General features: G+C 32.1%; 4 protein-coding genes across 14 annotated transcripts in view; 1 reads left to right on the plus strand and 3 right to left on the minus strand.

The window, feature by feature from the left end:
• Window positions 1-6,323, minus strand: part of LOC129910641 (B-box type zinc finger protein ncl-1-like) — a 14,010-nt gene extending 7,687 nt beyond the window's left edge. Inside the window, exon 1 of the mRNA XM_055988096.1 lies at window positions 6,189-6,323. The gene's annotated coding sequence lies outside the window, so the exon portion shown is untranslated. The remainder of the gene's footprint in view (window positions 1-6,188) is intronic.
• Window positions 6,324-22,163: 15,840 nt separating this feature from the next.
• Window positions 22,164-29,284, plus strand: LOC129910642 (anaphase-promoting complex subunit 4). 2 transcript variants are annotated; one of them, XR_008771536.1, is made up of 10 exons: window positions 22,164-22,371; window positions 22,485-22,601; window positions 22,662-22,810; window positions 22,872-23,251; window positions 24,601-24,777; window positions 27,595-27,757; window positions 27,811-28,063; window positions 28,128-28,888; window positions 28,951-29,154; window positions 29,192-29,284. XR_008771536.1 is itself a non-coding variant. In XM_055988100.1 (9 exons), exons 1-9 carry the CDS (start codon window positions 22,260-22,262, stop codon window positions 29,086-29,088), a joined length of 2,250 nt encoding a protein of 749 aa, XP_055844075.1. In that variant the 5' UTR covers window positions 22,164-22,259; the 3' UTR covers window positions 29,089-29,205. The 2 variants fall into 2 exon arrangements, 1 of the variants encoding a protein (XP_055844075.1); XM_055988100.1 differs by having other exon boundaries at window positions 28,951-29,205.
• An 851-nt stretch (window positions 29,285-30,135) lies between these two features.
• On the minus strand, window positions 30,136-34,285 carry LOC129910643 (uncharacterized protein F54F2.9). Its single transcript, XM_055988101.1, has 5 exons — window positions 34,031-34,285; window positions 33,539-33,958; window positions 31,317-31,429; window positions 31,051-31,258; window positions 30,136-30,992 (listed from the first exon to the last, which is right to left on the minus strand). Exons 1-5 carry the CDS (start codon window positions 34,166-34,168, stop codon window positions 30,282-30,284), a joined length of 1,590 nt encoding a protein of 529 aa, XP_055844076.1. The 5' UTR covers window positions 34,169-34,285; the 3' UTR covers window positions 30,136-30,281.
• A 19,612-nt stretch (window positions 34,286-53,897) lies between these two features.
• LOC129910638 (uncharacterized protein DDB_G0283357) lies at window positions 53,898-92,596 on the minus strand. Of its 10 annotated transcripts, none has more exons than XM_055988086.1 (13): window positions 92,133-92,596; window positions 91,237-92,069; window positions 84,920-84,992; window positions 82,248-82,288; window positions 79,583-81,278; window positions 79,278-79,507; window positions 78,925-79,153; window positions 72,128-72,322; window positions 71,911-71,973; window positions 71,697-71,830; window positions 71,562-71,639; window positions 65,326-65,618; window positions 53,898-54,610 (listed from the first exon to the last, which is right to left on the minus strand). In XM_055988086.1, exons 1-13 carry the CDS (start codon window positions 92,594-92,596, stop codon window positions 54,104-54,106), a joined length of 4,836 nt encoding a protein of 1,611 aa, XP_055844061.1. In that variant the 3' UTR covers window positions 53,898-54,103. The 10 variants fall into 10 exon arrangements, with proteins under 10 accessions (XP_055844061.1, XP_055844063.1, XP_055844059.1 ...); XM_055988088.1 differs by having other exon boundaries at window positions 91,237-91,591; window positions 91,670-92,596; XM_055988084.1 differs by having other exon boundaries at window positions 79,586-81,278; window positions 91,237-92,596.
• Window positions 92,597-144,179: the final 51,583 nt, after the last annotated feature.

Genomic DNA, 144,179 nt, shown 5'->3' on the forward strand with positions numbered 1-144,179 from the left:
TGCCGAAAAGTAAAATAAATTTTTTTTTGTGCATATTACTTGAAAAGGTGAGTTTTTTTCAAAAACGAGTAGGAAGTAAAAGATAAAATTACATACTAACAATTGAAGCGTTGAGAATGAGAAGGTGTTAAGTGACTTTTTTTTATTTTTTCCATCGAATAAAGGGGTCAAAGACACCCTAAATTTTTGTTGTTTTTGCCATTCATTTAATGTCCTTAATTTAGAAGTTAGCCTTCATTGTAGTTTTTCAGAAAATGAGATTGATGCAATCAAATCGATAACTTTTGCTGTTTATTTCTATATGAAGCAGTTGTCTCAGATTTATGTTTTTGATATTAAATTTAAAAGAATAAAGAGCTTATTCTTACTCAGTCAAAAACCCAAATAATGCAATTTTGTGACTTAAGACTTTATTCCTAAGAATTGTTTCAGAGATTTTTGAATTTACTGAAATTTTGAATTCTTTATCCTTCTATTGGGTGAAAATTTGTTACAGCAACAATTTATTCCTTTTCATTTTTCTGTACAACTTCTGGCTTTCGCTCAAAAGTGTGTTGAAAAAAAAAAAAAAAATAATCAGCACTTATGAAAAACATTATTTCATATATTTTTGTTTTAGTTGGATTTTTGGATTTTTCATCCGTGCATTCAGACTAGCTCAGCACCCCAAAAACTTAAAGTTAGCTATTAAGAACATTTAGACTAGAACTTTTCACTTTTGTATGAGTCTGATTACAATTTAACTGGTACACTTTTTGAGAAGTGTAATTTTGTTCAAGTAATTTTTTGTTAAAAGATTTAAATAAAAGATACAGAAATAAATTATGTAGATAAGGGGTTAAGATGCAAAAAATATTAAAAACGCCTGCATAGTTTTCCAAACATACTACTACTTTAAGAGTCTCTACCCTACTCAACCTCAGTTTATCTTTTTGTACTAAAGTTAGTAGCTCGCTTAAATGCCAGAGAAGTTTGTTTTATAAAACAATTAATTGTTAATAGTTATGAATGTAGACAAAATATTAAAAAAAATAACCACAAATGCTTTTCGTTGCCTGAAAATAACCAAAGCTTTCGCTTAATTTCTAAAACAACGTTTTATCTAAAAAATAAAAACCATTTTTCAGTTGCTAATACCTCCGATTGAATAATGTTCCAATTCATACTCTATGAAAAATGCAAAAAATCAGAAATTTTAAACGTTTTAGTTCAAACAACAACCCTTATGGGAGTATGTAAATATTTTGTATGTTTCAGTCACATACGAAACTGTGATTTCGTTGAAGTTTCAACCAGAGATCAGAAATAAATCTCAACCTTTTGAAAGGTTCCTTAATAACACTTATTTGTTGCCATTTTCAATAAAGGTCATTTAATAACCTTTATTAAAAAAAAAAAGAAATATTTCGGTCAAGGTCTGACAGAAACCTTTTTTTTTATGTTTCGGTCAACCAGTGAGATTTATCGGTTGGAGAAAAAAAACAAATCTCATCTGCAAATTTATCAATTAGAACATCGGTCTCCTGAAATATTCGAAATTGCATTGGTCGTCCCAGCGACTCAAATCACAATGGAAAGGACTTTTTTCATCTTAACATTTTATTGTAAGCGAAAAAAGATATTATCTTGGGTCAAAGAACTTTGAGAGTATATTATTAGTTGAAGTTAATACATAAACTAAAAAAACATCCTTTTTATATTTATTTTTGCAAAATAAAGACATTTTCGACTTTTTCCTTTGAATTAACCATTTTTGATAAATTTTCTGTGAAAACGGTTAAAGGTTGACCTTTTTCATTTATTTTTTTTGTAAAAATCTCAACCGATAACCTTAATTTTTGATTTTTCTAAAATAAATCTCAAACCTATTTAAGGGGTTATATCTAGTTGTAAGTGCGAAAAAACGTTCTTTTTTGTGGATTTTTTGTGAAGAGGCATTTAATTATATAAACTTTAAGAATACATGTACATAGAGCAAATTTAATGTATTAAAAGAATTCGCTGTGTATTTAAAAAAATATTGGATATTGGACGACCTCCAAAAAAGGTGTCTGGCGGTGAGCAAGATATCTCTGATCCAAATCACCTTAAATTTAAAAAAAAAACCAAAAGATTCATTTTCAGGATAGACGAATGCAGCTAAAAAACGAAAGAATAGTCAAAATTTAGATATTTGACAAAATGGCGGCTCCCCAAAGAAAAAAAATCGTTTTTTTTTCACGAAAATTTTCACTTTAAAGTGGCTTGAAAAATCGAATTATTGTCAAAAACCTTATTCCTTTGTTCATTACCTGACAAAAGTATCTAAGAAGATCATGTAAAAATTTCAAGCCGATCGGTTCAGCCGTTTAGGAGAAATTTTGCTCACCGACTTTGAAAACACAGTTTCGAGAAAAACGGGTTTTTAAATTTTTGGAACCATGTAAACTGAGTTAAAAAGTCTTCACAAATACGCTATTTTCTCCGAAACTAATTGCAGTATCAATGTGAAATTTTTGGACAACAAATATGCAAAAATAATTATTTGATTTTGTTCAAAATTACAACTAGGTATAACCCCTTAATGTAATGTGGTAACTCTCAGAGAGAAAGCAGTTGAAAATAAAGGTTGACTGTTATTTCTGATCTCTGGTTTCAACAAAAATAACAATTTTGAATGCAATTCCCAAGTGTTTCATTTTATATCTGTTTTGGTTATATTTATTCATTATCTCCTTTTCGTTTGCATAAAAGTGGCACATTTTACTATAAAAAAGTTCCCAAAGAAAATTAGCTACTTTATAGATAACCCACAAAAATGAAGTATTTTATGAACAAAAAAAATAAAGTCGTAGTTTTTTGTCCATTCAAACATGGATGTACATTAGTAATTTCATTAGCCTATTTTCTTTTTTATAATTTTATTCTGTATTAAAGTTTCTTCCTCGATTAGTTTAAATTTGGAATCGCTATTATCCGGGGAGAACGAATGTCTAGTGTCTTATAAACGCGCATTTTCCTGTATGGGTGTTGGCAGTCTACAATTAAGGATAAACCCAAAATCCAAACGGCACTAAATCATGCAAGTGATATTCTTTTAGGCGAACACTTGCTCGCACGAGGCAAACCACTTGTTTAAACAATCATTGTAGTGAAATTTGGGATAGGCTTAAATTGAACACAAACTTTTCTAAGGAATAGTGCTGTATAACGCGACTTTCACCAAGCTTAATTGCTACAGAATTATAAAATTTTAAAAATATTAAATTTCAAAGTAATATCCCAACGCTCTGAAGCGTGGTAATGAAAAACCGTTCTTCATACAGAATCGCACAAACTGATTTTTTCAATTTCAGTTTCTCTTTGGCCAGCAGAACTGATTATATTTATTCAAAATCAGTCCTTGTACCAATCAGTATATAAGTTTTGGTTTATATGAAAAGATATTCACATATACAATCACAAATAAAAATCAATTTAAAATCGTATTCCGCAAGCCACGAAATAACCAATGGAAAGTTTAAATAGGTACTTATATATATTAAAAACTGTAAGTTATCTGTAAAACTTTTAATTCTCATACTCATAGATAAATTATTTAAATTATTAAAAAAAAAACATTGAAAATGATAATAATGTTCCAAGAAGAACAACATACAGGATGTTCCAATAAATTAATGATAGGTATCCCCACAATCTCTCTCTCTCTCTCTCTATAAGAGTTCATCATCATTCCACAGATTTACAAATAAACACGTAATATATAGAGAACATACAAATAAATGTTCACACAAATGTAAGCTGTTCATATCCATCTCTCATCATCATCATCAACACAACAATGTCATTTTGATTTAATTGAATATTATGATGATTTCAAGAGATGGGGTGACACAAGTTTCCAAGTGTTACTTCCTTTCCATCGTAATAATGTACAAAAAAAAAAATTAAAAGAAAGAACAAACAACAAATCAAATAAAAAAAAAACGCGATAAGACCATAAAGACAAAATTAACAAAACAAAAAAAAAATAAAGAATAAAACAAAATGCCAACAATTACGTAATGACATACATAAAATGAAAATTAAATAAAATACAAACTTTTTCAATAAAACAAAAAACGAAAATGCTAACAATACAGAAAAAAAAACCATTTTTGATTAACTTTGTCAACGATGACAGTGTCGAGCGATTTCGATTTGATTAGCAAAACTGATAAAAATGCACTTGTTTTCACAATTTTAAATGAAAAAAAAAAAATGCATTTTATATATTCTGGAAAAGGTAAGAATTACAATTCAAAAAGAACAAAACGAAAGATACCAATGTGCTTTTGCCAAAGGACAGAGTGAAATAAAAATATAGAAAACCAACCAACTAGGGGAGGAGGTAGACTTTTTTTTTTTTTTCTTTTTGCTCAACACCCCAAGAGAACAACCTGCACTGGGGCACTAGTTTTAGAGTAGAATGTTTATAACCAGAGCTAGGTATACATCTTTCATTCATAAATCGATTTAGATTACATTTTTTTTTTAACTACGTCACAAGAACAACACTATATTAATAAGCTAAGAATTTATAGTTTTTTTTTTTATTTTTTTTTTTTTGTTTTGGTATAGAAAAAAATATTCCTAGCTCCACCTCTACTACAAGTCTGTATTTCTGTAAGACTTTAGTAATACAAAAAAAAAAAAAATAGAAACTACCTATAAAGCGATTATATAATTGTCACATTGGATTTTGCATTTTGTAAGATGGAATTTTTATCCGCGGATTAAAATTTTTGTAAAATTGGAAAATCTTTGCAATAGGGGTGAGTTTTTTTTTTCTTACTTTTTTTTTTAACAAACACAATAACAATAAGCACCAGTGAGTATAGGTAAATTACGACACAAGGGCAGCAGGCAGCAAATCAGAAAAACAGCTCGCGGAACGGAATCGAACTAACGAACACAGAACACACACGATTTGGTGTCTCCTCCGGATCAGATGTGTACTTAATAAATTTTGCAAAATTCGTTTGGTATGACTCTCCTACTTACTACCTACATAGAAGTAGCAGTAGCAGCAGCAAATGTGCGCAATGCAGATGAAGGAGGCCACCCTTCTATACCCTATCTACTACCTATATTCGTTTGTCCGGGGGATACCCAGGTTTTCAGTCGAGTCGAGAGCCTATTTTCTTTTTTGGTCGGTCTTCAATCAAAATTGAAATTACAAATTCATCATTTTGCCTACCCTTTTTATCGAGTTGAAAGTTGATGATGTTGTAGAATTGTGTGTGATGTCCATGTCACTAAATCAAATCAACCATTTGAATATGAACACCATGCTTTTGCTTCATAGAAAGCAAACACACTTTGCTCCTTGCTTCATCAGAGAACAGAGATTTTACAAAAGTTGACGTTGCCCGAAACAACAACAACAACAACAACAATACTAATCAATTTCAATTGGAAGAGAAAAAATACCACACGGGAGCGCAAACGACAACGACGACGAGTCGACTGTAGTTGTTGAGTATTATTTGGTTGGTTGGTGGATGGTGGCACACGGTGGGTTGGCTGATAGCAGCGGTGAAGGCGAAGGGTAGTAGAGAATGGAAATGAGAGCAGCAGCAGCTGTGATCTGAACAGAACAGGCCAACCAGCAAATATAACGAAGCAAAGCATCGAAATCGCAAAGAATTTTTTTTTTCTTTTCGTTTTTTTTTGCTTTTCACTATTTTCACGGAGAGGACGGGTCGGTTGAGGTAGAGTGTATAGAGGTAGAAAATAGGAAACTCGTCGATGGAAAGAATAGGAGGGTAGCGAGTTGCGCGTAATCGAATTCTACTCGTGTCCTTGAAAAAAAAAGAAAAAACTACTTACTACCAAAAGAACTTTTTTCAAAACCTTTTTTTACATCCAAAATACATATATTTTTTGCAATTCTAATTAAAAATTAGCAAAACTATGAAAAATTACAAAAAAATCGACACCAAAAGTACAAAAAAAGGAAAGAAAAAGTACACACGATTCGACGATAGGTAGAGTGGAATTTTTTCACATTTTTTTTTTCCAACTAGAAAAAAACTCTGTCCCTCATTTTTTTTTTTGAAAATAACTTTGAAAATCTGCATATAATTCATAAAATTCTTAAGGCACATTGTTTTATGATTGTTTTTATGTAAAATTATTAATATTATTGAATAGACAAATTCACTTACCTTTGCCATGATACAATTTTTCACTTTTTTTTCAACAGGAATGGCGTAGACTACAAAAGTCAACTCAAGTATGAAGAAGAGAAGATTGAACAATTCGAAGCAGTAGGTATTTTTTTCCTTGTAGAACTTTTTTTTTTTGTAAATTGGAAAGGCATGAAGATGAAAATTGCGCCGGTTTGAGAATTGAAATGCGCGTATATTTTTTTGTTGTATTCCAATGAATATTCCAGGCGGAATGATTTGATAGGTGGAGAAATGACATTTGAACTTGGGGGATGATTACACTTTTTGTATAAATGAGCTAATTTGAGCAACTTTAAGGTGAGACCATAAGCCTTAAGGCTTGTCCACACTTTTTTGCAAAAGTACAAAAACGAAAATATTTTTTTTTCTCTGGTGCAGCCCAAAAGCCTGGTACGCGCTAAATTTTAGCCGAGATAAAATTCCCATACAAGTTATCGATAATTTGTATGGGTTCCATTTTAGCTCGGCTAAAAATTTTCGATAATTTGTATGGGAGCTAAAATTTAGCTCGAGCCACAGAACACATAATAGGTGTGTTTTTTTGTTTATCTATATAGATTTTGTGCAAAAAAACGACATCGAGATTTTTGAAATCAAAACAATTTACGTGTTAAAAACAACAAAAACTTTATCTGTATAGATTTTTGAAAAATCCAGATAATTAGGTGTGTTTTTTTGTTTATCTATATAGATTTTGTGCAAAAAAACGACATCGAGATTTTTGAAATCGAAACAATTTACGTGTTAAAAACAACAAAAACTTTATCTGTATAGATTTTTGAAAAATCCAGATAATTATCCAGATTTTACTTTCTCTCGATAAAAACAGTAGTGCCAAGGTACTTTATTTGTTGTGTTCATACAGAAATATCTGAAAATATTAACAAAAAAAAAAAAAAAAGCGGAGAAAATAAAGTTTTAAAAAAGCTCTCATAGAAAAAAATAATCAAAAATTTGTTTGACATAGTTGCATTGAAATGTTAATATTTCGGTATATACGCAATGCACTTTTCAGATAAAAGTCTTAAATGGATCCTTATAAGATTGTTGAACAAATATATACATAAAATTGCCAAAGTTTTTTCGAAAAGTTAGAAATAAAAATAAAAAAGTTTCCACGTTTGATTTTTACAAAATCGAAAAATAAATTCAATATGGTTACCTTCAAACGCTAATAACACAAGAACGACGCAACTAATTTTAATGGTTATGGTCTTAAAATGTAGCTAAGAATATACCAATGATTTTTGGTTTTTTGTGAAAAAAAAATTTTTTGAATCCAACATGGATGCCATGGCCATACAAATGGTTTTTGTTTTTTTGTGAAAATTTTTTTTTTTGCATTCAACATGGTTGTTATGGCCTTCCCACTTCGGAGTTAAAATAAAAAAAAAACAAAAGCAACATTTTTGACAGACATCTGCCAAAGTTTATGTACAGTGGTGCCAAATGTTTGCATGGATTTCAAAAATCCCGATGTCGTTTTTTTGCACAAAATCTATATAGATAAACAAAAAAACACACCTAATAAGTGCCTGGCTACACGGTGATTTTTCAATCGCCTAAGCAATGACTTTGTAGGCAAGAGGGATGAAGAGTGAAGGGGGAAGATGCTCACGAAGGGAACTGAATTTTCTGAGGTTAGTACAGTTCCATTGTTAATTTGTTCCTCTTTTTGACGTTTGTTCCTAGAAAATGTGAAAGTGGAACGTGATTGGGCACAACAGTGTGTAGCCACCGCATGTGATTTTTCAATCGATTGAAAAATCACTGTGTAGCCAGGCACTAAGGTAATATATTCCAAACGTTGTCAAAATTTGTTTGTCAAAAATGGGCACCAATCTGTCAGGTCGGCCTTTAATTTTTATATTTCAATCGCAGTAAACAGAAAATTTGTTTTTGTTTTAATTTATAAAATGTCATTTAAAAATATTATAAATTGAAAAATAACAAATTTTATTCGTGTTTCATCGCGGAAAATGATAAATAATTGTTTAAAAATTAGTGGTGTGCGTGGTTTATCGGTTTTTGTAAGTTTTTCGTCGGTATTTTAAACAATTAAGAATTCGGTAGCTGACATTGGTCGCCAAAGTGTCATGTTTTGACAATCTGGCGACCAATGTCAGTTCGGAATATATTACCTTTTTATGTGTACTGTGAGCTCGAGCAGCGTACCAGGCTAAGGGCCAGTTGTACAAATATTTAATCCGTGGTTCAGCAACTTTTATCTTCTGAAATCGGTGGGAAGGTTGCGTTTTAGCACTCTTTCAAGGTTCAAATATGTAAAAATAGCCACATCCATGCTTGAACCGAAGTTGACTCGCAGCTAATCCGCCGAAATCGGTGGGTTAAATTCCTGATCCGAGGCTGAACCACGTTTGTACAACTGGTCCTAAATGAGATAATTTCGCAAATTAGGTCAGTTCAAATTAAATTTTTTTTCTATAGGATTTGACATTCGTAATAAGATAATTTGCAAAATTATCTAATTTGGGCTGTGGTATGAAAACAGACTATTATTCTACACAGTACACATAAAAAGGTAATATCTTCCAAACTGACTCTGGTCGCCAAATTCTAAATTGTTTTAAGTTACCGACAAAAAACGCACAACCCAAGTAACAATTTAGCTTTCATAAGGGTCAATGCAAGCTATTTTTTGACTTGTTTAAGAAGAAGGACATGTCTTATGCAAATCATTTTGGCGCACATTACCGAATTTCCCCAAGACCTTCCTCCACAGGCAATCCACAAGCTCACCCGACAAACAATTTTGGTTCTATAAAGCTTTACAGATGCAATTGTTGCTTCTGTAAAGCATTATAGAAGCAAAATTGTTAGTAGGGAATAGCTTGTGACGAACAGCGTAAAACGACCTTATGCAGGCCTTTTTACAAAACAATGAAACATTTTAGGGAAACTATAGCTTCGCTAAGGAAACTATCATTTGCATTGGATGTTATAATAAGGCCCTATGGAGGTTGTTATAAGATGTTGAATTTATGAATCTTTTTTGGCCATGTCAATGCTTTTCCTGTCGTTCTGAAATGGGAAGAATTTATTTTAATTGAAAAAGAACACATTTTTTTTTATTTCACAAATGGCCCCGCCAGGAATCGATCCCACGTACCTCTGCATACCAAGCCAGCACCTTACCAGTAGATCATACTCGAATATTAAAGATGAGTGGCAAAAAGGGAGCTAATTGAAACCTCACATATAAATGCAATGTTTTTTTCTAAAGTGTTACAAACATTGCATATCTGCAGGATAAAAGCTTTGCATACTTATTATTCACGATCCGATGCAACTGGTCTAGTATCATTGCAAAAGTGCAAAGGTGTAAAATCTTACAACACTACAACAACAAAATGTACGGATCAAAATTTTACAACAGTCTTGCACTTTAGCTATACCCTAACCCTATTGCAACTTTGCAACATAAAAATACAATAGAGTAAAATTGTTTTTGACAGATGACAGACCTCTCCATCGCATCGCCCTTGATATACAGATTATCTTATTTATTCTGTTTGTAATGGTCGTCGCCACTCATGTCCCTTTGTTGTTTCTTTTTTTTTTGTAAAATAATTTGTGAAAAAATTAATAAACCCGAACAAAACAAAGAATTAAACTATCAAAAATGGAAAAAAAAGAAGAAACTACGGCGGTGGGATAACCCCGAAAAAACGTAGTGAAGCTGGTATTCGTTCATGCTTCAGTATTTACTATAGATAGAAAGAGGTGCGTTCACGATCTATTGTAAAAAAATAAAATTTTACTTTTTTACTAGGGTTCTTGCACCAGATCGTGAATACCCCTATATTTTGTTGTTGTGGTGTTGTAAGATTTTACACTTTTGCAATGATACAAGACCATCAGTTGCATCGGATCGTGAATACGCCTTATGTTTTTTTTCTGCAATTAACTTTCTTGCACATCTGGGGACTGCCTCCCCTTGAACTCGAAAAAACAAATATTCTTAAATGGTTTAAATGGTTGAGGAATTGCACATAAATTAAGAGTTTTCATATTCACATCTCAAATATGGGTGGAACCGTGGAAGTCTTTTCTTCTTTAGTGCCTGGCTACAAAGTGATTTTTTAATCGATTGAAAAATCACATGCGGTGGCTACACACTGTTGTGCCCAATCACGTTCCACTTTTACATTTTCTATTAACAAATGTTAATTATTTATTATTATTATTTTTGCATAATAACAGAACTTGAACTCTCAAACTCAATCTTTTTTGTCTAGTGTTCAAAGCTTCAAAGTTTTTTTTAATGTTTTCATTCAAAAGACTATTTCTGTGTGTTCAGAAATCAGAACACGACCATCAGAGGTGTACGTTGAGTTGCCGGGGCTCCGGGACAATATTAATTTTAAGGGGCCATTCCGATATAGACATTTTTTTAAAAAGGATATGTATACGCCTTTCTCTTTTTTTGGGGGCCCCAGAAGTATTGTTTGTTGGTCGCTTAGATTATTTTAGTAGCATTTTTTGGGGTCCCTGAGGTAATATTTTTTCTACTTTATTTGTAATAACAGTTTCCTTCTCTGCATTGTCTCCAGTCAGGGCCCTAGCGTCAGTTGGGGCCTCGGGGCACCGCCCCGCTTCGCCCAATGGTGTGTACGGCTATGGCGACCATTATTGACATGCTTGTGAGTTCCGTTCAGGGCTCTGAACGTTAAAAAAATTGATTCCATTTGATTAGAATTGATGGTATTTATATATAAATAAAAACGAAAATCGTATTAAGAAAATATGTTTCATTTTGTTGATAAATTTGTCTGTTTTGTGGTACCTAAAAATTGAATTCAACTTAGGTTTTTGGGTTTTAAACAGATAAGACATAAATATTTTGTTCTTTAGATACAGTAGAACGTATTTATGTCCAACAAAAATACATCGGGAAAACATCGATGTATCGAAGATAGAACCGATGTTTTTTTAACATCGATGTTGTAAATAAAACATCGATGTATTCAAACATCGATGTTTTTTTTAACGATGTTGCATCCCTACAAAAAGAGGAAAAATTTAGCAACGGAACTGTACTGCCCTCAGTTCCCTTGGTGCACAGTCCACATAATAAGGTAATATATTCCGAAAAATGTCAAAATTTGGTTGTCAAAAAATGGGCACCAATCTGTCAGGCCGGCCTTTAATTTTTATATTTCAATCGCAGCAAACAGGAAATTTGTTTTTGTTTTAATTTATAAAATGTCATTTGAATAAATTATAAATTAAAAAATAACAAGTTTTCTGCGTGTTTCGTCTCGGAAAATGATAAATAATTGTAAAAAAATTAGTTGTGTGCGTGGTTTTTCGGGTTTTGTGCGTTTTTCGTCGGTATTTTAAGCAATTAAGAATTACGGAAGCTGACATTGGTCACCAAATTGTCATGTTTTGACAATTTGGCGACCAATGTCAGTTCGGAAGATATTACCTTATTATGTGTACTGTGCCCTTGGTGAGCATCTTCCCCCTTCACTCTTCATCCCTCTTGCCTACAAACTCATTTCTTAGGCGATTGAAAAATCACTGTGTATAGCCAGGCACTTACAGAAACACTGCTTAGAAAAATCACATGTAAAAAAATCACTTTTGTAAATTTTTCACTTTTTGCAAAAAGTTGCCGTTGTAGTTTTCCTTGCTGTCGAATTAAGGCTTAACTACATTCACCACTTTTTGAAAAAGTACAAAAGTGAAAATATTTTTTTTTCTCGTTAGCGCCATTTTTTTTGTAAAAAAGAGTTAACAAATTGTTTTCTAGGTGAAAAAACAACTTTTTTTAATTTTCTACCCCGAAAAACCATATAAAAATGCGTTTGAGAATTTTCACTTTTGTACTTTTTCACTTTTGGAGCCAATGTAGTTAGGGCCTTATTGCAGATTGGAAAATTTTTCTGTTCGCTTCAGCTGTGTACTAGGGCCTAGCTATAAGGATGGTACTCCAAGCTGTTTCGACCCAACTTTGTTCAGAGCGCGATCTACGAGCTCAGAAAAAAATGAAGGAGTAGCCCAACTAACATTTTTGCTTCCGAGCTTCGAGCCAAAAGGGCTATTCGCATTTATAAAGCTGGTGTACTACCCACTGTAAGAAATTATCAGTAAACGCTGATATTTATTCTTCTAAGAAATTTCTTAGGTGTAATTAGAATTAAGCCTCTGGTATGCAGATCGAGCTAAACTTTAGCCGAGATAAAATTCCCATACAAGTTATCGATAATTTATATGGGATCCATTTTAGTTCAGCTAAAATTTTTCGATGATTTGTATGGGAGCTAAAATTTATCACGAACTGCGTACCGGGCTTAGTAGAAAATAAATACTTACAAAGGAAGGCAGCCAGAAACGAAATTCTGTTGTAGGTATGCTTTTGCTTTTATAGGTACCTATGCTTTTGCTTTTTTTTTTTATTATTGTAATGTTTTATTCCGGGTTCACACTAAAACTTAGGTAAAATTACCAAAGTTTTCTTGAAAAAATAGAAATAAAAATAAAATGTTTCCACGTTTGATAAAAAAAAATCGACAAAAAAATTCAATGTGGCTATCTTCAAACGCTTATAAAGGCTTAACTACATTCACCACTTTTTGAAAAAGTACAAAAGCTTTTTTTTTTTTTTTTTTTTTTGACGGGAGGAAATCTTCAAAAGACACTTGGCAGTATTCGACACCAAGTAGTGTGGGACTCTTAACCACTAAAACCACCTCTTTATCAGGACCAATCTTGAGAGATCGACATCAGATTTTTCTTTCTTAACTTTGTAAAATCACTTTGGGGGAAGTTTAAACTTTTAATACTTTCCCATGTTTTTTTTAGACCATAAGCTCATGAGGCTTGGTTCTTCTTAATCTCCGAACATGGTTTCTTGTATTCAAGACGGACACCATTTCAGAATTGGTATGACTTTGCAGTCTCTGATTATGCGATACAGCGTATTTTTTAACAACTTCTGTAACCGTTTCTATTTGTAGGTCACGATGTAGATCGCTATTTCTTATGTACCAAGGTGCATTAACTATTCCACGAAGGACTTTGTTTTGGAATTTTTGGATGATTTCGGTATTTGTTTTCTTTGTACAGCCCCATAATTGGATACCATAGGTCCAAACAGGCTTTAGTACTTGATTATACAGCATTATTTTGTTTTGGGTTGATAAATCAGAGTTGTTACCAAGTAACCAGTACATTTTTCTATATTTCAAGTTTAGTTCTTCTCTTTTCTTTTTGATGTGCTCTTTCCACTTTAGCTTTGCATCCAAAGTCATTCCAAGGTATTTGGCCGTATTGGCGTAAGGTACAGCTTGATTATTAATGAATATTGGAATATTGTTTATCTTTTTATTTGTAAAGTTTATATGTGAAGATTTTGTTTCATTGAGTTTGATACGCCATTTTTCGGTCCAATCTCTGACTGTGTCGACGGCATATTGCAGCTTTACTGCTCCCCTAGAGACACATTTGTCGGGTACCAAAATTGCAGTATCATCTGCAAAAGTAGCCATTATGGTGTGATTCCCAACTGGGATATCCCTTGTGTATAGTAAATACAGGGTAGGACCTAGGACACTTCCTTGTGGTACACCGGCTTCTATTTTCTTCAATTCCGAATATTCTTGATCGTACCTTACTCTAAACAATCGGTCTGAGATGTACGATTTTAATATTTCATAGTACTGTCTGGGAAGATCCCTTTGCAGTTTGTACTCAAGTAGCTCATGCCAAACCTTGTCAAAGGCTTGAGCAACATCTAAGAAAATAGCTGAACATACTTGTTTTTCTTCTAATGCTTTTTCTATTACATCCGTTATTCTATGAACTTGGTCTATCGTGGAATGTTTACTTCTAAAGCCAAACTGATGATTTGGGATTAACCTTCTTTCTTCTATAATTTTGCTAAGTCTCTTCAGAAGCAGTTTTTCAAAAACTTTTGCCATAATTGGTATAAGCGATATTGGTCTGTAAGACGTCACTTCTGTAGGTGGCTTACCTTGCTTGGGTATGACAATAACTTCAGCAATTTTCCAATGGTGTGGGACATACCGTTGCTTAAGGCATGCATTTATTATATATTGGAGTTTTATGAAGGCTTTCAAAGGCATTTCTTTCATAACCTGAGCAGTAATTAGATCGTAACCTGGTGATTTTTTATTTGATAGTTGATGTAAACACATTTCTTTTAATCTTACAATTGGTATTTCACTTTCATCTATCTTATCAACTAACTGTAAGCTATTTTCAGCCGCGTTTGTTGGGTATGGCTTAAAAACATTCGCAAGATGCTCCTCGAAAAGGTTAGCTTTTTCTTTTGGGTTACCGATCCATTTCCCATCTTGAGATTTCAAGGGAGAGTTTAGTAACTGCGGTCTTTTCAGGCGCTTGGCTGCTTTCCATAGCGAAAAATCGGTTGAAGCATCAGTCGTTAAATTCTTTAGGAATGTACTGAGTGAATCATTTTTGAATTTATAAATTTGTTTTTTTAAGATTGTTGCTTATACGGTTAAACGTTGTTTTATCATCTGGAAATCTAGTATTTTGCCATTTTCTTCGAGCTCTTCTTTTCTCTATTATCAACTCTCTTATCTCTAAAGGATATTTTATTTCATATTGTCTTCTATTAGAAAATGTTGGAGTACTTTCTTCAGCGGCCTGTTGCACATCAGCAATAAATTGTTCCACTTCATGGTCAATTTGCTCGATTGTATCCATGGGAGATCTTAAATTTATAAAACTTAAAAGCCTTTCTCTAAAATCACTCCAGTTTGTTTTCTTATTTACAAGCTTTGGATTACTTTTTTCTATTACTTCCGATTCACTTAGTGTTAGAATCACTGGAATATGATCTGATGACAAGTCATAATTACCTTCGACACTAATGTGATTTCGTTTGATTCCTTTAGCTACGAAAAAGTCAATAAGATCTGGTATTTTGTTAGTATCGGAAGGCCAGTAAGTAGGCGACCTGGAGGAATAGAATTCGCAATTGTATTTACGGCCTGCTTGGAAAAGTCTTTTGCCTTTTGTTGATATAAGTCTTTTGTTGATATAAGTCTTGGGTGTGTTTCGCATTGAAGTCTCCACCAACAAGAAAGTTATGCCCAAGAAGATTTAATAGATCTGTATAGTCATCTTCTGTCGGGGAGCGCCTTGGTGGGCAGTATATAGCTGCTATCTTAAACTCTTTCTTTTTCATACCAATACTAATAGTTGTTACTTGCATATTTTCATTAGTAAGCTTGGTTTCTTCATAATGTTTTAAGCTTTCTTTTATAAGAATCGCCGATCCACCTCTTGCCTTGTCAGCTGGATGTGGAGCGTGGTAACATGAATAGTTTTCTATTACATTATCTAGACTTTGCCCATTGGAGAAGTGAGTTTCGGACACCAGGCAAATATCTATATGTTCTAGATCTAAAAAGATTTTTAATTCGGATAAGTGTTGTAAAAGACCGTTTGCATTCCATGTAGCGATTTTAAGTGTTCTGTCCATCATTGTTTTTTAATAGCGACTTTTTCGCTTAACTGTTTGATATTCAAATCCTGTTTATCAATTCTTTGAAGAATGAGGTGTAGCATTTCTTTTATGGGAGTCTCTTCATTCTTCCGCACATTTTTTAGAATCTGAGAATAGGCTTTATTTTCATCGCTTTTACTTTGAACAGCTTTTTTAGGCGGTTCATTCTTAGTATTGTTTTCAGCAGTTAAATCGGTATTTACTGTGTTTCTGGGTTTGTCTCTAGCAGATGTATTTTTGCTTCTGAACTCTTGGAATTTTTTGGCAACTGGGCAGCCTCTATAGCTTGTCGGGTGATTACCCTGGCAGTTCACACATTTTGCTTTCTGATCTTTGCTCATCGGACAATTTTTAGTTGCATGTTTTCCTTCGCACTTTACACAAGCAAACTCGCGGTTGCAGTATTTTTGGGTATGACCAAAAGCTTGGCAACGTTTGCACTGCGGAACAACTTTAGATTTTCGGAGTGGTTCAATTTTAACAGCTTTGCCCAAGATTGATCTTACTTTATAAATCTCCTCGACACTTTGTTTACTATCAAAAGTTAGCATGAATAAAGGTAGTAACCTCTTACTTGTCGTCGATTCTCCAGAGGAGTTTTTTATTGTCTCATTCTTAAATAGATTGACTGCATCTAGAGCTTGGAAGCCTTTTTGTACAATATCTTCCACTACTTCCTCGGGAGAGCACGAGGAATGAAGACCTCTGGCTATTACTTTTATTGGCCTTGTAGCTTTGTTCTCGTATGAGTGCCATTGAATTTTGTGTTTGCTCAGTTCTTCAGTGACAGATCTATACTCGTCGGCTTCTTCGACTATGACTTTCCAGTTGTCTTTGTTGTACGATGTGTATTTGCAAGCTTTTTTAGTACATTTTTCTATTATTTTCTTGAGATCTCCAAAAATTGGAAATCCTGAGATCATAATTGGTGGTGGTGTAATTTTTTTGCTGCCTTTAGCGTGAGATTTTGATTTAGCATCAGCTACCGCATTATTCACTTTTTTAGTTTCTGTAATCAACTCTTTATTATTTACAGCTTCAGAGCTTTTCTGATTTCTTAAACAAATCTCGGGACTACCTGTTGCTTTACGTTTCTTTGTGATACGCTTATTTTTCTTTTTCTCAGTTTCGAACAAGAGTTCTTCTTCATCAGTTTGATATTCAGGTTCCATATATCTTGGACTTAACTGAAGCGTGGACTCTGCATCTTTCTTGCTAAGCAAAGAAACTTTCTCTTCGAGTTTTTTCACTTGTAGCTTAAGACTTTGAAATAAAACTTCAAGTTGTTTTCTTGCCGCTATTTCAATTTGCCATTCATCAAAGTAGTTTTTTGATTGGTCTTTCTCTTTTTCTTCGATGGAACTCTGTTGATCTGTGATGTCGATCTCTTCATTGATCTTGGTTCCTTTTTCGCTGATGTTTTTAACATCTGTAGTATTGTTTGAGGTTGTCGATGATGTAACCCCTGAAGTTAATTTGTTTGGGGGAGTTCTTTGCATCTTTGAACTCCGTCTCTCAATATTTTTAAGCCATAATTGGTCCTCCCCAGAATCCATAGGACCGACCTCGTAAGAGAGTGGATTTACCAGTTTCATTGGAGTGCCACCTGGGGTATTTAATCTAGTCGTTTTGTTCATTGCCATAATTTTTTTAACTTAGTATTCGTACTATAAATAGTTCAGTTACTTCTATCCATAGTTTATATTCAGCCGCCCCACAGGGTACAGACGCTGACCAGTGTGCCGCACAATATGTGTCAGACGCTCTTGGATTTAATTGTGAGCTGGTGCATTCAGAACGATATTTCTGTTCTTTTGCTCCTAGTTCCTGAAAAGATAACTCAGGTGACTCAGCTCGTGGATCGAATGGATCCAACGCTCGTCGTTAGTTGGATATCCAGCGGGCACCGCGAGGAGGTGACGATGCGATTTTGCCAATCTAGCAGTACTTAATTCTAATTCCAAGTAAACTTAATTTTGTTGATGCAAACCAGCTTAATTTTGTTAAGTATTGTATTTCTACAAGGGTTTTATTGATTTTCAAAATAATATATCTAACTATATGTCCAATATGGGGCATTTCACGTGAAACCAGCAGCTAAAAATGTGGTGGGTCGTCAAATTTGTTCATATTTGGTATATGTATTCCTTAATCGAATTAAAAAATACATCTGGAAGGATTTTGAATTTTAAGCCTTGATAGCGGAGTTATGGGCTTCTAAAGTTTTGGAAAACTCTGGGAAGAGTTTATTTGAAAAATTTATATAAATTAAACGAAGGGGTAACAAAATTATTTTAATGATGGATTATACGCAAAATTAGACGTGCTTTTCAAATATGAAATCTAAACCGGAAATAGATTTATTTTTTCGACAGAAAACCGGAAGTTGGCACTTCAAATCCAAATTTAAGAAACTTCGACCATTTTGATATTTTTTTAAATAGTCTTAAAATAAAGCTTATACAATTTAGAAACTACATGCCAAGTTTCAGAGTGGGATATCAAGCTGTTTAGAAGATACATAGGTTTTAGTGAGGGGTCTTCGTGCATGTAAAACCGGAAGTACCCAGTTTTCTCTGCTCTGACCCAGCAGTTTGTACCACCCCCAAATTTTTTTTTGCCCATTCGATAGAGCATTGGCTGAATATCATTATCCTGATTTTTCGCACTCGCGAAATTCACCTTTCAGCCGCCATCTTGGATTTTAGTTTTTGTTGAATATCTCGATTTCTATTTATCCTACATAAAAGTTGTGTATGCAAGAAACGTAGGAAATTCAATTTCGCGTCTTTATGTTAAGAGAACTTTTTCGATATTCCTAATATTAAAAAGTTGCAAGCCAAAAAAGAAAAAAAAAACGAAAAAAATGACAATTTTAAAGTTTTGAGCACTTTTTATCAAAATTATGAAAAAACCTTCCGAGGAAAGATTATTCCTTAAAATTCTCTACAACTCTCCTATACAACTTTTTTTTGTAACGCTATAAACACAAACGTTATTAAACTTTTTTTGTTAAAAAATGCTCTTTTTTGTTTGTGTTTTTATCTTTACTTTTTTCTTAATTTTTTTTTTTAACAAATATTGAATTTTAAATGATTAGTAAGTATTTTAGAGATTTATGTTACAAGAGAAAATTCAGGACCTTTTTTCATAATTTTGATAAAAAGTGCTCAAAACTTTAAAATTGTCATTTTTTTCGTTTTTTTTTTTCTTTTTTGGCTTGCAACTTTTTTAATATTAGGAATATCGAAAAAGTTCTCTTAACATAAAGACGCGAAATTGAATTTCCTACGTTTCTTGCATACACAACTTTTATGTAGGATAAATAGAAATCGAGATATTCAACAAAAACTAAAATCCAAGATGGCGGCTGAAAGGTGAATTTCGCGAGTGCGAAAAATCAGGATAATGATATTCAGCCAATGCTCTATCGAATGGGCAAACAAAAATTTGGGGGTGGTACAAACTGCTGGGTCAGAGCAGAGAAAACTGGGTACTTCCGGTTTTACATGCACGAAGACCCCTCACTAAAACCTATGTATCTTCTAAACGGCTTGATATCCCACTCTGAAACTTGGCATGTAGTTTCTAAATTGTATAAGCTTTATTTTAAGACTATTTAAAAAAATATCAAAATGGTCGAAGTTTCTTAAATTTGGATTTGAAGTGCCAACTTCCGGTTTTCTGTCGAAAAAATAAATCTATTTCCGGTTTAGATTTCATATTTGAAAAGCACGTCTAATTTTGCGTATAATCCATCATTAAAATAATTTTGTTACCCCTTCGTTTAATTTATATAAATTTTTCAAATAAACTCTTCCCAGAGTTTTCCAAAACTTTAGAAGCCCATAACTCCGCTATCAAGGCTTAAAATTCAAAATCCTTCCAGATGTATTTTTTAATTCGATTGAGGAATACATATACCAAATATGAACAAATTTGACGACCCACCACATTTTTCGCTGCTGGTTTCACGTGAAATGCCCCATATGTGGTATACGAGTACAAAATGTACCACAATGGGTGGGGAAGAGCCGACATCGAGCAAACGATTTTGGGAGTTGGTTCTTAAACAGTCTCTATTTCGAAAACGAAGCAAAATATCGAAAAATTTTATTTAATCTTTTTGTCTTATTTTGCCAACAAGAATCTAAAAAAGTCATTTTCAATTTGTAAAAATGTAATGTGCGATTTTTCAAAAGATCAAAAAATTGGTTTTTGGCCTATGTACCTGAACAAAAAAAAAAAATTTTGTATGGGGTCAGCAGGGGTGGAATCGTGTAAGCTGATTTTTGATAGTTTACTGTCAAATTCAAGAAAATTCGTCTGTGTAAGATGATAGTCAAAAGTGACTATCATATTTTTTTTTACTTTTTTGGCTGACACCTATTTAGGTGTCAATTTGATACAATTTAACATTTGTAGCATTTTTTTTTCTTGGTTTTCGTTGTGCTTTTACTTTGTTTGGGAAAAATGAATATTTTTGTGCCCGTGCCATTATTTTAAGACTACAAAATTAAAAGAAAGTAACTGAATATGAAATAGAAAATAGAAGTCAGACTTGAGAAACAAATTAAATTATATTTTACATCCCCGACTCAAAGTAATTTGCAATCATACCTTTGTACACAAAAAAAAAAAAAAAAATAATTTGAAATAATATTTAGTGCTTTTTATAGACTCGTACAAAATTTTCGAATAACATAAGATACTTTTTTTGAGTAAATTACACATTTTGGATCTGCCATCTGAATTCAAAGTTTATACAATATTTTGTGGGATTCTTTGTAAGCGATCCTCTTCGAGTTTTGTTTGCTGGATAGACATTAAAGTTATAAATTATTATTTTAAGCGTTTCAAAAAATATTAAATTACGTTTTTAATAATTGTCTTCTCAATTATTGTAGCTATGGAAGTGAAAAACTGAAACTTTGCATCGTTTTTTTTTTTAATTTAATGACGTTTGACAGATGTCAAACCGAAGTGATACCAACTAAACCAAAAATAAAAATGATCTAAAGACGATCACCTTACACAGATGGAAAATAGTTGACTATCAAATTTGATAGTAAAAAATATGATAGTCAAATATCATTTTAGCCGATTCCACCCCAGTCTAAAGCATGGAAAGTAAACGAATTCTAACACAGAATATACCAACGGAGATTTTAAACTCAATAACACGAAATATACACGAGGATACATTTTTAAAACGCTTCACAAAGTTACAGAACACAATAAAAAAACATCACTTTTAAGGACTTCAAACAAACGACTTTTTTTTTTTTATTTGTAAGTGCACAAAAAAATTACTTACTCTGAGAAGTTCTAATATATTACCAAAAATAAATAAAATAAATTTAATTTACACAACTTATTTTCCACTTGACCAATGTTTTTTTCTCTTGAACCAAGCTGATGTTTGTGATTCTGTTGAACGGTAAATACAGTTGTTTTCTTGTTTTTTTTTAACACTCTATTGCCAGAGGTTTTACCTTTCATATGATACCAATTTTGTCGCATTTGAGAGATATATATTTTTGATTAAAGTTCCGCTAGATTGGCAAAATTACACACTGTGCGACGCAGCTAATGTTAATGGTCATGGTCTTAAAATATAACTAAGAATATACAAATGATTTTTGATTTTATGTTAATTTTTTTTTTTAAATCCAACATGGAAGCAATGCGAATAGTTTAGGTTTTTTGAGAAAAAAAATTTTTTTAATCCATCATGGATGTAATCCCAACTAATATTTCAGCTTCGGTTAAGGTATTACATAAATATAGGATTAAGCTGGTTGTTCTCCGACTAAAAAATTTAAGGTATAGGGTAGAGTTTCCTATTTTCGGCCACCTTTCGGAAAATAGTTATAACTAGAGATTTCATAGGGTTTATTTCAAAATTTTGCTCTTATGATGTTCTCTTAAGCCTGGTACGCTGTTCGCGCTAAATTTTAGCGGAGATAAAATTCCCATATAAGTTATCGATAATTTGTATGGGATTCATTTTAGCTCGGCTAAAAATTTTCGATAATTTGTATGGGAGCTAAAATTTAGCGCGAGCAGCGTACCAGGCTTTATATGTTAGAACAGCATACGAGTGAAAATTTGGAATAAACCCCTTTGAAATCACTAGTTATAAGGATTTTCCCAAAGGTGGCCGGTAAGTGGAGACGGCCGCAAATAGGCAACTCTACCCTTTACAAATGGCCACTTTTTGCAAAAGTGGGAAAATTTAGAAAAGTACAAATTTTGTATTTCTTTCTACTGCCATTCCTTTTTGCAAATAGGAATCATTGAATACAATCGCTATTGTGAATAGGCTATTAATGAAAAACTGTAAAATGAGTACTCGGCATTAATTTCTAATATAGCTATTTTGGCAGCACTTGCTTATTTACAGTTTTTTGTTTTTATTTTGACATTTGAATTTGTAGTCTCGTATTTTTGTATATTTATTTAGCCGGTCTATAATTTAATACATTTAATAAAAATTGTAAACAAATTTACTTACAAAAATGACTCAAGTTAATGCCATGAAACAAATTGGTTCCCGTAACATGGGTTTTCGTGTCGAAATTATGGAATGGAGTAATAAAATGGATCTAATTGCAATAGGAAACGATAAAGGTTTGCACAAATTCCAGCACAATAGCTTTATTAGTTTTCTTATTTTAAATCATGCTTAAATGATTCCTATGTTCTTCTTTACGCCACATAAACATGATTTCTTATTTTGTTAGGTGAAGTCATAATCCATCGTCTCAATTGGCAAAAAATCGTCACATTCCCAGCACCTGCAGACAATTCCAAAGTAAGAGCCTTAACTTGGCAGCCAGATGAAACAATGATTGCTGTTGGTAAGTCGCCTATTGGTTTTCTATATCAAAATTTACTTAAAATTATTTACTAAAAAAAAGGCTATAGCAGTGGAAAAGTATCACTGTTAGACGTCGAAAAGGAAGAAGAAGTCTTCTCCCTTGATTATTGTGATGAAATTCAAACAATCTATTGGACGAGACCAATTAGTGCAATAGAATATCGTCAAGTTTATCGAAATCGTTCAGAGGTAATTTCTTATAATCCAAATAAAATAGCAAAACTTACAAACTTTAAATCTTTATCAATAGCTTTGCCATGCATTTTTCCTTCCTGCTCTACCCAATCTAAATGCATTATCATCGACAGCAAAACGAAACGAAGATCATAAATCCTTTGCCAAGGGATCCCCTTGCTATCTCATTGTTTGCTTACGTTCGGGGAAAATATATCTTCAAATTCTAGGAGTATTGCCATGTGGAACTATTGATATATCAGAACATATAGAAAAAGTTGATAACTTTAAAATAATGAACATTCGTATGAATGCTACATTTGATGGAGTCAATGTGATTGTTAACGATGGAGGTTGTATTAAAGTGTTGACATTTCTTAATGGAATTCTACACACATCTACCTCGCCTATGCTTGCTTTAGCTGCAAACTATGCCCATGTTTTGGAAACTCAGAAGTAAGTCTAATAAAGTTGGTTTATTGATATTGAAATAGTCAGTTTAGGTTTCTGAGATCTCAGAAATCTTAGCAATGTAAGCTTAAGAGCTTTTCTCAGTATGTACTTTTAAGCTAATTTAAGCACGGGTCACATCAGCTGGTGCTAGCAGCTGTCTTAGGTTCGCCAGCTCGTAGTCGCTATTAGCTTCTACAAGTTAAACATGCTTTACTTTGGATAGATACACAGCTAGGAGGCTACCTTACCCCTCTGTAGGCACACCTCTTTTTTGCCAATTTGGTTTATACTTTTTCATGAACTTTTTTCGTTCTCACTATTTTATAAAGAATCATACATGAAATTGATGTAGAATTTTCCGAGAAATTCGAATATTGTATTCACAATTCAAGAAAAAAAAATGTATTTTCACCCTTATAAAGACACTTTCTTGTGACCACTTTTTACTTGCTGTATAGGGCAAGTATTGGTTTCGTGTCGAAAAAAAAAATTGAGGTTTTAATCAAAACCAACATTACGATGATGGAGAATTCCAAAAAAGTGGGTCTCGCAATTCCGTCCGTGCGTCTGTGCGGTTGTGCGTCCATCTGTACACATTTCCACAGCCTAAACGGGTGGATGGATTTTCTTCAAATTTGGTACAGATGATTTTTATGGAATTCTGAAAGTTAGTTTTTTTTTGTTTTTTTATATCTCGTTTAGAACGTATACCTCCCATACAAAAAAATACGATATTACGAATTTCTCGAAAACGGCTCTAACGATTTTGATTAAACTTTGTATACGTAATATTTAAAGCAGTCTCAATAAAACTGCATTTTTATTTTTTCTCAAAAAAGTCAAATAACAAAAAAAATTTTTTTTCATTTAACATAATTTTGCCCTAAATGTCGGCTCTTCCCCAATATCAATTTTTTTTTAAATTTAGATCTACAAGTAGACTAACATAAAAGTGCTTTGAGCTGCAAGAGCAAGTACGTGCGACCCCAGTCGTGCATTTTATTTTTTTTGTCCTGCCAAATTCGCACCCGTGTGCCGACAGAGGGTTAATCATAGTGCCAGCCACTAAGTAGCTGCCGCCTGGTCTAAAAAATTAACATGTTTAACTTGGTCACTTGTCTGACCTATCTGACTGCAGTGGCTGGCAGCCAGTTGTATGTAACAAGTACTGAAGAAACTAGTACTGGACAAAACCAATTTCCTTTGACGCATCTGCTTAAAAAAAAAACTATTTCAAAAACTTGTACGGCCTGAATTCAAATATTTATTGAAAGTTTACTTTTTATAATGATCTGATCTGGGTCACGAGCAAAATAAAACACAACTTTTATTTGCATTTATTTTCTTTTTAGTTATATAAATGACACAATTCAATGCATGGTTGAAGCTTGGGAAACGGTTCTATTGGAAATGGATAATAAACTTACTAAATATGCAAATTCACAGCCAGAAGGATCACTTTCTGCTGACTTTTTGGAACTCATGATGTTCGGCTACGCATCAACTGAGTTGGAACAGTTTTTGACAAAGTAAGTATGTATGTATTGATTTTGGTTTTGGTACAGATGAAAGGTCTTCTTTCTTAAAAAATAGCAAAATATTGCTTATGTTTCATCTCCGGTGATGCTTTTCTCGGAGAATGTGCTGTAGGTTGTCTCTGGTAAGTGCAGATTAGAATGTGTTGTGTACTCTTTTGACTGTTGGAAAAAGTTCAGAAACTCATTTCCAAAATATCACTCCTTTATTTTCTGGATTTTAGAGTTTTTTAAATAAATTTTTTTTTTGAGAATTCGCTGTTCTTCTGCCTTGTTAGACAGGTGGTACTTACTTTATTTGTAGATCCGCTTGGTATGGTTACTGGTTAGCTACATAAGCTTTTCGCACTCATCACCGTGAGAACTTACTTTATGATGTGGCACAAGAGCCTACGAAATTTGTTTTGGCAGAAGGACCTCCCATGGTCGACAGGTCGAAGCAGAGTAGGATAATGCTACTAATTAATCTCCTCAAAGAAAAAGTGCTCCCCTTTCACTTTCATGCGCCACCTGAGGAGGTCTTTTTCTACTGGCCGTCCCTATGGGTGAGAGTCGAAAACTTTGACCCAGCCACCTCAGTCGTTACCCTTTTTCCTTTCGTCAATCGAAGAATTTTTTTCTCTAAAGAGTTTTCATTCGCATTCGTCAAAGTCCATGCTTCTGCACCAAACAGCAGGACTGAAATGCTAAGAGTCTTGTATAGGGACACTTTGCTGGTCTATTGCCTTCTCAAACCAAAATAGAAGCGGTTGACAAGAGTAATCCCTCGTTTGATTTCAGCGTAACGAATATACATTAAAAAAAGCCCTTTCGATTGTAACTGGCTGAATACAATGGTGTAGCTGTGGCTGTAACTTGTACTACTGTCAAAATTTTACTGAGAGAAAACCCTACAAAAGTTAGCGGCACCTGAGCAAAAAGTTGAGAATTCTTCAACTTGCGCTACAAGCTACAGCCACAGCTACACCATTGTATTCAGGGGTAATACTCTCGCAGCAGTGGATATCGCTCTTTTAATCAAGGGGCACGGTAGTGCCCAGCCAAGTTCTCTAGCAACTTTGGCACTACACCCTATTTACAGGAAACAACTCAGGCCATTTTCGACCCCCCTCTAACTTCCACACCAAAGATGCTAGAAATTTCAAACTCACTACATTTGTTAAGCTAGTCAAAACAAAACTCCTCACAAAATTTCAGCTTGCTACGATGAGTTGTTTCTGAGATATAGGGCTTCGAAAATCTCAAAAACCGTAACTGACTGACTGACTGACTGACTGACTGACTGACTGATTCACTCACTGACAGATCATCAAAATTATGGAGAACTTCCCGTTATCGTAGAAACTTGAAATTTTACACGGTGATAGGACTTGTGGTGTATACAAAGGAAAAAATCGAAAATTTGAGATTTTCAATTCAGGGGGCGTGGCATCCGCCCATTTCCGCTGAATTTTCATCATATATTATAGAGCACTTTTGATTATCGTAGAATCTTGAAATTTGGTAGAATAGTAGAGCTGGTAGTTTATACAAAGGAAAAATTTTAAAACTTGAGAATTTCAGCCAGGGGGCGTGGTAACCGCCCATTTCCGCTGAATTTTCATAAATTATTATAGAGCACTTCTGATTGTCGTAGAATCTTGAAATTTGGTAGAATGGTGGTGCTGGTAGTTTACACAAAGGAAAAAATTTAAAATTTAAGAATTTCAGCCAGGGGGCGTGGCAACCGCCCATTCCCGCTGAATTTTCATCAAATATTATAGAGCACTTCTGTATGTCGTAGAATCTTGAAATTTGGTAGAATGGTGGAGCTGGTAGTTTACACAAAGGAAAAAATTTAAAATTTGAGAATTTCAGCCAGGGGGCGTGGCAACCGCCCATTCCCGCTGAATTATCATCAAATATTATAGAGCACTTCTGTATGTCGTAGAATCTTGAAATTTGGTAGAATGGTGGTGCTGGTAGTTTACACAAAGGAAAAAATTTAAAATTTGAGAATTTCAGCCAGGGGGCGTGGCAACCGCCCATTCCCGCTGAATTTTCATCAAATATTATAGAGTACTTCTGTATGTCGTAGAATCTTGAAATTTGGTAGAATGGTGGAGCTTGTAGTTTACACAAAGGAACAAATTTAAAGTTTGAGAATTTCAGGCAGGGGGCGTGGCAACCACCCATTTTCACTGAATTTTCATCAAATAAAGAGATTTTATATTCTACAGCCATACCTTGCAAAAAGTAGTGAAATCACAACAAAAACATTACTGTTAAAAAAAGAGCCAAGTTATCCTATGTTGAAATTATGCTGGCACAAAAAGTACTGAGATGTAAAAGTGTACCAAGTTCTAAAGTTTGGGTTCAAATTCGTATCAATAAAATTTTGATTGTTTACTTGGCAATTTTTGAAATAACTTTAAAAATCGATGGTTAAGAAAAATTGTCAAGAGAACAATCAAAATTTTATTGATACGAATTTGAACCCAAACTTTAGAACTTGGTACACTTTTACATCTCAGTACTTTTTGTGCCAGCATAATTTCAACATAGGATAACTTGGCTCTTTTTTTAACAGTAATGTTTTTGTTGTGATTTGATTTTCGTGGATAGTGTTTATATCCTCTTTTTACAGTCTATTGCTTCCGTTATTTGTAACGCTGCATTTTCTATTAAGATACCAAAAATTCCGCGTATAGAGATTTGAAATTGCTGCCCTTATTTTTTTGTGCAGTGATTAATGTTCTCACATGTACCACCGTTTGGATAAATTTTGTATTAATAAAGTATCAAATTAATTTATTTTTTAACTCTTTACAGTGAATTAACAGAAAAAGGAATCAAAAAGCTGGGAAACTCAATCGAGTTGAGCTATTCAACAATACAAAATTTGGTTACCAAGCCTCTTTTAAGCGCAACAATAAATATGTGTTTTTTCTTAAACACATTCAAAGGAATGAGTCGAAATACGTATTTCTACAAAGTAAGTTTCACATTTGTTACTCCAAAATCCATTAGTAAATTATATTTGTTTAGGATCTCGTCACTCCTGAAGCAGCCGATGAAGCTGTTCGAGCTTGCGGTGCGTTTTTAATGAAAATACTTGAACTCCAGCAAATAATCGATCAATGTGTGAATGATATGAAAATATTCTTTTGTTGGCTTTGTGTGGCTATTGTCCGATTAATGAATGAGACTGTTCCCGAAGAGATGTCACAAGTTTCCCAAGAAGACATCATCTATCTGGCAGACTATCTGAACAACTTTGATGACTGTCTTCTTCAGAATGGTAACTTTTCTAATATAAGCGTTTTTTTTTTTTAATTCATAAACCAAATTTACTTTTCACAAAGATGATGGTTCTGTAACAAAACGAAAATTCAATCTTGAAAAAGTTGGCCAGTACTTGGAAAATGAAGAACTTCAACAACAAGCCAAATGTGATACCCATCATAGATGGAACAAGTTACTAGAAGAAAATGAATGTTTAAAAAATTGTTCACTAATCTTTCCGCATGACCAAAAACTCTCACTAATTCAACAGCGTGACAAGATGTCAGAAGCCATTGGAAAAGTCTTCACTAAACCAAATACCAGTATTTCCACAGATTTCAGTCACATTTCAACACTTATTTGTGCTCCCGAAACACCAGCAGATTTTCAAGTTAAAAGTACATTCATTGTGAGTGAATCTGCACAAGCTGATATGCTGGCCCTTACAGTGGGTATTGCCGAGTTCATGATAATTGAATTCCAACTTACAACGCCTTCTGTAAAATGCACTCGTTTGAATCTCAAGCCAAGTCCATTTACTCCAGTTCATCTGGCCCAAACTTATAGTAATTTGTCAGTAGTTGATTTGCAGTTTTACAATGACTTGACTTTGTCATTGCTTTTACAAAATACTAACCAGACAGATGGAAAAATTCAAAATTATTTTGTACAATTGCCCATGGAAACAATCAATGGAAAATACTCTCAACATCGTATTGCTGAGATGATGTATTTAGCAGATTTATCTATGTGGCATAGTTTATTGGATATAGTTGATAATAGCTTTTTAAAAGCAGTTGATGGTACTTGCACAAGTATGGCTGTATCTGGCAGTCGTAAGGTATGTTTTATTGTACTTTTTGTTTGTTTAACTTTCAATGAAATTGATTTTTTGTTTTTTAGGTGGCAGCTGTTTTATCAGAAAATTATAAAAAGATAAGTATCTACGAAATGGAAGTTGAAGACGATGAAGATGACGTTGAAATGTCGCACAATTCATTTTTAGATACTAGTAAGGAATCTGCTGTGTCAACTGAATAAAAATGTTATATAAATAATGCATGTTAAAAACAAGATCTTAAGAAGTTACTACTTACTTATTATGATAATACAGCGCTGTGTGCGTCCATGTATCTCGATGCCCAGATAGCAGTCTCCAATTTTGCAATCCAAGTCGTTTTATGTATAAACATATGGGTTGTTAAGTTAAAAGCCCATTTCTTCATAATATATGGTATAAAGTTTTCAGAATTGCTAAAAAATTAAGAATTTGTATGCCTTCATACCTTAACTAGAACATTAATGGATATAACCAAAGTGTGCAACAATTAGCTGTACTGTACTTCAATCAAATCAAAAGTTGCTGTCTTCTGGAACTTTGCAACTTTGAAAAAAAATTCGAATCTTTTTTGGCTCGTTCTTCATCAACAAAATACATGCTGCTGTTGTATTCAATTTTTTCTATCAAGCCGAAGGTAAGCTTGCATCACCTCTTTTAAATTATATTTACATCGCCCCTGAATAAAACCATAAACTATGAATCCATATGGACACCTACTTCGGAGCATTTTAACTGAAAATGAGATTTTTAGATCAAACTCGTTTTACCTTTGGGCAATATTAAATTCATGTGGAACTGAACGAGATCTTTTAAGTTGGAAAGCGATCGGAAAATCAACCACACCTTTTGGTCTGGTTTAAAAGTGCGCACAATCTGGTTTTCAAACTTAAGATTTTGTTTGGAATCATTTTAATATTTCAAACTTTTCTGATCTAGTTCAATACTCACATATTTTAAGTAATTTTTAACAAAATGGATGCAAAAGGACTCCTTGCCCAATGCCTTGATGCTACCTACACTCACGAGCCTTTTGTTTTATATTTCAATCATGGGACTTTGACTTACCACTTTATCATTAATATTTGTATGTTCCCGAAGCCATTATATTTACTTCAACGTTGTTTTGGTATCTACCTATCCACCAATGTGGTCATTATATTAGCTATATCTTTGAGTTACTAATTTTTTTTGGCAAGATCCTTTCCATCGTCAGATTTCATATAAAATTTAAATTAACACAGACACAATTATTATTTATATTGGGCGATTTTATTATTGTAAGCTACACATCTATACATTTATATATAAAAACAAATCTAGAACGTTGGACAATGCTAAACTATACAATATATCAAGTTGCTGATAAATACTACCTAACTATATGACTTTTTTCTTAGATACCTTCATCATCCGAATCTTCATCACTCGAATATTCTCTTCTTCGTCTCCTCTCTTTTCGCTTGTTGCGCTTCTTTCCCTTGGATTTAGTTTGTTCCTCATCTGTGTGCTTTAATTCATCTTGTTCTTCTTCCTCTTCAACATCTGCCTGAGCATTATCGTCATCTTGAAGATCTTCGACACGATTTGCTGTTGTTTCAGTTCCCTTATCTTCTTCATCTTCCTCATTCTTCTCTTCATCATCGGCTGCCTTAGATTTTTGTGATTTAACCAAATCACACAAATGTTTATACCGCAGGAGACATTCTTCCTTTGTCTTCTCCGGAACACAGTTGGCAATTTTTTGCCAACGATCTGATCCTGCTGCTTTGCGATATTTCACTATGGCATTTTCTAAGGCGCGTTGTTGTTCTTGAGACCAATTCTTTTCTGGAATCAGAATAGTTTTATCGTTTTTTTTCAATTTTTCTTTTTTCAAAGCCACATCTTGGACTATATTCTCGGCCACACTGTCTGTTTGACCAGGAATTCGATAGCCGTTTTCTTTCATTTTGGCTGCCATAAATGTAACCTCTTGGACAGAGCGATTCATTGTCTCAGCAATGGTTTCCCATCTACTGCCAGCTCCGCCAGGATATTTCTTTACCAAACGTATCAACTCGGCCAGATCTTCATCAGTCCAGAAACCACCACTTAGTGGAGTTGTCTGAAATTACAAAAAAAATTAATAAATATTTGAGGTGTTGATTGATTATTATGATTACCTTTTGTGTGACAGGCTTGACAGCGTCATTTTCGTTAAATTCCCTTGCTTCGACACGGGAATAACCAGCCAGATCGGCATCGGTTTTTTCCGGAGCTTTTGTGGCTTGTCGCCGCTTGCGAATATTTTCCTTCTTCTCTTTTCTAGCTCTTGCCATCTCCTCGAATTCTTCTTCTAGTTCTTGTTGACGTTTGATTTCTTCAGCTTCCCTAAAATTGAAGAAATTTGGAATCTAGGGGAATTGGGATTATTAATGGTACTGCTTACAATCTTCGTTTTTCCAGAGCAGCTTCTTTCATTTCATTTGCCTTTAATACACCTGATTTGATCGTTGTCGGGAGATTCCAGAAGAACATTGGTATTTGAAAAGGTAATGTATTCTGGAAAACATAAATAGGTATGGTATGATAGAGTGATTGCGTATGTGGATGACATTGCAAAGCTATATCAGGAAAGCATCCCAGCACCCTAAAAGATCTTATACAACATGCCTTAAACAAGCTAACTAGATGGACTGAACGGTGAGGACTAGATTCCAATCCCCACAAAACAGATCTTACCCTTTATTTAGGTCGGTGTTAGACAAACAGTTAAGCTGGAAACATAGAAGGATCATTTCGCACTACCCCTTCTGCGGCACTGGACACTGTGTTCCATCCAACACCCCTCACAAATGACTGCAAGGACAAACTTTTGGCGTTAAAAGAAGTCCTATCCTGGCTTAAAGAAAACGTGGTATTTAAGAAAGATATCCGTATTTTCTCAGACAGCCATTTAAATATTTTGATTCTGTCTCTAACAACTTAATAACTGCCTTTAACTGGCGATCATCTCTGATGGCCACCTTTGCTGGGTGCCGGTCCACAGAGACATTTCAGGAAATTGTAAAGCTGATGAACCGATACCTTATGCTAAAACAAGATGCTACAAACTAAACAAACCTTAAACCTAGTACGCAGCTGAAGCGAAACGAAAAATTTCAAGTTGACAACGAAAATGCTAACGAAAAAATATCATCGAGTCAAAATAAAAAAATTCCGAATTAATTTAAAATCAAGAAAAACAACAGAAAATAATTAAAAAAAAGAAAAGCTAAAGGGTTTTTGATGGAGGTGTTCATATCGGGGCATAAGATGGGAATGATTAGTGCAGTAGGGAATTCCGGAGATTTCCGATTTACTTATATGGAAGTCAAAGGAGGGCATCGCCTCGTTCGAGTGCCTTAGCATTCTGGACATAGGTTCAAAGTGGCCATAATTGGTTCGATGACATGAAAGGCAAAATAACGGGGGAGAGCAAAGACTTCAGGGATTTGTATTTAAATAGGTTGATTTCACGTTGGAGAGATGATGAGTCAATATTTCCTATGAACAATTGATAAGCAAAGAATATCTCGGCTATTTGGTGACGCTGGGCTTAGGGTTGTAATTCAATTAGATTCAGACGGTCATGGTAAGGGGGTAAGTTAAATCTGTCTTCCCACGGAAGGGCCCGTAGAGCGAAACAAATAAATCTTCTTTTAACGTTTTCAATTCTATGTGAATAATATTCGTAAAAAGGTGACCAAACTTGGGAAGCATATTCAAGAGTGGGTCTTACGAAGGTAATGTAAAAGGATTGTGTAACATATGGATTATTGAACTCCTTAGACCAACGTTTAATAAAACCAAGGGACCGGTTCCCTTTGTTAATATCTGATCAATGTGAGAGTTAAAATTTAACATTCTATCACATAAGACGCCCAGATCACACATGGATTTTACTATTTGGATGGGTTCGTTTAAAAAGTAGTAAATTCTTAGGGAATTTAAAGTATTTACATAAGGCATTTACAGATACATATTTAAATGTAGAATTCCCTAATTGAAAAACCGATTAAGGTCGTTTTGGAGATGATTATAATCAGATTGAGTTGAAATTTCCTTGAAAATTTTCATATCATTTGCAAACATTAAAAGGGAAGTCTTTTAAGATAACGGTCACGTCATTTACTGTAAGAAAAAAAAGAAGAGGTCCAAGGTGACTACCTTGAGGAACTCCAGATGTGGCGAAGATTGGTTTAGATAGGGTGCAACGAAACAAAACTCAATAGATGCGCATATCCAAGTATGAGGTTACCAAACAAATAAAGCTTGGTGGAAGTTCTAGAACTTCAAGTTTAAGGCGAATGATTTTGTGTGATACTTCTAAAGGCTTTCGCAAAGTCCGTGTAAAACTTCTCTATGATGTAGACTCTACTTGGGAGAATACCAATACAATGATCTTAGTGATCTGGAAAGTATAGAAATAAGTAATCTCGCTCGCTTCATTAGGAGCTCCAAATGGTTGAACGACTAAGAAGAAAAGTCTTAAAGATTCATTGTGGTATTACAGCGAACCAATCATGATCTAAGTGTATCGGCTTTCCTCCTGATAGCCACATTAATCTAACTTCTAACCTAACCTTTATTATTTGCAAACAATAATTAAAATATTAGCGTCCCACTCACTAGTATTGATGGAGGTGGTATCTCGTTTAATATGGCATCTAGATCAATATTCTTGTTTTTCTTCTGAAGTTTCTTCAATCTGGAACCAAATACTTGCTCAGCGGTGTATTTCTTTTCTAAGTAGGCTGCCCAAGAGAACAAATACTGTCCAACAGATATGATGACAAAGATAATTGCTGCTCCTTCATACAATCCCACTTTACGCATTCGACGATAGTAATAGAGTGCAGATTTCCAATTAGGCAGTCCTTCCTTCAATACTTTGTTGTATTTTTCTCTTTTTGATGGATCTTTGAGAACTTCGTAGATGGACACCAAATTTCTGAATTGAATATTGGCATCTTCGGCATTGTTTTTGTCAGGATGAAGGACAATGGATAAATTACGAAAAGCTCGTTTAATTTCTTGTCCAGTTGCATCCTTTTATAAAAAAGATTACAGTTTTCATTTGGAAATACAAAGCCAGACAGAAATGTAATTAGAAATTTTTACCTGAGAAATTCCCATTACTTCATAGAAGTTTTTATTAATTTCTTCGACTAAATCGAAGATTTCTAGTTCATCTTTGTCCCAGGCATTAGCTCCATAAGTTATGGCTAGTAGAAAAAGGCATATTATGTATGATTTCATGTTTATATTTATACAATTTTTAATTATTTTTTTTAAATAAACATGAGAGCACCAAAAAGATTTTTATTCACAAAAAGATATGCGGATAAATGACAAATTGGCAATCTGTCAACGTCACACAAAACCGACAACAACAAGAAATGACGTTTCGTTTGTATGTTTTCAAATACAGCGGATTCTTTGTGAAACTCTAGCGGTGAATAGTAGAAATAGAAAGCATGTGCTTAATGTCGTTTTCCAAAATTATGGGAGTGAATCACTCCTTTTTCGTGCAATTTTGGAATTTGTTCACGAAGAATTTGACAAGTGGAGTGATTTGACGTTTGCTTTGCATGTGTTTGTAATACGAAATAATGAATAAAATAATAACACAATCTTTTAAATTCACTTTTAGTGATTTTTTACAATACTTTATTGAATTTTTTTTGTAAATAAATATAATTTCCTTCACAAAAAAAAGTTAAAACAACCACCCAACAATTTGACAAGCAGTCCATGAAGTCAAATGTAGAAGTATTGGTAATCACTCCGTCACTCCTTCAAAATTTTGGGAGTGAAGAATTCACTCCAAAACTTCACTCCTTATTCAATTTTGGAATTTGAAATCACTCCTTTTGGAGTGATTATTTATAGCTTGGAGTGTCACTCCTTGAATTTTGGAAAACGACATAATGGTGTGTTCCATTGGGCACAGAAGAATAGGTGTATTTAAATCAGCATTTACAAACGACGATATCTCCACGAAGATTTTTCAGTTGTTGGCAAAATGTACATAAATACGTAAGGATTTTCCATCAAATTATTTTTGTAGTTATATTCTTTGAGCTCTTCTTCATTTTGCGATTTTTTTTTGAGGGTGATAAAAATGACTGGAAGGCAAACATATTTTTACGTTGAAGACTTTAACGATATTTCCAGTCTGGTGACTTCAAATCATTAGTCGACCACCTCTTACCACCTGAACCAACCCGCTATGAAAGTATTGATCGCGATTTTTGTTCTAGTGCCAAGTTGCAAAAAAAAAGAACTTTCACTCAAATTTTAATAAGAGTTTCTCTATAAAAATAATAAGATATCCTTATAAAAACAACCTTATTAATCGTTTCTTTTAATAAGATTTCCTTATAAAACATATGGGCAGTAAAACAATATGGCAATCTGTTAGTTTTTAGTTGGTCATATTTTTCTCTGTGTAGTCGCCAAATTGAGTCGCTGACTTGATTCACAGTTTTGAGTCGACGACTAAAGTCGAAGGAAGACTTGAGTCGCCAACCAGAGTCGCCGACTTGAGTCCACTTGAGTTGACGACTTTAGTCGCCGATTTGAGTCGCTGACTTGATTCACAGTCTTGAGTCGCCGACTAAAATCGAAGGAAGACTTGAGTTGACGACTTTAGTCGCCGCACAGTGTGGCCGATGGTAGGAAAAGTTGGCAAAAATTATTTTTCTTCGTTTCTAAGTTTGTTATGGGTAAAAATACTATATTTAAGCACAAAACTGAGACAACTTTTGTGATTCTATGAAAAATTATCAAAAACGCACATTATAAGGACATAAGTATCTGTTACCTTTAACTTTGAAGTTGTTTGAGAAAGAAAATTGTTATTTATTTGTTCAATACTTAGATTTTACTGTTTTTTTTTTTTTTTATAAGATTATTCTTAAAAATAGATTTTAGACCTGACTCAACGGTTTAGTCATAACAAAATCTTCTTAATGAAAAAATACACTGGTCAACAAAATTCAACTTTTTTTGTCCGAAGAACCAAAACATACTTTTCTGAAAGATTTAGGGATGCTGAACTCAAATCCACGAAATAAATATTCTATTAGCTTCCGTTTTTTGAAATATTACCGTTATAAAATGCAAAAAAAACATGTTATTTTGAATGTTTATGAGGTTATGGTAAAAAAGTGTGGTAATTTCTTTAAGCATAGTTTGACGCGGTCATCTTCTTCAGAGAACCGTTTCAAATTTTCCGATCTTTTTTCATGTATGAGATATCTCAAGCTGCGCCTGCGTCTCCATTGTGTAGATCGACACTATTTCCTTAAATTTTTAGCCACAATGCTAACCGTACACACTTTCAGTTTTGGCTAATAGAATAATTCTGACAATGGATACGAGTTCAGAATATCTAACACCTTCAGAAAAGTAAAATTCTGTTGAACTGTATTGTCAGTACTTCCGGAATCTGAAAAAAAATTATATACAAATATAGCTCAGGGAAATTAGTCAAAATATGGGCATGAAATCGCATTTTTCGCGAAGCTGATGCTCTTTTGTTTTTCCTAAATCTAGACACCCCAATCTTGAGGATGTGACCAATAGAACTCAAGATATAAGCCGTTTATACGATTATGTTTAGAGGCTTTTTTGTTTCGATTTTTGTTTGTTTATTTGAATTGAAAAGCCTGATATGGTTAGTTAAAAAAGCTTATATCGTGAGTTAAATTAACCCCATAGCAAAGATTGGGGTGTCTAGATTTAGGAAAAACAAAAGAGCATCAGCTTGTATATTTATAATTTCAAATAGTATAAATTAAGCCCATTCACGTTAATTGGAAAACTTACGTTATTTAGCCCCCCAAAAACCGTATAAAGCACAAAATTAGAGTTGTCAGACCTTTGAAATCCACATTAACACGCGTATGGCTGCAAAACTGCGTACTTGTATTTTGGTTAAACCTCTACTCCCAAAATTTTCTCGGCCTACTAGCAAAAAACTAGCTTTTTTCTCACTTTTGACTAGTACATGGAGAGTTTCGGAGTTGGATTACTTCTACAATACGATGGTTACAATAACGATTGTGGGCTCATTTTATAGGTAATTATAAGTACTATAATTCATTCTTGAAGAATTATCCAAACAAATCAAAAGTTCGTCAGATATATGAACAAATGTCATTTTGTCCCAACCTTGCGATATAAACCCGCACTTTGACCAACTGTAAAATTTTATTTAATCAACTCACGGAATTGTTTTGTATATCATTTTTTAGATAATTTTATTGTTGATAAGTCTTACCTTTGTCAGTTTTTGTTAAAATGAATAACAATGGAGCTATTCAATAAAAACGATACCAATCTCTTTTCCAAGATGGCGGCTGTTCCCAACCTCCAATTTTCCCAACAAATTGACTTTTATGATAAAGACAACCACCCGAACACATTCCATGAAAAAAATTTTGTCCCGCGAAAAATGCGATTTAAATTACTAATTTCCCTGGGCTAATATACAAAAAATCAAAAAAAATATATACAAATATACAAAAAAATCGTTATTTTTAGATAACTTCACATAGTGTTTACTCAAAAAGGGGTAAAACATGGGCACCACTTTTTTAATTGACACGAAAGACGACACTCCCAACAATAAAGGGACACCAAAAACAAAGCGCCACTTCACACCTTTGTGAACTTTTTCTTAACGAGTTTGTATGACACACACAAAAAACGAATGAATACCGAATTAGAATAATTTTTTCAAACAAACTAGACACTCATAATTCAAAAGAGGAATGAGAATCGAAAGCTTCCCTTTTGCTTAAACTTAAACCGTGGAATAAAAACCGGTTTTGTGTAGCTTATTAATCCCTTTATTAAAGTAAATTTGTATTTGGCAGTTCGGTACAATTTGAAAATAGCTATTTTTGCCAGCTTTTGATACCATTGGCCACACTGTGCGCCGGCTAGATTCGCTGACTGAGTATTAAATCATACCCAGATTCGGGTTGCAGATTTGAGTAGCAAATTTTTGTTTTAATGCATGACCTACTCCGAAAATTTAATTGTTTGGCCAAAAAATGAAAAAAACTTCTGTTCTGCAAGAAATAGAAGGTCAAAAACTGATATTTAGAATCACTTATTATACCAGAAACTACCTGCAAAATTGCAGCATGTCACGATTTTTTTTCCATTTAAGGTCAATTTTCGACATTATTCGACTGATGATTGAAAAATCGGGGCTTATAATTCTAATTTTTCTAATAGCAAAAAATGACTATCGTTCCTGTTGAACGGGTAGAAAACTTCAATGCGATATGCTTCCAAGGTTCCAAGAATAATAATAATGAAAACACCCGTAAAAAAAACTGATTTATAAATCATTATTCAAAAATTCAGTAGTTTTTTTTATAGATAATCCCTTAAAGCCACTTTCGAGTGACAACATTATTAGAAGATGTCATCACAAACGCGTTAAGTCAATTGTTGTTCAAGAAAACTCCATTCCGTACATCCCCACCCTATATCACATTCCAACATCCTTGACGTCCCATGATGCAAAAGAAAAAAAATAGAATGGGGCTACTTTATACCAAACCTTAAGGCCAGTGATTTTTTTCTTACTGATTTTTTTACCCCACAATTCAATGTGAATGTGAAAAAGAACGATTTTTTTATTCATTCCAAAATCCAGAGGTTATCGTTAACCCAAAAGGAATGTACTGCACTCACTTTGCTGGGGATGTTTACTTCCTCTTTTTTTTTACATACTCTTTCTGAGAAAAAGACTTGGGTGCTTTTGTTCTGCTTATGTAAGTACAGAGAATGAGAAAACAACTCACCAAAGGGCAAATAAGGATTAGTGGGAATTAAAAAAAAAAAAAAGATTTTTTATCACACAAGAAAAGTTATGGGAAAAAATCTGAATAAAGTCTTCCTAAGCCAGTGGAGCATATAACAATGAGGGGGATTGAAAAAAACAATCCATGAACCCAAATCTTTTTTTTATTTTCAAATCAATTTCGTTTAGGGCTTCTCGAACAATTACTTCGGCATACGCAATATTTAAATCATTTTCACACAGAACGTTAAGTGAAAAGTTCAAACGAGAGACTCCATCTCATACTCATTGCCAATTCCATTTTTGATGACTTAATGGATATCCTTTAACATACGAGCTCGTATACCTACTAAATTATGCCAAAAGAAAGTCGCAATTGCACTTGCTTTCGAAATGAGCCCAGGATAGAGTCTACCATATATATTTATGTATCTTTGTATCTACATGAGTACAGCCCCCCAACCCTAAGGCAAACACACGTGAAAGAAATCAAACATTCTGTTAATTTAGAAAAGTAAACCCCCAACTCTTACCAACAATTGGTTGCCAAGTAGTAGACACATCCCCATCACCAACTCACTCACTGACACAGGAAAAAATCCTTTTTTCATTTACGCTCCGAGAAATGTTTTAATTTCTTTCAGACTCTTTGGTTCGTGATCCTGGCGCCTAATAAATTTCATTTCATTTTTATCCCAAAACGAACACTCAAATATCATAAAAAAAAACTTGCCCTTCTGTAGTACCGTGTACACGTAGAAAGTGTAATCAATTCCTTTTGTATCAGTGCGAGGGGAATCATTTCCTTCGAAAAGGGTTAATTTTTTTGAGGATATATATTGAAGATTAATAAGAAGCTCACGCACAAAGAATGTGCTTGTAAAAGTCAATATCAAATAAACAGGATGTATAGTGGGGGGACATAAGATTCGTTTATTCTTTTATAGCTTGCCCCAATACAAGCCCGATATAACAAAGTCTAACAAAGATTTTAATTTATTCGTTTCGATCTTATAAATGAACTTTCAAAAAGAACAATATTTCTCCAAAAAAGTTATGTTACAAGTTCAATCAAATAAGATATTAAGCTCTACAGAAACAAAATTTAATGAATAGATTTGGGTGATTTAATGTATGTATTTTCTTTTTTTTTTTACATTTTAACCAGTTTTCTTAACCTAATGCAAAAACTTATTTAGGGTATTCATGCAACGGTGTAAACTCTAAGTAAACTTGGTAAAATGGTAAATCTGGTAAACAAAGTGTCATCCATACAAATTTTTTACACATTTACCACTTTACCACGTTTACCGTTTCATGAATACCCCTATTATAAATCAATTGAATTTTCTTTTCTTTAAAACTTTGACAAACTGGACCCTCAAACCTTTTCTATTTAACTTTCGATAATAAAGGCTATTGATTGAAGAATAGTAGCCTTTTATTTACATTAATGTAGGGTTTCCAGAACATCTCTTTTAAAGAGAACATGTTCTCTTTTTCAACTCTGATCTTCTTTACACTCTCTTTTTTCATAATATTCTTTTTTTGTTCTCTATTTTTCAAATGTGCTCTTATTAGTATTTTTTTTTATTTTCGTCCATAGTTTTTCAAGATTGCTACGATTATCTGTCTCGTTGTTTCAACTCTCAAACTCTGCCCACTCACAGTTAAGGTAAAGTGTTCATCGCATTTAAATTCAAAAGAGATGTTCTGTTTTTCGTTTTCGATCTATATATTTTATAATTTCTTTTTCTACACGGATCTCAGTTTAATTGTCTTTTAGCTCGATTTTTTTATCTAAGTACTTTTTAACAATTTAAATAAATTGTGGCTCGTTAAAAAGCTGACTTGTGCAGTTATTCCAAAGTTTACTTCTCTAGAGAAGTTAAACATCCATTCAAAAGATTTACAATAACTGAGAATATGGACGCGTTCTTCTTTAAAAAGATTTGATCATTTTTAACGCAATTCCTGTGTCCCAGATCCACTACTTTTAAGTAACTCTTTAGGAAAAATAAATTTGTTTTGCTTATGTGACGTTAGCTTTTGTGTTTTCTTATCAATTACTCTCTTTTTTGTTCTTTGTTTATTTTCTTTTCTTTTAGGTCCTCTTTTTTTAAAGGTTCTAGAGTAAAATGTTCTCTTTTTATTAAGGTCCCAAATGGACACCCTACATTAATGTTAATTTAAAAAAAATTATATATTTAAGTTTTCATTTAAATCCTTCTATAAAAAAAAGGTCTTTGAAAATGAAATACCTGTTTACTTTTTAAATTATTTTATAAACCGTAATACATGTACCTACATATTACCTTTTACCATTGAATAATTACAAATAGAAGTGACACCGCAGATTACTCATGCGACTATAAGAGTACCGGAAGATAGATGAACTACAGTTTTGCGCCTGTAGTTGAGTTGAGTCTTAACTAATATTTTTTTTAAACCTTCTAAACCTTCATAAAAAAATTAATAATTATTATTATACATTTCAAAGAGCTTATATTGATATAAGTTTTCGTATTTTGAAAAGTCATATTAGTCTAGAGAACAATGACCAGTGCGGGTTTGTTGCGGGTAAATCAACCACAGATGCAATCCAGAGTATAAGAATCATTATGGAAAAACATCGAGACTCCTTGGAGGATTTGCATGTGGTATTGGTTGATTTTGAAAAAGCATTCGATCGACAACCACGAGATCTGATATGGGTGGCCCTCAGACAACGAGGAGTTCCGGAAACCTATGTGCGGATAATTATGGACATGTATGATGGAGCAGTAACTAAAGTAAGATTTGCAGCTGGAGTCACCGAAGAATTCGAAATCACAGTAGGTGTACACCAGGGAAGTGTCTTGAGTCCTCTGCTCTTTATTACCGTTCTTGATTACCTGCTTGAAGGCAAAGTGACGGACCCAAAAGTGCATCAGTTATTCTTTGCTGACGATGGAGCCATCATAAGTGAAGACCCGATATCCCTGCAACGAGCACTTGATGTATGGGTGGATGTTCTAGAAGGTAGTTGGTACCGCATAAGCGCGAAAAAGACAGAAAACCTATGCTGCCCATTTTCTGATCCACACAGGCCTATTCCTGACATTTATTTGAATTGTGTAGTGCTTCCCAAGTGTGAAAAGTTTAAATATCTGGGGTCTATGATAAATAACGAAGGTACTTGTGATGACGATATCAATCATCGCGTAAGCGTAGGGTGGATGAAGTGGCGGGAAAATTCTGCCATCTTCTGTGATCGAAAAATGCCCCCTAAGCTGAAAGGAAGACTCTACACCGCAGTTGTGAGTCCAGCACTCACATACGGTTCACAATGTTGGACAATGTACAAAAAGTATGAGAATAAGTTAACGGCAGCTGAGATGAAGATGCTTCGTATGACAGCAGGAGTAACAAAGCTTGATAGAATTAGAAGTACGAAGATCCGAGGAAGCCTTCATGTTAAAAACACCATCTCCCAAAAAATTGAACACGACCGACTCAGTTGGTATTGCCATGTTCAAAGGAGAGATCCTGAGAACCATGTCAAAAAAGCAATATCATACAACGTTCCAACACGAAATAGAAAGAAAGGTAGGCCTAAAAACTCCTGGTACAAGCAAATGCAAAACCACCAGCATTCAGTTGGCCTTAGAAATGGAACAATACAAAACCGGGAGGCTTGCCGCCGATTTCTGAGGTCAACCCGGCGAACCCCACAGGCGGATTACTAGTGTGAAGCAGTTACGTGGGATAGTTATGATCCCCTCGACATCGAGATCATAACAGCGCCGAGAAAAAGGAAGAAGAAGAAGAAGAAGTCTAGAGAACAAGGACGATGCCTTTTACTCCTACTAGCCTAGGTTCGAATACCGGTAAAATTTGAAATTTTTTTTTTTTGCGGAGATTTTTTTTTGAGAAATTTAATTAATTTTTATTCTAGTAATGTAAAAAAAAAAAAAAAAAATCTCAATTTCCCGTCAGATTCGAACCTGGGCAGGTAAACTTAACAGACATTCACCTTATCCTCTAGGCTATCTCCACTTTTTGAAATAGGAAAACTTTTATCTATATGTATAAGCTGTTTAGGATTTGATTTTGGGTTGCTGGATTTGCTTTTGGATTGTTGGCTTTGCTTTTGGATTGTTGGATTTGCTTTTTTAATTCAACGCACGATACTAGCGACGACAATTTTACAGCGGGAGTTTCCCTGGGTGTCCACTTCTATTTGTAATTATTCAATGCTTTTACTCTTCTGAATTCAACTAACAATAAATAATGCCAAAAAAAATTTAAAAATACATTTATGTTTTATGACCTGACCATACATTTTGAAAAAAATTCTGAGTTGGAGGACTAGTTTTTCAAAAACACTTTATTTGATTTACTTGATTTTGATTTTACGAAGGAAATAAGCTTCTGGCTTTTTAAAAATTTATATGAAGGGTCCAGGGGGGAAAATGTTTGATATTGCGTTTTTTCTCAGAATGAGTTGGAATGGAGTTTGGAATGTTGTTTTTGCCCTGGACCTTTCAAATGTATCTCAATATTGTACGTGTTGTGGTTCTGTTTTTATTTGTTTATGTTTGAATTTAATTCGTGAGAAAATTGCGATGTTAAATCCCTCACCCCTTTAAAGTTTTTTTTAATAACTTATGAAATCTCTTGATATCATTTAATTTTTAAAATTAAAAAAAAAAAAATTGAGAAAAAATGTGTTCATAAAAATCTTAATTTCAACTTTAAACAACATTACGACAAGAGTGGCAATTTTTAACCCATTGAGGTTAAAGTATTTTTAAGTAGCGACCTTTTGGAAAAAAAGATTATCAAAATCGGAGCTGTGGGGCTGGGTTCCCTATTATAGGCATTTTTTGAGTTTAAGATACTCCACTATAATCCTTTCCTTAATATTAAAAGTCGCCATTAAAAATTCAAAATCTGTCAGAATTTAATTGAGTGTTAACAATAATTTAGGGCTAGTAGTAAAATCAAATTAGACTTCTTTTATATTGCTTGCTAGATCTTTTTTCAATTTTGTTCAATGTACTGAAACCCTGTCAGTTATAACTTTTTCGAAAGGCAGGCTTGATTCTAATTTTAAAATCAAGTTATTCTTAGCATATTTTTTTTTTTGAAATTTTCGATCTTATACTTTGATGTATTGGTATGTATATTATGATATGATATGTTTTCTTTCTTGCTGTTGCTTAAAAAGTAAAAACACTCCTATAAAAAAAAAACGAATGACACTTCTTAACAAATTTATATATTGTGGTGCGTTCTTTTCCTAAACACAGTTAACTTTTGATGTTTGAATTTATTGTGCTCAGTTTATTTGTCAAGTAAACATAAGATCTATTTGTTTTTATATTCACCAGTATTAAATGTTTGCCAATTCAGTTTTTTTAAACGTTTACATTAATCAATGATAATGAACTATAACTTCAAATGGGTGTTAATCGGTTAAGGCTGTTTGTTTTTGTAATTTGGATCTGGACTGCTTTGTTCAGTTCCATAGTTTCGGTTTAAAAAATGGCATAATCTTCATAATTACACCAAACGAAAGGAAATTTGATGATCTACAACTTTTATGGTGCAGACAAATTACACTGGTCAGCAAAATTTAATTTTTTTTTGCCACAAGAACCAAAATATCCTTTTCTAGTAGTTTTTGGGGTGCTGAATCCGAATTTGAAGTCAGAAAAATTTGATTGGCCTCCGTTTTTGAAATATTACCGTTATAAAATGCTAACAAACGTAATTTGGGCTGTTTTCGAGGTTCTGTTTTCATGTTGGGTAATTCATTATAAACAAATTTGTAACAGTAATTATAAGAAAAGATATTCTTCTTTTAAAAACTGATTAAATTTTCCCGATATCTCTTTTATTGCTCGAGATATCTTAAGTTTCAGTTAATAAGCCAAAGAGAAACTAAACTTAATCTAAAGTTTAAGTCACTGGTCACAGAATTTTTGCCACAAGAATCAAAATATACTTTTCTAAAGGTTTTTGGGTTGCTGAACTCGAATCCGAAATCAGTAAAAATCTATTAGCCTCCGTTCTTGAAAATAACCGTTATAAAAAAAACCTTTTTTTGCATTTTATAACGGTAATATTTCAAGCACGAAGCCTAATAGAATTTTTCTGATTGCGGATTCGAGTTTAGCAACCCAAAAACCTTCAGAAAAGTATATTTTGGTTCTTGTGGCAAAAAAGTTTAATTTGGTTGGCTAGTGTTGTTTCTGATTCAAAGACCGCTTCTTAAATTTTAAATATCTCTGGCAGTAAAAGAGATATCGGAAAGATTTAAACATTTTTTGAAAGAATAAAACTAGTTCTAATAGGCACTGTTACAAATTTATTCATAATTAATTATCCTACATAAAAACATTACCTCAAAAACAGCCAAAATTACGGAGGCCAATAACAATTTTCTGAGTTCAGATTCGAGTTCAGCACATCAAAAACTACTAGAAAAGTATATTGTAGTTCTTGTGGCAAAAACCTTGTTGAATAGTGTTATTTAACCATCATAGCGACAGAAAAATTAAAAAAAAAAAAAACAAACAAATAAATAAAATGTGATAACCTCAAAAGTTTTGTCCTCACAGAAAAACAGTGAATGCACAGAAAAAGATATTTATATTTTACCTACAGCTTTGATCAATTTACTAATTCGGTCAAACCGAATGAGAGAATTTCACTTTAGGTTTTCTAGGTTTTAACGTCAATTAGCCTCCACTTCATTTTGAAATTTTTAGAATGATTGTGTTTATACTTATTTCGGACACTGTATATGCTTTTATTTATTGCTTGCTGAAAATTGAAGAAAAGCGTCAAATTCTATCAATTTGTTTATCAGATTTATTTTTTTTTTAATGTTGGATTATTCCATATTATACCTACGACTTCAATCTAAAAAGTTCACATTTTTTAATGCAAAAACTTAACTTTAAAAAATTCAATCATTTATAAATAAAGTTTCAACTTTCAAAAACAATTAATCAACTGATTTTTTTTTTCACACACAAAAAATATTTGTTTTTGACCACACACTGGGTGATGATGGTAATGGTAATGGCTGTTGAAAATGTCCTTAGAGTAAGCACATTCATGTTAATGACGTGTCGTAATTAACGTCCCATTTTGGGTTAGATTATCCGTGAATAATTGGCGTCTTGCATTTGAGCGGTCAACATAGAAAATATAAATGGGAATTTTCTCTCCTAATTGCTTTTTGGCAAGACCAATGGAGTTTTAACTGGTACAACGTGGTTTTTGTGCGGTCTTTCATTCTTATCATATTCTTTTTTTTTTTTACTGTGTGTGCTTTTTCTTTAAATTGAAGTGGATTCTGGAATACCAATATCCATATATCATTTATGTTAGTAAAAGAATTTCCTACAATTTATTTATATAAGTCCGACTGTCAAAGGTTCTATATATCAGTTTGACTAAAGCTGCACCCATGTTTAGAGAAATGCGAAATAAAATATTCAAATCCTTATTATTCCCAAATGCCCCAGACACATCAACTTGACCATTCATATCTTATTTATATCCATTTTGCAGGACACTTGGCTTTACACTCATAAGAAAGGAAACGAAAAATAAAAAAAATTGGAAACATCCTTCATCCTTATAGTCCCTGCTAACCTCTGTCAAACTGACTTTAGCAATACAATTTCTTCTTATTTGTTGAATGCCTTAACTTCGGATATAACTTGACTATAGTTTGAGGGTTGCGATAAGATTCTTGAAGGGCTCACTATGACCACACATGCGAAGTTCGTATGAATAGTTGCGTAAATGAGATCTAGTCACATGGGACCGAATGTCAATCCGTTGTTGTGCCGTGTTCCATTGATTAAGGTCATTTTCTCCATCAATACCCAAAGATAAATAAACAAATTTGAGTGAACAAGTTTTTCTACTTCAATTCATATCCCTGCATGAGTCCTGTCCATTGTAGCCATGTACAAAACGAATTTAGGCCTGCATCTGTGACAAGGTTCATGAGTCATGAGTCTTTCAAACTCTTCATAACGTCAATTATGATTTCAAGAAAGCACGTTCTGTGGGTGCGTTTTTGGTCATGGGTATAAAAATGTTCTATTCTTAAATGGTTCCACTAATTGCACCACATAAGTCACACGCCCAGTGAGTTATTAGCAAATAATGGCAGATCATTTGCACTAAAGTATTCCACCTAATGACCAACTATTAATGTTACCAATTTTGCTTATACTTGTAGCCTTAACAAGATAAAGGAATATTCTTGAAGCGAGAACTGGTTCGGGTAGAAATATTCTAGGCGTGTTCCCCTGGGGGGATGATCCAAGTTTTTGGTGCATGTGGTAATTAGAGCATTCATTCAAGGATGGTAGAATTGTTCTTTTTTATCTAATTCATTTTGCGGATGGACAGAAAAACCGTGCCGAAAACAAGATGAACATTTTATAAGAGGGTTCTTCAGCAGCTCATCCCATAAAATATGTGGGTGAGTCCAAAGAACTTTGTTTTACAAGAAGGGTTTCTGTGTGTGGTGCTTGTCTTTTTTTTGTCACCACTTAATGATGTGACAATTTATTTTTGTCGAAGGCCCCTTTTGCTGGACATTCAAACTGGGAGTCGTTATAGTGTGTTCATGCCAAGTTGCAGAGAAAAAAAAAAACATTGAAAAAAATGTGTAGACAGTGAACATGAGTGTGCTCTTTTTGTTTTGTGATTTTTTTTAGGGGTAAAATGTGTTGAAGAATTGAAATGTTGATTTAATTTGAAAGGTTGGCAGGACAAATTTAATGCAAAACTGCTGTAGAAATTAAAGTTGGGATATAAAAATAACAGATTTTTTATAAATGAAACTGTCATGTTGATTTGAATGTAATGCAATGCATTTCAACATATCTTCAAGTTGAATATCTATTTGATTTAAATCTTGTAAAATTCGTTTATTGGAGGGTATTTTTTTTTATTATAAATAAAATTACATAAATCCGTCAGAATTTTCTGGGTATTATAAAATACTATACTATAAGTAGGTACTAGGAGAAGAGGTTGTTTTTTAGAATCTTAAAGACTTTTATCAACATTATCCACCAAATACCTGCAATTTTTTTTACTATAAATATGCCTATACACCAGTAAGAATGGATCAAATGATTTTTAAAAATGGCATATCTTTGTTAAAAACTGTGCTTAAAATAGTAATTTAAATTTAAAATTACTTATTTTAAAACCGAAAGAAAAATCTTTTTTCAAATTAACGTACGGGACATGTGCGGGACATGCAATTTCGCAATTATCTTCCGGGACACGTCCGGGACATGTCTGGGACACGTCCGGGACACGTCCGGGACATGTCCGGGACATGTCCGGGACACGTCCGGGACATGTCTGGGACACGTCCGGGACATGTCTGGGACACGTCCGGGACATGTCCGGGACACGTATGGGACATGTCCGGGACACGTATGGGACATGTCCGGGACACGTCCGGGACATGTCCGGGACACGTCCGGGACATGTCCGGGACACGTCCGGGACATGTCCGGGACACGTCCGGGACCTGTCCGGGACACGTCCGGGACCTGTCCGAGACATGTCCGGGACACGTCCGGGACACTTCCGGAACATGTCTGGGACACGTCCGAGACATGTCCGGAACACGTCCGAACATGTCCGGGACTCGTCCGGGACATGTCCGGGGCACGTCCGGGACATGTCCGGGACACGTCCGGGACATGTCTGGGACACGTCCGGTACATGTCCGGGACACGTCCGGGACATGTCCGGGACACGTCCGGGACACGTCCGGGACATGTCCGGAACACGTCCGGGCCATGTCCGGGACACGTCCGGGCCATTTCCGGGACACGTCCGGGCCATGTCCGGGACACGTCCGGGCCATGTCCGGGACATGTCCGGGACATGTCCGGGACGTGTCCGCTCACTGTTTTCCTTCAAATTTTCGACATTTTCCAAATTTGAAGAGAATTTACCAATTTTCGCTTAAACCTAACGCATCAAAGCGTGGCTTATACCAAAATTTGCCGTTTGAGACCCTCGAATTAGTTGTGGCATTTTCAATTTTGTCGCTCACTGTTTTCAATCAATTTGAGTGTTGTTCCGCTAACTTGACACGAATTTACCAAGTTTCGCTTAAAAGGTGGCTTAGACTTAACGCATCAAAGCGTGGCTTACACCTGAATTTGCCGTTCGGGACCCTCGATTTAATTGTGACAATTTCAATTTTGTCACTCACTGTTTTCATTAAAAAGTGTGATGTTTCGCTGCCTTGACGTGTCAACTTAGCGAGGCACCCTCCATAAAGTGGCTTAAACTTAACGCATCAAAGCGTGGCTTATACCTGAATTTGCCGTTCGGGACTCTCGAATTAGTTGTGCCATTTTCAATTTTGTCGCTCACTGTTTTCCTTCAAATTTTCGATATTTTCCAAATTCGACAAGAATTTACCAATTTTCGCTTAAAAAGTGGCTTAAACCTAACGCATCAAAGCGTGGCTTAACCAAAATTTGCCGTTTGAGACCCTCGAATTAGTTGTTGCATTTTCAATATTGTCGCTCACTGTGTCCCGGACGTGTTTGAAGGAAAACAGTGAGCGACAATATTGAAAATGCAACAACTAATGCGAGGGTCTTAAACGGCAAATTTTGGTTAAGCCACGCTTTGATGCGTTAGGTTTAAGCCACTTTTTAAGCGAAACTTGGTAAATTCGTGTCAAGTTAGCGGAACAACACTCAAATTGATTGAAAACATTGAGCGAAAAAATTGAAAATGCCACAACTAATTCGAGGGTCTCAAACAGCAAATTTTGGTATAAGCCACGCTTTGATGCGTTAGGTTTAAGACACTTTTTAAGCGAAAATGTGTAAATTCTCTTCAAATTTGGAAAATGTCGAAAATTTGAAGGAAAACAGTGAGCGGACACGTCCCGGACATATCCCGGACGTGTCCCGGACGTGTCCCAAACATGTCCCGGATGTGTCCCGGACATGTCCCGGACGTGTCCCGGACATGTCCCGGACGTGTTTGAAGGAAAACAGTGAGCGACAATATTGAAAATGCAACAACTAATTCGAGGGTCTCAAACGGCAAATTTTGTGTCCGGGACACGTCCGGGACGCGTCCGGGACATGTCCGGGACACAAAATTTGCCGTTTGAGACCCTCAAATTAGTTGTTGCATTTTCAATATTGTCGCTCACTGTTTTCCTTCAAACACGTCCGGGACATGTCCGGGACACGTCCGGGACATGTCCGGGACACGTCCGGGACATGTCTAGGACACGTCCGGGACATGTCCGGGACACGTCCAGGTCATGTCCGGCACACGTCCGGGACACGTCCGGGACATGTCCGGGACACGTCCGGGACACGTCCGGGACACGTCCGGGACATGTCCGGGACACATCCTGGAAACGTCCGGGACATGTCTAGGACACGTCCGGGAAACGTCCGGGACATGTCCGGGACACGTCCGGGACATGTCCGGGATATGTCCGGGACACATCTGGGACACGTCCGGGACACATCCGGGACATGTCCGGGACAAGTCCGGGACATATCAGGGACACGTCTGGGACATGTCCGGGACACGTCCGGGACATGTCCGGGACACGTCCGAGACATGTCCGGGACACGTCCGGGACATGTCCGGGACATGTCTAGGACACGCCCGGGACACGTCCGGGACATGTCCGGGACACGTCCGGGACATGTCCGGGACACGTCCGGGACATGTCCGGGACACGTCCGGTACATGTCCGGGACACGTCTGGGACATGTCCGGGACATGTCCGTTCACTGTTTTCCTTCAAATTTTCGACAAGAATTTACCAATTTTGCTTAAAAAGTGGCTTAAACCTAACGCATCAAAGCCGCATGTCCGGGACATGTCCGGGACACGTCTGGGACATATCAGGGACACGTCCGGGACATGTCCGGGACACGTCCGGGACATGTCCGCGACACGTCCGGGGCATGTCCGGGACACGTCCGGGACACATCCGGGACATGTCCGGGACACGTTCGGGACATATCAGGGACACGTCCGTGACATTTCCGGGACACGTCCTGGACATGTCCGGGACACATCCGGGACATGTCCGGGACAAGTCCGGAACATGTCCGGGACATGTTTTCGTTTGGGTTTTCGGGATTTTGGTTTTCGAGAATCTGGGTTTTCAGGATTTTGGGTTTTCTGGATTTTGTATTTCGGGATTCTGTCCGTCCAGAAATCCGGATTTTGGGTTTTCGGGATTTTGGGTTTTCGGGATTCTGGGTTTTCGGGATTTTGGGTTTTCGGGATTGAGGGTTTTCTGGATTTCGGATTTCGGGATTCTGTCCGTCTCCCGTCCGGGACATGTCCGGGACATTTTGCGACATGTCCAGGACACGTCAGGGACATGTCCGAGACACGTCCGGGACACGTCCGGGTCATGTCCGGGACATGTCCGGGACACGTCCGGGACATGTCCGAGACACGTCCGGGACATGTCCGAGACACGTCCGGGACATGTCCGGGACACGTCCGGGTCATGTCCGGGACATGTCCGGGACACGTCCGGGACATGTCCGAGACACGTCCGGGACATGTCCGAGACACGTTCGGGACATGTCCGAGACACGTCCGGGACATGTCCGGGACACATCCGGGACACGTCCGGGACACATCCGGGACATGTCCGGGACACGTCCGGGACATGTCCGGGACACGTCCGGGACATGGCCAGGACACGTCCGGGACATGTCCGGGACACGTCCGGGACATGTCCGGGACACGTCCGGGACATGTCCGAGACATGTCCGGGACATGTCCGGGACACGTCCGGGACATGTCCGGGACACATCCGGGACACGTCCAGAACATGTCCGGGACACATCCTGGACACGTCTGGGACATGTCTGGGACACATCCGGGACATGTCTGGGACACGTCCGGGACATGTCCGGGACATGTCCGGGACACATCCGGGACATGTCCGGAACACGGCCGGGACATGTCCGGGACACGTCGGGGACATGTCCGGGACATGTCTGGGACACGTCCGGGACATGTTCGGGACACGTCTGGGACACGTTCGGGAAATGTCCAGGACATGTCCCGGATGTGTCCCGGACATGTCCCGGACATGTCCTGGACATGTCCCGGACGTGTCCCAGACATATCTAGGACATGTCCGGGACACGGCCGTTCATGACCGGAACATGTCCGGGGCGCCACCATGAAGAAATTCGTATTTCTAAGTTTAAGTGTAAATATTAGAAATATTGCGCAACAGATAATATAATCTGTTTCCACTACAAAATGAGATAATTTTAATTTTGCAAATTATGTCAGTTCTAATTTCAAATTTAAATGAGATATTTTACGAAATTATCTTATTTGGGCTCCAGTGAAAACAAGCTATATTGGGCCAGTTGAAGCGATCAGGAAAATTTATTAGGAAAAAGCTATCAGGAAAACTTCAAATCATTTGAAAAAATGAAAAATGTTAAAGTATGCTGATTAGTTATTCAAGGAGAAAATGTCGTTTATGTTTATTGGATCTTTGCAAAGTGAACGAATTTTTAAGTTCTTAGCATTGGCTTAAAGCTTTTGTTTTAAGCTTTTCAATGGTACTATTATTCTTGCACCTATCTTCGCTGTTTTAGAAAACCGGCATAACTGAATTATTAATGCCAATATACTGGTAACAATACATTCTTTATTTTTGTAAACTCAGTATAAATTTAAAAGATTTGCATCCTATAACACAGCTGATTCTTTTTCTTCAATATGAAAATAGAATGGAAAATTGACAAACTTGGAAATTTAAAACAGCTTTTCTTAAGAATTAAGATTTTTGAGTTATGCCAGTTTTATAAAACAGCGATGCTATGTGAATTACATTCTAATCAATTCACGTTTTTACAGAACGCAAAGTTTCATTCCATTTTTTTGCTCCTATTTGAAGCAGTTTTTATAATCTGGTTTGTGATCTAGATTACGATGAAAACTCCTCAAAATCTTACAAACATACTTTTTGTTTGAAATTCGGCTTTTTTAAAATAAGATCTCCCTCATCAACGCTGGAAGGCGACACGCTTCGTTTTCACTTTATTAAATAAAAATGCATTTTATTCTTACTTTGAAAGATATTTAACATAACATTTATTTTCTGTTTTCTTCACATTTCATTGGTTTGCGTATTTAAAGTAGATAAGCAGTTTTATTTTGTTTTGTTTTTTTTTTTTTTTTTTTTATTTCCTAATAGTAATAATAAATTGTATTGTGTGTAACATTAAACAAATATATTTTTGCATAATAATACTTAAGTTTATCAGCAACAAAAAAAATCAAAAACAAATAATCATAAAAAGCTTAAATACATGTATTTATAAATTGCATATTGCACCTTTTTCTTATCAGTTTTTTTTGTTAATCGCTAATCTTACAACATTATTTTTATTTCGATAAAAGAAACATACATTTTTTTTTTGATTTTGTATTCCTATTTAAAATGCTAACGAAAATTAAAAAAAATGTTATTTTATTTTTATAATTTAAAATTTAATAAAATAAAAAAAAAGTTGTTACAAATGTTTCTTTTATTTTTTTTTTTTTGTAAATTGTAATCACATTATCTTTTACTCTTTGATTTAATAACTAATTAATTAGATTACTTAAAACTAATGTTAGCTATAATGTATTTTATCGTTTAAATAGTTAACCTATATCCGGAGCCTTGCAATTAAATTCGAATAAACAGAACAATCTTTTATTTTGTTTATTTTTTTTTTGTTTTTGTTTTTAGCTTTTTACAAGTTTCGAGTTAGAAATTTGTTTATTTTATTTAATTTTACAAGTCATCATGCAGAAATGTTTGTTTATTTGTTTTTTTCTTTATTTATGCCAACTAAGTAACTGATTAATTGACACTTATCTATTTTTACAAAAAAAAAATCTTACATAAACATTATGCAATAAATTATTTGATTATTTTGTTATAACTTGAAATGTACAATACCGATGTTGTTATTTTAAGTTTATTTTTAAAATTCTAAATAAAAAATAATACCTGTAATAATTACTTAATAAAATATTTTGTTCGTTTTTTTGTTATAATATTATATTTACAATTAACGGATTTTTAACATTTACAATTTTATTATTCGTTTATTTATGTGGTTGTTTATTATGCAAGGACTTGCAGTTCGATTTTCAAAATTCATTTAAATTAAAAACAAAATTAAAACTAAACTTTTTCTTTTATTTAAATATTTACAATTATTGTTTTATTATAAAATTACACACACTCATACATTACATTATAACTGGGTTTAGATGTGTTTTTTATTAATTTTATTTTAAATGGGTGTTGGTAGTACAGTATAGTCCTGGTGCATAGATGATTTCATTGTATCATATACAGGACGATTATCGTCTGGCAGCGCATAGACATCCGCCGGAACACACAGCGACTGTAATTTGGAAATATAACTGTCAAAGTGCTCATGATGTGGATGATGATGCGGATGATGGTGGTGGGTAATTTTTTCAGCACTAGGTGGCAGTGGTGGCGGTGGGGGACCATATATTCCAGCTATAGACTGAGCCTGTGAAATACTAGCGGTGGTCAATGGTCCCGGGGGTATAAGGGATGCATGAGAATATGTGTGATGATTTGCAGCCGATGACATTGAAGATGATGATGAAAGTCCGCCAGTGCCTGGTGGTGGTGGGCCAACCCCATTTGGTGGAATACGAACATGCTCCAATAGAGTGATCACATTATTGCGGAGGCTTTCGTAATAGTTGTTTAAGGAACTGGGATTACTTGTATTGCGTTGGGATGTGTTTAGGGGTGAGGCCTCCTAGAAAAGAAAGTAATTAAAATATTAGCATCATAAGATATACTACAGAATTTTCCATCTTTATTAATGGCATTTTAGTTTATTAATTTTATTTATTCGTTTTATTCATCACAGAAATAAAGTCTGGAAAAAAACAAATGGTAATCCAATTCGATAAACATCATAAATTACGTAACGCAAATGTAACGTATTCATATTCATTTTCTTTAATTTTTTTTTTTTTACAAAAACGGTTTGTGTAGAATAAAGAGGAATATGCGAGTTCATAATAATCTATTAACTTACTTATAAGTTCAAAGTTTGAGTTCATAAAAAAATTTCAAATCGTACTAATGTATACCAAGAAGTCTTTTTTCGTTGGTAAACACTAAAAATGTGAAGAAATAAAGTTCGAATCATTTTGGGGAGAAAGAAACAAAAATAAAAAAAAAAAAACAATCTACAGGAACAAATTTAACAGTTAACGGTTATACTTATTAGGGTGGGTCAAAAAATTTGAAATTCTTTTTTTTTTTTGATTTTGTACTCCGAAAAATCGATTGCTAGACACCTCTAGAATATACACACAAATATGAGCTTTTTATAATAATAAGAAGGTGCTCCGCTTTGCAATTTTCCATTTTTACATCATTTTTTATTAATTGACTTTTTAGCAAATTTCTGTACATATTCTTGTAGGAAATTGAACGCTCTACAAAAAAGGCCTTATAAACTTTTTTTCTTTTATCTAACCGTTTAATAGATACATATTTGTGGTCGGAAAATCGAGAAAATCTTTAAAAAATCGTTTTTTGTTCTTAATTTTGTAACAAACTGAAAAATTATAATAATCAAACGCGCAAGACATATTCGTGTAGGAAATAGATTGGTCCACAAAAAAGGTTTTATTAACTTTTTTCATTAATCTAACTATTCTAAAGATATTCGAGGTCAAAATTTAAAAAAATTATAAAAACATTTTTTGAAAATAATGAATTTTCAGTGAATTGGAAAATTTTTAAAAGTAAAAAATGTTTTTATAATTTTTTTAAATTTTGACCTCGAATATCTTTAGAATGGTTAGGTAAATGAGTATTAATTTTGTTCACTTATTATTAAAGCCCAAATTGTCATATTTGTATTTGATCAAAAGATAGAACCTGTTGAATAATATTTTACCGTTATCTCAAAATTGTGACTACAAAATTGATTGATTTGATTTTGCACAGATATAGTCCTGTCTATTATCTATCTACAATATAAATTTCATTTATTTATCTGTTGAAGAAAAAAAGATATAAATAAAAAAACGGTTAAGAAGGTTAAAAACTTCGGACAAAAAAACTTGTTTTTCCCGTTATTTGGTCAAAAACCATTTTGAAATACCAATTATTTGCACATGTGTACCCCAAAATAGGTAGGTGTTTTTCAAAAATTCATATTTCTAAACGCAGAGACTTAAAAAAAAATCCGTATCAGACCCCTAACTTTTTTTTTTAATTATCTTTCGAATGAAGTTTTTCAAATTTTCAAAAAAAAAAAAAAATTCTCCTACCTATAATCACTACTTTGTCAAAGGTCTACATCATGTTTTAGTTTTAGAAAACCATTAATAGCTTGGTTTTGAAATTTTTTAAGAATTTTTTCAATACGATTGTCGGTCTTGCAATAAATTTATCTATTGATTAAAAAAAAATCAACTCTTTACATTGTCGCGTTTAGAAAATAGACAATTTTTTTAAATTTTGTTTTGCCCCTATTTACCCTATTAAAAGATGGGGTTTTTTAAAATCCTTCAAACGTATTTAACTTTAGGTTATTATCTTTCAAATTAGCTATAGAGATTTTTGTATCTCTAATAGTTTATTTTTAATTTTGAATTAAAATTTTTGCCGCACTGCGAAAGTACGAGAGTGGAACGTTAGAAAATGGCGTCCCTTTTTTTGTGGTGGCTGCCATGGTTCATCGATTTATAAGAGTAAAAAAGAAAAGGAAATAACAAAATTCATTAAGAACTATATAAGTATGTAACTACTGTCCGTTCCGTTTATTATCCATCGCTTACAACGATGTATTTTTGTTCAATGCTCGAAAAGTCTTTTCAATTAGTCCAAATGAAAAAAAAAAAATAAATAAAATGTAGACTTTTTTGTAAGGATAAAGGTACATATATGTTAGTTTTTAATCATAGTATTTTATTAAGACTTAAGCATATAAAAAAAACTTCCATGGCAACCTATTCCCATACCTTGATTTCTTGTTTAATTAGCATTTGGTTAAAATAAAACCCTCTTTTATAATATACCTACCTACATTTCAAAGAGCTATATACAATTTAATTTTCCAACTGTAGGTATATGTATATTGTACATTCATTAAAACTAATTTCAGCCATTTTCAGGCTTTAATTTTATAAAAAAAAAACTAAAGTAGCATAGATTTTTATGTCAGTTTGTGTCCATCACATACGAGACACAAACTATTTGAAAAATCCTAGAGGGAAAAATAACTTTTAACTTAAAAAATGCAAACATTTGTTTTGCTGGTCAATTATTCCTTTTGTTCGCATTCTCTTGGTTTTTTTTTTTTTGGTGGTTAATAGAAAAAGGATCAATCTACTTTAGTTCTGTATTTACAAATTGTCCTTTTAACTCTGTCCAAATAGTCAGGAGATTGGGGTTTTCTACAAATAAGGGATGGAAATTCTATTTTTTTATTTTCAACTACGAGTAAAATATCTATGAAATGTTCAAGGCGGGTTAGGTTGAGATACCCACATGAAATGCGGGAGTAGTTTTAATCAATGTTTTTTTTTTCACAATAAACGGTCCTATAAAAAAAAATTAATTTTGAGTATTTATAGTAAGAGAAGTGGAAACTACTTTTATTTGACAAAGGGGAGATCAAAAAGGATGCTTTTTTTTTTTGTAAAATTTCGGGTTTGGAAATTATACAGAATGTAAACCAATCGTTTTTTAAGGTTTTGTTAGTTGAAAAAAGCTTCAAAGCATTTTTTATGATGTTGGCCTTCCATTTCTAGCATTCATGGTGGTCAGTAAGGTGCACATACTTGTACAATCCGCTATGTAGGTTTTGTTATCGAAACATTTATTGGGTACAACTTGAACGAAATAAAAACTCTTCATAAGATAACCAGCTAAATAATTATATGAGAAGTGTTGTTAGAAGGTTTATATTTCTAGTATTTATTTGCTTTATAACTTAAGTAAAAGCAAGTAGTTATTGTTTTCGGGTAAAAACAAATTCATTATTTTAAGCAAAACCATAATTTCGTAGATGGAGAAGTTAAAAAGTGCTTTTCATCATGCCGTCCCTCTTTGTGCTCATCTACATATCGTCGGTGAAACCAGAAAAGTGTGTAACTCCAAATTTTCTGAAAATTAGATTTGAATGCCATCTATTAGACAAAACTAATATCTACCGTTCCTTAAACTCAGAATCCCCTTAAAGTTCATAGTTTTTATTTTATAAGCAAATTAGAAAATGAAAACTCATACAAATGCCTTCAAAACGATTTTGTTTTTTTGCTCTCCTATAAAATTTGCTGAAATGGAGTTACACACTTTTCTGGTTTCACCGACGATATGTGTTCTCATGATGAAACGCCTTTCCACAGCCTAAAAGTGTGAACGTGAATGGGTTTTCTTTTAGCTTGATACAGAAAATTTTAGGAATTCTCAAAGTTTTTCTTTTTTGTGTGTTTTAGTATGTTGTGTAGAATGGATAGGTACCTACCTTTCATTTCAAAGGTTTTAAACTTTGTCGAAAACGGTTCTTCAGATTACAATAATACTGTTTACACGTAATATTGAAAGCAATTACTATTTAATGACTATTCTGCCTATAATCTCGTAAAGGCCCAAACTAATTTTTCAAAAAAAATGGAAGCATATAAATTAGATCTTCCATTTTGCACTTGGCGCTATGCGCATCGCATGCATCCTGACCACTTTACAATCATCACTGTATACCTATCTAGGATATAGACAAGTCTAAGGATCTACATCTTATCTCCTTCGATTGTAGGTACCTACCTATAATTTCTATTTTATTCGCAGCATTTGCAAACAAAACAATAGCACAAATTGCAGTCCAACGAACCACCAAACCACCCTTATCCCCAATATGACATCCCCAAAGGACGAAAGAAATATACACCTTTGTTGGCTCGCTCCTCTTTCTCTCTCTTTTTCGTTATTCTCAGTTCGTCTAACCTTTTGGCCTGATTTTGTACAGAGACACAAACTTGTCTATACATATATATATATCTACCAACAAAATATACATATACACGGAATATGGAGGAGCACTTTGGCCGCCTAGCCAACCATCAGCCAACCAGTTGGAGTTTTTCGTGGAGCACATGAGAGCAAAAACGATGCGCCAGGAGTTTGAGTTGGGCGTTGCTAATGTTTTCCAATGGCCACAACGTCAAATTCAATGCTCATGCCCAATCAGAGCAGTACGGAATACAACAAGATAAAAAAAAAATATTGTAAGTATAAGGAAAATGAGCTTAAAAAAAAATAACGGTACATAATATGTATTTCCCAAAGGATATGCATACAAAAAAAAAAAAAAAAAGAAAAAAGAAAAACCAAAACAAGAAAGCAAAACAGAAAACAAAAATTACGACGAAAATGTTCGAAAGCATGGATCTGAAAAAGGGGGGACTCGACAACCAAAGAGAGAGTAACAACTATGCACTCTGCTCTCATAGTGGACGAAATACAAAAAAAAAATGTTTAAGTGTAAGGACATTCTGTACCTTCTACATCTTCCATTACCCCAACATCATAGGAAAATAATAGAAAATACTTGTCTCAAACTCGCGCATGAATCATGGAGAAGAAGTGAGTTACGTAAGATTCAAAGCTTTTATAGAACTTTGATTGATTTGGAAATTGGATACATATAAATGTCGGTATCTCAATATATGTGAATGTACATATATTAGAAGAACAAGGATTATTTTTGTGTATAAGAATGTGGTGACAACATGTTCACATATACCCTTAGGGAATTTACTATTTATTCCATGTAGGGATTTGATTCGTTTTTTTTTAGCATACATTCGATTGACGTCAATCGAAGATTGGTTAATTCATATACATATTATTCCAATATGTATTTGGGTTTGTACCTATTTTTTGTAGGAAGGTATATGATTATTTCTTAGGTGACACCCACTAGGATCCTATTCATATAATGTGGGACTTACAAGTTTTGAGTAGTAATTTTCAAACTCGAGTTTAGGTAAACATCTACAAACTTAGATATATTAAAAATCGATTAGGAGAGTGGGGCGTTTAATAAACAAAATATATTAGAAAGAGGTAGGTATCTAACAAATTCTTTATGCATACATATGACTAGTTTGAAGGCCATAATTTATTATATCTAGAATTTATTTTGAGAAGGTCTTATGTACGTATAAATTATTTTATATGTTAATTTTTTTACATTCAATTATTCAGTTAACATTGCTATATCCAATATTTATTATATAATACTTTTTCAATTTTATTATAATTTACTGAAAAGTTTGATGGATGCATTAGTATAATGACTTTCTTTTTCTTAATAAACATTTGTAAAAAGAGTTTTTTTGTATGCCTTTTTCATACTTGCAGTGAAACTGCCTGTGTAAAAAAAATTATATTTAGGGTTTTGAATGAACAGCAATAACTTGTATGTGTTATCATCATTTATTAGTGGAATAACTAAAGAAAATTATGAGGGAACCCGGTCGTACAGCTCCGTTTTCATGGTCTTTTTTTTTAAACATCGGCGTCGGTAATTAAAAATACCTAAACCTCTAAAGGTTTAAAAAAGCCGATATTGTCGTATTTTTTTTTTAAATTAAAATTAAAAAGCCAGAAGTTTATTCCTATCTGTCAAATTTAGTGTTTTTGAAAAATGGTCCCTAAACTTAGAAATCTGAACAAAAAAATTAATTAAAAAATTTTACCTGATTTTTTCAAACTTTTTTGTAATAAAATATGAATCTATCATTCTTTTTGTCATAATTATTATTATGTTGTTTTCGATCGGTTTCACTCAAGAATTCACTCATTCTGAAATCTAATGGAACAGTTCAAGTCGCTTCCACTCAATTATGTTTTTTTATTTTGTGTTTGTGAAGTTTCAAATGTCAAAAATTGATATTATTTTTTTTTTCAAACGAAAAAATTATAAAAATTATAAATCTGAAGACGACGGAAGAAGAAAATGTTAAAAAAATCACTCCACTGCATTAAGGTAAACATTTTAATCTTTTTATTAATTTTAATTTTTATTTAATTTTAATTTTTGAAAAGAATGAAAGAAGAATGATTATTTATGGTCATGTATTAGAACTTCTGATTTTAAATCTAGAAGAGAATTTCTCTTCTGAGAAGCGTTCTGTCTGTCAGTTTTGTGCGAATAAAACACTTTCAGAAGGCTTCTGAATGATCGAAAACGCCATTAGTTAAATTCGAAAAAATTTTATCAATACAAACTGAATTGTGGTATTGAAATATTTGATTATATCTCTTAAGGTTTAACAAACTAGACCTTCAAATTTTTTTCCATTCAACCTTCAATAATAAAGGCTATTTATTAAAGAAGAAATAACTTTGTATTAAGATGCTTAATGATAATTTAATTTTTTTTTAAACCTTTCGATTAAAAAAAAACTTTTTTTTTTGTAAAGGGTAATACATATTGACATTTCTTTTTCTGAATCCTACTTACCAAAACAATTATGTGATTGTATTACAAAAAAAAAAGTATAAGAAAAGACAGGATAAAAATAATTTAATTTTAATAAAATTATTTTTCAATTAATATTTTTTTCAAACTTCTGAGTCCCTAATATTGCCATTTTCTTAGCTCTAGTTACTCGACTATATAGCTTCATATTTCAGTTTCATTTCAGTGCTGCTATGTCTTTTTATGTTCAATTAACTTAAAAAACTTCTACACCCTAGCTGGGTTTGAACAACAAGCAATATCTATAGTGATAGGAATCCCAACACATTGCGCACTACTAATTTTGACTAAAATGTTGTCTGATGTAAAAAAATTATAAGTAAAAGCTCAAAACACATCGTTTTTGAAGATTTTATAGGGGTCTGAAAATTTAAGTTTTGAAAATTGTTCCGGTGCTGAAATAAGCTCTTGTTTTAAAAAATAGTACTCAAGTTCGACACTTTAAAGGAGTGTCGCTAATCTTTTTTTTGCAGAATTTTAATGCAAAAAAAAAAAATATGAATCTAAGGGCATCCATTACCACTTACTCATGAGTTTTTAAATTTTTGTTTTTAAATCATTTTGAGGTCACTAATAAAAATATTGAAATTCCTGTTTATATCAACAGTGTTCATACATACATTTAAATGTAAGTAAATAAAGTGTGGTTTTACACCTTGAACGACATCTACATCATTTTAATGACTAGACAATGATCATAAGAACATTTAATGTACAATTTTTTCTATGAAAAAAAGGTTACGTATACGTCACAGTGATCATATAAATAGTTATATTTCTACTTTAATGAGCTGTCAAGGAAAGTTTACAAGTTACCTACAATTTTGTTAACAACACCCCTTAACATTTATATTGATGCACTCTTTTTACTGGCTCTTTAATCAGGCAAGTAAAAATTAATAATGTAGGTAATTTGAATAGATTTAAACTTAAGGAAGTTAAAATTAGAGAAATCTCGATAAATGGATTGTTTTTTAAAGATTTTTTCATTTTTATTGTAAATGTTCAAAACATTATTTCTTAAAATTTTAGCCACAAGTGAAATGTGATGTTGATGACTTACTAAGAAAAATAAATATAAATATCTACATCTTATTTCTGTTCCGTCATTTCTTTCTGTTCTTAACTTATTTTTGATCCCATAAACTCAACAAAAACGAATTCGAGTATTTGATATTTTTAAATTTCTTCAAACTTGTTTTAAAGATTATGTTTTAAAGTTATTTATTGTTTCTTTTCCATGACAAGTCTGAAAGCCAGCTTTAATGCGTAATAAAATAAATAGATATAAATGAAAATTAAGTTTTCTTTGGAATTTAACTTTGACTGAAAGTGAATTTTCTATCAGTTTCAAGGTCATCTCGGCGGGAAACTTTTCGCCGCCACAAGTTTATCAATTAATTTTCGAAGTTTTCTTAAAACTTTCTTAAAAGGAATGTGTATATAGGTGTTTTCGTTTTCTATGGTGTGAGTAATAAAGAAAGTTTGCGGAAAAGAAAATAAAAACTTTGGTCAGTGTTTTTTTTTTTTTTTTTGGAACAGAAAATAGACACTTTGTGAACCTTATTAATAATTCCCCTACAAGATAATGCAATTCAATTCTCTCCATTAACTTACTGGTTTCAAAAAGAGACATCAAAACATAATAAATAAAAAATCCATTAGGATGTCTTCTTATGGCAATACGTTTTCCATAAAAATAATATTAGGTCTAAAAAAATGTATTGTTACATACATCCGAATATCCGAAGTCATACATCAAACATAGAAAAAATGTTTTCTTAGGGCAAACATATAAATAAAAACATTTGGTCACAAATAAGTGGAGTGGAACATGTCAAATAATTCAGTTTGGTGAATTGAATTAAATTCGAATAAATTTTGAAAAAAAAAAAAATTTTCCACATAAAGAAAATGTATCTTAATGACACGATTAAATTTTTTTCTTAGGGTTGAGTAATAGATGGGTGAGTGGAATTGAGATATTTTAACAACTGAATGAAAAACCAAACTTAATATGCCCCCTAGTTGCAAGATCTTGCTCCTTGTTTTAAATTTGGATAATGTTTGTAGATACCAAGATTTCTGAAAATGAAAACAAAAAATTTCGACTCTTTAAAAATATCCCAAAAAATAAGTTTCTTTTATTCGTGGCAATTAATATTTTCAAGTATTTAAAGAGATTTGTTCATTTTATTTAGAAAAATGTACCGTAGCCCAAGGCCTAGGCTTGCAACAGTTCTTCTAACATCATAACATAAAATTTGGTTAATCATTTACTCCCATACAGATTATTAGTTGGATTTTCCTTTCTGTACGTGACGTAAATAAAGTAAGTGATGTGACTGATGTGTTTGACAAATAGAATCCAAAGACTTATAAACGCAAATTTTTCAGCAAGGACTTGGCGTCTTCCTAATGGCCTTTTTACTTCTTTTCAATTTCGAGTAAAAATTGACATCGTCCCCCTCGTACCATAAACAGGTAAGAAAGCGAAAATGTTGGGAAATCGTGTTACAAAATTTGTAGGTGTCGTAAGATTATGTGAATAATAAAATAATTTATTTTCCTTGCTGTCTGCGTATTCTAAATTTTGGCACTTTAAGGGTAATGCAACCAACCAATTAAATCGAAATTTGAAATTTTGCTCCTGAAGGGGACGATATACTAACTCCAAAGGACTTTAATTATATAATAATTAATTATTATAATAATTAATTATATAATTTAAATCAAATTTAAAATTAGATTAATTTTTTACCAGTAATTAATATTTGAAAATGATGATGGTGCAGTTCTTATAAGCAAGTTTTTATTCCTTTAGAAACTAAATTCACCCTAAATTCTGCGTAGGTATAACTTATCAATGTATTCACATTTAAAATAAGAGAACTGATGATTTTCAGAAGTTGAAATTGAAATGCGAAAGGCTGAATTTGGTTTGCAAAGTAATCAATTCAATTTTTAAAAGGGTGAGTTTAATGTAAAAAAAAACTGTATTATAAGCTTTTTTTTTCTACAACTGAGTAGCTACTCATTTTTTGATTTTATTCGAAAAATAAAAACAATAGAAATACTTACTTGCGTAATTTTTATTGTTTTGCGAATGAAAATGAGTAGCTACTCAGTTGTAGAAAAAACAGAGCTATAATCAGGGTTGTAAAAATATCATTTACAAAAAAAAAAAAAAAAATGATTTTGAATTAAAAAAAAAATATATTTGCGTTGAAGATAAAATTTTATATTGCAAATAAAAATAATTTGCATCAAAAAAAATATTATTAAAAATAATAAATTTACATTGATAAATTAAACAAAACTAAATGCAAAAAGTATGCATTAATTCTTTTTAATATTCGTCAAATTTCTTACAATTTTGACTATTTGGCCATACATGAGGTTCAATAATATAGGTAGTTGAATGTAATGTAATGTATGGTTAAATAGCCAAAATTGTAAGAAATTCGACGAATATTAAAAAATATAATTAATGCAGAAAATTTTTTATTTGCAACGACTCGTTTTTTTTCCAAAATATTTTTATTTGAAATAAAAATTTTATTTTAATAATAATATTTTTCAGTTGCAATAACTTTTTTTTTAATTCAAATATATTTCAGTTGCAATAAATTTTTCTTTCAGTTGCAATAAATATTTTTTTTAATGAGAAATTTTTTTTTGCAATTATCTTTTTTTTTTATATTTTTATTGGAAAGCAATGCATTTAAAAAAATCATTTTTTACAACACCCGCCGTGATACTGACTGTTTCAGAATATTACCCTTGCTTATGGTTATTGAAAAAAATAAATTACCTAATTATTGAAAACGCATTACTGAGAAATGTTTTGTTTAGATAAGAGTAGATATGTTCATTAAAAATATTAGATATAAAAGTCATAAAAATAGAGTAATAAATTTGCCTTGGTTTAATATTCCTACCAACCTTAACCTACATACCCGATCACTGGTGTTTAACTGCGATTCCATAGCATTAATATCTGACTTTAAGCGCAGCATTTGTGATTCGACTCGAGCGTTCTCCCTCTGTAATTCTGAGATTTCTGCTTCTAGAGTTGTTAAATCTTCAGTGCCGTTTGTGGTCACACTATTTTGAGGCATGGTATTATTATTTGTTGAGGCATTATTCGTTGATGCGGTGGAACTATTATTATTAGATGGTCCAGGTGGTGTGGTGCCAGTTGATGCTGTTGTTGTGTTACCGCCAACTGAGTTCATCATTATGTCCATGCCTGGAATATAAAAATAAAATGTTTCTTGTAGATTTTTTTCTTTTAGTCTTTAATCATTAAACAGAAAAGACACATATAAAAACTAATAAAAATAAATTAAAAAATGATTAACATAATAAATATTTAACTGGTTTTCTACAAGAACAAAAAATCCATTAAAATTATTAAAATTCTTAAAAAAATCGTCAGCATTTAAGAAAAATTGCCCTAGCCTCTCACCAAACGTAATAAAATATGTTAAAATATTGACAAGAGACATGTCTACTTCTTAAGAAATACTGTAGCTACTTGTCTACGAATCCTCAATTTATGTGGAAAGTTCAAATATATACATACGTAGTTTGGTAAAAGGGATGACCGACTTCATCAAAATTAAGGGTCATTTACTCAGTGATGGGTGATGGGAGAGTACCGAAAATTTCCATTATCGTTAATTATTCATCTTCAAAGCAGTACTTTCAAGAATTTAGACTTTTTTGCAAATTTTCGGAATCATGTGGGTACAAAAACATTACATAATTGAATACGTCTTAATGAATATTATTCTATAACACCCACCCATTTAGTGTGTTTTTTAAAAAACAGTCGCAAACTTCTTTGAATACTTAAGGACAGTAAATTTCTCACACAAAAATCATGTGAACCAAAAAACAAATACTAGGCCATTAAAATTGCATAAATCAAAATGTTAAAAAATAAAAACAAAATGAACACCATGACAAAAAAAAATCTACCCACAAACCCATGTAATCCATCAATCAATGTGAAATTTTATTTCCCACTGTTTCATGGAATTTTCCCGCATCAATATCGATAGAAACCAGAGGTAAAAAATGATACAAAATAAATCAGTAAAATTGATATTGGTGTATAGCAAAGTGTTTGGCAATATCCTTCGACTTAATGCCATCACCACTACCGGCGCGTGGTACAAAACAATTGGTTGGTAATATTTCAAAATCAATGGTTTAAAGGTAAACCGCTGACTAAGAGCACTTGATTAATCAATTTTACTTCGCGGATTCTTCTTTGACATTTCTACATCAGATTTCTACCCTCCCTTACTACACAGCTGCTGCTGCCTCAGTACATGGCCACCAGAAACAGGGTAATACTCCTCCTCACTTCCCCCAGCCACTACCATCTGACAAACGCAAATAAACCATTAAAACTTCCTTCAAAACATTGAGTAATAAATTATTTGCCCAGCGGCAATTGGCTTGCCAGTTGCGTCATTCAAGGATTCAAGGAATCCAAATTCGACTAAAATTTCGAAGTACGATGGATGAGTTTTCACTTTTCGTCTTCTATTTATACGTTGGAACATCAGAGATGTGACTGATGCTGTGTTAAAGCAGTGATTCGAAATGGGACAGTGACGGATATCGGTTAAGTGCGCTCGGATGGAGCACAAATGATTTTCAAATTAAATAAGGTATTTGCAGTTTATTATGAAAGTTCGTATTTTATATCTATTTTATAGTGAAAATTGAAATTAGGGGGATGTTTTTTTTAGAGAGGATTTAATATTTCATCATTTTGCTCTAACACACCAGGATGTGACAATGAATTATACAGAACATTTTCAAAAAATAGCCATTTTCTTCGATATAACTTCAACCTCTTCATAGGATTGACTATACCTCTTCCTTTTAAACTGCACCTGAGGCGATTTTGTATAAAATTAAGGGATGAAGACCATCACTTTACTTTGGTGGTCGATATTATATACTATGATCCTATAGACAAAAAGGATATTGCCCGAAATTTGTTTTGTACTTTTAATTTAATTATGAAGAATATTTTGTTCTTTATCGTTTGCTTCTTTTGTTGTCTGATGAAGAATGGCTGGAGATTAAAAAAAACTCTTTTTCCTGGACAGATAGAGATAATGGCGAAATTACTTTAGGCTATAATATTGAATGGATTGAATCGATTTTTTTGATTGTTTTAGAGATTATGGAAGAATTAAGATATGGATTTTGATATTGTTTGTGTCTGTGAACGCTTACAATATTAAAGCTTTCAGCATCCAATTGCAAGAATATTTTTAATAACTTTTAATCAGGTAGGTTTTTTTCGAAAACGAAGTTTCAGAAATTTTTTGAAACTACTACTAAGAATTTGCTAAAACATACCTTAACATACAAGATTTACACAGAACAAGATTTATCTTGTTTTTTTTTTTTTGTTTAAATACAAAATTGAGTTCCGAGCTTCCAAAAAATCTAAGAATGATTTGTTTGGTCGTACAACGAACAAAAAAACATAGGAACAAACTTCTTATTTGAGAACAAAAAAAACTTCTGTTTGAAAGGACCGATAGTTTTCTTGTTTTTAGAGTTTTCCTGAAAAACATTTAAAACGATTTCGATAACATTTTCGGAAATTCGACGTAATTTTTTGTTTGTTAGCGAACATCTCGTTGATCGTTTACGGACAAATATTTTTTATGATTTGAAAAGGATTTTGCATTGTCTTCTTACCCAGTATTTGTTATACACTCATGCTCAAAATTCTCGTACACCCTTTTTACTCACAAAAAAAAACTTATAACATTATACTCGTATCTCTTAATATTATGGCTCTGTTCATAGATTAGGCAAGAATGATCTTAAATTCAAGGAAAAAAATGAAATGTGTGTGTAAAAGGTTTGAAGTTTGCCTGACAGCCTGCTAACCTTTTAGAGGTGGGTCATAATCTTTACTGGAGTGAAATATACCTTAAAACAAGTTTCACTTATTCACAGATGAAGCAAAGTTCCTCAGGTACATTAAAACTTGATTCTTTTCTTCCTTTAGTAAAGTTGATTTTATGTATGTACATATTTTTCCTGTGAGGATCATGTTTCACAAATTATAGCTACTAGCCTCCCACTCTTCCAAAATTCGACATTACCAAACACACTCAGAAAACAAAAGCTTATTTCATATTTGTGTAACTCTAGCTAAATAGTCTTTAAAAAAATATTTTTACAAAAGTTCATTCGTGTTGCTCGTTTTAGAAGCAAATGCATTCAATGCATTTTTACTATTTTTGACGCAAAAGGTCCATCAATAAAGCTTATTTCATTTGATGGATTTTTTATTGAGTGGGACTGTGATATTATTTTGTTATACAAAAATGGCAGATTTAGAAAACAATCTGCTGTCTGTAACAACGGTTAGCATAATAATTTGAACAAAATGGATATTTTATTATTTTTAAGTCAAAAATTTCCTTGAAAATATAATAATTATTGATTTTTAGACTGAAAATGCTTTTTTTTATTGGTACAGTGTTTTTATTATCATTTATGCATAGAACTCAAAAGAACTTTCATCGATCCACCAGAAGAAATTGGCTCAAAAATTATCTGAAGTTTTTCATTTTTTACCCATCCATGGTAGATTTCGTTCAGTATTAGTTCGGGAGCTAGTGATAATTACGATTTCAAAATTCTGCTTTTTAAACGAAAATTCTGCTTTTCCTCTTTTTTTGTTGTCTTACAAAATTCGCTAACGCTTTTTACCATTTTTCCAATCATTTTGAATTGTTGGTAGAATTTTTTAAAACAGAATAATGAAAAGCAGAATTTTTAAAACAGAATTTTCAAAGTAGATCTAAAATAAAAATGAACTCTGCAAAATTTTGACCCTTTGTATTGTGATTACTAGACTGGGCCAAAAAAATAAAATATTTTTTTTTTTGAAATTAACTTCGAAAATCTTGTTCAGGATGATGAAAAAAAAATTTGGTGAAAATTTGAGCCGTTAAAAAAAATTTTAAGAGGTCTATCATCGGTGTTTTTTATTTTTATACATGATATGATGTTTTACAACAGAACTGCTAGACGATCAAAGTAAAAAAAATTTCTGTTCATTTTTTCTTATATAAAATTAAATTTCCTACAAAAAAGATCTAAATGAAAATTTTCGTCAGACGAGCCGTATTCGAGTAATTAAGCTTTTTAAATCGAAGTGTTTTTTCAATTTGCCTGTTTCACTTTGGAATTTTGTGATGAGCAAATAAGTGAATAGAAAAATAAAACCTCGACAGATTCTTATAGGAAATTTAATTTTCTACAAAAAAGGTCTTATAGTAATTTTCCCTAAATTGAGTTTTGAAGAAGTTATTCACGATTTAAATCGAGAAAAAAATTAAAAAATCAATTTTCAATTTCAAAATTTTCTAATTCACTGAAAATTCAATATTTTCAAATTAGCAAGATGTTTTCTTGTAGGGAATTAAACGTTCTATAAAAAGTTCCTTGGCAGCAAATTAATTGCTTTAACCGTTAAGAAGATATTCGTATCAAAACCAATGCCCACTGATTTCAATAATTTTCTTATGACAAGTATGCATTTGCGATTTGAATACGATTATCTTCTAAACGGTTAAAGCAATTAATTTGCTGCCAAGGAACTTTTTATAGAACGTTTAATTCCCTACAAGAAAACATCTTGCTAATTTGAAAATATTGAATTTTCAGTGAATTAGAAAATTTTGAAATTGAAAATTGATTTTTTAATTTTTTTCTCGATTTAAATCGTGAATAACTTCTTCAAAACTCAATTTAGGGAAAATTACTATAAGACCTTTTTTGTAGAAAATTAAATTTCCTATAAGAATCTGTCGAGGTTTTATTTTTCTATTCACTTATTTGCTCATCACAAAATTCCAAAGTGAAACAGGCAAATTGAAAAAACACTTCGATTTAAAAAGCTTAATTACTCGAATACGGCTTGTCTGACGAAAATTTTCATTTAGATCTTTTTTGTAGGAAATTTAATTTTATATAAGAAAAAATGAACAGAAATTTTTTTTACTTTGATCGTCTAGCAGTTCTGTTGTAAAACATCATATCATGTATAAAAATAAAAAACACCGATGATAGACCTCTTAAAATTTTTTTTAACGGCTCAAATTTTCACCAAATTTTTTTTTCATCATCCTGAACAAGATTTTCGAAGTTAATTTCAAAAAAAAAAATATTTTATTTTTTTGGCCCAGTCTAGTGATTACTCTTTTTTAGTAAGTATGTAGTTCAATTCTCTACCAAATTGATTAAAAGATCAGGGTTATATTTTCGGAAAGTATATACTCTAACTTCATTTATCCTTACATTAAAGTGTAAGAGACTTTATCGTAAGCGATAACATGCTTTACAGAAAAAACTCTATTATCTACTTCTTTTGGAGCCGATGTACAATTTTTGATCAAAAAATTGTTTTGGCAAAATTAAAATATTGTCTAAAAATTAAGACTTTTATAGCCCTTACGGTATGGAAGAACTTTGTTGTTTTGATTCTCATAGAGTAACTTTAATAGTAATAACCTTATTCGTAACTCAGTTGCTTATATTTTTTTTAAATCAAAGTAAAAACAAATCTACAAAAAAAAAAAAAAATAGTTACATATTTTAAACTCTTTCTAAAGCCCATGCTTATACATTTTCAGAAAAATAAACTTAAATGCAGCAATATTCTTGTTTTGTGTGTGTGCCAATAATAAATCCGTACTAAGTTTGAATGTGAATAAATAATAAAATATGAAAAACAAAACCAAAAAAATCATACTTTTAAAATTATTTAAATTAAAAACAAAAAGGAACAAAATTAAAGATTATCATCTTACCTGTATAAAAATCTGGTAGATTTTTGTTTTGATTAATTTTAGAGAAGATATTCGGCGCCGATACAAAACGTCGCGTAATCTGAATAAAAAAAAATAAACAGGAAAATAAATTAAGAAAAACCAGAGGAAAAAGGAATTTTCTTGCTTTGTAATTTTGTTTTGCTTTTGTTTTGTTTTTTTTACTTAATTTTTTTTTTAATAGTTTTTAGTGTTTTATTAGCACACACACGAACACATAGAATGCGAAAATAAAATAAAACCAAATACATTAAAAGCGAAAATAAATAAAAGAGATAATAAGCTAGAAAAGAATTTTTTATAATAACCTGAGTATCCTTTGGGATAGACCATGGTGACCTCATCGAATTTGGGCTTCTTGATTCCTTGCGCTGCCGTCGGACAACCTGAAAGTGACCGATGCGTTAAAAATGTCCCATTTATATGTCCGGTGCCATCACAACCCGGAGTGGGGCAATTCACACCATCAAATTTCATAGCAGTTGCGGCTGCAACAGCTGCCTTATGCTGCTCCACCGTACCTCCGTTCTCCAGGACCCTCATTTTGTTACGATTCGCTATCGGACATCCTGATGCACTGTGGGTAGTTGAAAAAAAAAAGACAAATATAATTATGATAATTAATTCAAATAGCAATTAGGACTAAGGGTAGATTACCTTCTGTGGGAAAGGAATTTGCCTGTTGAATGTCCAGAACCATCACATCCGGGTATGGGACATCTGAAAATTATACAAAACCGTGTTTCACATTCGCCAAATATTGCCATAGGTATATGTAAAGGATAACAAAGGAATCATACAAATTTTACTTTTCAAAAGTAAATAAATACTGCACAAAGGATGTTAAAAAAGAAAAATCAAAATTTTAGCGTACCTTAAAGGTTCAGAATCCTGACCGTCACGTGGTTTGCTCTTCGGTTTATTCGCACGAGGACATCCCGACAGACTGCGATGCGATGAGTAGTTTCCGGTTACGTGACCAGAACCATCACAGCCCGGTGTCGGACATTTGAGTTCCTGCGAATGGGATTGCAGATGATTTCTATCCGTACGTGGACATCCCGTTAAGCTGTAAATTAAACATTGTTTTCGAAAATAAGCAAAACAAAAATGTTAATGTTTTAATTCAAAAGATATACACACATCGTCGAATTAATGTCTTTGTTTTAGAAAATAAAATTCAAATATTGGGGAACAAAAAAAATAATTCAATTAAACCCAACTTTCAATTTAACAACATCGTCGACATCGTAGGTCGTTGGGATAGGGGTTCTACTTCTTTTGGGACACCCCTTTTAAGAGATGAGATAAAGTCGTATTGACTTTTTACCCAGTGAGTGCATATCCTGATTATGCTAATCGTCTCACATAGCTCTATAAAGACTTAATATACCAGTATGCTCTTAATGGAATAATTTTTGGTAAATAAATGCTAAGCATTATAAATTCCTAACTTTGCAGACACATGATAATTTTATATGAATGTGTATGTACATCCTGAAGATACATACATTTATTCATAGTTTGGTATGAGAGATTGTAAAAAGAACTTAAAAGACCAAAAAACGGGACAAAGAAATCAGAATAAAAAGGACTGAAAAGGGGAGCAGGTATTTTTTCTTGCTCTTTTGATTTTTGTTTTTAGCCGAACTTATATTTAAAACTTAACAAAAATATACATATATGTTCGAAGGACACAATTTCATAAAGCCTTAAAAATATTTTTTGTATCTTTTTTCATTAGAATACATCCGGCAGATTTATTAACGCAACATTTGTTACAAATAATGAAGAGCTTGTATCCTTAATTTCAATAGGATATCTTGACGGTTTTATTTATGTTGTAGGTAGAACACATTTATGTATTTTACATATGCAAATGAACGGACGTGTATGTCCTTGGGGGTTAATTTCTTTGTATCTTCATTATACTGTAATAACGTGTACCCTAGTCTTAGTGGGGAATGTTGCTCTTTTCGTTGTTTATTTTTTTGTGTCATGTTCTCAGGGCCGTAGACTGATTAAGGTTACATGTTCTAAAAGGACAGGGCCATATGTGCTGTGCATGTGTCCTTGTTTGTATGTTTGTATGTTTGTATGTTTGTATGTTTGTATATTTGTATGTTTGATGTTTGTATGTTTGTATGTTTGTATGTTTGTATGTTTGTATGTTTGTATGTTTGTATGTTTGTATGTTTGTATGTTTGTATGTTTGTATGTTTGTATGTTTGTATGTTTGTATGTTTGTATGTTTGTATGTTTGTATGTTTGTATGTTTGTATGTTTGTATGTTTGTATGTTTGTATGTTTGTATGTTTGTATGTTTGTATGTTTGTATGTTTGTATGTTTGTATGTTTGTATGTTTGTATGTTTGTATGTTTGTATGTTTGTATGTTTGTATGTTTGTATGTTTGTGTGTTTGTATGTTTGTATGTTTGTATGTTTATATGTTTGTATGTTTGTATGTTTATATGTTTGTATGTTTGTATCTTTGTATGTTTCTTTAATTCTTTTCGATATGAGAGAAAACTATCTGAAGTATGTAGCGGGTCAAAACAAACCTTTCCCATGATTTCAAGTAAAAAATAAAAAAAAAATCAATTTTAATCTTAATTTTTGACATTAAAGTAAGTGATTCCTTTTACTTTGAAAATACATAAAAGACACTAACGACAATTTACCCAGAATCAGGAAATGAAGGGTTTGTCTGCATGTCCCGCATCCTTTCACTTATGTATGTACATATGTGTGTTGTATTTTTGAAAATATATATACAACCCCACATTATATAATGGTTCACTATTTAACTTCTGAGGATAACCTTCGTTAAGATTTCACCTTTCAACCCTTTTTTCGCTTCTAATGAAAACCTTTATGATTCTCATATTATGCTTACACCGAAAAAAAAAACCAATATCAATTTAACATTTTTTAAATATCAAATTAACATTTTTTAAATATCAGCCAAAAATGCTCTATAAAATGTGTTTTATGATATTTAAAATGTTAAAACAACATTTTTATTATCAGGATGATATTTAAATGTCACATTTTGGAAATTTTTTTTGATATTTTATTATCATTTTTTCATATCAATTTCTCATTCCAAATTATTGAAAAAAATTAAATAAAAAATTTTTAATGTGTACTAATTTAAAGGCGCTTTGTGTTTTTTCGAAGTAAAATATATGATTTACTGAGAAAATTTGATCGGCACTAAAATTTTACTTCACATAGTTTGGGAGAAAGTAACAAAACAATTATATCACCTATAATAGGAAAAATAATATCACCATTATTTTGTAAAGAATATTCCCTTTCAGAATTGTTTTGAAAAAAGAAAGAAAATTCTTAAAATAATAAAAATGAAAAGGAAAGAAATAGGTTTCATTAAAATGAAAAGGAAAGAAATAGGTTTCATTATAATAAACTAAAACGTAAAATCGAGTCAACATTGATATTTTAATTGTAAAAGTGAAATTTTCACTATCCACTTTAACTTAAAAAAATGTTAAAATGATATTTTAATTGTCAAAGTGAAATTTTCACTATCCCACCTGAAATTAAAAAATGTCAAAATGATATGATAAAATATCAAAATTGATATTTTAATTGTTGGACGACTTTTGTCACTGAAAAATGTTAATTTGATAGCTGTTATTATCAAATTTTTTTTTCGGTGTATGCATAACCGATTTTGGTCCAAATCGAGAATGGGTAACATACATAAAATTCTCCATTAACGAATTCATTGCCAACAAAGTGTACTCAGACATCCGCTAGCAACATCTAAAATCTATACACACATATTCTTTAATATGACCACCACCCACGTTCATGAATGTGTGTATGTATATATTATATATATTATATAAGTGTATGTTATGAGAAAACTCGTGAAAGATAAGAGTCTTGAGATTACCCTTTTTCGGTTATTAAAATAATTAGGTGCTTTATGAGTCTGCTGTTCACTTCCACACCCAATCTATCTGTGTAGTAGTAAGAAACTGCACAAGAGCACCATATCCTTGCTAAAAGTTTTAAAAGAAAAACTAAATTGTATAATTTATGGTCCTCATTCTTATAGCACATCTCTGGCACATGTTGTTCTTATGGAATCTATCTATTTTTATAGGGTGCATTTTCTGGAATAGGATTGGAGAACCACAGAACGTTTCAATGGTAATTAGCATCTTTCCCAAAAGTATATTTTATCATCATCAAGAGAACACTCACATTTTGCAACGTTTTTTCGTATAGCTCTTGATGTGTATAGGTACGAAGAAAGAAGTCAAAGTATTGCACTCAAGGTATAAAGAACGTGATGCCCTTATTAAAAACTTTGTCTAAATCTTTTAATCTGCATTGATATTTAAGAAAAAGTAACAAAATGGCAAATCTTTTTAGCCAATATGAGCTTCTCTCTGCCTGGGTGTATAGATAAGGTAAGGTGGTGATTTAGTACATTTAATCCATGCAACGACTACCGACGACGACGATGGCTTCCATCACCAAACACAAAAGTCATTCTCTCTGCAGGAACAGAAGAATGAAGCGATTTTAAAAGAACTACGAAGAGATTGGTTCGAGGGTTTCAATTAAAAGTCCAGTTTTTATTCAATGAAGTAGAAGAGATAAAAGCAGCTCTGATGCAGAACTATAGACACTCTAAAAATAAAACTCTCTAGAGTATACTCATCTTTATGAAGGTAATCCAACTCAATATCGAACTTTTAAATCTGTTTTCCTATCTGTTTTTTTTTTGCTTGTTTTGTTTTAGAATTTCATTGATTGGTAATAATCTGTTTTAAATTGATTTTATGGTTTAATGTTGAATTGTTAGCATAGAGATGAGCATGGTCTTTATTTTACATTTGTAAGAAAGAAGAAAATTCATTACAGCGAATTAATTATAATAAAAAGTTAAAGATTAAATCTTGACATAATGGTTTGCAAGGGAAATTATTTTCTTTTCTATTAATAATTACCAGACCACATATTGGCTTACTTTCAAATCTATCAAGAAAACTAATAGAAAAAGTGTGGAAGAATTTATTTCGGGAACGTTCTCAAAGTGATACCCATCAAAAATCTTAATAGATATAAAACAAAGTTAAGTAAATAAGAATAAGATTTTACACTTCAATTAAAAAAGAAGCTTCTACGTTATCAATTTCGTCTTTATGTTTAATGTATATGAAATAACTAAGAAGAACTACTATATTTTGCAATAACACGTCGACTGTAATGAAATGTCTTTAAAATAAATATTCTGTTCCGGAAATTATATCAATTTGTATTACACACACGACACGGAGAAAAAAGGATACTTTAAAATAAGATTATGTCCACTTTAAATCCCACCCTCTTGAAACAATAGGATTTCCGCTTAAAATAAGTGGAATCCACTTAAATTCTATTAAATTTAAAGTGAACATCATTTAATTTTAATAGGAATTTTCTTCTTAAAAAAAAACCACTAAAAATGAAAAGATTCCGTCTTAACTCTATGTGAATGCGTCTTAAAAAAAAAAATGAAATCATTTAAAATACATCTTAATATTTTGTAGTTAAGCTACTTAAACAATTTTTTAAATTTGTATGAGACTTCAGCTTTAGTTGCAGTTTATAATACAAATTTTCAACTGTGAGATAGCCTGATGGGATAAAAGAACTCGCCTATTGACCCAAGAGTTGTAGGATTGATTCTTAAGAAATTAAGAAGATTTATCCGTTTAAGTCATCTTGGCAAAAAAAAATACGACTTCTATGATATTGAAAATTATGTTATAGTCAGTCCTTAAGAATGAGAGAAATACCAAAAATCTTTTAAAAATACTAAATAAACTAACATAACCTAAAAAAATGTTTGAACAGAAAAAAAGTCAAGTTTTTTGAATATCTCCCACTCTAATTCAATTTCAAAATTGTATTTAAGAGCATTTATATAGTTTTAATATAAATCAGTAATAATATTAAAAATAAATTGCACGACGGGGGTCGCACGTACTTGCTCTTAGAGTTCAAGTTGCTTAAATTTTAAAGACTTTTTATATAGAAATTTGGAAAATCTAAATATATGGGAAAGAAAAAAAAAGGAAATTCGTTTTTTAAAAAAATAATATAAAATCTGAAATCAAATTGCCCCCCAAAACAAGTATGCAGTTTTGACTGATATACCTACTAACATGCATTTTTAGAAAAAAAATTTCAAAATCGTTAGAGCCGTTTTTTAAAAAACTAATTTTTTATAAATAATTTCTTGGAAAAAAAGTTTTAAAATAAAATTGGTATGCCATTTTGTAGAAATCACTGATCAACATCTAAACACAAAATTTCAAAAAAATTTAATGTCCCGTTTTCGAAAATTGGATTTTTCAAAAAAAAATTTTCAAAATTTTTTTAAAAATCCAAAAAGTATTTTTTTCAAAATTTTGCTTTTGGCTTATATTTAAATTATATAAATTCTTCATCACAAAAAGTTTCGTTGAAATAGAATAAGCGGAGATAATCGGATTTAAAAAAAACGGTTCTATGGCAGGTACCGTTAATAATGATTTTCAAAAAAAAAAATTTTCATTAGAAGATAGACCTTGTCTTAAAACTTACATTTGAATTTTATAAACAAAATCGTTGGAGCCGTTTTTGAGCAATTTCAACTTTACTAAAATCGGTATAAAAAAATTAATTCCAAAAACCCCTCTGGAGAGTCGCCAAATAACGTTACACACCAAGTTTGACATTAATCGGTCCATCCGTTTAGGCTGTAGCTCCTTATACAGACAGATAGACAGACTGACAGACTGACAGACTGACAGACTGACAGACTGACAGACTGACAGACTGACAGACTGACAGACTGACAGACTGACAGACTGACAGACTGACAGACTGACAGACTGACAGACTGACAGACTGACAGACTGACAGACTGACAGACTGACAGACTGACAGACTGACAGACTGACAGACTGACAGACTGACAGACTGAAAGACTGACAGACTGACAGACTGACAGACTGACAGACTGACAGACTGACAGACTGACAGACTGACAGACTGACAGACTGACAGACTGACAGACTGACAGACTGACAGACTGACAGACGGACTTCCGGGACCCACTTTTTTGGCATTCTCTACCATCGTAATGTTATGGAAAAATGTTATCTCAACTTTTTTTTTTTTGTACGAATACATAACTTGATATATAGTACCTATATCGCAAGTAAAAAACAAATTTTTAAAAAGAGGACATTGAATTTGTTTGAAATTTTGGTTTTAGTTGTAAAGCTTAAACAATTCAATTAAGGGGCGACCTATCAATTTACTGAAATACGAATTTAAAAACATTACGTAGTTTGTTTCGATTTTAAGCATTTAACGACGAAAAATTTCAATTGAGTTTCGGTCATTTGTTCACCAAAAGTTTTTAATTGGGACAAACCGAGAATGAAGTAGTTTTAAACAAAAAAAAAATGTCCCCAATATTTCCTATATCTTAAGTCATGTTAGGTATATGTTAAATATTAAGAGGTATAGATCAACATTATTATGAATGCAGAAATTCCTATTTCAAATTCAGCTTTAGTTTTCACCCACCGCCATATGTAACTGTAATATTATTTCCAGACTAATAAGCACTCATATATCCAACATTTGAAACTTACCCGTCCTTTGTTTTATCATGTTGTGGTATGTGCTGCGGTGGTGGCATTGAATAACAAGACGCCGGACTTGGAGAATAACCACCTGAAACTGGTGTCGGATATCCGCCGGGACCAACAGCAGTTGCATACGGATTACTACATTGATATGCGGCAGCTCCATATCCATGATAACCAGCTGGAGGATAATCGGATTGCACAACCATTCCATAACCAGGATGAGGACTGTAACCTGCCAAAAAAAAAGAAGATTAAAGTAGAAAAGTTATGAATCCTGTAGAATATTTTAATGAGCAATGATAAAATTTGGTCTAATTTATTTGCCAAAAGTTTAATGTTTAAAAAATAAATCTTACCACTTGGATCTCTATAACTATCAATATAATGTGATCCACCACTGTCAGGAGTAGATTCCCGGCTATATGGTCCCGGTCCACCGATATGTCCAACCAGTCCAAATCCAAGCGGTCTAGGTGGACCGCTAAAATCAACCGGTTCCGTTTGTGGTGATCTTGGAGCACTACCAAATCCATGTGGATGTCCGAGAGCATCAGGATGAGTTCCATATTGAGGGCTCGTAATAATACTGAATATTTTGTAAGGCAGAGAGGGAGTAGAAAGAAAAATGCTTAAAAATCAGCAAACTCAGTTGCAAACAAACTACCTGTGAGGCAGGCGAGTTACGCTTAAATCCAACGTCTGTCCTTGCGGGCTTGGCACTTGGGGGCTGGCTAGATGTGGACTAGATCCAGGTTGAGGACTTCCACCAATACGCTGATTGTAATGTGGCGAATTGAATCCTTGGGGGCTCGATGAAGTCACACTCGAAGTCGAGAGATCGATAACAGGTCCATTTGGAGACGGTGAACCTGCTCCGCCTTTGTTATAAGCTGCTGCAGCGGCAGCTGCTTGTGCAGCTGCAACTTTAACTGACAGATTGATAGCTGAGAAACCTGGAGGCAGCGGACCCATGCTAGGATCATAGTGATACATCGGTCGGGGATATATTGGTCCGTTATTTTCGTCATGCTCTGCCTTTAGCATACTCGCATGAACCATTTGCTGCTCTTGGAGGTACTTTTGCTGTTGTTGGTTGAGATCGTCCATCGCCGCCGATGACTGCGGCAGATAATGATACATGTTCGTTGTGGCTCTTTGCGCTAAGCAATTATTTGGGTCGTATCTTTCGAAGGCCGTCGAAGAGATTGACATCACATTCGAGTCGTATGATGGACGGTTCGAGATGTCGTAGGTGGGAGTACGACCAGCAGCAGATACAACATCTGTAGAACCATGTCCATTTAGCATGTCACTTCCCGCATAAGAAGCTGATGGTTTTGTAATGGACCCATTACTCACCATATCACTCATATGGGAGTACCGCATTACTGCGGCTGTATCTCTGCCGTAAGGATCATCCATAGAGCCCAAATGTGATGTGTTCGCCGCTGAACTTCCTCCATTATTACCGTTGCTGCCGTTGTTGTTGTTGTTATTGGCACCTTGCTGCTGTTGTGAGTTTGCTTGTGTAGATGTTGTGCCATTACTACCGTTGTTGCTCATTAAATTTGCGGATCCTTCAAAAGTGCCTCTTTGCTGTGGACTCTCTTGAGAATTTTGCTCGTTTATTTGCTGTTGTTGTTGTTGTTGTTGTTGCTGTTGTAAGGTAACAAAACCATTCATCTCTTCAGACTGAAGTGCTGCTCCACCAGATGACAATTGACTGCCAGCATTACGAAGGACATCATTTGTCCTTTGGCTCTGACTGCTACCAGAAGAGCCGTTGTTGTTGCCATTGCCGTTTAAGTGTGATGAATGCATGCTGTCATTGTTGTTTGGATTATTTGCTGACTGGGGTTGTTGTTGTTGCTGTGAACCACCACCTCCAACATTACCGTTGCCAGCCCCTGTTATCGATGATTTAGATTGACTATCCATGGTGCCGTAGCTTGTTGTTGTATTTGTCGAATCACTGCCAGCACTAAGGTAAGGGTGGTGTTGCATCACCGAATGACTGTGACTATGGGGATTCGGACTTTTCGTCGTATAGCCACCGATACCACCCACTCCCGATTCGGATTTGATGTGTACCGTTGAAGGGCTAAATTCTGATTTGATTATTGGCATCGTATTGATAGGGTTGGTTGTGGTATGGCCCATTAGTAGGTTGTTATTACACTTCGACGGATTGTTGTTGTTCACACAATTTGAGTTGTTATTATTGAGGTAAACATTCGAAGTGATTTTGACTTTTTCACTCATTTGGTGATCCTTGTCCATGACATCGTTTGCATGTGTTGTGTAAAGGCTTTTCATTTCGGATTTGATTGCAGACGGAGAATTTGGATTGGCTATTGCTGGAAATATACGTGTGGTAAATCAATAAAATTTGATTTGACAGAAGTAAAAGTTGAAAACAAAAATAAAACTATAAGTATAGCATTTTAGCGGGGTAGATAAAACCTTACTTTATAGAATATTCAACTGAAATAATGGTGTGATGAAGTGCTTTTTTTTTTGTTACAAACCTTTGTCGTCTAAATTCTTTTGATGATTCAATAAGGCAGTAAGTCCATTTTGATATTTGGATTCTCTAATTGAAGCCTTTTTTAAAGCTGCTTTTGGGCAACCGGACAGACTTCTGTGTACACTACGGTTAGAACTGATATGACCACGGCCATTACAACCCGGTGTTGGACATTTCAAGATTGTTTCATATTTCGCCAATACTTTTGTGTTTTTTTTTTGTGTTTTTGATTTTAGTTATTGGGTGATAAAAAAATGTTTAGAATTTTTAATTAGTTACAGTTTTTGTAATTTTTGACAGTCAAATATTTACATCCAATTGCTTGTATTTAGTTATTACAATCAACAGTTTTTTTATCTACCCATATCACAAAGTTTTAAGTTATTAGTTTTTAGTTTAAAATACGTTTTTTTTTTTTTCAAAAATGCAGATAGGAAGATTTTTTGCGGGGCGAGATGCTGTAGAAACAATTCCTGATGATTATATTATACTGGCCAGATAGAAGATAGTTAAGAGATGCATGTGAAGTAAAAATTACTTTTAGGGAAGTTAGCACTTTTTATTAGCGATAGATTTTGATATAAGTGTACGTAGGACTATTTTTTTCAAAACAAAAATTACGAAAATTATAAAAAGATAAAAATAAAACTCAAAGTAAAATATCTCCACCCCGCTTAAAAGTAGACTTACAATTTCACAGAAAACACAAACTCGAAGACACATGCTCACATTTAGACATGCAAAATGTGATTAGAAAAAAAAAAAAAAAACCAAACAGATATAGATCATAGATACTTACGTTCAGGTGTTAATTTTTCTCGTTTTGGGCAACCAGATATGCTAAGTTAAAAAAAAAGATGTTTGATATTAATTAAAACAGAAAAGTATATATTTTTTTATTAATATTAAGGTAAAATTATTGTGTTTGGTGGTTTATTTAACCTTTTCGAACCCAGCGTTACTCTCATGTAACATTATTTAAAACTTCGTAAAAAATATTCCATTCAATATTTTTTTTAGGTTTCGACGGCTTAGTTAAAAGAATTTTTTTATCGAAAAAGGGACTGAAATTCGAATTTTTTTTTTGTTGTTAAATCTTTTTTTATATGGTCACAATTTTGAAAAAAAAGATATAAAAAATGTAAATCTAGAAAGTGTTTTGTTTTTTAGCTTAGAAGAAGTAGTATACATTATTATTTTTTTTTGTGGTCATAGACAGTGGATGTAACTTACATGTAACATGAGAGTAACAACATTGATTTTGCTATTTATTATTTTGGAAAATAACTTTTTGCTATTCATACATATTTCTTAGTTGTCATGTTTTTGACACGATAATATTGAAAACTTATTTTTTAATAATGATTTTTCATAGTTTGGGTTCGAAAAGGTTAAAGACAAAAAAAATATAGCACAAAATTCTGTAAATGGTTTGCTTTAGTTAAAAATAACACTAAAATTACGAATAATTTGCTATTGTTAATTATGTAGTTCAAAATCTGATAAAACTGAAAAATTGCATTGAAAAATATTTATTTTAAATAATTTGCATTAAAAATATTTTATTGCTGCTAAAAAATATTTGTATTGAAAAAATATATTTATTGCATATAAAAATTTTGTGCATCAAAAAAAAAAATCAATGCAAAAACATTTTTTTTTTAAATATTCGTCAAATTTCTTTCAATTTTGGCTATTTGACTATGCCTACATTAGCTTTTTCAATGTATAGTGTTGAAAATAATTTAAGGCCAAACAGACAAAACACAGCCACAAAAAAAAAGTTCTGACCTGGGGTTGCGACTAGGTTTTTCATCGCTAAAACCGAATCCGAAGTCCGTTTTGCCCCATCACGTCAGGTTTTCGAGAAAAATGTCACGAACAAAAAATTTTTTTTTTCTTTCATCTTTATGTGCAAATATGTTAATCATATAGTTTTTAAATCGCTGAATCCAGATTCGAAGTCAATTTTGCCCTATCGCATCAGGTTTCTGAGATATCTTCAAGAAAATGTGAAAACCAAAAAAACAAAAGTTCTTATCTGGGGTTGCGACTAGGCTTTTCATTTAGTTTTTGGGTCGCTGAAACCGAATCCGAAGTTTATTTTGCCGGGTTTTTGAGATAACCTCAAAAAATGTCAGATAGGAACTTTTTTTTGAGTTTTGACATTTTTTGAGGATATTTCAAAAACCTGACGTGATACGGAAAAATTGACTTAGAATCTGGATTCAGCGATCTAAAAACTATATCATTAACATATTCGCACATCCAGATGAAAGAAAAAAAATTTTTGTTCGTGACATTTTTTGACGGACTTCGGATTCGGTTTTAGCGACCCAAAAACTATATGAAAAACCTAGTCGCAACCCCAGGTCAGAACTTTTATTTTTTTTTGTGTATCTGTGAAATCATTAGAAATTCAACGAATATAAAAAAATACATTTTGCACTGAATATTTTTTTTTTTAATATTGAAAAATTTATTTGTAATAATGAAAATACATTTCAGTTGCAATAAATATTTTTTATTTAATTCATTTTTTTTTTAAACAAATTTAAAATGATTTTTTATAAGCCAGGACGCGACATATGAAACTTTAATGCTTCAAAAGATTTTGAAGTTTTGATTAACTTTTTATTTTTTAAAAAATGTTAGCAACAGTAAAATTTTCAATAAAATCTAGAGCGAGAAAATTTACGTACATATCGTCGCTGTAGTTCTGATACCTCGTAACCCAAAAAAGTCTATTTTTCAGGAGAGTCAAAAAACTAAGTATGAAAGGTATGAGAATCAATACAAATGATCTGGTTTTGATTAAGCGAAGCTCTGACAATATCGATGCTAGGCAAACAATATGACAATATAATTGCATCATTAGTCCAAAATCGCCTTTTTCTCTGTTACGAGGTATTAGAACTACAGCGACGATATGTCAAACCATCTGGTTGAAAATGCAATGACACAAACATTACAAAACAAAGAAAAGTGTTTTGAATTCTTAATTTGGTATGTAGATATTTTGGTTTGTAAAGCTGCGAATAGTATTTCCGTATCTCCAAACAAAAGCGTTATCTACAAGTTTTCAGAGAATTTTACTTTGTGGAAAATAAAAAAGGAAGACGCTATTTAGGTTAGTTTGTTTTTAATTTTTGTGCCTATCAGAATTTCAATTATTTTTCCGTTGCGATTCAAAAGTTAAACTATAGATAGTTTAACTTCATGGCAATTTTTGACTATGGATAATAGGATACAATTATTGGTATTGACAATTTCTGTATTAGATGTGCAATTGTTACGGAGCTCAGTGGAAATGTTATTGTGGGATTTTTTTATTTAAAAGTACAGAGATGCTCAAAAACTCTTACTAAAATGTAATTTTTTCAAATGCAATACTCAAAGCGCAAAAAATTCTAAACTAGGAAATAAATTTAGCAATAAAATTACAGTGATTGTGTGTTTTTGGATACATACCTTCTATGATGTGAATAAAGACCAGTCGAATGTCCCTGACCATTACAAGTAGGAGTAGGACATTTTGCTCCATCTGTAATAATACAAAATTATTACATTTTGTAACTAAAAAAAATAGGTATTATTTTAAATTATAAATCAAAAATTAACTAAAATTTGATATTGGTATTTCTAAGGATTCTTTGATGTCATACCTTATATTAAAAAAATTAACTAAACTTCTCTTAAAACTGCTTTAAATTAAAATAAATACGACTAAAAAAAAACTGAAATAGTAAGGTTTGCTTGAAAGAAAAATTCATGTAGGTATATTTTTATTTACAAATACTTTCCTTTCGAATTTGAATATGGCAAAGTCAACTAACATATGTATGAATCCATTTAAAAATGTAAATAAATAATTTTATGACAGTTATAAAAACTCTACCCCCTCTGAAATCAATTCAAAAATTTATATGTATACAAGTTTTATAAAATGACAAATATTTTGATTTATTATTTGTATTTTCTATATTTTGAGTGTCAATCATTTTGAGTACCTATATTCTTCTTTCTAAATTTTAATTAATTAAAATTCACTTAAATTTTATGTACATATTTTTAAAAGAGGTGAATCGAATTGAAAATTCCATCAACCCCTTTTTCTTTGACACTTTTTGTACTTCCTTTCTACTTCTAATGACATAATGTTTGTATGTGAGAGAAGAGGGATTTGTCTATCTAACCTTGTTCTATAATCATCTTCCAGATTACTATACTATTAGTGGGTTGGAAAAATTGAAATTAAATATTTCAACTGTCTTTGTGTCAATGTTTTATACACAATCCAACACTTTAATCTATAAGTTGAGGGAAATTAGGGGGCGCTTTTAAGCACAATGTAAAAACTATTTAAAAGCCATCATTGAGAAATACTTTGTGTGCTGTCATAATGACAAAACAAATACCCCATCATTCTTTGTCTATTTTAAATAATGTTTTTCTATATCCCGGATCTGTTTTGTGGAGGATATAGAATAACTTAGTGGAGGCCCATGTATGGATATATCGCTTTTTCTTCATACATCTATTTAGGTGAGTATCTAATGAAGCAAATAGGTGTACAAGAATGAAACATAAATATCTAAATCGTTAAGCAAATGGGAAAATAATTATAATCCATATATAGACAACATAAACCAAGGACTACATCTTTGTTAGGTACTATTATCTAACATAATGACTTGATATGCAAATAAGTACAACAAGGCCTAAAGGCGTAAGTTGAAACCTTCTAATGGAAGAATGAATAGGTATTTTGGATATTTTTCGGTTAAAGGAAACTTAAAAATTTCTTAAGTCTAAATTCTAGAACGAAGGGATTATTAGACTTATGTTACGATAAATACCAGTAACACTTTAAAATTACTTTGATAAAAAATTTAAAATAATTTTCAGCAAGAATCGAATTTTTTTTTTATTTGTAAATTACACGGTGTAACACTCAAAATATACGCGGGCGGAGACCTATCAGGTTTTGTAGAGCTAGTCGCACTGAATACGAAACGGTATTTGAAAATCCCCTAACACCCCCAAAATCTGGAGTTACGGGCAAAAAACGGTTTTTTGGACCTTCACCCATTGAAAAAATTCTAGCTTCGACAATTTTTTACCCATTTTTACAGTTTCTGATAGAAAATAAATATACCTTTTTAACAATGTATAAAACAAGTAACTCGGTTAAACCACTTAGAATTTATAAGCTGTCAAAGTTCAAAAATTCAATTTTTTTTGTCATTTGCCCAACTTCGGCATCAATTTAAAGTATATGTTTTCAAAACAACATGCTATTTAAAAAATATATAGTAAAACTATATCTATTTCCCAATTAATCGAGGTATTTTTTATGAAAATCACTTCAAAATTGGCTTAGAAAAAAAAAATTTTTCAATTTCAACCCAGATACAGAAATTCGAACTTTTAGGTATAGAAAAAAAAAATGTTGTTTCGGCAAGTAGTAGGATAACTTGGGCGCCAGGATTTGATAACGGGTTTTTGTAGAGGAGGTCAATACAAACATTTTTTTCTTAGAGAGGGGGGTCTATCTCTCCCCGTTTAGGTGGGAGGGGCATTTTTCTAAAAAAAAATTATCAAAATAAAAAAAAATTATTAAAAAACAACGGCAACACTTACAGTAATAAATGATACCATTTCCGAAAGGCAAAATTGTACATTTGATTCTAATTTTTAAATCAATATAATATAACCAATAGTTTTTGAAATAATTGATTTCAAAATTAAAAATAGGCGAAATTTTGAAGTGATTTTAATAAAAAATACCTCGATTAATTAGGAAATAGATATAGTTTTACAATATATTTTTAAATAGCATGTTGTTTTGAAAACATATACTTTAAATTGATGCCGAAGTTGGGTAAATGACAAAAAAAATTGAATTTTTGAACTTTGACAGCTTATAAATTCTAAGTGGTTTAACCGAGTTACATGTTTTATACATTGTTAAAAAGGTATATTTATCTTCTATCAGAAACTGTAAAAAAATCGAAAATGGGTAAAAAATTGTCGAAGCTAGAATTTTTTCAATGGGTGAAGGTCCAAAAAACCGTTTTTTGCCCGTAACTCCAGATTTTGGGGGTGCTAGGGGATTTTCAAATACCGTTTCGTATTCAGTGCGACTAGCTCTACAAAACCTGATAGGTCTCCGCCCGCGTATATTTTAAAACCTCATTTTTGTAACACCGTGTTATTAGAGTAATATTTTTTAATAAAAGTAAAATTAAAAAAAAAAATAAATAAAAATCTAGTTGCGGTTGAGATCTATCCTCTTATTTTTAAATCGTTTTAAATCAGATTAATTTTAAAATAATAATAAAGAACATTTAATAACTCCAAACTAATTCTTCAAATAGTGTGTGTCGTGTATTTGTGGGAAGGAAAAAAAATATTCAGTTCTGTTAATATAGGGTATTGCCACTACTTTTCTAAAATACAGAGGAACTCATCCGTGTTTCATTTCTCCTAAGCACAAACATACAAAAGAAGCGTAAGCCCGACCGGACAACCTCCCCGTGGTACACCTCGAGTAATGCTAATGCCGGCGGTATGCTTTATCAAAATAAATTTTTTCAAAAATTTTTGAACAAAAAAAAAGTTATTTTTTCTTCCTCAAAAATTCAAAAATTTGTATCAATAAATATGCATTAAAAAAATTGCATTTTGTTAAAGACTCAAAGCATTTAAAGTCAAAATTATGATCCTTTAATTTTTATTCGATCGAATAAACCGATGGATTGAATCGAAACTTTTTAAATTTTGTAGGTTTTTTTGTGGGCACATGAAACTGTAAAATAATATTGTACCTGATTTTTGTATGAAATTTTTTTAAGACTTCAAAACCCTCCCAGAATTTATTCCACTTTTGTTAATAAATTTCAAAATTTCTGTGGAAAAAATATTCAAATGTATTCTGTGTTTCAAGGAATAATTGAGAAGAATTCAATTTTTAATTTTTCAAAATATGTTTTTTTTTTTTTTAATATTTTTAATAGAAAGAAAAGTATACAAGAAGTACTTTAATACTTTTATATATTCTCTGAGAACTTTTGAGTATATGTCGAAAAAAAAAAGAATTTAACAACCAACTGTGATGCAAACAAGAAAATCAATACGATAAACTTTTTTTTTTTAATTATCTACTGTTCGCTTTTGTATATCATTAATACGTACGATCTAAAGAAGCTCTTTAGTACAGGAAAGATAGACTTTTTCGTGGAACGAAATACAGGACGGCTGAATTTTTCAAATCTGAAAAAGGGGTATTAGAAAAGCTTAAGTCCTGGTTTTCGAGACGCCACCCCCCTGGCGAAATCCGCCATTTTGGAAAACGCGAATCACTCTATATCTCCAAAACTATGGGTCCTATTGAAATGGTTGTCAGACCAAAGTTCTTGGAAATTTAATTATCTTTTTCTTTGTGGTACATTATTTTTCTCAGCGGGCAATAGTTTTGAGGTTATGTTGTTATAATTTATTTTTTTTCGGTTTTCTTAAGATTATAACAATCCCAGTACTAGCTACATAATTTTTTAAACAGTAAAAGTTATAGACCATCAAATTTCCAATAATTTGGTATATTTTCAAAAGTCATGCGATGTATGAGTCGAAAGTTATTGAATTGAAAACTATAGTCTAAGTACAGGAAAGTTAGTAAAGAAATCAGGCATTTTGTGGAACGAATTAAAGAGAGGCTGATTTTTTCAAACCTGAAAGAAGGGTATTAGAAAAGCTTAAGTCCTGGTTTTCGGGACACCAACCCCCTGGCAAAATCCGCCATTTTTTAAAACGCGAATTGGTCTATATCTCCCAAACTATTGGCTTGATCGAATAAGTTACTGAACCAAAATTGTAGGTAATATACATAAATATCTTTTCTTGTGCATGCACTGTTTTTCAGCGAGGACAACACTTTTTAGGTTATGTTGTTTTATTTTTTATTTTTTCTGTTTTTTTAATTTTTCTCAGTCTCTATGGTAGAAACATAATTTTGTAGCATCATTAAAGTTGTAGAACATCAAATTTACATTAATTTGGGATACTTTTGAAGATTATATGACTTTTCAAAACAAAGATACGGAACTTAAAGAGCAATCCCTCTCAATATTTTCAAAATTATACTAATATGTTTTTGCATAGGTAAGGTATGAAAAAAAGGCTAAATCGGGTACCTAATGTAAAAACAAGAAAAATATGATAAGAGGGGGAGTTATTAAGGTGGGTAATGGTAAAACTTACAATATTGAGGTACACATATTTTGTTTTAAGTCAAACATCATACTTTTATGATGCTAAAAAATTATGTTTCTATCTGTTTCTATCTTCTACTGAGAAAAATTAAAGAAAAAAAAAACAGAAAAAAATAAAAAATTAAACAACATAACCTAAAAAGTGATATCCTCACTGAAAAACAGTGCATGCACAAGAAAAGATATTTATATTACCTACAATTTTGGTTCAGTAACTTATTCGGTCAAGCCAATAGTGTAGTAGATATAGACCAATTATCGTTTTTCAAAATGGCGGATTTCACCAGGTGGTTGGTGACCCGAAAACCAGGACTTTCGTTTTTTTACTATCCTTCTTTCAGATTTGAAAAAATCAGCCGTCCTGTACATCGTTCCACAAAATGCCTGTTTTTTTTACTAACTTTCCTGCACTAATATTATAGTTTTCAGATCAATAACTTTCGATTTATACATCGCATGACTTTCAAAAATATACCAAATTATTGGAAATTTGATGGTCTATAACTTTTACTGTTTAAAAAATTATGTAACTGATACCGGAATTGTTATAATCTTAAGAAAACCGAAAAAAAAAATAAATTAAAACAACATAACCTCAAAACTATTGCCCGCTGAGAAAAATAATGTACTACAAAGAAAAAGATAATTAAATTTCCAAGAACTTTGGTCTGACAACCATTTCTATAGGACTCATAGTTTTGGATATATAGAGTGATTCGCGTTTTTCAAAATGGCGGATTTCGCCAGGGGGGTGGCGTCCCGAAAACCAGGACTTAAGCTTTTCTAATACCCCTTTTTCAGATTTGAAAAATTCAGCCGTCCTGTATTTCGTTCGAATTTGAAGAATTAATTGATTGCTGTTATTAATTCATATTAGAAATTAATTTAAGTGAAATTTATTTATGTAGGAAAAAATGTTACGTATACACCCGAGTGAACTTTTTTAAAATAATTTCTTAAAGCATGGTAAATACCAATTTTATCGTATATTTGGATCATAAGCGTTATTAACTTGATAATTTTATATGTTTCATGAATTTCGATATCAATTTAGTATCCTTGTAATGCAATACAATGCTTAAAAAAAATCCTAGCTATCATATACTAAAATTGTAGAATTATACAATCAATTTTGTACAATACCGTACCAAATGTGTTCCAATTGGTTTTAATATTAATTAATTTTTGGCTATAAATATGTATTCATTAAGAATTAGAAAGGAACATTTTAAATTTAATTTAATCATTAAAAAAGACTTTTTTAAATTCCTATAAATTTACCAATTAAAATTTGGTCAAAGAATACTTTTAGGCGTTCCTTTTTTTTTTTAAATCGAATTTCACCTAAAACAAATTATTGACAAACCCTATGCCCTATTCAACCAATCGTATAAATAAAACGTATGTGAGTGCTAAAGCTTAAACTGCTTAAAGATACAAAATAAAGACAATATAAAAATGTACATGTTCACAAAAAAAAAAGACTATACAACATACATAAAACAAAAAACTTACCTCTGTTGAGGCTTCCAGGTGAAAATGATGGCTGTGATGCGGCACCCTGATCAAAGGCAATTTTGTCATTTGATGTCGTCGACGACACAATATTTCCCATGCCCGGACTGCCAATGTTGTTGGTTGTGGTGGTGCTGTTGTTGGGGTTGCTGCTACTGCTGCTTACTGCCGACACAGTAACGACTCCCTCACGAGCTATATCCTGCATAACGGATGCTGCCCGACTTCCTACTCCTGCTGGCTGCAGGATTGTATAGTGCTTTGTGTCAGGTGTTTCCATTGTCTGTGGATGCTGTTGTTGTTGCTGTTGCTGCTGTAGATGGTTGTTGTGCTGTTGTTGCTGCAATTGCTGATGCTGCTGATGATGAAGAAGGTGATGCTTTGAGTTCTGAACGTCATCTTCATTGTCCTTAAGGGATTTTGTGTTGATTACCTTGTTGCTGGGATCATCGCTTCCAGCATTGAGTTCTGCCACTGATGGGGGTGGCAGCTGATGCGGTAGATGATGTGGATGATGATGATGCACAACTGCTTCGGTTGTAGCATGTGGCTGGTAGCTTAGGAATGCTGATGACGATTCATTACCATATGGAGTTGCCATCGATGGGATGCCATAAGCCGACGACATTATACCGTTGCGCTTAATATCATTTGGTGGTTTGAATGCAGACGCTTGAGAAAATGGGATTTTTTTCCTGGAATCCATGTCGGTGCCGATGAGATCAGATTTTGACTCAGTGCCGTACTCTACCGACGAAGTTGATGATGTCGATGATGGCGATGTTAATGTCTTGTATTGAGAGTTGAGCCTTGCTTGATCATTTTCTTTTTGTCTGGGGAAATACAAGAAATTATCGGACTCACGTCGTATGCACATAAGACTTTTTGAATCATACTTTGCATATTTTTGCAATGGCGAAGACCCATTCAACTTATGCTCTTCGAAAAGATTCTGGAATGGAGGGTTTTCATCTTGATCATTGAGGCGATAGAGATTATTACGGGCATCTGGCCAGCTACCCGAAAGACTTTTAAGGGCAGCTTGTGTTTCACGAATCAGCGTTTCATCGTCCTGATCGTCACATGTTAATTTACCATTTTGTTGTACTGATGATGGTGTATTACTTCGACCACAATTCATAATTGATGGTTGGGCTACAGAACGTTTTTTCTGTGGCAATGTACTTTTGTCATTTAAATTACCAAGTTGTTGGTTATTATTGTTATTTGAGGAATTTGTTGTTTCATCGTCACGACTTGAACGTTTTTTACGCTTGATTGTACATTCCTGATCGTCGTATTTGACATTGTTTGTATCTGAGACAAGTTCTTTGGATAGAGGACGCTTTGATAATGCCATCATTTTTGGGCTTGAATGAAGATATGAAGATATTTTTGAAGAGGATGTTAAAGAAATCTTTTGTTTTTTTTTTTGTTTGTTAAATATTTTTATGAAATAATGGATTTTCGTTTTTTAAGTGAGTGGATTCTTGTGTTTTATAATAATTCCAAAAACTCAATTAAAATAATTTAAAAAAAATAAATCTCACTCTTAAAATTTTTTTCATTAACCTTTTCTTACAAGTTATGAATAAAGTGCAATTTCTAATAACTATATTTGAATTGGTGATTTTTTAAAATAATATAAACGAAATAAAATTTTTTTTAAAGGACACTTTTATTTTCCATGTCCAAAGACATTTTTAATTTCAAAATTCATTTAATGTTGGTTTAACAGTCATCAATTCAATTCTGCAAACAATTAGTTTTTATTTAAATTGCTTAAAGTTAAACAGCCATATTTATAAAAGAATCTTAAAGGTTGTTTAACGTTTAAAAACCTCTAAATAGTTTTTAAGTACAAAATGTGTATTTATAAAAAATTTACACATTTGAGCAACATTGCTTAACGATTGCTTAATTTAAACGTCATTTACCGCGTTTAAAGCTTGCTTAGAGCCATTTTAAGATTTATTTGACCACATATGAATTATAACTAAGATCGTGTGCTCAGTATCATGGTAATAATTTATCTAGGGTGTGGGGTAAAGGCGTCATTTTGGTTTGAAATAAAATTATTCCCAAAAAAGAGCTTGAATTTTAAATTAAAATTAAAGAATGTTAAAAAAAAAATTAAAATGGTTAATACAAATTAAAAAAATCAATGCTCTCTGACTTTGCTCTGTGCATTTTATTAAGGAACCCGACGGCGACGAAAGCAAAATCATCGTCAACGACATAATGTGTTTTTTTTTGCAGTCAAGGTTAAGAATTTTTGTGTACAAAAATACATATCAATCTGTCAAAAACCACGTGATTTTTCTTAAACGTAATAGTATTTTGTACTAGATAAGTCAATTCCCCTTAATTTTTTGACACAACTATCGATTAGTTAATCATCTGGGGAAATTCTATTATAAATACAAATTTAAGCAACGTTGCTTAAAGGCAAATTAAATATTTAAGCAAGCTTAACTAAACAACCTTTGAGAACCAATTTAAGCAAATCTAATAAATACGGCTGAAAATCTTTATTTTGAAGGTAAAAGTATTGAAAATCACTCCTATACCTGAAAAACTACTGTTTTCATGTTTAAGTATTACTTTTAAATCATTTTTTATCCGGTGGCTGAGGAGTAAAATAATTTTCTATTTCTAAAATGAAACATGGTAAAAGTAATAATTGTATCCGGATTACTTTTTTTTTAACGGTGTTAAAAAACTGTTGAGAATTCTTTGAAAAAATGTTCCAAAATAGTAACAAGAATGATTTGAAGATGAGTTATATTTAACCCTCTGTAGGCACACCTCTTTTTTGCGAATTTGGTTTATACTTTTTCATGTCGCTAGAACTTTTTTTGGTCTCACTATTTTATAGAGAATCATATATGAAATTGATGCAGAATATTCCGAGGAATTCGAATATTGTATTTACAATTCAAAAAAATGTATTTAAACCCTTATAAAGACACTTTCTTGTGACAATTTTTGTCCTGCCAAATTCGCACCCGTGTGCCGACAGAGGGTTAATTACCATAATTAACAAGTTATACTACTTGATTTGTTCTTCTTAAATAAATTTTAAAAGGCTTTCTCAATAACCTAACCAAATAAATCATTTCAGCATTAATGTATTCTTTGAAATACGCAGGCAAAAAGTGCAGATTTTTACTGTTCAATTTTAAAGGATGAGGTTTTATTTCCACGTTATTTACCTTCAAAGGAAAAAAATATTCATTAAACAGTGACATTATATTTTGAATAGTAATTTTCATTAAAATGTTGAAATGAAATTTTACATTAAAGCTCTGTTAAAATTAGGACAGTTTAGTTTCATAGCACTATATACTGTAAAAAATTTGTTTGGCATGCTTAAATAGCTCTATAGAACAGATACTCATATTATTGGTTTCGTGCATTTTTGATTTCACCCAAATGGAGAAAAAAAACGAACTTTAAAATGAGTGAAAAATTATTAATCTTATAATCTTAATGTTTGGTAGTCGAAATAACTGAAATAAATTTGAAAATTTTTTATCAGACTTCAGCTTTTGTTGCAGTTTACAATGGTAATTTTTTAACAGTGAAAAAAACCCAAGTGCTGTGGGATCGATTCACATTGGCTGCCAGTAATCAAAATGTCAAGTGGATTTTCTTAAATTATCACATTTATGAAGTTAAGAAGATTTGTCCGTTTAATTTAAAACTATTGTTTTCTTGAAAAAAAAACATGCAAAAATCCGCTTAATTTAATACATATAATATTTTGGTATGAGTTTTGTTAGCTCTACCTATATATAAGTTCTGAGAATAAGCTGCACTAGCCAGTCAAAGGGTGTTAGTTAACGACTCTTGCAAAATACTTTTAACAGTGCGGAAGGAATCTAACCTCAATTTCTGCCTAACAGACTTTAATGTCACTAAATAAAAAGTAATATGCACAGATTAGTAGTTATAATTCTTTATCATTGACTTGACAATTCAACAAAATTTCAGACTGACGGAAATTCCTATAAGAAATAACCTTTGGTGTCAAAAATCATTATAGGTATGAACCAAAATTACCACTCGGGAAAACAAATTTTTTGAGAAAAAAATTGTATGAAAGATATCGATATTTAATGTGTGAAAGATTTCACCTTGCTATATAATGGACTAATCTCTGATTATAAAGTTGTGTACCTACTTTCAAAAAATTGAAATTACGAATTTTGTAATAATTTTTAAATTTAATTTTTATAGTCAAACTATAAAAAATAGCGTTTCGCGAATTACAACCTAAATGTGTGCAATTGTGAATTATTTTCGTTCAAAATTTAGGTACTAGTAAATCGAATATAAATCGGCCTAGTGTGAATCAGATTTTTTTTTCAAAGAAACCCAGAAAAAGTTGTCTAATGGAATCGATGCTATAAAATAAATGCACGACAATAACTTTAGCAAACACTCTTCTAAAGCAGACACTTTGTAAAATAATATTCTAGATTCTAGCGAATATTTAGATGTATTTTCTTCATTGACATCTCTTTATGTTTATTTTAGTTTCAGAAACTTAAGAACTGTGAATTACTTATATGGACTTTGAATTTTTCGGAAAACGTTTATGTTTGCTTCACAAATTGTGATCGTTTGGTATAAATAACAGCACATCGCTTACAAAAATTTTCTTTTGAGAAGGTAATTTGGAAAAAGTGACAACTTTTCTAAACTACTGTTGATAAATTTTGGAAACTGTTTACTCTTTTCAAAGATTTTTTAATCTTGTGAGTATTTTGAAACTTAAACAGTTTTAAGCACGATTGCAATGATTTCATTGAAGATAAAAAAAAAAAAATCTTAGAGGGTCATAGTTTTTAACTTCCTCAAATTAGAAAAGTGCACTTAATTTTTGTTCACTATCATCAGCTATGAAAAATTACGTTTTAATATTATAAATTAAAAAGTTCTTTTTTTTTTATTTTAAATTATTAATTTTGTAAGCCAACAAGAAACGCCTTAAAGTATTCTTTTTCTTGTCGAATATCTATATTATTTTTTTCACAATTATTCATTCATTTACCTAAACAATAATTCAGTCATCTAGTTTTATTTTGTATCTGCATTGGTTTTTATTTTTCAATTTAACTTTTCTGATGAATATGAAGTAATTTTCAATCACTTATACGATTGATTTTTAATAAATATTGTTAAATAATTTTATTCACTTTTTAACTATTAATTAATTGATTTCAATTTTATCGACACAGTTACCCCGTTTGACACAACTTTATTCTTTAACCGATATTCAATCACAATATCATTTTACTCGCCCGAAACGCAACAGAATTTGCATAATAAAGACGAGATAAGTTATAAAAGTCGAAAAACTATTCTTTTGACTTTGATCTCAAAAACGCAGACACACTTTATGGATATATTCTTAGCGGAACTTTGTCTAATGAAGTTGTGGGCCAAAAAAAAGTCGTTTGACTTCAAACTTTTCTTTTTCTTCACCGAAATTATAACAAAAAATAAACTTCTTTCTTTTTTTTTAAGTAAGAAAGTTTTTTTTATAAATTTTGTCTTAGCCTTGTGCTAAGCGAACGAGATTACTGTGTGTAGTTGTGCGATAAAGTTACGCTGCAACTGCTAAACTTCGTTTACAGTTAGTTCTTTTTCGGCAGACTATGGTTTCAGTCTTAGCTCGTTGTCTTTGTCGACGATTGTTATCCTGTGACTTGTACTTGATAAAGTTTCTTTCACTGTTCTTTTGAAGTTTTATTTTTTATTTTATTATTTTCCCGGAGATCGGTTACTTTTTTGATGAAAGTCAGAAGTTAGTTAGAAGAAGTTGGTATAGTTATGTACCGTTCATATATATATATATATATAATTATATGTATATTTCGCAATGGGTTATCCCTTTTTTTTATTGTTGCACACAAAAACTAAACCGATATCGCACGGGCGAGACAAAAATTTAGAAAACTCGTCTCTACCTGTACTAAGTTCGTAGCTAACTGGCACCAAACTACCCGGAGTTTTCCAAAGTTGTCGAACTTTACGATGGAACTGCAGCCAAAATTGCTTTTTTGTTGTTGCTTAGCCTGGATGGTTGCCTGGCTGGCTGGCATATTCCATACAATTTACCGAAAGAGAGAGAAAGGGGGCGGTCACCCCTCCGCACATTGGAGTTCTTGGCATGGCACACTACCACTGTGTGAGCTCTAGGACATGTGACTATATGTGTGTATGTGTATTGACCTGGTCGTCATATGTTGTGTGTGATATGTTGTTATATTGGTACAAAAAAAAAAAAATCCAAGAGAGATTTGGGAAAAAGTCCCTATAGGAACTACACAAAAAAAAAAAAAAAAAACAGAAAAAAAAGCACCCAAGAAATTTTTGGGGGTGGCAAGTCAGGTGGGGTGGAAAAAAAAAACAGTGAGAGTTGCACTGTGTCCTTTTTCTGCAGCAGCTAGACAGAGAGATTTTCTGAGTGTTGCGTGCGCAGAAACTCTCTCGCGTAGTGTGTTTTCCCGAAAAATTTCCTCAGAGTAACTGGAAAGGCTTTTCTTTTGGTTCTTATTTCCTTTTCGGAAGGATTCAGTTCTCCGTTATTATCCTGACAGTGATGTGGTTCGTTAAGACGGTTATTTCTCTATGGAAATGTGGGAAAAACGACGATACTAGCGTAGCTAGGAAAACAAGTGTTTTGCATTTGCATTATAGACGACGTCCTGCTGGATGTGTCCTGCTTGGACAGTTTTTTTTTTTTTTTTGGGGGGAGTGTGTGTTACGTTGTACATATAGTCGTTGCTTTATAGTGGGAGTGAAACTATATGATTCATTGATTCGAACACTGGACAATGGTTGCTTATCGTCATGTTTTACAAAAAGCTTACCAACGACCGCCTTAGACGTCAGTTTTTCGTCGTCGTCGGTCAAAGGATAATCGTTTTCTGTTTTTTTGTTTTTTTTTTTGTTCGTTCTTTTGATTTTCTCTACTTTTTTGCTTCTCTTCAATTTTCCTTCGATGGAAATTCTTTTTGGGGGTTTAACTTGTGTGTGAGATCGATGTGTTACATATAAGTGTTACATATAAGTTATAGCACACGTGATAGGTTGATATTTTGACTTTCGGCGATACTACGGGGACAGTTTAATATAAAGCCATTTTTACAAAACGAAACGAGATATAATAAGTCTTCTTATAGGTTATGGAAAATAAGAATGATGACAATAATTAATCTTCCTTAAATCAAATCGGGCACAAGACGCTAAATGATATTTTGGCCCACAACCATCAGATCTTGCTATAATTACAAACTTCGAGACAAAATACTTATAACCAGAACTACATATTCTAAACTTGAAATTTTCAATCCAAACAGTCAAAACATCACAAATAATCCTGAAAAATAACATTTTCAAAAATTGTTTGCCACAATTTTTAAAACCTTCTTGTCATTTACTCTTATGAGTAAAATCTTATATCCGTAGGTAAACGCATTTTAAAACAATATGTTTTTTAAATTTTTTTTTACCGTCGGCAGTTTGAAAAGAAAAACATACCTACAAAAATTTACTCGATTCTGTTTAGAGATGTCCAATTTTATACGTCAAACTGATAAAAAAGTTTGATATCAGGATAAATCCAACACTACTGTTTTGTAATCTGCGTAAAAAATATCTTAAGCGGGGAAATCCCTCTGGAATTTTCTATTTTTGCATTATTTTTTTTTTTTTTATAATAAATTCATTTATCAACCGAAGAAACTTTTTTCAGGTTCTTAGCCTTAAATGAAGCACCAAAAGCCTCTAGATATAGATAGTCCCGAAAACTATGCGCATTCACATCCAACCACAGTACGAAAACGAAAACTTTAAACGCATTTTCCTGGAAACGCGTTTTTTTCCGCGCCGTGCAACGTAACTCAAAAACTAATGAAGCTATCGACTTGAAATAAAATGCAAATTACTTGTTAACTTATTGGCCATTGCATGAACCTAAAAGTTCAATATAATTTTTACAATAAATAGGTATATTTTTTTAACAATTTGTTTATAAAAAAACATTGTGTCTTTTCGTTTTTTTTGGGCTCTAATTTGTATTTTACATTTTTGTTTGATAAATTTAAGTTCATGCAATGCGTATAAAAATATTTTTATGGAAAAAAATTTCCTTTTTAATTATAAATAATTTTCTGGACCTGGGCATTGCACGGCGCAAACTGTAGACGCCAAATTTAAAGAGCTGTACCGCCGCCATTTTGTTTTTGTTTTACATCAAAAAAAATTGTATCAATACTTCATAATGTCAATATTATCATATACTTTTCCAAATTTCAATAAATGCTTTCGGTTTTCCAAGAAAATTTATTGAAAAAGCTGTCTTCCAGAGGGATTTCCGCCCCTTAACCGATATACAAACTTGTAGACATACATAAGTTATTTTCGGTTGCAGTTTTAAATTTAAGACCAGAACTGACTTCAATGTAGAGCAAAACAAATAAACAAACTGGTTAAACAAATTCATCCACAAATAATAATAATAAAAAATACTAGGTACTATCATTAAGGTCAAGTCTAAAAAAAAAACTTACCAATTTATAATTCATTCACAGCTTCATTTTCCATGTGACGGGAAAAATAGACCCACAAAAACATTCTATTGCTAAAGCAAGAAAATAAACTAATCAAAATTAATTTTTAAAATGTTTATGAAAAATACAATGAAATTTTAAGAATGTTGTAGAGTTTTTTCGTTTGGCTAAATTTAAACCTTTTTTCAGTAAACCTCTTTATTCAAAAGTTACGAAAAAATAACTTCTTCCATTTACAAGTACAACTAATGACACATAGATATTTCACATTGGTTATTTGATTATAAAATCTATGATCTATTCCAGAGTTGCCAGCATTGTTTTTGACCAGCATATCTTAAGGCTGGATAGGGCCATCACATTAACGTCTCAACGTTTATTAATTGGTATATAACTTTCACATTTGTAAAGATAATAATTGAATGAAATACATTTTATTATTTTGTGAATAAACATGGCTTAAAATATTCGACTTTATAATTTCTAAATTTGAGCAATTGTAATTTAGAGAGTACAAAACACGATAATTTTGATCGTTGTTTTAGTACGACTTATTGTTGTGTGTTTGTTTCTTAGTAATTTATTTCATTTAATTTATCTTTACAAATGTGAAAGTTATCAGTTGAGCCGTTTATGTGGTGGTACCACCCAGCCTTAAGTTCCAAAGTTGCAGGGACTAAATTTAAATTTATTGGGAAACAAAACATACCTTTGTTTAAAATCCCATCAGTTGAAAATGCAATCGGATCCTTTACCAGTTTTACATTAAAAAAACAATTTTTCACGAATATTGTTGCGAAAAATTTAAAATTCATGTTATTCTAAATTTTGAATTTATTTTATATTACGAGTTTTTCATTTATTATTCTAAATTTTGAATTTATTTTATATTATTTCATTTGTTATAAGCAGACAAAAGTCAAAGCAGACAAAGTCATTAAATTTCAAAACTTTTCTACAAAATATCGATACATTTTCGCAAGAATGTTCTAAGCAACATTTAAAAAATTACAAGAATAAAGTTTTAACCACACCGGAAGGTAGTGGTAATGGTAGCGGTACGGGTACTTTTATGAAAGAATTTCCACAGCTGAATATTGATGTTCCAGTTTGGAATTTCGTTCATACAAATACCCGTATCGCTACCGCGTACCCTTTCGGTGTAGTCTAGCTTTAAAAAAGAAAATCGTTAGTGTATTTGGTAATAGATTTTCAACATAATTAAAGCGTTAAATCTGAAAATTTCAACATCTATGAAGTTTTTCTCGATTAGTATAGTTTGCATTTGGAAAATAATTGTTGCACACAAAAATTTGTAGTGAAAAATAACAATTAGTAGGTATATACAGTCGACTCCCTCTAAGACGAACTTTCACGGGACTCGAAAATCGAGTTAGAGCGAAACTCGAGTAAGAGGGATTTATTTTATATTTTTTCTTCAAAATTGTTCATTAAAAATGGTGAAAAAGTTCGACTTAGAGGGAAATTCGACTTAGAAGGAGTTCGACTGTAGTTTTTTTTAGACGAATAGCATACATTTCAGTGTTCAATATTGTTTTTATTTAGACTTTTCAACGGCTAATTCAGTTTTATTTTCCTCCTAGCTTCATTTGTAGGTATACATCCTAGAGCTACCAAACCCACAACTTAATTAACATTCTTGCTGGAAGGTATTGATATGGTTTTCCATTTTTACTAGGTAATAGGTATCTTAAAATATAATCATAAATAACAAATCATTAAAAAATACTAGCCTGAAACGTTCACCGCTGCATGATGACTAGACCTCGGATTTTGCATACTTTCTTATTTTACATCGTATTGATACCAAACTTTGTATTTAGACGTTTTATCATTCAAATATAAAAATTTTAATGCTTATCGAAAATATGCAAAATACAAATGAAAAAAATATGCACCAAAATATGAAAAATATATGCAAAACATGCTAAATATATGCAAAATTTCATCGAAAAATTGAATTGATTTTTATAAAAGTGCTTATTTAAGGCAAATGCTAACACACTGTTGAGATATAAAAATTTAAATCGCAATGCTGAAGATTTGCGCTTGGGCTGGAACCTGTCACAAATGAAAATATCAAACTAAACATACATAGAAGTTCCCATTTTTTAATTCCTGTGACGTTGAAAGAATCTTTTCTGCATGTCCCTCAAATAAGCAGAGCAAAGTGAGCAGAAAATAAGTTTGTTATTCCATGTTTTAGTCAAATTAAATGATAGTTAAGTGTCCCAAAGTTAAATTAAGTGCTCAACCACTTAACAATAACAAGAAAATGTCTTAAAGTGTTAGTACAAAATAGGTTTTAGAATAATAGTTTTCAATTACCAATTAAAATAAAAAATCTTTTTTTTCGTCATTTTTGGAAAAAAAACAACATTTTTTGGAAATTATATTGCATTACTTTTTATTAAGTACCCCATTTTCTGACGAATTTTTGAACTAAAAAAGATTTTTCCTATTTCCTTACAGAACAAAAATATTCCGCTAACTTGAATTTTTTTTTCTCAAAATTATCAAACTTTTCAAAAAAAAAAAGTCTTTAATAATTAAGTGCTCGAATATTTTAAATAAAGTAAACCATTTTCTGAGATTTTGTAAAAAAAAAGATTGGGAAAAATGAGCTTCTTTTTATTGGAAAACTCGTAGAGAATTGTGGTAGTAAATTAAAATTATTAAAGGATTTAAAAATCCAACACAATTTTCAAATAATTTTTTTGAAAATAACGAAAACTTTGGGTAGAGTTTTGGGCATTTTCTGGAAATTGCTCTGCTAACCTTAAATCAGCTCTTAATTAGGGCCAAAGGACTCGACTATGGAGGGATTCCGTGATTATTTTTTTGGGAATCGTAGCAACTTTCCGATACAAATGGAATTCATAATAACGCATATTATATTCTGAATAACATAAGAACATTTTTGCATATTTTGCATATTTTTTTGCATATTTTGCATATATTTTGCATGTATTATGCATATGCATTACAGCAAATATGCACAAAAAAATTAAATATGCATATCGCTTTCAACTTTATTTTCGATGAAACGAATTTTGGTGTCATCAGAATTTACCTATCTTAATCCTTTAAAAATATGCAAATATGCAAAATCTGAGGTCTAATGATGACATTAGGGCTACTTATAAGCGAAACAAATTTGAGAAATAAAAGACAAATTGTACTGCAGCTACCTAAAGTTTTTGAAGTTAATAAATATTGCTATTTTGACTAATCTCTTTTTACTAACTTACTTGAGTTGACCAGCACCATAAAGCACAAAATTCATAACTTTTGAACTTGCAGCTCTGAATTTGATTGATCTTGTCCAGCACCTCAGTTTCACTCGTGGGTTGAGGTCCTTTATCACTTTCGTGCACAACCTGAAACGGTTTTGATTATTCGATTTGGTTCGATTTTGTTCAAAATATAATATAATAAGATTATTTAAAATTGTATAGCTAGATTCATAAACCTTCAAAAATAATTTTCAGTATAAAATAACTGACACGTCTGGTGTACAAGTCAGATCATTAAGCTGATAGTACCCATAAGCTTTTTAATATGTTCTACTTAAATATTTTTATTTAAATTTTAGACTTATTTAAATTACTGTAAAATTAATTAAAAAAATGTAAAATGCTAAATGTACTGCCTAAAATTAAGATTTTTGTAAGCCCTTTGTAAAATTGGTGTTTAATAAAAATAAAATTGCTGTTATTGTTGAAACTGCTTAGAATTTTAAAGGTTTAATTAGAAAATGAAAATGTTCAATTCAAAAAATTATTTAAAAAAAAAAATATTACTGTATCTCGAGCACTTTTTGAATTAAAAACAAAATAAATAAATTACAAATAGCTACTGTAAGAGTTGCTTTAAATATAAAGTTATAAATTAAAAATATAATTTAAAGAAAAAAAAAAAATATAAAAAAACCCAATAATAAATTTTTTAGTTAGTAAAAAAAACTTCAATAGATATAATTTTGCATATTTTTTTTTTTTTTTTTAAGTGAATACATCAAAAAAGTTTAAAATTTTCATTTTATATATTAAATATGTTTCACATTTATATTTAAAAAATCTATTTTGATACTATTGTTAAAAATTTTTTGAGCCACACAATAATAAAAATAAAAATCCATGAAACAAAAACAAAAATTGTTTTTACTTAAATTTTTCCATCAAGTTACAGCTATGCACAACCCTTTTCTATAACATTTATCAAAATATTCATTCGACAAAAAAAAAAAATTGAAATTCGTCAGACTCTGCCATTCTCTTTCTCTCTGCACATAAAACAAAGTCAAAATATAATTAAAATCCACAAAATTAATCAACAATTTGACGTTGCCTTAAGGTTTTTCATTCACCGTTCCATTGGATACCCATTAAGCGGGAGGCCAAAAGAAGTGAAAAAGGATATATCTACCTACCTCCGACAAAAAAAAACCAGCAATGTCATCTACTGAAAATCGCATTTAGCATACAAAATGATTGACAGCGCATAATTAAATTAATTGAGTAATCCTTATACAGTCACGAATATCTTAACTCCTTCTTGACTAAAGATTCCATCCCCTTCTACTCTTCTATATACACCGCACAATGCGCTGTGTATGGAAACCCCACCACAAAGATACTCTCGAATCTGGTAGAGAATGGGGTGTATTGGATAATGGAAAACTCTAACCGCACTGAGGGCCCACGAAAATAACAACAACAACAGCAACAACAAAAAAATACTAAAGTACAAAAACTAAATTGAATGAAAATGAAGAACGGCACTTCATCCTTAAGTTTTGCCTCCTCATCCTGCGAGCGGTTTCGTTTGGTGGTTTTTGGCATTTCCTTAATAGCTAAGGTGTTCCGCACCACATCCATTGTCGCCAATTCCATTTCTTCAAGAGTGGTCTCTTTGGAGACGCTGAAGATGAAAAAACAACGTCTCTACTTCATCATCCAAGACACATTAAAAACAAGTACACATCCAGGCAAAAGATTTTGCAAAGAAAGGATTCAACGAAACAAGGAAAGTCGACGAAGAAAAAAAGAAAATACAAAACCTACTCCTCGTATACCGCTGCTGCCGCAAAACCTAAAGGACTTGGATTAATTTAAGACCAAAATTCTGGTGTTAAGTGTCTTTTGTGCACTCCACCATGACAGTCTTATCCCATTCCCAAAGATGTCCCCCTAAGCCCCATAGGGGTGTCCCCAGCTTCTTTTTATCCTGCCAGTGTCTTAACCCTTTGCAGATAAGGTTTTGATTTCTTTAAACGAGTTGCAGCGGCGGCGAGGTTATGGAAAAAAAGGATATGAAAAGAAGATTATACCGCAGACTCGTCCTTCCAACTCCCTTTAGAAGAAGAGTGCGTGTTGCGGTCGGGTTGTGGTAGATTTTAACTCAACCCAATTCTATAAGGAGTTTATTACGATGAGTTCGGAATAAGAAATCCAATTTCTTTGTTGTTTTTCAATACAGAAACACCAGACTGTCGAAAAATCAGTAGGTATAGTTGTAAAAAAAAAAAATTACAAAATCCTATCTTTTCTATAAGACATTCTACATTAAAAGCATTTGAATGTTTCGCACAATACACCAGCCACTGTCGCATGGCTCTGCAAGTTGATATATATAATATTTATAGGACAATATTGAGCTATACCATGACAAAATCCCAGTTAGTAGCTGCCGCGGCGTTAAGACATAAAAAATCCTTTCGCTAATTCGCATCCGCAATTATTTCTTTTCTTATAATATTTTGACGGGATTCGTAATGAGTTGATTATGCTTCTTGGTGTTTTTCCAAATGCTCTCGACTTTTTCTCACTCCCCCACATAATTTAAGACTGTGCATTATTACGGACACAGTTGTTGAAGTCGCTATCCTCGATTTTTGGGGTTGAAGTTATTCATATAATTTAAAAAGGAACGCGCCGCGACAATGTTTGAGATTACGCTCTGGCTGTGTAAGGCGAAAAGTTTGAGAATTTCTCATCATCATATAGCTTTTGGTCATAAGAAACGAACAAACGAATTTATGACTCTGAAGGACTATTAAGAAAATGTGTCAATTTTAATTCGGCGACATTTTTGGTAATTAAAAATTTTCTATTAGCACACTATGTCTTGGAGGAAGTTTAAATTGGTGGATATTATATATTACACTGCATCAAAGACCGAAAATAAGGGCTGTTTGACATTTGTTTTGGAATCATATCGGAATAGAAATTATGATGGTTTATTAAAGGCAACTGATGACGAAACACGTAAGTATACTAATTTCTTAAAGGTTTTTATTAGAGAATTCTAGAAACAGGACAATATTATTGGGGATTTATTCCATATAGAGGGATTTGCTTTTGCATAAGGAGTGACAAAAAATAGAGCGTCACATTTCGGTTGAGGAGAGGTCCTACTTCTTCGCTTTAGGCATAACTCAACAGAAACATTTTTGTAATAAGAATTTACTGAACTTTTCGTCCAATTATTATAACGAATCATTTAGGATAATTGTTAAAAGTAAAAAATAAATAACCATAATCAACTTACAATTCTGCTTCTATAAGACTTTATAGAAGCAACAGCAGCATTTGAAAGGCCTTATACAAGTAAATTTGAAAATTTCTTTGAAAATGAAAACGGTGCTGTTTTTTTTTGTCTATATTGGAAATAAAATATGCAATTGTTAGAAGCAATTTTATGTGAAATATGATGTCCCTCAAGTTAGCAGAGCAACGTCAGCAGAACATATGTTCTGTTACTGAGTGCTAATTAAGTGCCCCAAAATTAAATTAAGTGCTCCACTACTTTTGGAAAAAAAATAACTTGATTTAAAGTTAGCAAAGCAATTACCAGAAAATGCCTTAAACTGCTTGTAGAAAAATCGGGTTCGGTATAATATTTAGGTGCTAATTAAGTGTTCTACGAATCCAAAAATAAATTTCCAAAAAAAAATGTTTTCCAAAAATAATTTTTTGTTCTGTGATTTTCGAATTTTTTTTTGTTTTAAACTATCTTAAATAATTAAGTGCTTAACTAATTTAAGTTAAGTACCCCATTTTCCGAATAATTTTCCGAGATTTTCCATTAAAAAAAATATTTTCATTTTCCATACAAATTCATGTTTTGCTAGCTTGAATTTTGATTTTCTCAAGAAATTAATTTTTTTTCGACAAAATTGTAATTGAATAATTAAGTGCTCGACTAATTTAAGTTAAGTACCCCATTTTCCGAAAAAGTTTCCGAGATTTTTCATTAAAAAAAAAAAATATTTTCATTTTCTATGCAAATTCATGTTCTGCTAACTTGAATTTGTTTTTTTCTAAAAATTCCACCTTTTTCTAGAAAATTGGACTTAAATTATTGAATTTTCGACTAATTTGAATTAAGTGCTCCATTTTCCGATGAATTTACCGAGATTTTCCAAAGCATAAATAAATTGTCATTTTCCATGCAAATTCATGTTCTGCTGGCTTGAATTTAAATTTTCTCAAAAAAATTCAATTTTTTTTCCACAAAATTTTAATTGAATAATTAAATGCTTCCGAGAAATTTTAAGAGATATTTCATTAATTTTGATTTTCATTTCCTATGCAAGTTCATGTTCTGCTTACTTGAATTTATTTTTTTTTTCAAAAAATTCCACTTTTTTCGAAAAAATTGGAAAAAATATATGGTCGGAAAAAGTATTTTGACAAAATGAACATTTTTCTAACTGATGCGAATAATCTGTAATGGTTAAATATAAAAAAAGGAAGTTGACGGTTATTTAATAAGTATATTATGGGTAATCTCATGATGGTCAATGTCAGTCATATAGTTGGTATTATGCTTCAAGGCTGCATTTTTTGTATAAAAAGTACTAATTTTTAAGATAAAAAAGTATTTAGACAAAAGTTCTTTTTCAACGTTGGTAAGGTAAGGTAATGCATTTTACGTGTTTCAAGCACGTATAAAACTGACAGACTTATTAAGGCTCCGATTTGTAAAAAATTTCGCAAAACGGCGGAACTTAACATTAGTGCATCTTCTGTTGCAAGTCATAATTTCGGTGTGTCTGTTAAAAAAATCTGTGGAGAACTGAATTTATCGCGGGAAACTAAAAATTACTAAATATGAAAACACAAAAATATAATTATTATACCTATTCAAAATTTACCACAAATGGACAAAAAATTTAAAAACGCACTAAAAAAATAGACGCATTTTGAAGAATTCACTTTAAATCGCGGATTGCCTCCAAAAAATCTAGATTTGGAAATGCCATTCTTTCATCAATAATCTTTTTTATCAAAAAACAAAACCGACTTCCATGGATTAAAACTGGGTTTTATGGTTTTTCTACTAGTTCCTTTGGCTATAAGTGAACGAAATTGAAATGGGACCACATTGCAGCCAATACAATACAAAAAGAATTATCAAAATTGGTTCACTCAGTCCAAAGTTATGAGGAAACAAACATAAAACAAAAAAAATACAGGCGAATTGAATACCTCCTCCTTTTTAGAAGTCGGTAGCAGAATAGTTCTTATTTTCAAACAATTTGGCAAGGTACTGTATATAGTTAAAATATCATTTCTAACCGTGGTTTTGCGCCTACAACTTGAAATAGTGAAATATAAACAATGTTTTTGGAAAAAAGAAACCCTCAAAACCCAGTCACAAATTCAATATGTATCATATTACTATTAAATATGACCACGAATTAAGAAGAAAGAAACACCGAAAGGTCAATCCTTCAAGCCCACAGGTCCACGTGTTAAAGTTACATATAACAGCCTTGACTTTGAAACCAAATATCCTCGTATTCGGAAGAAGATGAAAAAAATTATTGCAAAATCATATATGCACTATTCAATGATACCTAAATTACATGTTGTACCTCCATTTTTCTTGAAAAAGTGGGCCCCGCAACCACAATTCTGTTTGTCTTTATAAGAAGCTAAAATCTCAACGGAATGAACTATTCACTTCAAGCTTGGTGTCTTTAACTGTTTTTCGGAGGCCTAAAATAATGGCATACATACCATTGATGTAGATAGGGTGATGCCAGGTGAAGAAAGTGCTAGATTAATTTGGGCAGGAAAGGTAGTATGGAAAGGGTCAGAATAATTAATATATGAATTTTTATGATTGATCTCGAAGCAGAATTTCATAGTCCGGGCGGCCACTGCAGAAACGCTCAACTCATCGAGCTAAAGAAAATTTCAAATGGGAAGTGAAAGAGGGCTATTAGTAGTTACGAAAACCACAGGTTTTCCCGTTCGCATCCTGGCACGATTGGCGTGGTAAAGTGCATCGTGCATCTCATAGAGTTAAAAGACAATATTGGTGTCAAATTAAAGGTGCTATTGTCAGCTATCAAAATTCAGAGGTCTTCTGGGCGAAAGTCTGGCAGTTTTGTCATGCAGCCCGTTTTAAGGTTAGAAGCGATAAAAGTGAGTTTTTTCATAAAGTCTTGTTTTTTGGTATTTTGGTGGATGAGTTAAGGAGTTTTTTCCCGATAAAATAAAAATAAGAGTTATTAGCATTTAAATATAAAACGATGTTTTGGAAAAAGCTTGATAGTTTATTAACAATGACCCAAAGTATATGCAAAACTACGAATAATTCACGAAAAAGTCTCAAATAATACGCTGCGCCCAGGGGCGTACACTCCCTTGGGGCAAGCGGGGCGGTGCCCCGGGGCCCCCGAACGACCCCAGGAGACAATGCAGAGAAGGAAACTGTTAGCATAAATTGAGTTACGAAGTAACCAGGGAGACAAATTATGTCATTCAGTGTAATGTATAATGCATTGGTAGCCACACAATATATGTATATTGATTTTAAAAAAAGGTTACCCCAGGGGCCCCAAAAAAATAAACTGCTTTTTTAAAAGAAAAATTATAATTTTATCTTAGGGCCCCAAAAAATATTACTTGAAAAATCTTTGCCACCACAAATAATACAAAAATATTATTTGAGGATCCTCAAAAGTAGTTCAAAACAATCAAATGGAAAATTAAATATAAATTCAGGGGCCCCATTATTGGTGGCATTCCGAATATTACTTCAGAACAGAAGCCCCAATACCTATTAATTCTTGGCTCCAAAAAATTATATTATATTTTAGGGGCCTCTAAGCACTTAATTTTGAGGCTCTAAAAATAATTTTTCAGAGGCCCCAAAATAAAAAAAATTATGTCTGATGATGGAAAATAAAATATGTTTTTATTACTTCAAAACAGAGGCCCCAAGAACTATCAATTTTTAGCTAAAAAATTTTTATTTTAGGGGTCTCTAAATATTTAATTTTGGGGGCCCCTAGTACAAGTGTTTACTACTTTTATGAGAGACATTTTAAGTAAGTATTGCAAAGTGCATTACGAACATATTAAAACATTAAAATAAACCTAAAAATAAATAGGCCATACAAAAAAAAAACGTATGGCGTATACGTTTTTTTTTTTTGTAACTAAGGGGCCCCCAAATATCAAAGGGGCCCCAAAATTTAGTCTTACCCCGGGGCCCCGGCGACTCAACGTACGCCACTGGCTGCGCCCCTTACAACTTAACGAATTAAAAGGCGACTTTAATTTCAAATTAAAGCTAATAATGTCTTTTTTTGAAAACCAGAGGTCTTCCAAGCCACATCTTGACATTTCACCCCCCAGCCTGCTTGAACGTTTTAAGTGAAAAACGCTCCTAACCTTAAAACAAGCTGCGTGACCTAACTTCCAATTTTTGGCTTGGAAGACCTCTGGTTTTCAAAAAAAGACATTATTAGCTTTAATTTGAAATTAAAGTCGTCTTTTAATTCGGTAAGTTGTAAGGGGCGCAGCGTATTATTTGAGACTTTTTCGTGAATTATTCGTAGTTTTGCATATACTTTGGGTCATTGTTAATAAACTATCAAGCTTTTTCCAAAACATCGTTTTATATTTAAATGCTAATAACTCTTATTTTTATTTTATAGTGAAAAAACTCCTTAACTCATCCACCAAAATACCAAAAAACAAGACTTTATGAAAAAACTCACTTTTATCGCTTCCAACCTTAAAACGGGCTGCATGACAAAACTGCCAGACTTTCGCCCGGAAGACCTCTGAATTTTGATAGCTGACAATAGCACCTTTAATTTGACACCAATATTGTCTTTTAACTCTATGAGTTGCACGATGCACTTTACCACGCCAATCGTGCCAGGATGCGAACGGGAAGACCTGTGGTTTTCGTAACTACTAATAGCCCTCTTTCACTTCCCATTTGAAATTTTATTTAGCTCGATGAGTTGAGCGTTTCTGCAGTGGCCGCCCGCTCTATCACTCCAGCAGGTTGATCATGCTGAAGGTGATAGTTAATCAAGCTCGAAAATGTATATAAACATGACCATAATGAACATTATTTCAAAGTATTTTTTAATAATGAATCTTATGAGTCTAAAGAGATCCCGATACGACCAACACAAAAATTGATATATTATACAAAGTAATTTTTTTTTTTTTTAAGTAGGGGATTCGGAACTAAAGTATGGAATTACTCCCTTTAGCTTTTTAAAAACAAGGTAGGTCATTCAAGGAAATATCCGGAGCAGATCTTTTTTTTTTGTTTTTTTTTTTTTTTGACGGGAGGAAATCTTCAAAAGACACTTGGCAGTATTCGACACCAAGTAGTGTGGGACTCTTAACCACTAAAACCACCTCTTTATCAGGACCAATCTTGAGAGATCGACATCAGATTTTTCTTTCTTAACTTTGTAAAATCACTTTGGGGGAAGTTTAAACTTTTAATACTTTCCCATGTTTTTTTAGACCATAAGCTCATGAGGCTTGGTTCTTCTTAATCTCCGAACATGGTTTCTTGTATTCAAGACGGACACCATTTCAGAATTGGTATGACTTTGCAGTCTCTGATTATGCGATACAGCGTATTTTTTAACAACTTCTGTAACCGTTTCTATTTGTAGGTCACGATGTAGATCGCTATTTCTTATGTACCAAGGTGCATTAACTATTCCACGAAGGACTTTGTTTTGGAATTTTTGGATGATTTCGGTATTTGTTTTCTTTGTACAGCCCCATAATTGGATACCATAGGTCCAAACAGGCTTTAGTACTTGATTATACAGCATTATTTTGTTTTGGGTTGATAAATCAGAGTTGTTACCAAGTAACCAGTACATTTTTCTATATTTCAAGTTTAGTTCTTCTCTTTTCTTTTTGATGTGCTCTTTCCACTTTAGCTTTGCATCCAAAGTCATTCCAAGGTATTTGGCCGTATTGGCGTAAGGTACAGCTTGATTATTAATGAATATTGGAATATTGTTTATCTTTTTATTTGTAAAGTTTATATGTGAAGATTTTGTTTCATTGAGTTTGATACGCCATTTTTCGGTCCAATCTCTGACTGTGTCGACGGCATATTGCAGCTTTACTGCTCCCCTAGAGACACATTTGTCGGGTACCAAAATTGCGGTATCATCTGCAAAAGTAGCCATTATGGTGTGATTCCCAACTGGGATATCCCTTGTGTATAGTAAATACAGGGTAGGACCTAGGACACTTCGTTGTGGTACACCGGCTTCTATTTTCTTCAATTCCGAATATTCTTGATCGTACCTTACTCGCAGATCTGATGCGAGGATCGCATCTAGAACATCAGGAGTAGGTACGTGGCCAAGAATTAAGGATCCTTACTTATGAAAGTTAATAACCGATTCAGTTTTGTGCCTGTTATTGAGCCTTAAAGCAAATAGTCAAGGACTCTAATATAAAGATAAGAACTAAAGACAGTTCCCTGGGTGCATACCAACTTTGATTTGAAACTCTATTATTATTTCTGCGGCCATCTTCCTATAGTTTTATTTTCTCGTCAATGTCCATGGTGATCCTTTCGAAGATTTTTGGAAGTCTTCGTAACATAAAAAAAAAATTGGAACATAACATTCAAATCTGTTAAGAAATCACGATGTTTTTCTTTATTCTGATTCCTGACTAACCCGAAACAAGTTCGTGTAGGTAATTCTCTACGTAACCTTAAATTCCTTGTTATGAAATTTCCATTTCGGTGCGCAGTTCGGCTAACTCGTTTAGGCTTAATTTCAATTCCGACGGATACATGAAATTCTTCACCCGCCATGATACAAAACTTAAGTATTAGTTTGTAAAAAGCAAGTTTAAAGCCAGTTGAGTTCGTTCTTTGAAAACAATCAAAGAATCTTTCAAAACAACTCGGGAGGTTTCCATTCATTCTCTTTACATCAAAGCTATAATTATAATGGTTTTGCACAAGGATTAATTGTTTTTAAAGAATTGGGAATTCTGGTCAAGTTGTAGTTAGCCGAAATGTTGTGGTCATATGACATCTATCGAATGCATGGAAATTGGTACCGTCTACCTTCATTGGCTTACCAACAAAAAAGTTAATAAAAAATTTGTTTTTCAAAAAAATTAAGAAAATTAAAACGAAAAACCATCAAGCTTGAAGGTATAATCCTTTTATCTTGACTGGAGCATAAAAACCGTTGTAATTGGGTTGAAGTCATCAACGTAGAAGTATTTATATAGAAAAAAATACCAAAATTCTTGTTTCAGGATTCTTGTTCCGGCATTTAAATCGTTTATTTCTTTTTTTCTTCAAACAATTATTTAAACGCCCAAACATTAATTGGAAAGGACATGCCAGATGCCACGATTTAACCAAAAAATAGAAAGAGGTTCACTCTCCTCAAATGCACTATTATAGTGCAGTTGGAGATACCTACCTAAAATAGGACATGGATCAGTGATTGTACTGTGTGCACTCAACTGCTCCAAAGCTCCACCGTTGTCGTCGTTACGAATGTCCTATGTTCTTTATATATGAATGTCCTGCACTATGCAGAAGAAGAACAAGAAGAAAGCAAAATACAAGCAGCAAAAAAAAAAGAAGAAAAAAAAAAGAATCGAGTCGACGCGATAGGTGAACCAACGGAAGAAGGCGGGTCCTTTCGTCTCAAACCTTCCGATTTCATTGGAATCAAGGAATATAACAAGAAAAAGCCAAATAAAAAAAAAGAAAAGAAAAGCCCCAGCAACCAGAGAAAAATGTGTACATAACTCTTGGGAGAAATAAGGAGTGAGTAGAAAAAAAGAATGAAAATTACATATTTTTCCCATTTCCATTGGGAAATTTTCTGGGCACCGAACAGTATGATACATACTCGTATAATAGCAATGTGCTCCTAGCTCCACTCTCTTATTCTCTTCCCAGTTTATACAACCCACATCCAAAAATCGTACTCGATGGGGGAGAGAAAACAAAAAAACAAGAAAAAAAAGCTCCAATTTTTATTGCATTTCTACCGCTGATCCCATGAAGGATGTGGAGGTACTTTGTTTGGGATTTTCTATACATTCACATGCATACAAGTATATATAAAATTTCCACTTGTTTCTTTTTTTTTCTGTTACCCTACTCTCACTTTGTCGTCGTGGTGTTATTTTTTTTTTTTTTTTGTTTTAAGTCTCTGGGAATTTCAATTTGTGTGAACTCGCGACGACAGTTGTTTACATTTGCTGCATTACACACGAAATACGTGCACGATAGTGATATCCTTGATTATCATCATTGAAGAGAGATTGAGGAGGGGCTGAGGTCGCGGTGACATGGGGCAGATGGGCAAATTTTTCAAAGCATAAAATCTATTTTATTTTGTTTCAATCGTGCCTTGAAAAACGATATCCTTAAATTTATTCCACGTGTAATTTTCACATGAAAGCTATGTAGGTATATGCACAGAAAACACAAACAAAGATAGTTCATTATTTGTAAGTCTGATGAGTTGAAATTTTCAATATTAACATTATTTTTATTTCATATGTGACAAATTGGTATTGTCACATTTAAACTTCCTCTCTCTATTCATTATTTTAAAATGATTTCAATTGTATGTAGTGAACTGATAGCAATTTCAAACTTTTATCTTGATATCTAACATTATTGGTTTCTCTACGTTTTTTTTGATACAAAAGTGTACAGTAATCAAGTTCGCTACTCAGCTCTTTCGTTTTCAAAATCGAACGCACTAATTCACTATTCATATGCAATGTGGTATCAGATTTTAAACAAATGACCGACTTCGGATCATAAGATCATATATTATGAGGTAAAATTTTAAACATGTCTTTATGATTTTTTCAAAAAGTAACAAAACTGTGTGTGAAAATATGTACGATCTATTACGGGTGAGCAGAAATTTAAAGATCTTACTTTGAAGCTTTATATTTTCCTCAGTGATTTAGATATTTATTTTTGACAAAGGTTTGTCAATCTAGTTAAAATATAAACATGAGTATCGCATTTTTTGGAGGACAAGGCAAATTATGGAACACGGTTTTTTGGTACAGAAGAAGTCGCCTTTTTGAAAATGATTTTGGTTTTGTTTCCACTGTATAATTCGGTTGAGATTCTTTTTAACGCAATACACTCATTATGTCATTATAAATGGATGATGTTAAATGAAATTTTTCGATGGTTGGCAAATTTTGTAGAAAGTTTTCAAGGTGGCGTTCCTCTAATTTGGTTCAGCGGTCTCTCTTCTGTATCATCGATAAATATCATTGTTAGATTTTAGCGCGGAATCTTTTAAAAATTACATTTTCATAAATCTGAAAAACTTTTTAAAATAACAAGTGCATTAGGATGGCATTTTAAGAAAAATTCTTCCGCGCTATAAATTATGATGGATATTTGTCGATGAGACAAAAAGAAGAGATTAAACAAAATTTCTTTTGAAAATAAGTATTTTAAGAAGAAAAAATTGAAAGTTGTTAGAAAAACAAACTTTAAAAAAACAAACTTTTTTAAATCAAAAAACAAAAAAGGAAGTATTGTTTGTTTAAATCCAAACTTGTAGTAAAAAGGTAAATCAATTCATCCATACAAATTTTTTTTTGTAAGGTCTATCACAAGAAGCACTGAGATACACTAAGCGTCACTTGAATAAAAACACGCTTTTTTAATTAGGAAAAAATCCTTTGGTTTTCAATTCTTAAAGGGGAACCCTTAAAACAGAATATTGTAGGTAGAAACAAATTAACCAACACAGAAACCAAGATGCCTTATATTTCGAATTTCTTCACTTAAACACTGCTTTATTTCGCGTCACTTGAATTAAACAAACCAAAAACAAAAATGGGAAAATAAGCACGAACAAAGCAAATGTAAGTGCAGTGAATTTAATTTTTGTCCATGGGTTAGCAAATGAGTTAAACAAAAAATTGTGCTGAGACAAAATACATATCTAGTTACTTCCTTAGCTCCAAAATAATTTTTGTAACATAGTGTTAGTGTTACAAACAGTGCCGGATTAGCCTCAAGGCAAACTAGGCAGCTGCCTAGGGGCCCCACTTCAGCTAGGGGCCCCTCACCCTGACAACAAACAAACAAAATTTCTTGGAAAAGTATCTTCAATAAAAAACAGCATTACATTGTATTTGAAAAAATAAGAAAAAAGAACAACAAAAAAAAAGAAGAATAAAAAAACTTTTGCAAATCATAAAAACATTAGCCCCGTTCCATTGGAGGTGGTTAGTCATGAGTAGATCTAGTACCTACTATAAATAACACAATCTTCTACTCGCGGAGATAGGAATGTGTAGTTGTTGAACTAGATTTCTACTCACGAGTAAACTACCACCTTCAATATAACAGGGCTATTGTATATATGTAATGTATGCATGTGTTTATAATGAATTATGACTCCCATCCCATCCTGAAGGGCTCAACCCAGCGATGCCAGATTGAGGGATTTTTTCCCGTTTTTATCGGGATTTTTGATTAGGGAAAACGGAAAAATCAACCCAGAAAATGGGAATACAGTCAGCTCAAAATATATCAAGTTTTAATAAAAAAGTTCTTTTTACAAAATCAAAATTCATCATATTTATATAACAAATTAAAAAAAAATACTTCTTCCCATGTGCTCCAACCTTAATATTTAAACTGTAAATCTCTTCTTAAAAAAAAATATTAATATTACTTGTGTATTCGAATATAATTCCAACGACATCGAACCACAGTTTAGTAACGAGATGGTGCCAATCAAGATCTTCATGTTGCAATCAGATACGTCAGAAAATGTGAGATTGTGCACGCAGAGAAGTTACTCAAATTGATATTAGATTTAATCAAATCACGGAATTGGTTTGTATATCATTTTTTATATAACTTTATTGTTAATAAATCTTACCTTTGTCATTTTTTGTTTATTTGAACAACAATGTAGCTATTCAATAAAAACTATACCTATCTCTTTTCCAAGATGGCGGCTGCTACCGACCTCCTATCATCCAAACAAATTAACTTTTATGATAAGGACAACCTGTGTTTCGCATGAATATTGTAACGTGAAAAAATCTGATTTCATGCCCATATTTTTGACTAATTTGCCTTTGCTATAATAACACAGCCACACAAAAAAATATAAAAGTTCTGGTCTGGGGTTGCGACCAGGTTTTTCATATAGTTTTGGGGTCGCTGGAACCGAATCCGAAGTCTGTTTTGCCCCATCACGTCAGGTTTTCGAGATAACCTCAAAAAATGTCACGAAAACAAAAATTTTTTTTCTCTGATCTGGATGTGCGAATATGTTATTCATATAGTTTTTGGATCTCTGAATCCAGATTCGAAGTCAATTTTGCCCTATCACGTCAGGTTTTTGAGATATCCTCAAAAAAATGTCAAAACCAAAAAAACAAAATTTCTTATCTGGAGTTGCGACTAGATTTTTCATATATTTTTTGGGTTGCTTAAACCGAATCCGAAGTCTATTTTGCCGTATCACGTCAGGTTTTTGAAATATCCTCAAAAAATGTCTAAACTAAAAAAAAAAGTGCGGCGAAGCTTTTCGGCGTCAGTCGAGTCGTGTGAAGGTAAGCCGCACGCGACTAAAGTGATAATCCCCATACTAGAGTCCTAGTCGACTTTAGCCGTGAGACATATCATGTGGCTAAAACCGACTCGTGAAAAGTCGGCATATTAATATTTTCTAATAACTTATCGTTAATCGAAGTTATCTGTGAAGCATCAAGTTGCTTTAATGTTGAAATATCGCTGCAATATTTATTATAGTTATTACAAAACTTTTAGTTTACGTTTATAAAATGACATGATAGGACACAGATTATAGCCGATAAGTCTTTAGTAAGTTACCTACACAAATTTCTAACTTAACTTAAAAAGAGCTTATGATATTGAAAAACCATCGGAAAAGGGCCCAAGAATTACTGTGCCTAGGGGCCCATGACATGGTTAATCCGGCACTGGTTACAAAAATGAGGTTTTAACACATACGCAGGCGGAGACCTATCACGTTTTGTTGAGCTAGTTGCGCTGATTACGAAATGGTATTTAAAAAGTCCCTGACACCCCCAGAATCTGGAGTTAGGGGCAAAAAACGTTTTTTTTTACCTTTACCCATTGAAAAAAATCTAGCTTCGTCAAATTTTTACCCATTTTCGATTTTTTTACAGTTTCTTATAGGAGATAAATATACCTTTCCATTAATGTATAAAACATGTATAACTCGGTTAAACCACCTAGAATTTATAAGCAAGCTGTAAAAGTTCAAAAATTCCATTTTTTTCGTCATTTACCCAACTTCGACATCAAATTAAAGGATATATTTTCACAACAACATGCAAACAACAATTAAAAAAAAAAAAAAAATTACTCAAACAGAAAACTGCCTCAATTGATTCCTTATCGAACAGTGAAAACTATATGTTTCTATGTCTTCTAGTTTTTGAGAAAATTGAAAATATATACTTTAATTTGATGTCGAAGTTGGGTAAATGACGAAAAAAATGGCATTTTTTAACTTTGACAGCTTATAAATTCTAGGTGGTTTAACCAAGTTACATGTTTTATACATTGTTACAAAGGTATATTTATCTCCTATCAGAATCTGTAAAAAAATCAAAAATGGGTAAAAAATTTGACGAAGCTAGAGTTTTTTTCAATGGGTGAAGGTAAGATTTTGGGGGTGTTAGGGACTTTTTAAATACCGTTTCGTAATCAGTGCGACTAGAGCTCTACAAAACTTGATAGGAGGTCAAAAAATGTAATTGTATTTCGTATTTTTGTTGTGGTTTTGTTTTACATTATTTGATCGTTAATGTAACTAAAGTAACTAAAGACAACTAATGTGGAGTGAATAAAGTTAAAAATCGCAATATTAGAGAACCGGATCAAAATGACTTCGATTTCAACTTCACCATTGCAAATAATTCATCAACCAGACCCCTAAGAAAATTTTGGTTTTCAGTTATAAATAGAGGTTGAAAAGACCTTTCTTTTGGTGTCTCATTTAATGGATTTGGAAAAAGTCATTAAAAATGAATTATTTTAGACAAGGATTTATTTCAAATAAAAAAAAGAATAGGGTAAAACTATACAATACGCCCCACTTTTTTTTAATCTTCAATAAAACAAAAAAAATCATGTGTGCAATTCACACGTGGTAGAAGTGAAACCTTAAAAAATCATTTTTCTTGCAAAAAAAAAAAAAAAAAAAATAGAAAAAATCTACCTATTTTTATTTTACCACCTTCAAATCCATGTTTTTTATATAACAACCTAGATAAATTTTATATCATCTGAAAGCTTATTGTCTTAGCTCAAAATATATATATATCGATCAAGTCTATGAGACATCTATAAAAAGAGCTAGAGTTTTTTGAACTCGATCAATTTCCATCAAAAAAACACGTATTTTTATCTTCTCCCACTATTAAATCCATTTTTTTCCCTAACAACATATACAAATTTTTACACCATCTGAAAGCTTATTGTCTTAGCTCAAAATATATATATGTATATCGATCAGGTGTATGAGACATCTACAAAAAGAGCTAGAATTTTTTAAACTCGATGAAATTGCATCCAAAAAGCAAAAAAAAACATTTATTTTTATGTTCTCATGCTATTAAATCAATTTTTTTGTTTGACAACCTATAAAAAATTATATATACCATATTATATACCATATGAAAGCTTATTGTTTCACCTTGTATAATGATGCATAAATCTTATTTCAAAAATGTCTACAAGAGAAGTTAGAATTTTTTTAAAGTCAACCATGTCGAATTTCCAGACTGAGACTACGGTACTTCCTACACTGGTAGCTGGTCATCGCCAACAGATCTCCACAGGTGTTTTGAGGTATTTTCAATTTAAGATTGTGTAACTTGTAGAGCACGTAACGTTATGTGTGATATATCAAAAAAAGGTTATGTTATCAGCATGCGTATTAAAGTTAAACCAAATTTGTATGTGCACTAGATCAAAAGATATAACGTGTGTTGGAAAAGAACATCTTTTTACCGTTATCTCCGAATTTTGAATATTAAATTAATTGAATTTTTGTACAATTATAATTTATTTAATTATCTATCTACAGTACGGATTTCATTCATCTATCTATTAAAACAAAAAAGTTATAACAAGTTGAAGTCGTGTCGCGTTTTCGTTTCATCTTGTTTCAAATCACTACGATACTAAAGAAGTTTTCACTTCAAAAAAATAAAGGAAATTAATAGTTTTTTTGGTAAATATAAAAAGTATAGTCTTTTTTCTTACTTTTGGCATATTCATATGTACTAAAATATGTTAGCATATATTATATATAAATCGTTTAAAAAAAGTTCATGTGGGGCGTTTTGTAACTCATTTGCTGGGTAAAACGCCCCACACCAGTGACAAAACGCCCCTAAGGAAAAAGTAGGTACAAATGTACTAAATTAGAAAAATTAAATTAATTGATTTTGGAATATAGAATTTTGAGATGCTTTGCGGCCGCAAATGTTGCAATCTGGTATGTATACATGGTAAAAAAAAATCGTGCAACGCCATATGGCAAGATATGCGCTGAAAACTAAACTTCTTTAAAAACGGTCCTGTAATAATTTTCGTTTTTGACCATAATGGCCGCAGTGTCGTCTTTTTGTAATTTAATGCAATTCTTAAGCATATAGCAAATAAAAAAAAATGTTAATGAGTATTTTACTTCATAATTTACTGGGGCGTATTACACTTACCGTACTGGGGCGTTTTGTAAATTTCGAAGTGCAATACGCGCATGCAAAAATATAGCAATCCAAACTGATTTCAAGGAATTGCCAAAAAAGGACTAAGAAGCCCAATTTTTGAACTTTCAAAATATATATATCAATTTGATATGGTCTTTATACTTTTTGAAAAAATGAAATTTTGTCTGCGCTCTCCGCAATATGTTTTGGTCCCAAATTTTTGTTTTGCAGTTTTTTTCTTTTCAGGGCACACGGATTACTACAACTCAATAACACAATTGACGAGCAACTTAAATTAGTTTGAACAGTTTTCGTTTTGTTTGTCTAACAACACCTGTTTGCATACGAGACTGGTGGGGCGTTTTGTAAACTGGGGCGTATTGTATAGTTTTACCCTATTTGAAATTAATTTTTCTGTGATTTTACTTCATAGGAGACTTACGTTGTTCCTATAGATTCAAATAGGAATATCAGAGAGCTTAATTATATAATTTTACAAATAAATCTGATATTTGCAGTAAAGTAACGCACTTGTTTGGTTTTGATCACTTTCTGTCATAAATATACAAATATCATTCCAAACATATCAGTGCAAATGTTATATGAAAATATATTTTAAAATTGTCCATATTTTTTTCTCAAAATTCACTGTCCAAAGGGACAACTTTTTAGGCACTAAATACATAGTATTTTGGCCCAAATAATTCAGTAACCGCACCTCCATAAAACTTTTGGTTTTCAATTATAAATAGAGCTTTCTTGATGTCCCACTCGATGCTATTGAAGGATAATTTTTAAAAGCATTTTTTTTTTCTTAGGTTTGAAAAATAATAAATTTGAAATTTCGTTAACCTTTATGCAAAAGCCGTTTCATTGTGAACTCAAAACTTTTATCTAGATTTTGGTTCCAAGTTATCTGTTTCCGAAATTAAGAAATAATATTTCTATTATAAATATGTAATAATATTTCTATAGCAAATAATTCAACAACCAAACCTCCAAGAAACTTTTGGGTTTCACTTATGAATAGAGTTAGCTTAGAAAAAAAAATTATTAAAAATCAATGGTGAAACTAACAGTGACGTGATTTATTCAAAAATAGTTTTCTATGAAAAATCATGAAATTGCCTTTTAATAAATTGTTCACTGCAGATATTTTTGGTTTTTAATTTTCCAAAAGTCTCATTTAAAGCCAAACCCATTGACGAACTAATGAAATATTTCTTCAAAGCTAAATCACTGATATAATATTTTTCTTCCACCTGCATAGCCACAAACAAGCAATCAATGAGATTGCTCTTTTTCCAGCTTCAAATGAAAATCCCTTACCAACAAATGGCTTTGTGTTAAAACGCAACACTCTCTGTCATAGGTAGGTATATCGTCGAAGCACATCTTAAAAGTGGTAATCCTTGGGTAATTCGCTTAAACTTCTTGTAAAGTCCCAACAATTCAACCATTCATTTCGTCAAGGCAAACACAAATGATAAATGATGAAAAATGCCATGATTTACAATCGACGAAAACTTCATGTCACGATTCCATCTGAGACCTTTTTTAAAATTATCGCTACCACCAAAGACAATCTCGCTTGCCTCCATCCCTCTCATATAACGAAAAATGCTTCATTCATGCCTCCCACTCTTTTCTTTGTACGAAAGTGAGAGGTTTTGTCATTAGCTACTTGTATCTCAAAGAAAATTAAGCGCGAGTGCTCGAGCTCATTTGAAAAAGGTGGCGGCAGGCGTAGGCGTCAGTTTTTTAAGCTTTTTTTCTAAAAGTCGTCCTTTTTAGTGACTGTCGAGGTCGACTGAGACTGCAAATCCTTACTGGGTGACTATATAAGCTGATTCATTGTTAATTACGCTTCCGCATTGATGAAATTCTTATCATCAGGGGCAGGTACTCATGCAGAAACATATTTTCAAAATAGTTGATGCTCGGTGATTTACGAAAGCGAGCACCCCCATCACCGGCTGTCAATTTGGGATTCATTAAAAAAATGCCTAATGTAGAAAATACTCAAACCTTTAAAACCCCTTTAAAGAAAGTATATTGATTAGATACCTACTTAATTTGGTGTAATATATTTTTTAATGAAAAAAAAAAATCTACAAAATGGCCATAAGCAAGGTTTACTCTTATTCGAGGTCGAAGAAAAAAAAATATAAAAATAATTTTTTAGCACCAAAAGGCGCTCATGTTGATGATGCAATGAAAAAATATAAATACTTTCGTCCTTTTTACCCCGAAATGGTTGTTGTTGGCGCTTTGTCGCTTAAAACAAAGCAAAATGTTATAAGAGTTTACTCTGGATGGGTTTTTTGTGTACAGGAAAATAGGACTAAGGGTTAAGAAAATGGCTAATCTTAATAAAAACGGGTTCCGTTTCTGTGCGTCTCGAACAAAGGAGCAATCTAAATGAATTTCGCCTTTGGCCAAAAGTTATACTATAGCATTTGGTCAAAGTAATTTCGGAGCATTGTCGGTCTTATGGTTGCTGAAAGCTAGCGGTGGCTTGGGCAACAGCACTATGGCACATCGAATTAATGTGTTAGTCCTTGAAGTTTGGTGGTGTCGTGTATTAAAGGCTGTGTGAAGAGAAACTAATTAAAGGAAGTAAATACATTTTTAATGCGGTCTTCTTCTGAGAGTATCATCCTGTTTAGGGCTAGGTAACGTTTTTTCTTAGAAATAATCTTTTGTTTTGACTATTGCTTTTGATTTAACTTAGTTGTGGCACGGTGAAGAAGTTTTTGTAAATTTGTCGGTTAAATGAAATTTATTAATGTTGGTTTGCAATAGCTAAATAAAGTGCAAGATTTTAGTTGCACCTTAAAAACTTAAGACTTTGAATGGGTCGTACATTATCGCTCTTAATATGCACAATAAATAACTATAAAAATGAGAAAGGTTTAAAAAGGTGTAAGGTAGACTGAAAACAGTTAGTATTTGGTGAAAAATATGATTAAATGTGAACAGATAAAGTCGTACTTTAAAAGTAAAAACAAATTTTGAGCCGTTATTAACGGTACGCCATAGAACCGTGTTCTTCACTTCTGACTTACTCCTAAACTATTCAACCAATTTGAACCAAAGTTATAAACGGTGTTCCTAAAGTAAAGGTTCAACCGAAATATGCTGAAAGGGCAACTCAAGGGCTCTCAGAATTTGGTAACTTATTTATTCCAAATCCTTACGATTTTCCATTGAATGCAGTTCTTGTGAATTTTATGTTTTTTAAGATTCTTTTACATAAACGTTGTTTAATAATTGGGAATGATTTTATTGAATTAAAATATTTTTTTATTTCGTTCGTCATTTCACTACAAATTAGTTAACATTTCGAAAATTTCATATAACTCAATTTCTAACTCTTTTTGAGAAAAAAAAAAATTTGTATGGTTTGACACTGGTTTATCATTTTCAAAAAAGTATACAAATTCAAATTTTATTTCTCTTCTACTGTTTTTACTTGCGATAGGGAAGGGTATAGCCCGACTCAGGACAACACCACTAAAGAGTCGGGCTATCGGTTGAATCGGGCTGTCGTGAGTTGGGGTGTACAAAGTCGTGTTGTCCTGAGTCGGGCTCTGCTTCTACTGGTACCTGCCGTAGAACGGTTTTTTTTTTTTTTTGATATATGAATTTCTTGTAAACCACAAAGCAGATTTCAACCAAATTTTCATACAGAAACCTTAAAATACACGATGTACAAAAATTTTGTACAATTTTCAAAGAACACATTTTTGGATTTTTACTTGCGATATAGGTACTATAGGGCAAGTTTAGGATTCGTAAAAAAATCGAACTCGAGATAACAATTTTACATGACATTACGATGATGGAGAATGCCAAAAAAGTGGGTCCGGCAATTCTGTCTGTCTGTCTGTCTGTGTGTCTGTCTCTATCTGGAGCTGCAGCCTAAACGAGTAAAGTGATTTTCTTCAAACTTGGTAGTTAGCAGTTTTTGGTGATTCCCTAGAGGGGAAATTGAAATTTTATTTTTATGACCAAAACTAACGGTACCTGCCATATAACGGAAATAGAAAAGTTAATTTTTTTCAAAAACGACTCTAACGATTTTGATTAAAATTTTTGTGTGTAGTACTACACATAAGAGCCAACTTTTGAAATAAAAAAAATGTTTTTGTACAGTTATTAACGGTACCTGTCATATAACGGTTTTTTTCGTTTCTGAATATCTCATACAACATTTACCCGATTTAAATGAAAATTTTTATACAATAGTGTTTAAGTAAAGGTAATATTAAAATTTTATAAAATTTTCAAAAAACGCATTTTTGGATTTTTAAAAAATATTTCAAAATTTTTTTTTGAAAAATCAATTTTTTGAAAACGGATCAATGAAAAATTTTGAAATTTAGTTTTTATGTGTAAATTAATTTTTTCTTCAAAATGGCATACCAACTTTTTTTTTGAAAAATGTTTAAAAAAAAATGTTTTAGATTATATAAAAAATTATTTTTTTAAAAAACGGCTCCAACGATTTTCGAAATTTTTTTTCTAAAAATATCTTTTTATACAAGTATTAAAATGGCATACTTAGTTTTTTGTAAGAGATCATTTAAAGCGGTATTTAATTATATATATAAAATAATTATTTATTTTTTTTGCACCACTTATGAAATTCAAATTAAATTTTCATTTTAAATTTTCCCTTATTTTGTTCAATGAAAAGCTTTAACATTAGAGTAACTTTTACCATAAGAGCAAGTACGTGCGACCCCAGTCATGCAATTTATTTAAAAAACATTTCGATTTGTTTTTTTTTTCAAAAATCTTTGAACTTTTTGAAAACGGGTAGATGAATTTTATTGAAACTTCGTTTGTATCGTTGAATAATATTTTCTTAAAAATGGCATACCAATTTTTTTTTTTTTGAAAAATGTTGGATAATTTTTATACATACAAAATTATTAAAAAAAAAAAACGGCTCTACCAAACGATTTTCGAATTTTTTTTTTTTCTAAAAACTATTGCTATGTCTGATTGTTGTCGCGAGCCCCATTTTTATTTATGTATCCTAAAATTGTCTTTTAGTGGCTTGTACGTATATAAAAAGTAAAAATTACAAACTTATTGGTTTTAAAGGATTTAAATAAGGATGAGTTTTGAATTGTACCATTATTTCCCTCTGTTAATTTTAACATATTAAATCAATTAAAGTAAATTTTAAATTAAAAAGCAAAATTGACATTCTTCTTACAGACTTTTTAATGTCGTATTCTTTTTCAAATTTAACATAAACCTGCTACGTTCTTCCGATGTCGTTTCCTTTACAATTGTTCAACTTATACAGGGTGTCCCAAAAGTAATGGATCAAACGAAGTATGCTGATAGGGGATCTTAAGGGCTCTCAGAATTTGGTATCTTGTTCATCCCAAATCCTTACGGTTTTCGATTTAATGCAATTCTTGTGAAATTTTGAAAAATCCCTACTTTGCAACAGTATTTTGCTTCCTGCTGCCATTATTGATTATTGTTTTTTACAATTCTTTTACTAAAACATTGACAAATAATTAGGAACAATTAATTAATCAAAATATTTTTTATTCCATACACCATTTCGCTGCAAATTAACTAACAGTTTCAAGTTTTATAAAAAATCAATTTTTAACTTTTATTTGAGAGCAACACCGCAAACAAAATTTCTACGGTGTGAGAATGGTTTATTATTTCAAAAAGTTGCCCAGTTATTGTAGTTTTCAAAAATGTATAAAAGTTTCCAAAGGTGCTGTTAGATCGCAAAATATTACAATTTGAATTCAACAAAACAGGGTTTTTCAAAGCAAAAATACAAACAAAAATAGAGGCTTTTGTTCAAAGAAAAATAAACAAATAACAGCTCGAGAAAATGTGTTTATTTTTGCTTGTTTTTTGTTCTGAAAAACCCTGTTTTGTTGAATTCAAATTGTAATATTATGCGATCTAAGTTCAACTTTGCAAACTTTTATACATTTTTGAAAACTACAATAACAGGGCAATTTTTTAAAATAATAAACCATTCTCACACCGTAGAAATTTTGTTTGCGGTGTTGCTCTCAAATAAAAGTTAAAAATTGATTTTTTATAAAACTTGAAACTGTTAGTTAATTTGCAGCGAAATGGTGTATGGAATAAAAAATATTTTGATTAATTAATTGTTCCTAATTATTTGTCAATGTTTTAGTAAAAGAATTGTAAAAAACAATAATCAATAATGGCAGCAGGAAGCAAAATACTGTTGCAAAGTAGGGATTTTTCAAAATTTCACAAGAATTGCATTAAATCGAAAACCGTAAGGATTTGGGATGAACAAGTTACCAAATTCTGAGAGCCCTTAAGGTCCCCTATCAGCATACTTCGTTTGATCCATTACTTTTGGGACACCCTGTATAAATCATTGAATAAACATAACAATTCAATCCCTCCTTCAACATCTCTTCTGTAGCAGTTCGAAGTAACAAAAGACATTTTCTATTTCTATGAATGTTAAAAAGCCTCTGGCTGAATAAAATAATAAAAAAAAGAAAAAAAAAAATATCGAAATGAAAATACAAAATAAGCAATAACCAGTAACATACATAAAACATTTATATGTTCTATACTATCGAGCATAAATTCAATGGACCATGTCCAAATCTATAGAGTGTGTGGATGTTTCCTTTATTTTTTTTAGCAACATTTTTATTTTAAATTGAATTTTATTCAAATTGAACGCCAACGCGATGAAGAAAATTACACACATATTCGATATACATATATATGTACGATTGTAAATATTTCTATTTTTGAGAAATGGAAATAAAATTTGTTGTTCCTTACAAAATAATAAATGAAATAAACATACATTACTACATACAATCAGAGCTTTCTTCACACATGGGCAAGAATTGTGGTCCCAGACCAAGTCAAGTCGTATTCTTGTCCATCCAACCAACCCCCTCTTATCGTCAATTCATTGGATTCATTGTGTGTTTTATTACTATACGTAGTACGTACTCTCGACCAACGGGAAATCTATGCAAATTTAATTTCTATATTTTCTTTCCGTTCCACATGACCGCCTTAGAGAAGAAAGAAATGGAGAAATAAAAAAAAAAAAACACTACGGTCTAAAGGACATTTTCTCTGCGGTTACAAATGAACATTGTAACAAAAAAAAAAAAAAAAAAATTCACATCAAACCTAAATAAAATGGTCATAAATATCTCCATAAGAATCAATCAGGTCCATTCAGAGAATCCATTTGTATTCATGTGTCTAACAAGGAGCAGTTTTTTTAGTTCATTTTTTTTTTATTTTGAAATTTCGGCACCAACCAGGAACCAGTCAAAGTCGAACTTATCAGGCCTGGATTTTGTATGAAAACAAGGCAGTAACTTATTTAGGGACCCTTTATTTCTTAAGACATGCAATAGATTTCTCACACAAGAGTTCTAGAGCTAGGAATTGCATTAAAAAGTACAGCCTCAAAAAATATCCTTTGAAACATTTTCTTAGCTTATTTACTTTAGAAGTTTTTGGCGAAAAATTAGATTTACTACCTAAAGGCCTTAACATTATCTGTTTCGGCCATGTTCCCACATGTCTTCTTGAATATGTATAGAAAAGGGTTGTGGAATTTTTGAATATACTCTTTTCCTCATATTACTGACAAGAGGGGTTGGCTTTAAAAATTTATTGAACTCTCGCCGCGAGCCATTCTCACAGTATAGTAAAAAGGTCCTTCTTCTCCAAAGACCCCCATATTCAATAAACACAATTTACATACCAAAACCAGCATCATAATCATTGAAGCTTCTGCCACTCTGTCAGACCAGGACCCTTGGCCCCTTTCCACATACACACATATAAAATATAACCGAAAATTTCGATATTTACTCCTTATAAATTTGTGATTTCAAAAATGTTTTGTTTACTTTGCGAAAAGGATACCTAATATTGGAAAATATAGGATTTTTTTTTGCTGCGGTCCAATTGACTCTATAAATGACGTTGTACAAAGGCTACTGCTGTGAATCCTGTAATTTAAGATGTAACTACGCTCTGTGAGTTTTGTTCAAATAAAGATGTGGTGCACTTCACTGAATATATGTAAGTGTGGGTGTGTGTTCGATCCATATTATTTATATGCAAAGAAGTTGATGTGGAAATATCCTTAACCGACAACAACGACGACGACGTTGTTTGAAATTGTTTATGACAGGACGTTATAACTTTTGATGATGCGCCCTTCTATAGGTATATACGAAAACGCAAAGAAGGTATTTTTTTGAATGTTGTCTCTAGTTTTACTTTAGGAAATTGATAAGTTGATGGGTAAGTTGATATGATGAAAATTATAGCTATCGACAAAAACCCTTAACATTTTTTTCTTCACATGAGAAGAGAGTTTCTAGAAAGCAGATGAAGTGGGTTATTTTATATTATACAGCTATAAGCTTTGACTCTTTAAAGTTTGTTAAAATAAAATAAAAAAAAAACAACCACAATACCAAGACTAACATTAAAAGTAACAAACTTCAAACGAGAAGGACGAAATCATATACCTAACCTGGTCGCTTTTGTAGAGGAAGGCCGTGTGTCTTTTTGATTTTTGTCACGTTGTTTCTAGTTTTGCCCCAATGAACATCCTAATTTTTTTTTAATTGCAATTTAAAACGGAAAATTGCCAAAATTGAAAAAAAAAATGATACAAAAATACCACAATTTTACAGCCTTTGTTGATAATTTCAGCTGTTCGACTTGTTTTTGGCTAGTTTTATCATAGTATTAATATTAAAGCATAAACTCATTTTTCAAACCGTCAATTTCGTCTAAATCGAATTATATTGCCAACACTGTTTTTAAAACAAGTTATTTTTGGTTCAGTCATTTGGTTATTTTCTGAAGTTTTGAAAATTATTGAATTTATAGATTTTGATGTGGTCTTTCTGAATTTCAACTTGCTACCTTGTATCTTGTTCGCTCGCATCGCCATATTGAAAAAAGTTACGTCCAAATTTAGGTTTTCCGCACGGATATCAGAATTTGTAAAATCACTTACCCATCAAAAATCACTTTTCAACACAAATTTTGCACCAAAAAATAATGTTGAACAGTGTTTTGTTTTAAGTCTTTATTCAGCAGATGATGCTGGAGTTTTAAATTTTAAAAATTGCACGTTTTAAACTTTTTAAATTGAAATGGAAAATGACTAAGGGAAGCTACAAAATTAATTTTTGCGCAAAAAATTTTGTTTTTCAAAGCTACAATTTCGAGAAAAGATAAAAATTAGAATGCAACTTTTTGGAAAATTTTTACCGTTTTTGAATCAATAGGCTACTTCAAATTTTTTGAAATTTCCCGGCGAACCCCACAAGCGGATCACTAGTGTGAAGCAAATATGTGGAATAGTTATAATCCCCTCGACATCGAGATTATAACAGCGCCGAGCAAAGGAAGAAGAAAAACAAACTTTTTGAACTTCGCATTTTTATTGTATTTCGAAAGCTTACTTTTTGAACCAAAAACCTTGAATATTTTAAAAAGTGTTTTAGCTACAAAATTGGAGTTTGCATTAAAAACTTCGTTTTTTGAAGCTACAATACCTGGCAAATCAAAAAATTGAAAAAAAAGTTATTCTTTCAAATTGTCTCTACTGTCTTGACCAAACCGGTAGTGTCCTTTTTAAACTTGAAATAAATAATTATTTATGATTATAATCATGTTAATCAAATCATAAAACCGACTTCCATGGATCGAAACTAGGATTTAGGGTTTTCTGATGGGACCACACTGCAGGCACCATCTCTCGAATATCAAAATTGGTTCACTCAGTCCAAAGTTATAAGGTAACAATCATAAAAACAAAAAGAAAGTCGGTAAAAAAGATTTTGGGAGCTCTAAAAATTCAAATTTTACGCAACAAATTAGAATTTTTAATAAACTACAATTTTGGAAATAAAAAATTATAATGTTCCTATTTCCGTCCGATAATTTCAGTCTTATTTTAGGAATTTCGGAATACAAAAAAAAAAACTGTTTAGGCTATAGAAGAGAAGTTTGTGAAGTTGAAAAGCATTTAGAAGGCTACAAATTTGGTTGCCAGCAAACCTTTTGTTTTTAATCATTTCAGATTTTGTCCGCTAACTTCAGAATTATTTTAGCGGAAAATTCAAAACCATGCGAGCTACAAATTCATTTTTTTTTTTATTACGAGACGAAGTGTCCAATTGGCGGACGTTTTCTCATTCCCTTAGAAAGTTACCAAAAAAGTTGTATTTGGCTATCATTCGGATTTTTGTTGGGTATTTCCGTTGTTTTGCTCTTTGCCGTTATTTCAAATTAGTTCTTTTATTTTAAACATTTATACACTGAGGGAAAAGCCACCATAAAACAACCTAAAATCAATGAAAACCGTATTGATTTAACTATTATTCGGAATGGTTTTGCGTTGAAGATGAACATTTTAAAATCAACGTGGAAAAAAGGTTCATTTTTGATGGTTTCGTATCTTAAAGTCACATAATTCAAAGTTGTTCACCTTTGAAACAAAGACGTTACAGCTTCAATTTATTTTCTCCCTCAGTGTATGAAATTAAAAAGATAAACCTCATCTACAATTTTGCTGAAAATTACTTTTTCGAGGATTTTTTTTATTTTCTGTTAAAATTATTAAGTAAATCGAAGTGAACTTACTATTGCAAAACATTTCTGTGATTTTAAGATAAGTGCGATTGCAAGAATATAAGAACGTGTTAAGGTACCACTCACAGAAAGGTTTTGGACTTAGAAATTTACACCCTTTGCATTAACAAGAAAAAACCAACAATAAAAATAATTTCATTATTTTACTAACTAAGACATAATATCTCTTATGCAACTAAAATACATCCCACATAAAATTTATTCTAAGCGTCAACACCACAACAAAGCATCCTGATGTCATCCCTCTCATAATCCGCAAGGATTACAAAACCTAATTGGAAAAGACAAAACCAACTATGTTTTTCCTTTAAGTGATGCCAAATCCTTGATGGACACACCTAAGCAAAATATCTAGCTCAAAGATATGAGTTGAATTATGATTAGATGGCTCATGGCGTCATCATGGCTCTGTTTCTTGATCCCTTCACGCATAGTGCCGCCACAGTATTACATCACAGGTCATTTTGTTATCTTTGAAGTTGATGTTGATAATAATATTTGCCCTGTCCATCATTATTAAGAATTCAGCCATTGCATGGCATCGTAACGAAAGAAAATCTCAACGAAAAAATCCCCAAAGCAAAAGTCGTGACATGACTACACGGATGGCATAAACAACAAAAATCGAAACATATTGAATGGCTTTTATCGAACTACGAGTATTTCAAATTAAATGTTGATTTTTCTAAATGAAATATCCATTACTGCTGTTGTGATGTTGAAAAGCTAGAAGGTAAACAGGTGCTATTAGGAGGGAGGAATCACTGAATCTAATATAATATGTACGTAGAGGTATGTATGGTATATGTATGTGTCAGCCCATAGCGAATTCAGTTGTGGGACTATTTTTACTATACGATATGGTGTGGGGTAGAAGGATCACACCATCAGTAGCTCGCTATTCATCTGACAGTATGCTCTTCAAATTTTCATTAAAATTCCAAAATCATGTCTTTTAATGAAATGTCTATGCCCCACTGAGGGATGTTGCTCTTTCTAAATCTGTCTGTCTATTTTTTGGGATGGTGACAAACCAAAGCAGAGACATTTGACGATTTTGTCTTTAAAAACGAAGTTATTTAGGTATACTCTTGCAGTCTGGTCACGTAATGATTGAAGCCACCACCAGATGTCATGTTGCGATTAACACGATATAAAGTAACATTTAATATTTTAGATGTAATCTGTTCGTGTGCATGTTTATGTAGGTACCTAAGCGACTCGTAGCTCGTTAATAAATGAAAGTTATCTTTTCAAGGCCTTTTTTTTACTGCAAAAAATGCTAACTCAAAAAACATTCAGTTGAGCTTTGATTTGAAAAATTAAATGATACAGTTTATACATTTTTTTTTTTTTTGGTTAAAATGAGCTGCATATATCATTTTTTAATGGTATATTTAGCACAAAGAAATTATGTATTTCAAAAATTTCATACAGACTTTAGAGATGTTGTTTGAAATTATTATTTTTTTAGCAGTTTTTAAAAAGGGTATATCTACCTTTCTAAGAAATTAATTACTCGACACTTAAAAAAAATATAAAAAAAAAATCAGTGAACCGTATTCTGTCACAAGTACTTGCTCTTATGTCAAGAGTTGCCTAAAATATTAAAACTTTTTAAACATTCATAAAAGACATTTTTTAATAAATTTAAAAATAAAAATAAAAAAAAAATTAATATTTAAAATAAATGTGAAAGAATTTTTAGAAAAAAATTTTTGAAAATCATTACAGTCGCTTTTTTAAAAAAAGATTTTTTTCATACAAAAAAATTTCAAATTAAAAAAAAAAATTTGTTTGAATTGGTATAGGTACCTACATTAAAAAAAAGTATTAATCGCCACATAAGAACAAAGTTTCAATAGAATCAGGACCGTAGCCAGAGTTGAATTTAAGTAAGGGAAACGGTTGTCGGTTGTTAAAGTCAGCTGGCAAAAAAAAAAAAAACAAAAAGAATCCAAAAAAGGCCTGAGAGAAATAAGCGATCTGAACTTCAAAATTGAAAACGGAAAAAAGAAAATAACAATACCAAAATATTTAATGAATACAATACACATAAATAAATATAAAAAAAAAAAAACAAAAAAAAAAATGATTCATCACAAAATATTGGGACACACATATGAGTATGACGGTATTTAAATTGGCCGCAGTTCTTTGACTTGCATCAGGACACAAAGGAATAGCAAGTCTATTTTGTACTGATGTAAGTTTCAAACAAATTTTTTCGGAGAAGTGCTTTGAAGCATGATAAGAATATTGCCAACAAACTTGTAAGGTTTTCGAACATAAAATTAGTCAGTTTTTTTTTGCAGACCCCGATAGCATGCGAAAATTCTTCAACATCCTCAATTTCTTAGCTAAAGCATTGAATGCAGATCTAGCATCAAACATTACTTACTAAATTCTGGAAAAGACAAACCAGAGGGGTCATCCCGTAATTTTTAAATTGATAATCAAAAAGACGAATACACGAATACAAAAATCAGGTTTCAAAATATACGCGGGCGGAGACCAATCACGTGTTCTAGAGCTAGTCACACTGATTACGAAATGGTATTTAAAAAGTCCCTACACCTCCAAAATCTGGAGTTAGGGGCACGGTTTTGTAAACCTACACCCATTGAAAAAATTCTAGCTTCGTCAAATTTTTACCCATTTTTGATTTTTTTTTATAGTTTATGATAGAAGACAATTATACCTTTTCAACAATGTATAAAACATGTGATTCAATTAAACCACCTAGAATTTATAAGCTGTCAAAATTCAAAAATTCCATTTTTTTTTGTCATTTTCCCAAAATCAATTTAAAATATAATATGTTTTCAATACAACATGCTGTTTTAAAAATATGTTCTTTAATAATATTTATTTCCAAATGAAACGATGTATTTTTTATAAAAATCATTCCAAAATTTACTTAGAAAAAAAAAAAATTTTACGATTTCGACCCAGGCACAGAAATTCGAACGTTTGGGCACCGAACAAAAATGTAATTTTGGCACGTAGAACGATAACTTGGGAGCCAGGATTTGATAACGGTTTTTTGTAGAGGAGTTTAATACAATCATTTTTTTACTAGTTTTCTACAAAAAAAATTATTAAAATAAAAAAAAAAATATTAAAAAACAACGGCAACACTTACAGTTATAAGTGATACCATTTCCGAAAGGTTGAATTGTACATATACTTTTAATTTTTAAATCAATATATTTCAACCAATTGTTTTTGAAATAATCGAAAAATAGACGAAAAACAATTAAAAAAAAAACTCATTAATTACTATTTTTGTCCAGACTGTGAATTTTAATAAAAAATTGACTAATGTAGAAAACTGCCTCCTTGATTCCTTATCGAACAGTGCAAATTATATGTTTTTATGCCTTCTAGGTTTTAAGAAAATTGAAAAATAAAAAAAAAAATTTAAAAAAATAATTTGAAAAAAGAAAAAATCTGACAAAATTATTTTTCAATTTTTCTCAAAACCTAGAAGTTAATCGTTTCACAGTTTGAGAATCCTTAAGGCTATTTAAAATCATGCCTGATTCAATATTACCTAAACAGTTAATATAAATAAAAGTTTTCATAATCCTTAGAAGTCGTGTTAGTCTTGGTGACTAAGTAGTTGCCTCTTACTCGGGTGGCGAAAAAAATACTTTACCTTCAAAAGAGCTTTAATTTCAAAAATGCACTACATTCAATGACTTTGAGTAAAGATTTTCGCGCTTTTTAGTAAAATAATCTTATTCAAAAATTGGTTGGTTTCAGGGCAGGGCATTTTTGTCGAAAATAAAAATTAAAAATATCCTTTTTTTTTGCATTTTCTCATTTCTCTTTGGAACAAACTAAGAGACCAGTAGAAACAACCCAAGTAACAATTCTAGTTCGTTTTTAGCTCTAGAAGCGCTTATAAAGCTAAATAATTTGGCTTCTTTAATTTCATTTAGCTCTATAGCGTCAATAAAACTGTTTAAAAACTTATTTAGAGCTATTTTTTCGATTTTTAGATCTAAAAAGAGCTCTATTTCATTTCTTGTATAGCTCCTAGTGGCCAGTAGCGTTTGTGTAAGTGTATTTGCATTTGATTTAGAGCTATGAAGTGTAAATATGAATTCATTTTGCTTTAGTATTAGTAAAACATAATAACAAAAGAAAACAATGAGATGGTTGCTTGTGTTGATCTGTGAAAACATTTCTTAAACACAAATATTTTGATAGTAAAACTTCAAACTATACCTACTAAAAATATTTATACTTTAAATAATGATGATTAAGACATGCGAAGGCATGATTTTATGTGCCACTTTATTTTCATCACAAACATAGGTATTGCACCTCGAAATCTTACAACGCGGCTCAGAAATATTAATTTTTTAATATTATTTTGAAAATAAAAATTAAAAAAATCTATGGAGAAACTTCATAGCATCTACCGAGAGAGCCATTTTGGTAGAGCAACAAGAATAACTCTTTTAGAGTTTCAATAGATCTCAATGTCTACAAAAGTATTGCTTGAGATATGTTGTAAAGCATCTTTTTTATTTAAGACAAAGGGTGCCTCAGATCAAAAAAGACTTGAAGACATCTTTTTAAACAAACAATAATTGCAAACATATTTGTCGCGGAGTTTGCTTTTCATTAGCGATTTTATTTTTGTGCACGAACATTTTGTTCTTTCGATTTTCTCTCAATGTGTGACAAAAAATTATTTCTTAAAAGTGAAAGAGATGATTTTTTGCCTACGAGAATATTTAAAAAAAATTAATACTTCAACGCAACGAGCGCACACCTACGCGAAACGACAAGGGTTTTAAAAGCAAATGCGACACGATAATGACATCGTGTACGTCGGTGTAGGTTTTGTCATAATATAAAAAAAAACCCAAATGTCATTGTCGTTTTAAATACTAATGCGATACGAGAAAGCGACACAGCACGAAAAGTTTTTATATAAGAAAAATTATTTATCACTTTTTCGCGTTGTTATTCTCATAAGTCATATCTCGGTGTTCCTAAAATTTGACATCTGACTAACAAACACAAAAAAGAGACGAAAAGTTTTTCTTATAAATACACGAGCAACTGTCAAAATATCAAGCAGTGAATGCGTTTTTACGCAAAATATTTATTAAAAGTATTTTCTGTTTGATAAATTATTTCTAAAAAATAAATAGGAGTTTTACAAATGAATCACCCTGTTTATGATTTTGTTTATTTTCGTGTTTGTAGGCGATTCTTTTGCTTTTTTGTTTGTATGGGTACGAATTAAATCAAAAGGCTACTGAGTGGCTCTAAAGAGCATTTGTCTTTCTCAAAAAATGCCTTTTTAAAGCATATGTATGAGAAATTAAGTATGGCTCGTGGAAGGTTGTGTTTTAAAGTGTATAAGAGCATATTAATAGAGCAGTAAGCTTTATAAGGCTATAGAGCTTGAAGATGTTATGAAACTAAAATATAGAGCTCATGATTAGTTAAAAAAATGTCAGAAGTTGCAACGGAGTATAAAATAGAGCTGTAGTCACGAAGTTAACTCCTTCAAAGCTTAAATCGAACATTTAAACAACTCGTAGCTCCGAAAATGTTACTTGGGAAAAGCTAGCTTTATTTTGAACACTAAGTCTAGTGATAATTCTTTTGAAAAAGCAATTCCCGAATATTTTGTTACACATACATACATACAATGAAGAAACTTCTAATATGCCTTCTAAATCGAATTTGGCACTCATAGAATCTATTCAACCCAAAGAGCACATTCACCCTTAATTGATGCCCGTTAGCTTATCTCCTCTCCAGCATCTTCTCTATCAATGGAGGACATTAAGCGACATGTGGTCTTTGACAATCTAAATGTTATTCTTTATCAACGGTGGCGGCGAGTGCTTATAGTGTTGTCCTCTATAACTTCGTGTCATCAAATCATGACTCATTTGTCAGTCTGTTCATTTGGATAATTGCGTGGCAATAAACTAAATTAGCAGCAATTTACAGTAAGGATAACAAAACAAAGCCATGTTGTTTCTGTGTCTATGCCTCCAACACCCCCCCCCCCCCAAGTTTTCTAATACAATAGTAAAATCCTTAGTTATTAGGACGGGCATGATAATGTTATGACTAATCTTCTGATTTTACTAAAATGCTTTCTGACATCCTTTCACAAGAACCATCTAATAAAGAACGTCTTGCAAATATCCATCCCTCTCTAATTCAGAGCCAGTCAAGTTTCGAATGCCTTCATTTACACCCTTTATTCCGGATGATGACGAGGACAACAATGCCGACTGCTGAATGTGATATTTCTATGATACCAAAACTCACAACTTATGAATGACAAAAGCCCAGTGACGAAGAAGCAATTCAAGAATGAAAAATTGACGCCAAATGAAAAGAAGGTTAGATATTATTTATCCACCCTACTCAGAGCAGAGCAGGTTAGGGGTTCTATGTCTGATGAATAGATGTCGAAACATTTTGATAAGAAGATGTCTCTTTAAAGTAAATTCTAACATTGTGACCACACAGCAAATGTAATTTTCAATTTAAATGCAAATATCAATTTGTCAATTTGAATATTTAGACAAAAAAAAAGTCAGAAGAAAAATCACACAATTTGTTGCCATAAGTTTTTTTTATTTCTTCCCTTAGCGAAGTAGGATAAATGATGCTGTTGCTCAAAAGGAGCATCAACTGCAATTCCCACGTGACAAAAAAATGGAAAAAAACACAAAAAAATAACGCAGAAACATAAAATATTCTTTAGCGAACTCAATGCTTATAAAGCTGATGCCTTTTCTTATCCTTAATTAAGGATTCACATCATTTTTTATTGGGGTTGGAAATTATATTCAAAAGAAACCAAATAGCACTGTTAAGAAAAATTTAAATAAAAATACAAGAAAAAAAAAAATGGAAAAAAATCCTTTGACCACAGCGACAGAAAGGGAAAAAAAATGTTTCAGAGGGTGATTCCAGACGGGCCGGGCGGGAGAAGAAAAATTACGGTTGATATTTTTTACGACTTTGCTTGTTTATTTGCATTATTTGTTTTATACCCTTCTGCTTCTGTTGGTTGTGCTGAAGCCAAAGTCTGAATAAATAAACGAAAAGAAGCCAAAAGGTGAATCTTGAAAAAAAGGGTTATGGAATGGGATTCTTCAGGTACACATAGTCATTGTGTCGACTTTACACCTTAAGATTCTAGAAATTTTCATAAATTTTTAAGTTATTAAAAAAAAAGGAATAAAAACGCAATTTTCTATTTAGACCTTTAACAAGATGTAAATTTACGGGTAGCTCGTTTTCTTTTAACAAGATTTGAAATGAAAAAAAGCCTCTCTAAGTGGTTAAGGTGCTTAATTTTTAACTATATTTAAGTGTGTACTTATACTTGTAAGCGTAAGCAAACCTTTAATGAATCTAAGCAACCTCAAAACAATGAGAAGAGTTGGAGATTTATTTTTCAATGTTAAGTCAATACTAGTTAAACTAATAAATAGGGTGTGCTCTAAAGAATAGGTAAGACTGGAATGCCAAATAGCTATCAGCTCACGTTTTTGAGATATCCTCGTTACAAAATGTTAACAATCGTTTTTTTGCTATTTTTTAAAGCATTTCCTTTGCTAACAGTAGTTTTCTTTCAGGAACAAAATATCACTTTTGTAGAGGTTTAGTGTGTTTTGAATTGGAATCCGAAATCAGATTTGTTCGATCAACTCGAGTTTTTGAGATATTTCCGTAATAAAATCTCAATAATCGATTTTTCTTTATATACTTTTTAAGCATTTCCATAGCTTACAGTGTTTTTTTCAGGAATAAAACAATATTTTTCTAAATTTTTTGGGTGTGCTGAACTTGAATCCAGAACTGGAGTCTTACAATTTTTCTATCAGCTCGCGTTTTCAAGATATTCCAGTTATAAAATCTCAATAATCGACTTTTTTCTACATTTTAAGCACATCCCTACCTGTATGCCTTTATCATCCAAACTAGAACAGCTAGAAAATAAACTGAGTTAAAAAACTTTATAAACCTAAAAACATCTGAAGTCAGAAAATTTTTATTGGCCTACGTTTTTGAAATATTACAGTTAAAAAATGCCGAAAAACATCATTTTGGCTGTTTTCGAGGTTATGTTTTATGTGGGGTAATACCTTATGAAAAAATTTGTAACGTTGCCTATAAGAACTGGTTTTTTTTTTCCAAAAAATGTAATCCTTCCGATAGAATTTTTTTGATTACGAGTTTAGCAGCCCAAAAACCTCTAGAAAAGTATATTTTGGTTCTTGTGGCAAAAATTGTATGACTTACTAACTGAAACCTCGGATATATCGAGCAATTAAAGAAATATCGGGAAAATTTAAACAGTTTTTGAAAGAACAATATCTGTTCTTATAATCACCGCACGCAGGCGGATTTCCCAAAATTCCTGGCCAAAACCTCAAAAATAAAGTAAGCCATGAGGGTCGACGAGGCATATTTTTCTAATGTCATTGGCCTGTTACACCCAACTATGATTTGCATAAAATTTTTAACTCATATTTTAATTGTTAAAAATTGAAACAAAGTTTACCTCAAAGAAAAACAATTCATCGCGGTTTATTCATTGTTGTGCTTTTTAATTCCAAATATTAAGCCGGGAAAGTGTTTGACCTATTTTTAACCATGGATTATGCACCTAGGGATATTTGTCTATGTGTTTTCAGTGAAGTTTGTGTTAATTTCTCAAGTGTTTAATAAAAAAAAAAGAAAAAAAAACGTATATGTTCGCAGAGCCTAATAAGAAAACTATTTCATAAGAAGTATCAGATCCAGTAACATCGAACTACGTTGTTAGACTTATATAAATTGTACTCATATAAGCTTTATATATATGCAAAATTAAGCTGCTACAAAGCACTACTCTGCGAATTATACACATAAATATTGATTTGAATATGACGAAAAAAAAAATGTCCTTAGTTTTAATTTTGATTTTAAGTTTACTTTTTGTATTATTTCTAGGTTTATCTTCTGAAAATGTGGTTATATACCGTAAAAACTTAAGACGGATCCATATGTAACAGATATTTTAAGAAAATATACAAAAAAAATCCAAAATCAAACGAATATCGCAAAGAATTGAAGTATTTATTAGATAATGTATGTTTATACAAAAAAATGATGGAATAATGTTTACCTTTTGTTTTTTAACTGAAAATAATTGTTTTTTTATGAATAAATTATGTTGTACTTAGTATTTCCTTACTTTTTTTTACCTAGAAAAGTGATTCATTAGTTTTGGCCACAAATTAAAAAAAATCCGCCTGTGTGCACCGGTACAAATTTGTTTATAATGAATTACCCCACATAAAAACAGAAGCTCGAAAACAGCCAAAATGACGTTTTTTAGCATTTTATAACAGTAATATTTAAAAAAAACGGAGGCCAATCAAATTTTTCTGACTTCAGATTCAAATTCAATACTTAAAAAACCTCTAGAAAAGTATATGTTGGTTCTTGTGGCAAAAAAAGTTCAATTTTGTTGACCAGTATAATTAAAATTTTTTTTTTTGAATCAGCCTTGAAAAATAATACAACTCCAAATTTTCACCCTTCAACGATCAACCCATGTTTTTATCGTGATTTTTATATTACTCTGTTCCATCCACAGATCTGCAATATATAGAGTTGGAAGATGGCAAGTTTTGCAGCTTTTTTAAAAGAAAACCAGGAAGTTTTTTTTTGGTTGGGCTTGAGACTCATTTTGAGGTAGTATGTATATTAGGGTGGGTCAAAAAAATCGATTTTTTTTTTTTTGATTTGGTACTCCGAAAAATCGATTGCTAGACCCCTCTAGAATATACACGCCAAATATGAGCTCTTTATATTAATGGGAAGGTCCTCCGCTTTGCAATTTTCCATTTTTACATCAAGCTTCTACTAAAAAAAAATAATTTTTTTATTAATTGACTTTTTAGCAAATTTCTTTTCATATTCTTGTAGGAAATTGAACGCTCTACAAAAAAGGCCTTGTACACTTTTTTCGTTTATCTAACCGTTGAATAGATATTTGAGGTCCAAAAATCGAGAAAATTTTTAAAAATTCGTTTTTTGTTCTTAATTTTGTAACAAATTGAAAAATTATAATGATCAAACGCGCAAGACATATTCTTGTTGGAAATTGATTGCTCCACAAAAAAGGTCTTATTAACTTTTTTCATTAATCTAACCATTCTAAAGATATTCGAGGTCAAAGTTAAAAAAAAATATAAAAACATTTTATATTTTTAAAAAATTTCTAATTCACTGAAACTTTATTATTTTCAAATTAGCAAGATATATTCTTGTAGGGGCTTAAACGTTCTACAAAAAATTCCTTGGAATGAAATTGATTGCTTTAACCGTTTAGAAGATATTCGTATCCAAACCAATGCTCACTGATTTCAATAGTTTTCTTATGACCCGTATGCATTGCGATTTGGATACGAATATCTTCTAAAAGGTTAAAGCAATCAATTTCATTCCAAGGAATTTTTTGTAGAACGTTTAAGCCCCTACAAGAATATATCTTGCTAATTTGAAAATAATAAAGTTTCAGTGAATTAGAAATTTTTTTAAAAATATAAAATGTTTTTATATTTTTTTTTAACTTTGACCTCGAATATCTTTAGAATGTTTAGATTAATGAAAAAAGTTAATAAGACCTTTTTTGTGGAGCAATCAATTTCCAACAAGAATATGTCTTGCGCGTTTGATCATTATAATTTTTCAATTTGTTACAAAATTAAGAACAAAAAACGAATTTTTAAAGATTTTCTCGATTTTTGAACCTCAAATATCTATTCAACGGTTAGATAAACGAAAAAAGTGTATAAGGCCTTTTTTGTAGAGCGTTCAATTTCCTACAAGAATATGAAAAGAAATTTGCTAAAAAGTCAATTAATAAAAAAATTATTTTTTTTTAGTAGAAGCTTGATGTAAAAATGGAAAATTGCAAAGCGGAGGACCTTCCCATTAATATAAAGAGCTCATTTTTGGCGTGTATATTCTAGAGGGGTCTAGCAATCGATTTTTCGGAGTACCAATCCAAAAAAAAGAATTTCGATTTTTTTGACCCACCCTAATGTATATTGTTCTTTAAGCCCACTTTTATTCTAATTAAAAATATTTTTGTTGTACCTACACTCCGCGAAATAATTATAAGGACAAATTTATTTGATTCGTCTTAAGGTATGTAAAGGATATTATTTTTTTTTTCTTTTATGAATAAGGAGACATGATCTCGCTAAACCTCACTTTTAGTGCGAAAATCAGATGTGTCCCTATAATTATTTCGCTCCAGACCCGGAAAAAATAACTGTATTATTGTATTCTAATGAATTAAATAAAAACAAATGGTGGGAAACAATCCCCCATATATGTACATGTCTCCTTATTCATAAAAGAAAAAAAAAATAATATACTTTACATACCTTAAGACGAATCAAATAAATTTGTCCTTATAATTATTTCGCGGGGTGTATTTATTGTGCTCTTTCTAACGAAAATCCAATTCAAAAATGCTTTTCTCTTACTGTTGTCCAACACACATAATTTCATTATAACTATTATTTTTAGTAAAAGGTAACAAGCAGTTAACCGGTTAGACTTTCATTACGCTTATCTTTCGTAGCCCACTTTTGTGTTCATATTTTCGCCAATTTACGATATTTATTACCCAACAACTTCTTATTACTCTAAATCACCCTAATATTCACACACTTATTCGCATCCATCTAAATCCCTTGTTGCAAATATAAAAATCAACCTTTTTTCAGATAAAATCTTTAACACGCCTTTTAACAAAAGAAATATTCAGTAACCGCATACGTTTACAAACTTATCATTATTATCAAATAATATCCTTGCAACATGTAATTTTATTTTAATTATCACATAATTGAAAAAGTTGACTGTTTTAATGTTATCTCGACATGATCTCAAACACAGGGTGCCATTCTTTCCATATCACTTAACCTGTAATTAGCATTATCCATTACATCCCTCAACAGGTTAACACCGTCTATAAACTGCCTTTCTGTTTGTCCGTCCACCTGACAAAAGTGTAAATACAAAACGAAAAAAAAAAAAAACAATTACTCTAGGGGTTGTGACCAATTTCCTTATCGCGTGTCATTCAAAATAGGAAATAAAAAGTCAGCGACAAAAAAATCTACAAGCTGTCAAATGATTCGTTTTTTATATTTTTCTTTTCTTTTTGTTTATTTCGTAATTATTGCAGTCTTATCTTGACAGCTGTAATAGCCGTATGCTGACTTTTGTGGCTTACTTTTAGATATACATTATATCTGTCAAATTGTTTTTTAATTGATTCCATTTCAGATTGATGTTAGATTTTCATTTGTTTGTAATGATATTTCCCAATGAATTGAATTAGATGGTAAAGTGGAAGTGGACAACCAAAATATCTGTGGTGAGGGTTACCGTACATTGTTATGTTTGACCTTTTTATGAATAAGTACTTTTTAATTTTTATTGAAGAATGGAAAAAAGCATATTTATTTAATACATTCAAATAAACTTTTATTACAACTTGTAAATGAAGCAATTCATA

This window comes from Episyrphus balteatus, chromosome 2 (assembly GCF_945859705.1).
Source record: "Episyrphus balteatus chromosome 2, idEpiBalt1.1, whole genome shotgun sequence".
NCBI classification, from domain to species: domain Eukaryota; kingdom Metazoa; phylum Arthropoda; class Insecta; order Diptera; family Syrphidae; genus Episyrphus; species Episyrphus balteatus.

Excerpts from the sequence above, each read along its gene's own strand:
- LOC129910643 (XM_055988101.1), bottom strand. The coding sequence starts at position 34,168 with ATGAAATCATACATAATATGCCTTTTTCTACTAGCCATAACTTATGGA. Across the intron at positions 31,259-31,316 it reads GCTCTGGAAAAACGAAGATT|GGAAGCTGAAGAAATCAAAC; the intron begins GTAAGCAGTACC and ends CTTCAATTTTAG. Across the intron at positions 30,993-31,050 it reads TCAAGCCTGTCACACAAAAG|ACAACTCCACTAAGTGGTGG; the intron begins GTAATCATAATA and ends TTGTAATTTCAG.
- LOC129910642 (XM_055988100.1), top strand. The coding sequence starts at position 22,260 with ATGACTCAAGTTAATGCCATGAAACAAATTGGTTCCCGTAACATGGGT. Across the intron at positions 22,811-22,871 it reads TTTATCGAAATCGTTCAGAG|CTTTGCCATGCATTTTTCCT; the intron begins GTAATTTCTTAT and ends CTTTATCAATAG. Across the intron at positions 28,889-28,950 it reads CTGTATCTGGCAGTCGTAAG|GTGGCAGCTGTTTTATCAGA; the intron begins GTATGTTTTATT and ends TTTGTTTTTTAG.
- LOC129910638 (XM_055988083.1), bottom strand. The coding sequence starts at position 92,596 with ATGGCATTATCAAAGCGTCCTCTATCCAAAGAACTTGTCTCAGATACA. Across the intron at positions 79,154-79,277 it reads TAGTTATAGAGATCCAAGTG|GTTACAGTCCTCATCCTGGT; the intron begins GTAAGATTTATT and ends TTTTTTTGGCAG. Across the intron at positions 71,974-72,127 it reads CAGGATTCTGAACCTTTAAG|ATGTCCCATACCCGGATGTG; the intron begins GTACGCTAAAAT and ends TATAATTTTCAG.